Source organism: Bos taurus, chromosome 28, assembly GCF_002263795.3.
Source record: "Bos taurus isolate L1 Dominette 01449 registration number 42190680 breed Hereford chromosome 28, ARS-UCD2.0, whole genome shotgun sequence".
Classification (NCBI taxonomy): Eukaryota; Metazoa; Chordata; class Mammalia; order Artiodactyla; family Bovidae; genus Bos; species Bos taurus.
In genome coordinates, this window is record NC_037355.1 from 26,806,819 (window position 1) to 26,928,714 (window position 121,896).

The 121,896-nt window shown below is 50.4% G+C and overlaps 1 protein-coding gene and 1 long non-coding RNA gene across 3 annotated transcripts; both read left to right on the forward strand.

Moving 5' to 3' along the window:
- Window positions 1-13,867: 13,867 nt before the first annotated feature.
- Window positions 13,868-19,346, forward strand: LOC112444741 (uncharacterized). Its single transcript, XR_009493261.1, has 3 exons — window positions 13,868-14,068; window positions 17,805-17,948; window positions 18,461-19,346. It is a non-coding gene; the product is annotated as an uncharacterized lncRNA (long non-coding RNA).
- Window positions 19,347-20,497: 1,151 nt separating this feature from the next.
- Window positions 20,498-115,748, forward strand: ADAMTS14 (ADAM metallopeptidase with thrombospondin type 1 motif 14). 2 transcript variants are annotated; one of them, XM_005226362.5, is made up of 22 exons: window positions 20,498-20,905; window positions 22,680-23,122; window positions 47,101-47,257; window positions 52,582-52,772; window positions 84,015-84,098; window positions 84,739-84,895; window positions 86,863-86,968; window positions 88,884-89,027; window positions 89,643-89,775; window positions 91,302-91,415; window positions 92,943-93,091; window positions 95,008-95,183; window positions 97,601-97,734; window positions 98,114-98,237; window positions 99,174-99,254; window positions 103,514-103,677; window positions 105,118-105,286; window positions 105,745-105,877; window positions 107,868-108,075; window positions 111,646-111,775; window positions 111,895-112,005; window positions 113,739-115,748. In XM_005226362.5, exons 1-22 carry the CDS (start codon window positions 20,824-20,826, stop codon window positions 114,206-114,208), a joined length of 3,660 nt encoding a protein of 1,219 aa, XP_005226419.1. In that variant the 5' UTR covers window positions 20,498-20,823; the 3' UTR covers window positions 114,209-115,748. The 2 variants fall into 2 exon arrangements, with proteins under 2 accessions (XP_005226419.1, NP_001179176.1); NM_001192247.3 differs by having other exon boundaries at window positions 20,824-20,905; window positions 84,739-84,886; window positions 113,739-114,208.
- The last annotated feature ends 6,148 nt before the right edge of the window (window positions 115,749-121,896 follow it).

A 121,896-nucleotide genomic window follows, 5' to 3' on the forward strand; every position in this document is an offset into this window, starting at 1 on the left:
CTTAGCAAGCAAGCAAGTGTGTATATGTTAATCCCCAACTCCTAATTTATCTCCCCACTGCCCCTCTCCCCTTTGGTAACCATAAGTCTGTTTTCGGTGTCTGTGAGTTCTTTTCTGTTTTGTAAATAAGTTCCCTTGTATCATTCTTCTTTAGATTCTGCATGTAAGTGGTATCATATTTCTCTTCTCTTACTTGGATCATCTGTAGGTCCATCCATGTTGCTGTAAGTGGCATTATTAGAGTCTTTCTTACGGGTGAGTAATATTCCGTTGTATATATTAATATTTACCACCTTTCTTTATCCAGTCCTCTGTTGATGGACATTTAGGCTGCTTCCATATCTTGGCTATTATAAAATAGTGCTGCAATGAAGCCTGGCGTGCTTGTATCTTTTTGAATTAGAGTTTCCATATATTCCAGATATATGCCCAGGAGTGGGATTGCAGGATCGTATGCTAACTCTAGTTTTAGTTTTTAAGGGAACCTCCGTGCTGTTTTCCATAGCGACTGCACCAATTTACATTCCCACTAACAGCGTAGGAGGGTTCCCTTTTCTCCACACCCTTTCCAGTACTTATTATTTCCAGACTTTTTGACGATGGCCATTCTGACTGGCAGATCTTTTACTGTTTTTGTTCTTCTTTTGGTTTGGGAAAGAACTAAAAGATTGAATTTGTCTTTGGCTTAAAGATGGAGCTTTGGTTAAAAAGAGAATCCGCTTTAAAATGAGCCTTTGGAAAAGAGGAAGAGAATGGATCAGATTCTGAGGGGCCTTGGGATCAGGCCTGCGGGTCTGAGGTGTGCAGTGAGGGATGGAGTCGTCTTCCCTCTGACTGAGACCCACAGGAGGCTTCAGAGCCTGGCCCCTGGGGGTGGGCTGGGAAGTGTGGTTGTCTCCAGCGCCACCCAGGGTGGGCAACACACGACATGGCAGCAAGCAGAGGACATCTGAGGGACAGGAAGCTAGGAGCCCCCATAGAGGTGGCCAGCAGAATCCACAGGCTTCAGACCCGGGGTCGGTTTGCAAGTGGTCTTTGCTGCAGCATACGGCCCTCTGGAGAATTATAAAATGGTTTAGCAGCCCAGTGTTAGCAGCCCAGTGACTGGTACATCTCTTTCTTCTCCTCGAAAAGAATTTCCATCAAAAGAAATACACTCATGACAGGCGTGTTTGCTGTTCCTTGGAATCTCAGAGCAGCTTCTACTGATTTCAGAGGTATCTGAAACTTTTCCATGAATTGACCACCTGGGGCAGGTGATTAGGACTGAGTGGGGTGAGGAGGAGGCTAGGACAGCCCTGTTTGGTTCTCATTCCAGGATGAGGAGGATGGAAACAAGGCCCCTAGGTGGTCTGAGGAGATTTGGGACTAGAGCAAAGTCAAGTTCATTGTAGCCCCTTCACTCCCTGTGCAGCAAGGGGCTCTGAGCAGGATAGGTAGAGCCCGAGAGCCACCCAGAGCCTGCATTACAGGGTCCATGTACTTAACAGCAGGCTGTCCTCATTCTCAGAGCCCAGCAGCATGGATCTCAGTGCCTGGTAGAGCATTGGAGGGGCCAGCTAAGGGTTGTATAATGATACATGAATTCATTGCACAGCCAGGGCACCTTCACAGAGCACCTGGGAATAAAAAGCAAGGGAGGTCACACCCCCATCCCACCCCCTCCCAGCAGCTCTTGATCTGCCCCGTCAGCCGCCTCCTAGCCCTCTCTTTCCTGGGCAGAGGACCTCAGTGGAGCTTCCTGGGAACCAGGCATCCCTGGTTGCTCTTGGGGAAGGCAGCAGGCCCAGCCTTTGGGTTGCGTGGGATGAACCCTCCCCATAAACCCCACCACAGTTCCTGGGAGCTCCCCCGAGACTTCCTGAGGGCTGGAGCGTAGGCACCCACTACTCTCGAGGGTGGGGTACCAGGAACCTCACGTACAAACTCCAGAGACCCTTCACTGAGGGAACAGGAGTCTTTGACCTCTGACTTCTGGGCAGTAAGTTTGGGGTCACAAGAGCCAAGGCAGTCATTGTCCCAGCCAGAGTCCGCAGCCTCAGGTTCCCTCCACCCTGTGGCCAGGAGCACGTCCCCAAAGTCTAGCCGTGTTGTCCACCGGGGTTGTTATCGTTTCACACTGTGATGGTTCTCTGCTCCTGGCCACTGAAGAAGACCTTCAGATGGGCATCCGTGGCACTGAACCGGTCTCCCTGCAGACCTGTCGTCAGGAAGTTCATGATCTCCAACCAGTCCGGGCCCCTCTGCTGGGGACAGCAGTCCTGGTTGGTGGCCACCAAGCCACTGAGGTCACTGGGGTTCTTCCACTGTCCCTCTAGGAGCCAGAAAAAACTTTGTGCAAGAGGCACTGGGTATGGATGAGCTCATATCTTTGATTTTGTTTAATGTTTCCCTCTGACTATAAAAGCAATACTTACTCATGTTAAAAGTTTAGAAAGTATAGAAAGATTATTCAAACAACATAGTAAATGCTCTCTCAGCAGAATTCTCCATCTGTATCTCCAACCACATCACTGACTCCCCTCTTAGTAAGCTAGCACTGCGGGGTCAATCCTATTCCAGGAAGGCTCCTTTGAGACCTCCCAAGTGGCCTCTGCTCATCCCCCTCTCTGTCTCTATGCTTCTCATTGCAGACGGAACATGGCTACTCCTTCCTTCCCAGCATTACATTCTCCTTGCCCTTTCCCCCGCCCAGCAGGCCTCACCTCTGCAAGAAGCGGCACTCCACCGAGTGTGTGCAGACGCTGTATTGGTCCTGGAACATCAGACAAACCCTGGGTCACTTTCTTGGGAGAGTGGGAGAGCTAGTTTTGGCCCTGGCCAGGTAATGCTGGGAGCTGGAGCCATAGGTGGGCCAGTGGGTGAGGGCCTAACGCAGGTGTTGCAGGGTAGCCTGCTGCAGGGCATCAGACCAGAGGGTGAAAATGCCACTGGGCCACAAGAAGCGCTACGTGTCCTCCAGGAAGGAGCCCAAGTGTCAGAGGCTGGTCACATCCATGTGTTCCCCCACCAGCCATAAGCTGGGCCCAAGGGTCACAGCAGGAGGTGGGTGCCTGAAAGAGCTGTGGAGTCAGGGGCACTGGCTCACGGAAGCTGAGCCCAACAAGGAAATATAAGAGCAGGTCTCTGCAGCTTCTCACCTCCCTCCCTCCTCAGCCTCTCCACGCACCACTGACTCAGTCACACCTGCCTTCTTTCTAGCACCTCCACCTCCAGCATGGGTAGGTCTCCTTGGCAACAGCAGAGCGAGTGTCGGGTGCGAAGCAGGAGCTGAGTGTGCCTCTGCTGAGTGTTCTCAGGGGCCCTCTGAAAGGAAATAGGCCCCATTCTGAGGCCAGGGGGTCTTGGTCACTGTTGCTGAACTGAACTTGGGTCTGCTCGTCCGACAAGCAGTGAAGCCAATCGACTGACATCAGGTTGTGGTGAAGGAACATACAGCGTGAGTTGCAGGGTGCCAAGCAAGGAGAAGTGGCAGCTCACACACAAAAGAGCCAAACTGCCTGATGGCTTTCAGGCCAGGGTTTCCACAGGCACACGAAGGGTGAGGGTCGCGGGGTATGTTGATCAGCTCGTGGACGTTCTTCTGACTGATTGGTGGAGAGGTGACATGGTGTTATTTCGGGAATCGCAATCATCAATTTTCTAATTCCAACCAGTCTTGGGTCTGCGTTCTGGTGGTCATCATGCAGTTAACTTCCTCTACCTGGCAAGGGGCTGGGGGTGAGTCTGAGTTTCTGCAAAACAACTCAAGGATATGTGTTAGGATGTTATCTATAGCCCTTGAGGAGGAATGAAATGTCCTTGACTTTGTTTTATGGCTAAGCTATTATTTTGCTTTGTTTGACTGCTTTTCTTTGTGTTCCTCTAATTATTAACTCATTACGTTTGTTCTCTGGAACTTGGGGAATGCCTTTCTATAAGCAAGATGCAGGGGACAGGGGAAGTTTGTCCTGGGAAGGCACCACTGGTCCTGCTCAATTTCATGACCAACCATCCCAGTTTGCCCAACAGGGTCTTTGATTCTGGGACTGGAAAAGTCCTGGGCAAACCAGGAGGAGTTGCTCACCCTTGTCATCCACTCAGCCAACATTTGATCTGTGAGAAATAGGGCAGAGGCCCTTTAGACCCACGTGGCTCTGGCCCCACTGTGGTCACTACATCTTTGAGACCTTGAATGCTGTGCTGAATGGGCTCCAGTTCTGGCTCTGTGACCGTGGGCCAGAGCCTCTCTTCTCATGCCTGTAAACAGGAGCACGGATAAACACTTGCCCAGCACATCACACTGGATCATTGTGGATGTGGAAGGACCTCGTGGGGACCTCTGATGAGTGGCTGCTGGCATTCTGGTTATCTTTGCCCCTGTTCTCATTTCGGTGGGGAGAGCTTAGAAAACTCAGCCCAGCCTGTAGCCACCATGTCCGTACCCTGCTGCAGTTCTGTTTACTTGCTCTGCTTCCAGGCCTTTCTTATGGAAGCACGTCTGTGGGCCATTTAATCATCGCCTCTCTCACCTGTACAGCTTAGTACAATTTAAAGGGGCTTTCACATCCATGCTCGATTTTATTTGGTAATTTCTCAATTTTTCATTTACAGAGCACAGACTATACCAAAGCCCCCCAGACCCACATATCTGAGTATTTTGTCATCCTCATTTAGAGCAAGAATACTAAATGCAGTCAGAGTAACAGCGGACATTTATCAAGTCCTTATGATGTGCCAGGCACTCTGCTACGTACTTTGCGTACAGTGACGGCCCAACAAACCAGCTCTGTGATTTTCCCACTTTACAGATGAGAAAACTGAGACATGCTGGGGTGGTTGTTCAGGAAATATTCCCCAAGTCACAGAGCTGGTAAGTGGCAAGCCAGCATTGCTTATTTTCCTTAAGCCCTTCTGGATCCTGCATCTGACAGGGACAGACCAGTAATAGTCCATAGAATGCCCCTGCCACAGCATCTACTCCCTGAGTTGGGAGTACCAGGCTGCTGAGGTTGGACAGAAGATGGAAAGGAGGAGGTGGAGGTGGTTGATACGGTACCTCCAGTTAGTGCAGGTGCCCTGGGCAGGATGTGGGGAGAGCCCAGGTTGGAATATTAGACTTCTGCTCTCCTGAGGTATGACTTTGGTCAGTTTGCCTCCACGTTCTGCCTTCGGTTTTCCCACCAGACAAGGTATTGGCATTCCAGTAGTCATCATTTGCAGCACTGCTTTGTGACAGCTTGGCATTTCCTGTGGGTTATCGGATTAATCTTTATACGATCCCTCGTGAGTAAATACCTTTTTACTTTTCACTTTACAGATAGGGGAAGTGAGACACTTCAGCGGTGAAGTGACCTGTGTCAAGTCACTTGGGTGATTGGTTAGTGGTGTCCTGGGCTTAAACCTAGGCCTGTTTGGTTCCAGAGCCCAAAGCTTTAACCTCTGGGCTAAATGTGTGGAGGCCTCAGGTTCCTACCAGCTGGATGAGATCTGGCTTCCTTTGGGGCTTTCTCTCTTGCTAGGGTCAGGGAAGTAATGCAAATCAAGTAGGAAAGAAGTCCCAGTGTAGGAGTCCTCTGTTGGCAGTCATATCTAAGTCAGGGGCTGCACTCCAGGGGGGCTCCGTTATCAGCTTGATGTGGTCCAAGAAGTGCCCACTCCGTCCCTAGGCTCCTTCCCTCTCCTAGACTGCAGTCACCTGGCTCTACCACCGGCTGTCACCTGGACTGTCTTGGATTCTGCTTCCAGATGCTGTCGTCCAAGGTAGAGCTCAGCCAAGGGAAGAAAAGGATGTGGCTCATGGCTTGCCCTTGTACTTATGAGGCAGGTCGGCTCTCTCGCTTAGCTTATAGTCTTATGTAGCCCCCACAGTATCTTTAGGGAGATGTCTGTGGGTCTCTGTAAGTGTGTGTGTGCAAAGTTGCTTCAGTCGTGTCCGACTCTCTGTGACACTATGGACTGCAGCCCTCCAGGCTCCTGTGTTCCTGGGACTCTGCAGACAAGGATACTGGAGTGGGTTCCATGTCCTCTTCCAGGGGATCTTCCCGACCCAGGGATCACACCAATGTCTCTCAAGTCTCCTGCATTGGCAGGTGCATTCTTAACGACTCGCGCCACCTGGGAAGCCCCGAGTATCTGTATGTGACTGTCTTTTTGAGGATTTTTGTATAACAAGATGAAGATCTTATCTCTCCCCAGGGCAGAGGGCATATTTGTCCACTGTGCCCCCACAGCACTGATGAGGCAGACTTGCTAGTAGCCCTGTTTTGTAAGATTGGAATTTCCTAAACTCAGGGTTCCTCATTTGTGAACAACCCTCTGTGGGCACAGTATCCACCTAGGCCTGCCTCCAACCTGGTGGAGCTTGGGGACAAGGAGATATGAAGCTCATGCTGCTAAGAATGCCATGAGCAACCAGGTTCTTGGTCTTCAATCCAGGAGTTTAGAGGCTTCCCAGGTGATGCTGGTGGTAAAAAACCCACCTGCCAATGCAGGAGACATAAGAGATGCGGGTTTGATCCCTTGGTCTGGGAGATCCCCTGGAGGAGGGCATGGAACACACTCCAGTATTCTTGCCTGGAGAATCCGTGGACAGAGGAGCCTGGTGGGCTATGGTCCATGGGGTCACAAAGAGTTGGACATGACTGAAGTGACTTAGCATGCCAAGAAACTGGGGATTAGCCTCCAAGAACGGTGACATCTCAGACCCTTCATACCCCTTCACAGGTTTGGTGATGAGGATGAGTAAAGATGGAGATATGTCTTTCTCGAAGAGGAAACGCTAAGCGCCTGATAGAGGCAGAGATGGGGATGTACCCCATGGGTGTGGTAGCAGAGGCTCTCCAAGTGTTGGCAGCTGGTTGGGGAGTGAAGGTCCTCCACTGTCCTCCCTGTTAATGAGGCCGTAGGGCTCGAGGGAGGAGGGAAGTGTGCTCTCTGCCTGTCACTTTGGCTGTTGTTCACACTCCTGCAGCCAGGAGGAAGAGGTGCCAGGAGTCCCAGAGGCTGGCAGACAGCGCTGGCTGGATCCTATCTGAGCCTAGGCTGCTGCAGCGCTGCTGCAAACCCAGAGTGTGGGATGGACCGCAGCTGTGGGCATCTCTTCCGGTGATGGCTCAATCCACCTGCTTCCTGGGCCATTTGCCCTATGACCGCAGTGCACCTTCCAAAAGCCGCTCCCTCAGGACAGAGGGAGGGCTCTCCCCTCCGTGAGGCAGTTAGGGTGCGGCTGCCTCCAGAGAGGGCTCATTTCCCAGCTGCTCTCCGGACCACGGGGCTACAAGGATGTGTGGACATATTCTGACCACTCGGTGGAAGTCAGTCACTTCCAAGTGGGAGAAGCCTCCTCTGGGCCAGCTGGAGCAGACTCAGGGAAGCGCGTGGCTCGGGAGCCCTGGTTTTGCAGTTTGGCCTGTACAATCTAGGGTCCACTTTTAGCCTATTCTGGATCTGGGTTTTCCCTCCGTACCTCAGTTCTCCCTGTGCTTTGCTCTCTCCACGACCTTGTCTCTGTGTCTCTACCCCTCCGCCCCAGGCACAGCTCCACTACCCCTAAGTAACCAAGTAGTGACTGAGTCAGGGGCCTTGGGAGGGATTTCTGACCCAGTTCCCACCCCTACTAGCCTCCCAGTTTCCCAGGCTGACTTGGCTAATTGATCTGGAGGCCTTGCCAAAAAACATATCCTGGAGGCTTGCAGAGTGTAAATGTGCACGGCTGGCTGTGGGGCTCGCTGGCCTCAGCTGCTAGGAGTTATAAAGAGAACAGAAGTGCCGGTGGCGTTGGGGTGACTAATGGTGACCACTGGGGGTGTGGCCGTCAGCTGTGAGATGATGTGTATTCCGCCTCACTCAGTTCCCAAGGCCTGAGTGTCCCTGGAGGCTGATAGCCTTTCTCAACTTCTAGATGGGGCTGCTTAAGCCACTGAGAGCTTAATCAACACACAGAACTCAACCAGGTGTAGAACTTAATCAGTGACCTGCAGAGCTGCAGCCACTGAGAGCTGGCCGTGGGTCCAGCCCTGCTCTAGGCGCCATAGGAAGCCATGCACAAGGAGGAGCCATTGTGACCCTAATGATTTGGTGAGAAATGGTGTGCTTGCAGATCCCCCAGGAGCTTGGAGAGGGTGGATTTCGGAGTCTGAAGAGCTGACTCCAGGTCCCAACACTGTTGCCTACTTCGGCTGGTTATTAACTTCTCTGGACCTCAACTTAAGTCTCATCTGGAAGTGGGACAGTCTCTGCCCAATGGGGATGACATGAATCAGGATAGTAAAATAAATTTTAACCTGACATTGGGTCCTATGGGAAGGAGATGTTATCCCCAGCTGGGTCACACTTAGAATATGCAGCCACCACCCCACCCCCATCCCCAACATCCCCCTGCCTGAAGACCAAGCTGACCTAGCCCTGCCCTTAACAGCTGCCTGTGGTACCCACAATTTGGGCCACCAATGTATCATTATCATTATTATTTAGTAACAGGAGATAGGAGAGGCTCTCTCACTGGGGACATTTTACTTAAGCCCAGGTCCATAAAGCATGGCGATCATGGTCCTCTTGGGCACGCTGCAGAAGCTGGTGCATTTTCATCTGCAGTTATCCACACTGCCAACGGGAGGTTGGCCTGCAGCTCCCCACACTGGTGCCAGGGTAGATCTTTTCTATCCTAATCTAATACAAATCCACATGCCCTTCATGGCAATGAGTTCATACTCTTCGAGAAATCACTGAGCCCCATGGAGAGTGCAGCTCACCCAGTGTGGAGGGCCGAGGGGAGGGGACCTTGATGCTGGTCCATGAAACACACATCCATTGAGCATCTACTGGGTGACAAGCCCTGGTGAGACAAAACCTGAGCCAAGAATGGCTCCATCCTTAAGAAGCTGATAAGAAATGATTCAATAAGAAATATGCGTCTTTTTCCAGACCACGACAGGAATCTCCTAACACCACAGCAGACTTCAGAAAGCACTAAAGACTAATTGATGCAGTCATTCATTGATTCGTCAGACATTTACAAAGCATTTACCATGTTTCAGACTATGTGCTAGGAAGTAAGTAGAGGTGGGATGAGACCTTTAGTTCATAGTTATTAAACTGATAAGTGCTTTCAGCATAGGGACTTTCCAAGATAAAGATGTGGAGCAGAAGAGGGAGTGATTGGATGTTTTGCTAGCTGGGAGAGTGGGAGTAGTTATGTGTCTGGGAGCGTTTCATGGAGGAGGTGACCGCTGATACAGGATTTGAAGGAAGAGTCTTGGCCTGTGGGATGGAAGCATGGGCCAAAGGTCCCACCCCCGGCTGAGGGAACGGCCTATGCAAAGGCCTAGGGGCTGAATCATGGACAGTCGGGTCTCAGAGGCACCACAAAGACGACGTCACCCCCCTACTCCTGGTGCAGAAGGGACTACTCAGAGCCATCCAGCCAATCAGTAGCTGTGTTCTGAACCTGGGCTCCTAACTTTCCTGCCAAGTGTCTCCTCTTGCTGAGCAAACACTAGGCTTTGTACAAAACATCGTCTTCCCGACTTGAATCATGAGCGGGTATACACTCAGGTCATCTGAATTTAGTTCAGAGTTTGTAGAGCAGAACTGGAGGGGCTGACGTCTACTGGGGTCTGTGCAGTGCTTTCCATGGTACCTTGTACAGATGTGTTGTTCAGTCACTCAATCACATCCGACTTTTTGCGACCCCATAAACTGCAGCACACCAGGCTTCCCTGTCCACCATCTCCCAGAGTTTGTTCAAACTCACGTTCATTGAGTCAATGATGCTATCCAACCTTCTCATCCTCTGTTGCCCCCTTCTCCTCTTGCCCTTAATTTTTTGGTGCAGAGTTGGTGCTCAGTAAATGTCTGTGGGCTTCTCCATGGCTAGATGGTGGGTGACAGCCTCTCCCTCTTTTGGAGGGTGCACGATGACAGTTTTCAACTCATGATGGCTTGAAGCTAGGGCTTGGGAAAGCTCTGTGCACTCGAAGGCAAGAATTTCACAGGCTAAGCGTGAGCACTGAGTTGCTCTCAGTTTGAAAGGGGGCAGGTCATCCTGGAAATGAAAGAACATAGATGCACCTCCAGCTGCCCTGCCCTTTGAGTGGTGCAGGGAGTGAGGCCTTCTCAGTCACTCAGAGCTTTCAGTTTTAGGGCCTAAGAAGGAAGCAGAAGTGCCAATAATATTATGCTTTCGCTGTCCTTGTTCTTAAAGAGCTTTCAGACGTGACTGGTGTGTGTGTCCACTCTTATGGGAGACAGACATTTGTAGTCTCATTGTCCAGGTTTAGAAAACTGAAACTCAAAAGTGCTACAGCCCAGGGTAATCTATTGGAGCAAAGTTGGCCTTGGGTAAAGAGAAAGAAATCACCACTGCCTAAATTGTGTTTCAGAAACCTCAATTTTACCATCAGACTGCTATTCCACTGTTTTGATAACATACAAAAACTGAGTCATATTCTCTTTCTGAATTGTGTCAAACATACGAACCAAAGTGTACATCTTTATGTTATAGTTTATATTGATATATAATTATATAACACATAGTTATTAAATTATATTATACATTAAATATAAGTTATGCATTTAATATCATAGCTTATGATATAATATCATAAATTTATATTTATATAAGATATATAATATTTATTGTTGTTGTTCAGTTGCTCAGTTGTATCTGATTCTTTGTGATCCCATGGACTGCAGCACACCAGGCTTCCCTGTCCTTCACCATCTCCCATTTTATAGTATATATTATATAAATTATATATTAAACTATAAACTATAACATAAAGATCTATACCTTAAGATATGTATATCTGCTATATTTCAGAAAGAGGATACTGTGATAAGCACCCCCTTCCTATATCTTAACGTTTTCATCCCTTTGGGCTCTAAACCCTCAAGTACTCAGTGCCACAGTGTAAGCAAGGAATTTAAGAGCAGTTTTTAAGTCTCACTGGCTTTCTAAATCCTAACACTGCCCCTGTCCACTCATAGAAGCTTTCTAGTGGCTACTGAGAGCCCTCCGGATGGGCCAGATCCCTGGACACGAACTTTCAGGCCCCTCAAGGTCAGATCCACTCATCTCTCTCCACCAGCCACAGGGCACTTCCTCCAGGAGGCGTCTTCTAAAGGCTCACATGTGGGTTTGGAGTCCCCACTGCGTGCCCTCGAGCATTTGTGTCCACGCCCCTCCAAGCAGGTCACCCCCCCCTACCTGGACTGCCCAGGTCATCCTGGGGTCACCCCTTGTCTGTCTGACCCTCACTCGATGGTGAGCACAGAACCCCCAGACTGGCTGCCATGGTCACTTCTGGACCCCCCGGTGCCCAGCACAGAGCTGGGATGTGGGCATGCCAGGGGGAGGTTAGATGTTGGCCATGAGTTGGAAGCTGGAGCAGTGAGAATCCGTGTCCTGGGAGTGAGGGAGGTTGCCCTGAGCCACAGAGGGAGATGGGACCAGCTGTGGCACTTTGCTGAGCCGGCCCGTTTTGGAAGGTTGGAATCATCCTGAATTCCCCCCTTAGTAACCATTCACTACCCTCCCTCCTTCTCATAGAAACCTGATTTGTCCATCTTCCTCAGAGCAGCTGTGTGTTCCAAGGAGGGCCTTGGCCATTACTGGGGACTGGCTGAAGAACAGGCTTAGGGAAATTCTGGACCCTGAGGGCCAAAGGGGCCTCTGGAAGCCATTACCTTGTTCTTCAAAAGGGACACAAGAAAATGCAGAATTCTGCAGGACAAATGTGCTGGTTTCTTCAGTTGAAAAAATGGAGAGGAAAAAAGGAGAAGGAAATTGTTTAGATAAGGGATCTGAAAAACTTCTCTGGAAAGACCAAGTAATAAATATTTCGGTCTTTGTGGGCCATGCTGATCCTGGAGAAACCAGTCCCCTCCACTTTTGTAGCTTGAAATGATCCCAAGAACATGTAAACAAGAGGAGGTGGCTGGGAGTGTTTACAAAACAGGCTGTGGCAGGGATTTGGCCACAGGTGTAGTTTGCCTACCCCTGGTTTAGATGAAAAGACTCATCTGTGACGCATCAGCCAAATGCCTTGTGTGGACTTTGTCTGGACCCTGATCTGAACAAAACTAAACGAAACAAATAATTCTGTGACAGTTGGGGAAATTTGTACAATGATTGGATATAGGATGATTTTAAGGAATTGTGGTTAATTTTGTTAGGTGTGACAGAGACATGATGGTTTTTGTTTTCGATATTTTGTTTTTGTTTTTAAAGAAGAGAGTTGTTCAGTCACTAAGTCGTGTCCAACTCTTTGGGACCCCATGAACTGCAGTATGCCAGGCTTCCCTGTCCTTTACTATCTCCTGGGGCTTGCTCAAACTTATGTCCATTGAGTCAGTGATGCCATCCAACCATCTCATCCTCTGTCACCCCTTTCTCTTCTTGCCCTCAACCTTTCCCAGTACCAGGGTCTTTTCCAATGAGTCAGCGGCTCTTTGTATAAGGTGATCAAAGAATTGGAGCTTTAGCAGCAGTCCTTCCAAAGAATGTTGAGGATTGATTTCCTTTAGGATTGACTGGTTTGATCTCCTTGCTGTCCAAGGGACTCCCAAGAGTCTTCTCCAGAACCACGATTTGAGAGCATCGATTCTTCGGCACTTAGCCCTCTTTATGGTCCAACTCTCACATCCATACATGACTACTGGGAAGATCATAGCTTTGACTATATGGACCTTTGTTGGCAAAGTGATGTCTCTGCTCTTTAATATGCTGTCTAGGTTTGTCATAGCTTTTCTTCCAAGATGGGGGAAAAGTGGAAACAGTAATAGATTTTATTTTCTTGGGCTCCAAAATCACTGCAGATGGTGACTGCAGCCATGAAATTAAAAGATGCTTGCTCCTTGGAAGAAAAGAAGAGAGAGTCTTTATCATATTAACTACTGATACTAAATGGGAGATTATGCCTGAGATCCAACCACCTTCTAGGGTGTGGAAGGGAAGGAGTAAAGAAAACAAGACCATCTATGTGCTGATAATGATTGAAGCTGGGTTATAGGTAATAGGATGGGGATCTTCATACTATTTTATCTTCTTTCGCCTATGTTTGAAAATTTGCATAGTAAAATTTTTTAAAAGTTGGGACAAGAAAGAACTCCCTCTTCCATTGCCTCTGGTGATCATCGCATCTGGTGAACATATGTTACTGGCGCTAAGGCAGCTATCTTGTGACTAAGAGGGGACAAGCCGGAGGGTGAGATTAATGCCAGGCTTGGAAAAGCAAAAAAAGGAAGGAATTGGGTACTGGATGGTTCTGTTGGGTTGCCAGATTAACCAGCTCAGAATGTGCCTGCTTCAGTATTCCATATTATGTGGGGTAATAAATTAAACTATATTTAATTTTGTTGTTGTTACATGTAATTCCACTGATCTAGAAAGGGGAACAGAATGGAGGCCTGGCTCCTCTCTGCTGCAGAGTGCCACCATGGCATCTCAGGGGACACCTGGGTTGTAAGAAAGGTTTGTGAGAAGTGGGTTCTTGCCAAGACTCTGAGTCCTTCTAGCAGATCCAAGTGGCTCCAGGAAATGGAAGCAGTCCCTGCTTGTGACCTACCTCTCTTGAACGCCAAAAGGCCAATGTTAGGCTGCACTGGGCTTTGGCTAGAAGGATGGGATGCTAATATTTCAATCATAGACTGCCAGTTTTGGGAGCGGAAACGGCAGAAGCAGAGTTACTGAAGGACAGCTGGTCTTTCTGGCATCCTTCCCTACAAAGACAGAGAGAGCTCTTCTCTGTGAACCCTCAACACACAGTAACCACAACCACACAACGTCCACATACAGGGCACAAACAGCATTGTTTCTAACTGATCTCACGGTTCAGCTGGTCTCAAGGGTATCAGCTGCTCTGTAATGTATGACAAGTCAGTGTGGTTAACTTAACCCATCCGGGTCTCCTAGATATGGTCATTAGACATATGCCAAAAAATGTGCAGAGGGAATCTGGGGGATAAAAGGAGAAGGTGATGTGGGAAGGGCCAAAGGCATGGTGTCTGGTTCCTCTGGATGCCCCGGAGCTCTGCCCAGGACTCAGGTCACATAACTCAAGCCCAGGCTTTGGAGATGGGATGGGAGGTAAGGGGGGCAGCCTTCTATAAGGAACCTTATATAAGGTCCTTCTATAAGGAACCTTATAACCTTATATAAGGTCCCAAATCCTTAGTGAGTCTGTTTTCAGTCCCAATTTGGCCCTGATTTTCAAGGCTTTGCTTACAACAGTGACTATAGGCTTCCTTGGTAGCTCAGCTGGTAAAGAATCTGCCTGCAATGCAGGAGACACCGGTTTGATCCCTGGGTTGGGAAGATCCCCTGGAGAAGGGATAGGTTACTCACTCCAGTATTCTTGCCTGAAGAATCCCCATGGACAGAGGAACCTGGCGGGCTACAGTCTATGGGGTTGCAAAGAGTCAGACATGACTGAGCGACTAAGCACACACGTGCGCACATGCATGTGTGCATGCACACATACACACACACATATATCTTGTTGTTCAGTCACTCAGTTGTGTCCAGCTCTTTGTGATTCCACAGACTGTAGCAACCCTTTGAGATACCATGGATGCAGCATGCCAGGCTTCCCAGTCCCTCACCATCTCCCCACATTTGTCCAAGTTCATGTCCATTGAGTCGGTGATGCCATCCAACCATCTCATCCTCTGTCGCCCTCTTCTCCTGCCTTCAATCTTTACTATCATCAGGGTCTTTTCCAATGAGATGGCTGTTTGCATCGGGTGGCTAAAGTATTGGAGCTTCAGCTTCAGCAGCAGTCCTTCCAATGAATATTCAGGACTGATTTCCTTTTGGATTGACTGGCTGCATCTCCTTGCTGTCTAGGGGCCTCTCAAGAGTCTTCTCATGTGTACTCATGTGTGTGTATGTATATATAGTATGTATACATATGTATGTATTGGGCAGTGGCGTGTCTTAGGTGCAGCACGCGAGATCTTTTAGCTGTAGCATTTGAAGTCTTAGTTGTGGCATGCAGGATCTAGTTCCCTGACCTGGGGTTGAACCAGGGTTCCCTGCATTGGGAGTGTGGCATCTTAGCTACTGAAGCATCAGGGAATCCCCTCAACAGTGATTCTTAACTAGGATCGTCAGAATCCCCTGAAGGACTTGTTAAAACACAGATCATCTGGGCCCACCTTCTGAGCTTCTGATTGAACAGGTCCAGGGCCTGAGAATCTGCATTGAAGATGGACTCTGAAGTGATGCCTTTTCTGTTGCTCTGGGGAACGCTGATTTGAGAATCGCTGGCCTAGAACTTCTTGGCAGGACAGTGGATCTCAGGTGTCAGGAAGAAGACAGTCAAACTTTTGTTTGTCGTCACTTTGGGCTGAGGTGGGAACCAATGATAAATGGCCAGAGAAGGCTCATCCAGGGTGGGAGGAGCCTAGAGTGGTGATGCTCTAAAATCATCTGACCAGGAACCAGGAATCTTGGGGTGTTATTTTGCTTCTGAGTCATCTCGCTGTGTGACTTGAAAAGATCATGTTTGCTCCCTGGGCCTCAGTTTAGTGCTTTATAAAATGAGAAGATGGCCATTTTCTGTATGTGTTATAGTTTTCAAGGGGGTTGAGGATATAGACTCCAGGGCAGTTGTGACCATGGAGGCTAGTATGCAAAGTGCCTGGTCAGTAAGTGGCAGCTGTGATGACTACTTTGTTATTTTTAATATGCTTTCAAGGCTTGGGGGAGACACAAAGGCAACTCTTCTCTCCCATCTCTTCCTGCAGCCTAGTGACCTTCATGTTGATGGTAGAATCAGAACTTGCAAGTATATGTGTCAGGTTTCCCCCGGAATGATTATTCTGGGAAATACTAAACTCTCCAAATTTTCTTTCTTTCTTTTTTAAAACAGCTTTATTGAGATATAATTCACACATCATAAAATTCATTCTTCCAAAGTGTACAATTCGGTGTTTTTATTATATTCACGGAATTGTGCAACCATCATTTCTATCTGAATTTAGATGGAAGTCCCAAATAGCCATTAGCAGTCACTCTCTATTCTTTTCCTCCCCAACCCCTGGCAGCAGATAACCTACTTAGTATCTCTACACAGATTTATCTATTCTAGCCAGTTTTTATATATATCTCCCCAAATTTTCTATGAACTGTTCCTTCTCCAGCTCCCCTTCATTTGATTATTTAATATTTATTGAGGGTCCATTAGGTGCCACCACCGGACAGGCACTGAGGATGCAAGATGGAAAAAAATCCAGGCGAGCTCCCTGCTCCCTGTGGAACTCATAAACTAGGGAGGAAGCAGATGTTATCTGTGAATCACACAAAATAGGTAAAACTTAACAGTGAGAAGTGCTGTTGGGAGTTGGGAGGGCAGGACAGGCTTCAGACAGTGATGACAGGGATTGTCTGGGCAGAGGCAGGATAGAGCATCCAGGACAGAGGAGACAGCCTGTGCAAAGGCCCTGAGGCGAGACGAGCACGGTGCGTACCTGGAGCTAGGATGGAGGGCTGTGAACGTGTATGTCTCGGGGTTCCCCCTGGAATGATTACTCTGAGAAATACTAAACTCTCCAAATTTCCTTTCTTTTTTAAAACAGATTTTGAGATATAATTCACATGCCATAAAATTAATTCTTCCAAAGTGTACAGTTCAGCATCTTTATTATATGCACGGAATTGTGCAACCATCATTTCTATATGAACTTAGGGGGGACATAGAGGCAGGAGGGTCAGCAGGACCACCCTGTGCAAAGAGAGCCTCGGAGGCTGTGTTAGGGTGTCTAGTCTTCATCCCCAGAGTAAGAGAACCTCTGGAGGTTTATAGCAGAGGCAGTTACATGACCTATGGTGAGTTTTAAATATGTCCTCAGATGCAGTTGGAGTAGAGGTTTCAGGGGGCAGAGCTGGGGGGAGAAGGATCTGTTAGGAAGAACTTACAGCAGTGGCCACTGTAGGGTTGCTAGTGACCTACTGGGGTTGGGGGGCACATTTGAGATGGAAGTAGCTGCATTTGGGGGTCCTTTGGAGTAGATTCCATAGGGCTTGGAGTCGAGTTGGTGACTAGGGTGGCCTGGCTGTTGGGCTTCCTAACTGGGTGCATGGTGGTGGCTCTCACTGAACTAGGGCAGGATTCCCTCTCTCCTCGCCTGAGTGTGTCAGAGCCTGGTGGGTCACTGGTCACACCAGGAGTTATAAGAAAGGGATGCTCTGTGTGTGTTTCAGGGTAACATCTGAAGCACAGCAGCTGGCACTCAACAGTCGACAGCCACCTGCTGTGCCCCTGAACTGGGACAACACTGCACCCTGCTGTGTCTTGCTCATGTCCCCCCTCCCCGCTCCCAGGGGCTTCCTGGCTTCTTGCTGCGGAGACCTGTCTCAGGCTGAGACTCTTACTGTTTTAGGGGGCATCTGTGACTTCCCCTGTGAGGGGAGATTTTTTTGTCTCAACTGCAGACCACTTCCTCTTCCCTTTGGAAGGTGGAGCAGGGGAGGGAAAGAACCGGTGCCTGGAGGAGAGAGGCTGTGCTCCTGCTCATGAGCGAGCAGGGGCCTGGGTTCTGAAGCCAGGGGTCCATTCTTGCTCTCGCTGGGTGAGTAGAGGCAGGTTCCCCCCTCCTCTCTAGAGGGCACCTGTGAAATAGAGGGTGGGGCACTGGCTTGGAGACTGTCTCTGGGCATCTCCAGCTCAAGGCTCTGGGGTTTCGTCTGTGCTCGGAGAACAGGCTGCCTTCCTCCCCAGGGGGTGCTCACAGGTGGCCCTGCTCCTTCATCCACAGGCCGCTTCACCATCCCCGTCTCCCCTGGTTGTCAGGCTTTCTCACACACCTGTCACGTCTTCCAGGGGGTTGCTGACTGTGCAGTGCAAGCTGTTTGCATCTCCTCTTTCCCTACAAGGGCCCTGGATGGGAAGAGTGTTGAGCAAGTGTCGGAGGGCCCTGAGCACGAGAAACATCCAAGTCATTTTCCCACCCGTGTAGGATCTCAGGTGAGAGGCTGGGGACCCAGAACTTGCCTTCCTTGGGGGGTGCCAGCAGATGCCTGTAGATTGCTTTGCTCTGGCTCTGATCTTCTCCAGAAACAGGGCCGGTCACCCAGCCATTTCCCCCACCTTCTGGCCCAGACTCTGCACTCTGCTCCCATGTCCCCTCTTCCCAACAAAGGCTTCCTGACTAGAAAAGAGCTTGGACATAACATTGTTTGCCAACACAAGCAACCACTGTAGCCCCAGGGAAGGGGGTTGGGGTAGAGAGCCAGGGTGAGGTTTTGCTCTCTGCTTGCCAAGACTGGCTCCAGGGAAGGCCCCAGCCCACAGTTCATGAGTCAGGCTGCTGGGGTCCCTCTTGACTTAACCAAGTCTAAGGCAGGAAGTAGGGGGTGGAGTCTAGGGAGGAGACCTGGGCCCCTGAGGTTTCTAGGCAAGCTTCTCTGGGATGGCCCCAAAGAGGGAGAAAATTATCAATCTATCCATACTATGAATTTTCCCTTCTGTTACCACAGGGCCCCCCACTCTGCAGCTGGGAAAACTGAGCCCCCGAGAAGGGAGGCAGGCCATTTTATCCTGAGCTCCCCTGCTGAGTTCGTGGAAGGCCAGAATGGAGACAATTCACTGCCTCTCCTGCTGCTGCTGCTGCTGCTAAGTCGCTTCAGTCGTGTCCGACTCTGTGCGACCCCTTAGACAGCAGCCCACCAGGCTCCCCCGTCCCTGGGATTCTCCAGGCAAGAACACTGGAGTGGGTTGCCATTTCCTTCTCCAATGCATGAAAGTGAAAAGTGGAAGTGAAGTCACTCAGTCATGTCTGACTCTTAGCGACCCCACGGACTACCAGGCTCCTCCTTCCATGGGATTTTCCAGGCAAGTTCCCATTAACATACGGGTCCCCCTCACACTCTTGCTTCATCAGCCCTCACACACAAAACCACACTCTGGCCCTTGACTTCACAGATCTTAAAGAACCAGAAAGAAGAGAAAGAGAACTCTATTCTTCCCAGACTTAATATAGATCGGTTTGGTAATGCCATTCCCAATAACTGGATGCTCGGATGTTGCGTGGAATAGAGCACACTTTGCGTCTCCACGGGACTTCAGAGTTTACATCTGTGGCTCCCAGTGCCTTCACTCTTTGGCCTCACCTTTGACAGATGAGGTCGTGCAATACAGAGAAAAATGACTCGCCCTTGGTCACTTTGTGTTGGGCAGAGTCTAGCCCAGAAGAGTCTTCTGACCCCTACCCTTGTCTCTCTCTCCCACTCAGCACTAGATTCTGGGTTCTAATGCCAGCTCAGCTGCAAATGAGCTGTGTGACCTGAGACATGTCATTTCAGCTCTCTGAACCCGCTTCATAAATGTACTGGCCCTCCAAAATCCTGATGTCATTTCATTCATTCCATGAGTGCTACCTCCCAGGAGGCCCTGAGTCAGGTCCTGGAGCTGTAAGGATGGGTTTTCTAGTTCTCTGCCCACAAAGCAGGAACATATTCAGAGCCCAGGGAGGGTATAGATTAGGAGACCGCATATGGGGAGAAAACAGCAGGAACCCAAGTCCTCTTTCAGGGGACCCAGAAATTCCCAAGAGAAGTCAGGTCAGAGAATTTCCATCCACACATTGGCCTCCCTTTAAGAAAGCCCTATAACAAAATGTCTGAGCTCAGAAGCAGAAAGATTAGGGGTCTTTATATACTTTACAGAAAGATTTTTTTATTTGGCAATTCTTAAAAACAAAACAAAACAAAAACCAAAACTGCTTTCTCCAATTCCCATCTCCGGGTTTACAGTGGATTTACAAATTGTTAGGAGCACATTTATAGAGTAGAGCAGGAAAGAAAGCAGGAGTTGGGCTTTTTGCCTGACTACTGAACTGGTCTCAGCAACATTGCAAAACCAGCACCCATTCTCATCTCTTAGACTCATTTTTTTCCCACGGAAGGCTGTTTGGCGGGTACATGGGTAGTAAGTTTGGAAGCAGAGGATGGTTATCATTTACTGAAACCTATGTGCTATAATTAACACCCATTTCACAGATGAGGAAGCTGAGGTGCAGAGCTAGGATTTCAATCAGGGCTATTTGACTGTAAAGGCAGGGCTCTCTGCCCACCTTGCTCAGCCCTGCTCTGGACTAGGACACAGATCAGTCACTGTACTTGGGGGCAGGTGACTAGACTCCAAAATGGATAGATTCAAAGGGTGGAAGAATACTGGGGGCATCAAGACCATTAGGAGAGAAAGGAGACCCTCTCGGGGCGGGGGTGGGGTGTTCACTATCTCCCATCCAAAGGCAGTGGGCATCCCATCGGCCCAGTGGCTCTGGAAACAAGGAAAGTAAGGGGGACCGGCAAGTAAAGCGGAGCGGAGGAGCCTAGGAAAGTAAGGGCCGTCACTCCGGGGGAGCCAAAGAAGCTGAGGGGACAGTCTCCCAGGGCGCCCGGAGCCCCAGCTCTGGCTCCGCGTGGCACTTCCGATCCGCGCCCTGTGCCCCGCCCACGGGCGCTCTGCGCCCCCTGCTCCGACCCGCGCCCGGCCCCGCCCCGCCAGTGTGCCCACCCCCGGCCCGCCCCGTACTCCCCTCGCCTGGCTCCCGGAGCGTCCCGGAGCGTCGAGGCGCTGGCGGACCGACCCGCCGGCAGTTGGCACTGGGGACGCTGGCGCGTCGGTCGCTCCGCTCTCCCGCCGGCAGCCTCGAGCGCCCGGAGCCAGCGGTCCAGGCGGCGGCGCCGCGCAGGGGCCCGGGATCGGGCGGCAGGAGGCTGCGAGGCGGGAGTCGGCGGCGGCGGAGGAGGCGGAGGCCGGCCGGAGCCCGGATCGCGCCCCAGCCTCGCTTGCAGCCCAGAGCTTGGGGCTCGGCGCCCGTCCGGCCCACAGCCACATGGCTCCTGTCTGCGCACGGCTGTCCTGCCTGTTGCTCTTGCACTGTGCGCTCTGCGCCGCCGCGGGCAGCGGGACTGAAGGTGCGTGCGGGTTGGGTGCGCGGGGGCGCACTGGTTCGGTATGCACGAAGGTCGGTATGGCCCGAGGTGCCCGAGGTGCCCGAGGTGCCCCGCAGCGTTGAAGTGGGGGGAGGCTGTGCGCACACTCTGGCTGTGCTCTCTTTTCTTCTCCCCAGTGCCGCCGAAGCTGTCGGGGATCTCTCTCCTTTTCTAGTGCGAGACTCCGAAGAGTCCCCAGGAGAGGACTGGGGGATAGAAGCCTTTTCTTAGGGGCTGTGTATCTGTCTCTTTGTCTCAGTGTTTCTCACTCTCCTCTCTCTCCTCTTTCACTGCCTTCTCTGTCTCCAGCTTATATGCATATGTGTACAGATAAGTGTGTGTAGGTGTGTGTCAAGTGAACACCAGGCACTCACACTCCTGCACAAACACACATATATCTCTCTCCCCCAGTACTGTCACCCTGTGCCTTGCAGACACCCTCTCATAGACACCAGACACACTCCACCGTTACCCGTGCAGTATGGGGTGCCCTTCTGGTGTCTCTGAGCATGGGGAGGGGGCTCTGGTCTTTCCACGGCAGAGTGCCTGCTTGTCTGAGCTCTGTTCATGTAGGAAACAGGATCCCTTTGGCTGAAGTCTTGAGGGTCTTCTGCTGGGCTGGATAGAACCAGAGGAGAGAGTTTGTTGTCCCCCCCTCCTCTTAACTGCCTTGGGCACGAGGGATTTTCAGGACATATCATTTTCTAGGTTTTTATCAGTGCCGTGAAGGGGGCTGGGAGGCAAGAGATAGAGCCGTGTGGAAATGAAAATTCCTCCCAAGCTCCTATCCATGAATCACTCGGCCTGGAAGCCAGGGAGCTGTCATTCCTGCCCGGCCTGGCTGGGCTTAGCGAGAGCTGTGTAAGGACGGGCCGCTGGCATGTAGCCTGGAGCATGGGGCCATGACCTCACACTTAATTCAGTCCGAGTGGGCAGGTCACCCGTGCGTCTCCTTTTATTTTTGAAGATCTATATTTACCCAGCTTGGGGCTGGGCCATGTCGAAATTTCGGCAGCCACTGTGCTGCTTAAAAAAGTTTCCTTTCTAAACTTGGAAAAACGTAGAACCTGTATTCCTTCCCTTCCCTCTCCAGCTCCTCTTTTCTCCCTGACGTGTGCCCAGGATGCCCTGAGTTTCTAGGTGTGTTTGTTTTGCCAACTGTGTTCCAGGAGCTCAGCGAGGAGGGCCCTACCCCAGGCTGGGCTGGTGACTTCAGTTCCCTGGGGAGTTTGGGCACACCCGGCCACCCCTCTCTTTGCCCAGGGGCTTTCGGGGAATTTCCTTTGTAGTGCCCAAAGTTGGAAGGTTTGTTGCTACAGTGACAGGATTCTGTTTGGCATCATTTATTTTCCTCTGCTAAGTGTAACAAAGATCTGGGATTATTGCGAGCAATTTGTGTCTAGCAGTTTATGAACTTGAACACCGATCATCTGAGTGCAGAGATCCAAGAGCTGAGGGAGCACTGGGTGAGAAATGGATGAATTTGGACTAAGGGGGTCCTTCCAAAGTGCAGTCAATGTTGCAGATCCTTTCCTGTCCCGTGGGGTTTCCAGCTTTGCAACCCTATGGACTGTGCCTGCCAGGCTCCTCTGTCCATGGGATTTTTCAGGCAAGAATACTGGAGTGGGTAGCCATTCCCTTCTCCAGGGGATCTTCCTGACCAAGGAACTGAACCTGCATCTCCCGTGTCTTCTGCATTGCAGGTTGATTCTTTACCTGCTGAGCCACCCGGTAACTCTTTCTTTATTTCCAACAGAGCTGCACTTCTCAAGAAAACTCAGTGACTATGGCGTGACAGTGCCCTGCAGCACAGATTCTCAGGGACGCTTCCTCTCGCATGTGGTGTCCGGACCAGCGGCAGCCTCCGCAGGGAGTGTGAAAGGGGACGGGCCGCCCTCACCACTGTCACACTCCGGTCGCCTGCGGGTGGCTCGAAGCCCACTGCGCCCTGAAGGCGTGACCCTGCAGCCTGGCAGGATGGGGCGCTCCTCCCTGTACTTCAACGTCACTGTGTTCGGGGAGGAACTGCACTTACACCTGCGGCCCAACCGCCGACTGGTTGTGCCCGGAGCCTCGGTGGAGTGGCAGGAGGATTTTCAGGAGCTGTTCCGGCAGCCCTTGCAGAGAGAGTGTGTCTACACCGGGGGTGTCACGGGCATGCCAGGGGCAGCTGTCGCCATCAGCAACTGCGATGGATTGGTAAGGGACAAGCCTCTCATCAAGCTCCACTCCCCCATCCTCTCCCTCACTTCCCACCGTCCCCCGCTCTGCCCGTGAGCCAGACCAATGTGGTTTTCTCCTTGGCTCCCATGTGTTTGGGATTCCTGTGGGCACGGCCTGAAGTCAGGGCCAAGTCGGGGGCTGCGCTGCTTTCCAGAGAGAACCCCACATGCCCCACTGGCCACAAGGTTCACACTCTGTCGGCTTTAAAGTGGCCAAGATAGGATGGTACCGTATCCTCTTGATCCCCCACCATCTACTGACGCACCGGGACCACAGCTCACCGTCAGGGATCTGAGTATGCATGCATGCAGGTGTGAGGCAGGTGGGCTTTGCTGGGGCTGGGTCCTGGCTGCGCCGCTCCTGAGCCACCACGCTTTGGATATGTCAGTTGCCCTCTGGTGGTCCTTTCCCTCACGTGTGGAGCAGTGTTTAATCTGCACGTATTTACTGTACGTGCTCCTGTCCAGCCTGGCGGATATGGCACCGCCTAAGACAGACATGGCCCCTGCCCTCCCGGACCTGATGTGCTGGTGATGACAATATGACCGACCTCACCAGGCAGCATGGCCAGTGGATGGCACCTGCTTGGCACATGGTCAAGGCTGCCGGTATCAGCTGCTGTTATTCTCTTTACTACTGTGTCCTTTCTCATGCCCCACTGTCTCTGGCCCTGAAGCCAGCCTGCTCTTCTGTGGCTCTCTGCTCTGAGTTCCCTTTCTTAGGACTCTGTCCTCCCAGGCACAGGGAACCTCCTGCTAGTTGGTTCCATGTTGCAAACCAGAAAGCCACAGGTGGCTTCTGTCCTCCTCACGCTCAACTGCTGCCGGATCCCATTCCCCTCGATGCTCCGTCTGCTGTGTCAGGCCCTCATGAGCCTCCATGGCAGCCGCAGGGCCTGGATGGGTGCTGTTTTCATGGTCTCTGCTTTACCAAGCACAGGCTGATATGTCCACGAAAGGACCTACCCACCCCTCTGCCTTTCGGCTTTAAGAAAGGGATGAATCAGATGGTTCAATTGTAAGGGGGCTTCTTTCCTCACTGGCAGGGCTGGGAGCACTTCTTACCATTTTCCCATTCTTAAGAAGTGTGTTCCTGCTCAATGTCATGGCTCCTTTGTCTAGATCAGTGTTTCTCAATCTTTTTTTTCATTATCATCCCCCGGAGGAGCTTTTTGGATACGTTTCCTCTAATTGCTCCCCGATGAAACCCTAATACCATAACTCTATTGAATATGTCTTTCAACTCTGTATATCTATGTTTTATGTATAAAATGAGTGAATTTTTTTGCTTCCCAAAGAATCAATTTTTGCCCATTGGAAACACCAGAGCCCCACTGAAAGGCAGGGTCTAGGCAGTGGTTGTTTCTTAGAGTGGATTGTATACCAGAATCACCTGGAACATGAGGGTTCTGTGGAGCAGACTTGGAGGAACCCAGACGGGAAGGCCAGCTGTGAGGAGGCTGAGACCTTGTCCTGCCGCCAGGGTGAGCCTTGGCTGCCAGCCCGCCCTGGCTCAGCAGTCCAGGGACTCTCCTCAGCAGGAGCCCTCAGTCAGCCTTGGCTAGCACTGTGCTGTGGCCACCGGTTTTGGTTGAAAATCCAGAGTGACATGGGAAGTCACCCAGAGACGCAGTGTCTTTATAGACAGAACGCACCAGGGCATGTCGGTGGCTTGGGCTGAAGGACAAGGTTACCTGAAGTCATCAGTCACATGGGCTGTAAGCTGTTTGGTGACAGAGATGGTCTCCTTGACCACCTCCATTAATGTCTATGGGGATCTGAACAAAGGCGTGAGTGGTGATCGTTGCCAGTAATAGATAGCTACCCACCCTCTTTGTACTCTGGAAACCCTGTCATTGAAGCAGCTCAGCAGGCGTTGACAAGTGGGCACTGGATGCTTAGCTGACATTGATGACTTGTGGTGGCCTCTGAGTAAATGTTCTCATTGGCTGTGTGACCTGGGCAGGCCACTCCCCCTCTCTGGGCTTATTCCTCTCATTTGTCCAAGGAGGGGCTGCCCTCGCTGCTTGCGGGCAGATGGAAATCTATTCTGTGTGACATTTGCAGAAGTTGGATCCGGTGTTGGAGGCTATCCACAGATAGGCTTCTGGAAGCCTGTTCCGCAGTAGAACTGAGGCTCCAGGAGTGGCTTGCCTGGTCCCCTTGCCTTTCGTGGGAGGAAGAAGTGGACGTCATGGGCTGGGCCCCTGCCTGTGCCCTCAGCTGTCCCCAGAGACCAGTCCCTAAGTCCAGCTCTCAGGAATCTCCCCGACCAGTTCCCTGGCAGGGATCACGGTCCAGCACAGAGGCCCGCTGCCCAGGCAGGGATTTCCTCACTTCCAGTCCCTTCCAGAAAACTGCCCTGTGTCCCGTGAGATCAGATGTTCTTCACGCTCACCCAGCTGAGTCACCTTGGGGTTCAGAGTCCACAGTGCAGCCCTTCTGATGATCAGATTTAACTCTGCATCTTTATGTGCCCTCTGGATTTTAACCCCATATCTTAAATACTAAATACAGTCATTCATTCTGGAAAAATACGTAATGAGAGCTGGCCACAGGCAGGCTCCACAGGGAGACTGAAGAAAGTGCAAGAGACACAAATAAGAACAGTGACGGTCACCAGCCACAGCCGCAGCCCAGGTGCAGCACACATACGTCATGTGCGCCGTTAAGCTCATTCATTACGTAGGTGGGGAAACTGAGTCATGGGGAGGAGATGCGATTATTATTGTTGTTTTAGCAAAGATGATATTTGAACTGGCCTTGAAGGATGAATAGAAGTTTGTTAGGGCCAGTGGGTGAGGAGGGCGTTCTGGGCAGAGGAAAGAGCTTGCCAGCATGCTGGTGGGGCCAGGAAGGGGATCCTAGAAGACACATTGGGCAGGTGGGCCCTGCTCTGACCTTGAAGGAAGCACAGGAAGGGAGAGGGGGCCCAGGGCAGCGATGTGGCCACCTGTCATCTGAGAAGAGTCTGGGCCACGTGTTGGGAGACGTGACTGTGTGATCCCAGGCAAGCTACCGTGCTCTGGGCCTCCCTTGCCTCCTGGGTGTATCCTGGAGCCTGGACTGGATAAGCTCAGAGCCCTTCCACCTCTGGCATTGGTACTTTGCAACACAGGGCAGGCGTTGCTGGAGAAGCTTGAAGCAAGACTGCTGTAAGTCTGTAGTTGACTGCCCCTTCCTGGCGGGGCCTGGGATCTGTTCTTACCAGGTCTGGGCTGGGCAGCAGGTGCAGAAATGAAGGACATTAGTCCTGAGCTTGGCCCTTATGGCTGGGCAGACCTTCTAGTTGTAAATGGTCTGAACAAACCCTCCTTTGTGTGGACAGACTTGCAGCCGTTTGGACTTGAGCTGTTCTGGTAAAAGCGCTGTGTCTAAATGGGTGACTTGATCCTCATTTTCAGCTGGAATCTGCAGTGGGAGGCAGTGACATGACCTCTTCCACTTCTCCTGTCATCCCAGAGTCACTCACCATGGGCACCGGGACAGACATAGGTGGCTTTTGTGCACTGCGGTTAAATTCATACCTGAAACTGAGGAGCAGGCACTTTGGCTTACTTCCTACTGGCTCTGCTGGAAGACCCAGTGTGTCAGAGTCGGGAGGGGGTCAGAGGAGGAACTCAAGAATGAGGAAGCTAGGATCCCTGCCCTGGATGAGTCTGGAGGGTAATGGGACTCAGACATAAAAGCAGACAGACTGCAGTCTTGTGAGGCAGCAGGGGGAAGACCCATTTGTTTTGATTAGGTCATCAAGGAAGACTCCTAGAGGAGGTGGCATTGGCTCAAGACTGTTCAGACATTATAAACACAAAAGAAAGTATCAAGCCCTTGGTCAGCAAGAGAGAACTGCTGATACAGGGCGTTCTTAAGGATGTGTAGGGGAGGAGAATAAGGGATGTGGCGAGGCCCAGTCGAACCTGTAGAGGGCTTCCTCTGGGGTTGGGGGCAGCTGTCAGACACTAGGGTCCCAGATTGGGAGTGGGCCCAGGCAGTGGCAGCAACCTGCTGGATCACTCTGCAGGGCTGCTCTTGGGGAGCAAGAGAAGCAATCAAAAGCGGCAGTCCCCCCAATGCTCCTGTGACCCTAAACCTCAGGGTCTCTAGGCAGGGAGGTCCTGGGTCATCTCAGGACCCCTGGCTGGGGGCAGATGCAGAATAGACCCTCTGCTAGCAACTGTGGCTCTGAAGTCCTGGGAAGCACATGAAAGCCTGGGGTGGGGGCCTCTTTCTGAGTCCTGGAGGGATTGTGGGTTGCAGGAATGGGGTTAGCAGAGTGGGGCCCCTGTGAACCATCTGGAACCCAGGCTGCCAGCCTCCAGCAGGCCACTTACCCCACTGCTGTCTCTGCCTCCTGGGGTTGAGCCTCGCCACCTCTGCACTGGGGTGATGGGGGCCAGACTGCCTCACATCCTCCCTTTGCCCTCAGTGCCCCTGTGAGTCACGGGCCTGGCGCGGAAGCAGCCGCACGTGGAAGATTTGTCATCATCTGGTTCTGTTTTCCACCCTCTATAGAACGTGCATTTTTAACGGGTTACAGAGGAGACAGACCCCTGGCAGGCAGTGTGGGGAGAGGGCAGGGGAGGCTGATGTCGGCTCTGCTTCCTGCCCCTGCCTAATGTGGAAGACCCCGCAGCATTCTGAGCCTCGGTCCTTTTGTCTTTAAAATGGAATCACAGTGCCTGGTGGAGGGAGTGTGTATTGGGGATAGACGGTTTAAATGGTCCAGGGTTTCTCAGTGAGGTGATGAGATGTCCTAAACTTGTGGTGGTGGTTGCACAACTTTATGCAGATACTAAAAACTATCACATCTGTACTTTAAATGGGTGAATTGTATGGTACATGAATTATGGTTCAATAAAGCTGTTATCAATAGTACTTGGCCTATGGAAAGCCCTGTAACAGGCGTTTTTAGTCATTAGGAGGAAAAATGATTTTTAGTCATTAGGGTGGCAGAAATTGTGGGGTCGCTCTACTCTAGTGCAGATTAGCTGTGTGACCTTAAATAGATTTCTAAATCTCTCTGTGCTTGATATTCCTCATCTTTAAGGAGGCAAGGAGAACAGTCATCTATAGGGTTGTTCAGAGGATTAAATAAGATAAGTAAAAAAGTGAAGTGTCTGATATATGGTGCAGCCTTAAAATATGGGGATTGTTAATAGTAACATTTATTGTTTTTATAGTAATTACTACAGTAATTACAGTTGTCATTAATGGTGAGAAATAACTGCTGCTGCTGCTAAGTCGCTTCAGTCGTGTCCGACTCTGTGCGACCCCATAGACGGCAGCCCACCAGGCTCCCCCGTCCCTGGGATTCTCCAGGCAAGAACACTGGAATGGGTTGCCATTTCCTTCTCCAATGCGTGAAAGTGAAAAGTGAAAGTGAAGTAGCTCAGTCATGTCCGACTCTTAGCGACCCCATGGACTGCAGCCTACCAGGCTCCTCTGTCCATGGGATTTTCCAGGCAAGAGTACTGGAATGGAGTGCCATTGCCTTCTCCGAGAAATAACTGTAAATATTGTTCAAGTCCCTTGTACTGCAGTGGTATGTGGATTATCAATGCTCTCTGATGTAAGCCCTAGGCTACCTCTGGTTCCCAGGTTGGCCAAGTCCTGCCTCCCCTCTGCTACAGCAACTTTCTCTGCAGAATGCGTCAAATGCTGCTTGTTCAGTGCATGGGAGTGTGTAATGACTGGTCTGTAAAAGCCCCTGGAGAGATACTTTCCAGGGCAGGTGGATACTGGGAGGTGCCAAGTGGAGCATTCTGTTAACAATTTGTGGGCCCCTTGCCCCAGCCAGGTCCTTGACCAGGCTCTGGTGATGCAGGGTTGAAACACACCCCTTTCTCTCTATACTCCAGAACCCACAATTTAAAGAGAAGACAAATAATGCACAGTAGACAGCATAAAACAAGTTCTGCATAAGGTACTTGGTAGGTGTCCTGCAGGTGAGTACTAAAGAATGGTGCTCAGGGAAGTCTTCTTTACCAACTGAGCTGAGACCTGGGTTTGACCCCTGGGTCGGGAAGATCCCCTGGAGCAGGAAATGGCAAACCACTGTAGTATTCTTGTCAGGGAAATCCCATGGACAGAGGAGTCTTGTGAGCTGCAGTTCATAGGGTCGCAAAGTTGGGCACAACTGAGTGACTAACTCAACTCAGGGAAGGCTTCACAGTGGAGGGTACTTTTGGGCCGAGTATAAAGGCATAAAAGCATCAATAAGAGCTTTTAAAGCTAAGAGGTAGGAACTGTAGGCATTCATAGGGAGGGAAATCCTGTGTCTTCATAGGATTCAGGAAATGGTGAGTCTTCACAGCTCTCCATGGAAGAAGGGAGTGATGAAAATGTAGTTTAGAGAAGCTGTGCCTCACTGTGGAGCTTAGCCTTGCCCCGTGGCCGTAGGGAGCCATGGGAGGATGGTAAGCAGAAGTCACATTCGTATCTGGGGACCATGCTAATCTTCCCAGCTGCATCCCAGCACAATGCCATTGTAGCAGGTTTGCCTGCGACTCACTGGTGTCTTTGTGCCAATATCCATCCTTGCCCTGGGTTTGCTCCTTGCTGGTTAGGGAGTAAGTGAGCTTTCCTGACAGCTCCTTGGGAAGCCCCTGGCCCTGCCTTGCTGTCTGTGCCTGTCCTGGGATGTGGAGTATGAGGCTTGGAGTTTCAGAGATGCCCTCATCCAACCATCCAGCATGCCTGTCCCCATACGTCTTGACCTGCGGGCTGCCTGTCTCTACACGTCTGTGCCAACAGCCATGGGAGGGGCAGGGGATATCTTGCCCTGCACTGATGCAGAGATTGTCGTCTTGTGCCACGTGCCCCTCCAGCCTTGGTGGTGGTGCCTGCTCTGCAGACCCCCAGCTGGGCTGGTGGGTTGTCACGTCCTTTTGCAGACCCTGCCTCTGCTCATTCTGTTCACACCTCCCACAGGGCTCTCCCCTTCCCTCTGCTGAGGCATCTGCCATCTGGGCCACCCGCTTCCCAGAACTCAAGAACTGTCTGATTTCTCTGCATGCTGAGCACGGGGCTGGGCTCATGATACAAGGGAGGTCATGACTTCAGGAGCAGGGCGTAACACAAGAAAGAGAAGAGGGCCAAGCGCTAGGGGAGAGGTGGGGCTGCGGCAAACTCCTGTTTGAAGGGAGTGGCAGTCTGGTATCACATTTAAGTATTTTAAGGGGAAATCAGAAATAGAGATCTTTAAGCAAAGTATTCTATATTTTAAGACAGGGTGTGGGCCCAGTGTAGCAATATGGCATGTTTTGTTTTTTTTTGGCCAGTGAGCTGTACATGCAGGGGATGAGACCACGACCCCTGCAACCAGACTGCCTTGGTTGCAATCCCAGCCTTACCTTTTTCCTGCTGTGTGGCCTTGGGCGATTGCTGAGCCTCTCTATGCCTCCGTTTCCTCATCCGTAAAGTGAGGATGACATTAGTCACTCTATAAGAGTTGTCATGTGTGCAAAGGGCTCTTTTAGCCTAGTACCTGATAGGTTTCAGCACTTGCTATTAGATGATGTAGATTTATTGGTTGAGTCTGCCAGTCTCAGGGATTGGGTGTGGGACAGAAGAGGAGAGGAAGTCAAGAGCACCCCAGTTTTCTGTGTGACACCCCCAGAGGGGTCTCTGGGCCTTCAGCTGGGAGGTCAGAGCCCGTTGCTCCCAGCCTTACCCAGGACTGTTCATTTTTTCTCAGGCTGCAGCTTGCTCCTTGCCCCAGTTTGCATTCTTCCCCTGGAACATTCCCATTAGTCTCCTGAAGGCCAGGGTCTGAGCCTAGTGACCCGTGTGTCTGTACGACCCCAGCACCTGCCGCAGGGTAGACCTCCAGTGGATGCTGTGTGAGCCGACGGATGAGAGAGGGAACACGGGCGTCTTGCTTTCAGAAGCAGCATGAAGCTCATGTTGGCATCTTCTCACCCCCGCCAGAGACGGAGGAGCAGCGTGCCTGGGCTCGGGGATAGGAGGAATCGTGTAGCCATCTTTGCAGTTGTTCTCCCAGACAGACCCCAGGCAGGTGGGTTGATCTCTCTGAGCCTCAGTTTCTGTATCTGTAAAGTGGCATCCCTGCCTTGTAGTTTTGCTGATTAGAAATCAGGCATTTAAAAGTGGTGCCTCAGCGCCCAGAACAGTAAGTGGCAGCATTTGCTACTATTATTGTGAATCTCTTGGGATAAATACGGAAACTGTGGCAGGTTCCACAGTGGGTTTGCTTCCAGACCCCTGGGTGCTCATTCTAGTGCTCTTGCTTCCCAGAAGGCCAGTGCGGCCTCCGTCTGAGTGGCCCAGGGCCTGGGTCCTGGGTGGTTTTCCACTCCTCAAGGCATCTGATCTTGTAGCCTCGCCGTTCTAGTCACCCCATGGCTGTGCCTTGCTGTCTGCCCTGGGTTAATAATGTGCGTAGGATATGGAGTAGAAGCCAGACATCAGCTCACTGCCACTCCTTCCGAGCAGTGCCGGCCTCCCATTCCAGGGGGGGCTGGTCTGGGGGCTGGTTTTATTTTTCTTCCCTGGCATCTTCAGGTTGGCTGGAGGGAGGGTGGCTTCTGGGCTGCTCTGTGGGCTGGTGAGTGTGGTGGGGGCTGCGCTTGCGTCCCATCTGCCTTCCAGCCTCAGTGTGGTCCAGGCCCAGGGGTGGGCTTTTGGTGAGGACTCGGGGAATTTCCGCATTCCCTGGACCCTGCAGTGGAAAGTTCCCAAGCCATCTGCCAGGCCTGGCCTTCTATCTTCAGCATGCAGGCCTTCCCCTGCCTTTAAAGCCTTAGAAACAACAAGAACAACAGCAAGAGGAAGAACAATGGTAATATTTGTGGACTGCCTCATCTCAGGCAGCTCCAAGGAGCTCCCTATCAGCACAAATAACCCTCATGTTATGAACACCTCCAGCTCAGCTTCATTGCCAGAGTTCACCCTAACTTTGGCCTGAGTGTGGGCAGCTGTAATTGGAAGAGACTTTGGGGGCCTCCCCTCCTCACTTTACAGACAAGGAAACTGAGGCTCAGGGAAGGGAGACTCCCCCAGGGTCACACAGTGGTTACCATCAGGGCCAAGGGGGTTCAGGGCCTTGAGTCCCCGTCCAGCGCTCCCCACCCACCCCGCCACGATCCCGTGTAGCCTCTCCTGAGTTAGTAAACGGGAATTGCTCCTCAAGGTCATAAACCCTGTAAGGCCAGGACTCGGTGGCCATGACAATGACTTCAGAACACAGATGCTTAAGGGACTGGTCCATCAATTGCCCCATGGGGGTTGGTCCTGGGAGTCCTTGTGCCTTGTGAGTGGGGGTGTTTGTGAGGCTCCCACTGTAAATGTGAGTGGCTCAACTTCTTCAAGTCGCTGTCCTGAAGACTGGGAAGCCCCTTAAGAGAGAGGAAAAAAAAAGCCAGCCTCCCTGTTAGCAGGACTTGACACTCAGATGAAACCTCCTGGTGCTTGTTGGCGCCAAGTGGCCATTGCACTGTTGTGTCCATTTTCGTAATTTTGGAGGGCAGTGGGCTGCTGTTCTGCACACATTGCTTGTCATGGAACATGAAAACCCTTTCGGTCTCCTTTTCTTCTGCTTTCCATAACATGGCAGAGAGGTCAGTAGAACAGGCCCTTTTAGAGAAACGTCTGAAGGTAGGAGTGTTTGCTAGGGCACGGTCATTCTGAATGCAAACCTTATTCCCAACGGGTTACTTAAAGCCCTTTGTCAGTTTTCGCTTTTAAGCCAGCCAAATATTTGTACCTTTGATCTGTCCAGAAGACACTTGTACCCCCAGGCTGCCCCGCCCCGCAGGAGAAGTTCATTTCCGTCCCTTGAGGTTGGCAGGAACCCACACTCTGAATTAGCTCCTCCAGCCCAGAGAAACCTCATTGAGCCCTTGATGTTTCGTCACCTCATAATTCACAGTCCCGAGGCTGTCCGCTGAGCCACAGCCACATTTTGTGAGAGAGGTCTCTCTCATTAAGGGCCCAAGAGGGTTCATTTTGGAAACTTGGATTCGAGGATGTCTGCTGAAGGTGATTTTGTTCCGAAGTTGGTCCTGTGTTGTGGATCATTATTTGTCCCCCGATGGAGAAGCTCACATCTAGAAGAGGGACAGACAGACTTATCTGGGAGGGGTAGAGCATCTGCCAGGAGCCACTGGAGGGGGCAGTGATGTGTACATTTGAGCTGGGCCGGAAGGGGTCCACAGAGCTGTCTGCAGGGCACGGGCACGAGACCAGCGTGGACAAGCATGGGTCCCGGTACAAAACAGGCCCCGTTTGGCTTCAGCAGGGGGGATTTTTGTCGCTAATAATCCCCAAAGGGAAACAAACAGGGCTTGACAAGAATAACAAGTGGTGGGGTGGTCCAAGGGCGATGGCAGTGCCCTCCCTAACGGCCTCCCCGCTTCCATCCATGCCCCTGGCCATCTCTTTACCATCAGCAGCCAGAGCAGTCTTGTTGGAGCCAAGTCCTCCCCATGATACTCCTCCCGGAGAAGCCAAGCAGGCCCTGGGCAGCCTCCCTCCTTCCAGGCTGCCTGTGACACCCCTGGCATCCCTCCATGGCCCTTGCACTCTCCTCCTTCCCCAGATGCTGCATGCACCCACCCCTCATCTCACCCCTCCAGGGTCCCCTCTTAGTGACATCTTCCCTGACCCCCTTATTTAAAATTTCAACCTCCAGTTCTCTCCTCTGCTTCTTGTTTCCCCATGGGTGTACCATGTTCTTATGGATCGCCTGTCTCACCTCTGATGAAGGTCGGCCCCGGGTGAGGAGGGAGTTTTGGCTGTGTCCCCTGCACACCTGGAATGGGGTCTGCTCAGCAATCATCTGAGGAATGAATGAGTGGTATGACAGACAAAGGTTTAGGGGAAGTAAACTGCAGAGATGTAAGTGAACTAGTAGAGTCAGTGGGGAACCTGGTGAGTGGCATGAGTGACTGGGACGTGGGCATTTGAACTGCTAGTAATAGGGGTTAACACAAACAAGCTCTGGGGAAGTGTCAGAGTTCTGAAAAATTTGGAAAACATGCTAATGGTGCCGGGCCCTGGGCAGGGTTAAGGATAACAATGGGCCTCATTTGATGGTGCTTTCTAGCTAATGTGGTTTTGTCCACTTGTCCCCCTGTAGTGGAAGGCTGCTGATGCTGCTGCTGCTAAGTCGTTTCAGTCGTGTCGGACTCTGTGCGACCCCATAGACGGCAGCCCACCAGGCTACCCCATCCCTGGGACTCTCCAGGCAAGAACACTGGAGTGGGTTGCCATTTCCTTCTCCAATGCATGAAAGTGAAAAGTGACAGTGACGTCGCTCAGTCGTGTCCGACTCTATGCAACCCCATGCACTGCAGCCTACCAGGCCCCTCCGTCCGTGGTATTTTCCAGGCAAGAGTACCGGAGTGGGTTGCCATTGCCTTCTCTCTCTGGTAGAGGAAGGCAATGATGCCTAAATGTTGTCAGGAGCCTGTCAGGAGTTCAGGCATCTAGATCCACTCATCTTTCCATTCTCCTGTGCTCACGTGCCTTCTGTAGGGCCCTCTGGAGTAGGCTGATGTCAGGGTGGATCAGAGGGGAGCCCTGGCCTCTGTGACCTGCTGAGGCCCAGCCCTCAGCTGTAGCTGCACCTTTTCCTGGCGCCACCCCGCCATCCTCTGGCTTGCATCTGAGCTGTAGAGTTCAGGCCTTGATGCGGGGAACCATTCGCCAGCTCAGGACCTGGCAGCCACACTGCCTCCTGGCATTTGAGGGCTGGTTACTGTCTCCTCGTCTTGAAGCCCCCACTGCTGCCAGGACTTTGGGCCAACCAGGGGGCCAGGCAGAGCTCCTAACCCAAGCTTGGTGGGCCATCCATGGTGGTGATAGAAGGGTAAGCTTCAGAGCCACGTGGCTCCTGGGCATGGGGAATGGAAACTGGTGGCGGCTGCCAGCCTGGCAAGGTCTGCCCTGGACCCTGGCTGGGCTCCAGGGTGGGGGTTTGCCGCACAAAGGGACTCTCTGAGCACCTGCAGGTGAGGCCCTGCCCTGCTGCTGGGCCAGGACCCCTGCTGCTGGGAGGAGGGGCATCATCAAAAGCGAGCGCCCTCCCTTTAAGCACATTTGCCAAGCTGGAAGAAGTTGCAAGAAGATCTAAGCAACTCTGTCCTCCATGGGGCCAGAGGACAGAATCACTCACTGCTTTCAGCAGCAGCAGCATCATAGTAAAGATATTGTTACTAATTATCCTCAATCTGCACCGTGGGCTCCTAACTGGTGGGTTGTGACATCATTGACTGGCCACTGGCCACACCACCACAGATTCCCTCCCTGCTTCCCAGACACACTCAGCTCAGGGCAGTTTTAGTAACTCACTCTTCACTCACAGTGGAGTGGCACCTTGAGGAGAGAGGGTGGTGAGGTTCTGAGACAGCACCTAAGGCATAGATCACATTTGGTCCAGGTGATGTTTGGCCATGCTCAGCCCAGGGAGATGCTCATGGTGTAACAAGTGTGCAGTCACCCGGCCTGTCTGGACTTCCCTTCCCCGCATCCCATTCGGTCAGGGCGTGTACTCATCGTCCTTTGTCCCCTCTCTGTCTTTCTTGCCCATTTCCTGTATAATGGCAAACTAATTCTGGTCAAACACTGCCTGCTGCTACTGCTCTCTTTGTGAAACATGATCACTTAAACATCCATTTGGTACCATTACACCATTTGGAAGCTTCCAGAATTGAGGCCAGGGGTTCCGAGCCCTGGCTGCACATTAGATTCACCTGTGCGGGTTTGAGACACTACTGATTTTTGCTCCCCCAACCCCACCACAGATGTAATTCATTTGTCTGGGCTGTGGGCATCAGGCATTCTGCAGATTCCACAGGTGATACCAATGGGCATCAAGGAGTCAGACCCACTGCAATAGCGTTCTGGAAAAGTCTGCTTTGTGTTTGATGGAAAAGATGGGGAATCAGGAGAGCCAGGCTGAAGAAGGAAGGAAAGGGAAAGGCTGCCTTGCCTGCTGCTGGGCCTCAGGAGGGGACATTTTCCCCTCATTATATCATTCCCTTTAGTTTCAGGAGTGGAAACTGAGGCTTGGAAAGCATCACCCAGCAGCTTGAGTTGGAGCAAACTCTGGAAGATAGTGAAGGACAGGGAAGCCTGGTGTGCTGCAGTCCATGGGGTCTCAGAGAGTGAGACCCGACTTATCGACTGAACAACAACAGCCCAGCTGGGAAGGGTGCTGGCTGGGTCCCAGCCACAGGTGTTTCACTCACGGTGTAGCTGCTACATCCTTTACAAGGGGGTTGGGTGATAGCAGACGGGGGCGACACTGGGTTTATTTCCTTTTAAACTTTGTTTTAAAATCATTGTTGTGTAATTTTTAGTTGCTCATTGTAGCAGGCAAGCATTCTGTGCAGAATCATCTTTCCTGTTTAGATAGGGGAATCAGAAAAGTTAGAAGACACCTAAACGTTTATAGAGAAGGAAATTGCCTACAACTTCACACTTGGGTGGTGCATTTCCACTAACCTGTTGTCAGCCTGCTGCTGCTGCTGCTGCTGCTAAGTCGCTTCAGTCGTGTCCGACTCTGTGCGACCCCATAGACGGCAGCCCACCAGGCTCCCCCGTCCCTGGGATTCTCCAGGCAAGAACACCGGAGTGGGTTGCCATTTCCTTCTCCAATGCATGAAAGTGAAAAGTGAAAGTGACGTCGCTCAGTCGTGTCCGACTCTTAGCGACCCCATGGAATGCAGCCTACCAGGCTCCTCTGTCCATGGGATTTTCCAGGCAAGAGTACTGGAGTGGGGTGCCATTGCCTTCTCCGTTTGTCAGCCTGTGTTCCTTTTAAAAATTTTTGTTGGAGTATAGCTGCTTTCCAGTGTTGTGTTAGTTTCTGCTGTGCAGCAGAGTGAATCTGTTATACTATACATATATCCACTCTTTTTTAGATTTCCTTCCCATTTAGATCACCACAGAGCACTGAGTCCCCTGTGCTGTATAGTAGGTCCTCATTATTTATCTATTTTATACGTTCCCAATCTCCCAGTCCATCCCACCCTCTACTCCCCACCTTGGTAACCGTAAGTTTGTTCTCTACATCTGTGACTCTATTTGTCTGCCCAAGTTCTTTCTCACATTTACGATTCCTGTGAACCAGCCTCTTCTTAGTAAGGACTTTTTCCTTAAGGATGCTTAACCATTGGTATTTTTTCTCAGGGATTTCTTCCTGTGTACAGACAGGGGATCTGAGCAGGTCAAAGCCAGGTTGCAGTGGAGCCAGGACTTAGGGGTGAACCATCCGTAGTTCCAGAATGTTGCTCCCTTCATGAGCCACTGGTAGTCCCAGGCCCACTTGGAATCATAGTCGTGCTAATCATGGCAGCAAACTCTAACACTTAGACAGCTGTGTTGCTGGCTCAGACTGTTCTAGATTCTCCATGTGTGTTTCTCCAAGCAACTCATAAGATCAGTACCCTTATAGTCGTGAAGCGCAGGGATGTTTAGTAACTTGTCCAGGACTCCATGGTTTGAACCATGGCAGGCCCCAGGGATCCTGGCTCTAGGGTCTCTGTATTGAGCCACTACATTGCTTCTTCTTGAGCAGGATCTTTGCTGCCAATGGCATGGGCCCACCACAGCTTCCCTAGCCTTTCACCTGGCAGCTCCCATGGTATGGGGCCTGCAGAGGTCGTGACCCTGGGAGTGGGCCGAGCCGGCAAGGGTTCATCCCAGAAAACTGCCTCCAGCTGGTGGAGGCTCTCAGTTTCCTGTGTCTCTTGTGAGCCTCGGGCGGTTCTGGGGCTCTGATGCCGCCCGTGTGGGGTGTGTGTTGCTCTCTGGGGCCAAGCCTGGCAGCTCCCAGCTCCATCCTCCGAGGGTGCCTTCCTCCGGCCTGTCCCCGGGGCTGCAGCTCGGCGTGAATCAGCGTTCAGACTCTCCTTGGCTTGGGCCCAGGCCTTGGCAACCCAGCGTCCAGCAGAGCTCCTGTGGCTTGGGGCTTCACATCAGGTTTGAATTATGTGGAATCTCAGCGTCCGCAGGCTTTCATCCTGGCTGTGCTGAGTCACGCTTCCGTGGAGCAGGCAGCCTGTAGCCTCCTGCGTGTGAGTCGGCTGAGGGCATGTGTGCTGTTCGCCTGCTCGTGTGTTGTGTCTCTGTGTGTATTGTCCTTTCTGTGCTCTGGGTGCTGCGTGTCCCTTGTTTCCGTGTGTATATGTCGTTTCTCTGTCTGTCTCGTATCTCTCTGTGCATACCAGCCTTATTAACGGCTTTATTGAGATACAGTCTACGTACCATGCAAATCACCCATTTAATGTGTACAGTTCAGTGGATTCTTTATTAAATGCACAGAGCCATGTAATTATCGTGTATCTGTGCTCAGTCTTGTCTGACTCTTTGCGACCCCATGGACTGTAGCCCACCAGGCTCCTCTATGCGATTTTCCAGGCAAAAATACTGGGGTGGGTTGCCATTTCCTCCTCCAGGGGATCTTTCTGACCCAGGGATCGAACCTGCGTTTCCTGAATCTCCTGCGTTGGCAAACAGATTCTTTACCACTGCACCACCTGGGAAGCCCATGTAATTATTACCATGTTCAATTTTAGAACATTTTCACTTTCTAAAAAAGAAGCTCTGTGTCTTTTATCAGCACCCGTCACCCCAAATTCATTACCTCAGCCCCTGGCAGCCACTAATCTATTTTCTGTCTCTATAGATTTCCCTGTTTTAGACTTTTACATGAATGGAATTGTATAATATGTGACTGTTTGTGACTGACTTCTTTCACTTAGCGTAATGTTTTCAAGATTCATCCATGTTGTAGAATTTTTCAGCATGTCTTTCTTTTTTACGGCTGAATAACATTCCATTGTACAGACACACCACCTTTTGCTTATCCATTCATCTGCTGATGGGCACCTGGGTTGTTTCACATCTTGGCTACAGTGGACGCTGTGTAAAGGTTTTTGCAGACTTACGTTTTCATTTCTCTTGAGTTTATACTGAGTAGAATTGCTGGCTCATGTGGAAGCTCTGTTTAATATTTGGTGAACTGCCAGACTGTTTTCCAAAGCGGCTGCATCATTTTACGTTCTCACCAACAATGTATGGGGGTTACAGTTTCTGCACATCCCTGTCAACACTTGTTAGCCTCTGGCTTTTTGATTCTAGCCATCCTTGTGGGTTGTAGTATCTCATGGTGGTTATGATGTGCATTCCCATAATGACTGATGATGCTGAGCATCTTTTCATGTGCTTAATGGCCATTTGTATGTCTTCCTTAAAGAAGTGCTCAGATTCTTTCCCCATTTTTATTTCTTTTTTTTTTCTTTGCTTTATTTTTGTTTTGAAAATTTACGTATTTATTAATTTATTTATTTGACTGTGCCGGGTCTTAGTTGCAGCAAGCAGGATCTCAGGTGCGGTTTGTGGGACTGAACCTGGGCCCCCTGCATTGGGAGCATGGCGTCTTAGTCACTGGACCACCAGAAAGTCCCTCTATCCCCAGTTTTAAATTGGGCTGTCTTTTTATTATTGAGCAGTAAGTGTTCTTCATATATGTTAGATATGTCGCTCATAAGGAGAGCTGAGGCTGGTTTCTTGTGTTTTTATACCCCACCATCAAGCCCAGCATGCAGTAGATGCTTCATGAAAACATGAGGGCCTATTGAGGGAGGAAAGGATGGCCTCAGGGTATAGGGGTTTGTGGGTAGGGCTGCCCCCCAACACTTGTCATGAATCAGAGACAGTGCCCCAGGGTGATCTCTCAGAGGGGCTGGTCCCTGCAGGCTCTGTTGGATGCATCTTTCATCCAACAGACTTAACAAAACCATGAGGGAGGTTGGAAGACTTGCAAAAACCTAATCCCTGGGGTCCACCTGTCCCCTTGATTTTTGACTGGAGCAACTAGGCAAAAGAGTGTCATTTGCTGAGATGGGGAAGGCAAGGGGAGGAATAGGTCTGCTTTAAAGGCTGAGGTGCCCAGCGGAAGCCCAGGGTCTCTATCAAGGAGGCTGTTGGACATTCCTCCGTGGAATTCTGGGAGGGGTCAGGGCTGAGGATGTAATTTGGGAGGTATCTGCAAATACATGATATGTAAAGCTGTGGGATCAGGGGAAGTCCCCAGGGAGCATGTGTGTGGCTGGAGGAGCTGAGAGAGACCAGGACAAAGAAACGATGTCTGGCTCTGAACACATGAGGTCTCAGGTGACTATGACGAGGGCAGTTTCCAGGATGTACTGGTTCTAGAAGCCCCACTGGGGTGGATGGAGGAGAGGTACAAGGCACAGAAGTGGAGGCAGTGAGAAGCGTGGACAGCTGTGCTGTGGAGGGAAAAAGAGACCCTGGCCATAGCTGGCAGGGCTGGGAGGGAATTTCACAGAGATCAAGTGCATTCATGTGTCAGCGAAATGATCCAGGAGAGAGGGAGGGCCTGGTGATGCTGAAAAAAGGGATGCTAATTGCAGGATCAGCGTCAGGTTCACCTGAGAGCTCTGGCCCCTGATTTCAAGGAGACCCGTGGGCACCATGGGCATTTCCTCTGTCAGTGTGCAGACGTGGAGTGGGTGGAGACTTGGGTTGAACCAGGACAGAGGCTTCTCTGGGAGAGCAGGATGGAGGGAAGAGTGGAAGAGAGTTATGAGTGTTTGCAGAACTATTATGTATCATGATGGAGAAGTCCAAGGTGATGAGAAGGGAAGTAAGGACTTGGAGGGGAGATTGACAGTGGTGGAATGGTGGGGTCATGTGTTGGAAGTCTTAGTGAAGTTTAATGGTAGCTGGAGCCAGCATGTTGGAGTTACGAGGGAGAGAAGGAGATACCCACAGTCAGAGTTCCTGAGGTTGTAGCAGGTGATGTGGTCTTGGCGGGAGCCTGGCTGGCGGTGGCCGGGGATAGAAGCAGGTGGCTATATTGGGGGAGAAGCTGGTGGAAGCCACTTCTGATTCTCATGCCACTCCTAGTTGTGTGCATCGCACCAGCCTCCACTTGCTGGGTTATCTTTTGTCTCCTCCAGTGGCATAGTTTCAGGTTAAATTTGCTGTAAGCCTAGAACCTAAGACAGCACAGCTGGCAGTAAAAGCCTCGTGATGGAATTTCCAGACCAAGTTCAAGCCTGAGAACACACTCTCCTTGGGAGGTGGCAGGATGCTTGGGTTGGGGGTGGGCTGCACTGCTTGATTCCCTTCTGGGGAGGCTCCACAGAGACTGGCTTTGGAAGGAGAAGGAAGGGGAGACTGGCCCACTACTCGATCTTGAAATGGACCCTCCTTCTGGGCATTTGACACACATTAGCCAATTTGAGGGTAAAGCAAAGGACCTCAGGATTCCCTTTTCCCAGAGGACCTGCAGCTGTCCTCTGAGAGCCAAGTCACTGGCTCTACCTGGACCCAAGCTGACCCTTGCTCACTGTCTCTGCACCTGACTCAGCGCAGATAGACCCTTACCCTTGTCCAAGGAATCCCTTGGGATCTCTTTCTGTGGTCTCCCTGGAGATCTGTCTGTTGGCTCATTGTACCCTCCCCTCCCAGTTTACATGCAAGAATGTGCAGTTTTAGAATAAACATGTTATTCTAACATGTACATATTAATTTCAAAATAATGTGACTTCAGTTATCTGCTGAAGTATTTGGGACCTCACCCTGATGACAGATAGCTGCTGGTAACCACATGGACTCATTTATGATCCACAGTAGTCACCTAGCCAGTCATCACCTGTCTCCTTCAGGTGACCTGGAATTGCGCTTTGGACTTGGGTTTTTTCCTGAGGGGAAATCGGACTGGAAAACCACAGTTAGCATGACCTGAAGGCCTCTGGATGAAGATTGCAGCAGCAGGTGTCACCTTTGCAACCAAAAACATGTCCCAGCCATATTAGAAAATTCAAACCGGCCCCCCATCAGCCATGCACCTTCCAGGAAAGGGCCCTCAGAAGCAGCTGTGTTAAAGGGTCCAGACCAGGGCAGAGGGGGCCAGGCCTGCCCGCTGGTGGGTTTCTATTTGGAGAAATTGCCTGAGGGCCTGTACAATGTGTGGCCCAATTGGATAGAGTCAGCTATTTGTTGTTGTTGTTTTTATTGCATGAAGAGCCTTTCCAGTATATATTTCCTGCTTACTGTTTCCAGAAGAATAAGTTATGGGTGAAAACAGATATGGCTGACATTTATTTTCCATTCTACCAGGATTTATTTTCTCCCTGTTTCTTGATTTCTTATACAGAAATTTGATTTGATTTTAGTGTCTTAAAATTAGCTACCACTTTTCAGAAATATAAACATCTCATAAATTGAGAGACAGGAGTAATTTGGAGAGGAGGAGGAGAGCCAGAAAGTTCCCGTTGCCAGTCTGTCTGCCCTGAGTGGTGCCTGGTTTCCTGGCCAGGGCAGTGCTGAAGGGGAGCGTGGGCCAAACCTCTCCTGGTGCAGACAGGGAAACTGAGGGCCTTTGGAAGGGACCAGCCCAGGCTGCCTCCTGATCTGGTGGCTGGGCCTGCCTTCCTATCCCTTCTCCAGGAGGAGGGTCTTAGACACTATGAGAGAGCCCAGACCTGGATTGGAACTGCCTGTCAAGACCTGGGCGTGATGCCCAAAATACATGAAGATGATCACTGGGAGGCCCTGCCTTCAGTGCCAGGGAGGGCTGGTGAGATCCTCAGTTACAAAGAGGTTTGAAGCTTATTTTCCAGGTTGCATGTCAGGGCCTTGGGTCTTCTCCCTAAACAGTTCACTGGGGTGGGAAAATAGGGGTTCTTCTAGCTGTTCCCTGAGGGGAGGCCCGAGGACGTGTTGTGGGGGCTAGGCTAGTCCCAGGAATCCCGGGGCTTCCTTGTCTGGTGGAGCAGAGCTGCTGTGTGAGGTGGGAGTCCTTTCAGGGGAGCAGCCACCTGGGCAGTGGGTGCGGTTGGCTCCCTTTAGGGCTGAGTGCTGAAGCGTTTGCTCATCCTCACGGCAGTGGTAGAAGGTGGACTGGTTTTCATCGAGTGTTTTTGCCCAGAGGTGGGAAGTGAACAACCTGTTTGCTCTGCAAGGTCGGAACCAGAGGCGCAGGAACTTGCAGATGGGACTATGAGAGCAATGTCTCTGTGCTCCAGATGGGCCCCCAGGTCAGGAGCGGGCCCGGGATGGGTGAGGTGATGGAGCCTGGTGATGAAGAGCCACATGGAGCGGAGCTCTGCTCTAGTGCTGTCCCTGACTTGATGAGCGACTCTGGGCAAGTTATTTAACCATTCCATACTTCTGTTTCCTCATCCATGAGATGGGTCTAATATCAGTGCCTACCTCATAGGGTTGTTGTAAAGATGAATTAAGATGTGTAAATGTGAGTGGCAGACACTCTTAGTGTTGTTATTCAGTCGATAAATCGTGTCCGACTCTTTGCGAGCCCATGGACTGTAGCACACCAGGCTCTTCCGTCCTTCACTGTCTCCCGGATTTTGCTCAAATTCGTGTCCATTGAGTCAGTGATGTTATCTAACTTATTACTAGCAATGGTAATAAGACTTCACAAAGGGCAGAATGCAGGGAAGTGTGTTCAGCTCAGTAAGACAATAACAGTGTCCCTGCAGAGACCAGGATACATCTTGAGAGGGGGAGCTCTCTGTCACTAGAGGCATCCAAGCAAATAATTGAGGTCCCCTGACTAGGTATTGAAGCCTGAGACTGGGGCAGACATGGTGATCTTGAAAGGGGAACGTGAGCTGCAAGGGAGTGCCTTGTAGCCCAGCCCATTCTGTGTGCATCTTTCTGTACCCTGCAACCCTCATGGGAGGCCCTGAGGTCTGGTGGCCATGGTGACTCAGTGGGTGATGGGGCACAGGGAATGCCAGATTCTGAAGAATCTTCTGGGGCAGTGGGTTAACCAAGTTCCAGAATAGGGGAGGCTACGGCGAAGTGTGTGTGTGGTGGGGGAGGGCGGTCGCTGAATGGAGTCTTCTGCCCCTTGGTCTAGAGAACTCGTCTCTGCTAGAGGAGAGGTGTGATGGGCAGAGAGAGAGCAGCTGCAACCCTCAGTGAGCCTGGGTTTGTGTGAGTCTGGCCAGGATGAAGCACAGGTCATCTGACTTCTGCTGTAAGGGTCTCTTGCTTTGCTTGGTCCAGAGGGCCTTCAGTGGGGTGTAAGCACTGACCTTGGGGATTAGACAGGAGTACAGAAGGTGGGATGGGATGGATGGGTGGGGGCCTTGGTGGAGAGTCTCTCTTGGCAGCTGAGCTGCAGTAGCTTTGGGTGGAAAGCCCTGGGCCCTGCTGCCCTGTGTACCCGGAAGAATGGCTTCCTTCAGGGGCTGTGCATATCCTCAGTGGCAGAGGCTCTTTGACTTGGCCATCATTTACGCAGGGCTTCCCTGGTGGCTCAGACAGTAAAGAGTCCACCTGCAATGCAGGAGACGCGGGTTTGATCCCTGGGTCGGGAAGATCCCTTGGAAAAGGAATGGCTACCCAGCCCAGTATTCTTGCCTGGAGAATTCCATGGACAGAGGAGCCTGGCAGGCTACTGTCTATGGGGTCACACAGAGTCAGACACGACTGATTGACTAACACACTTTCTGTGCAGGTTTGGCATAGCCTCTGCCCATGAGCCTGAATGCCTCCCCAACCCCACATGGACCTTCCTGCTCCTACATCTTCATCCAGGTCCCTTACCTGCTGTGTCCTTTCCAGCTCCTGTGGGTTTCTTTTGCCACCCTGTCAGTTTCTCCCTTCTTTCACCATAGTAATTACCCTCCCTCTGGCCATGGGGATCGAGCAAGAACTACCAATCCCCGGGTGACTGTGTGAGTCAGGCCGGACTAACCACAGGTCTCCTGGGCTGTACCAGATGGGGGACTATGCAAGAAAAGCCTTCTTGTCTCTGGTGTCAGAGCAGAGATGTACCTGTGAGAACATACCTTGTCTGGGAGAGTGAAGCTGATGCAGAGGGGCCGTGAGGAGGGTGCGGAGAGAGCCAAGGCACTGGGCCCCTCATTTCCAGCGCCTGCCCCTGCCATGGTTTGTCCAGGGACCTATATGCTCCCCTTTGGTCCAAGAGGGTGCAAGCTGAATTTCTGCCCCTTGCAACCATGAGCCTGATGGATCCTTGTCCATCAGGTATACCTGCCAGAGCACCAAGCCCAACAGCTTGGCCATCTTCTTCTCTGTGGTCTCCTCCGTTCAGATGATGAACAACTCACAGCCGAAGTCTGGGCCTCATCATCTGTTTTTCACTGCCCTGGGCACGTGGCAGGTGCAGAAGTTAAAAAGAGAAAGCATTTTAAAAGAAAGGACGCCTGCTTAATATAGAGTTTGATGCTGACATTTTAATAAGCAGACTGGAGCTTTTGCGGACAGTTGAGCGTCCCTGATAAAATGGTTACCTTGAGGAGCTCCAGACTTGCTCTGGTAATGCTGCTAATTTCCCTGGAACACTTTTTTGGCCTCCTGATTGGTGCAGAAGGCAGCTATCTTGGTTTTGATCCAAGATGGTGTTGGCAGTTTGATGAAGAGACATAGCTGGGAAGGACAGGAGGAAGATGGGCTGCTCTGGGAGGTTCGATGTCGTGTGTGCAGGAAGCCTTGACGGGAGTTCCCTAAGAAGCAAGCTCAAAACAGGCCGAGGTGGGAAAACTGGTGGGATTTAGTTGCGTAAAGTAATGACTGCTTTAAAAAGAGGCAGCTCCTATTCAAACAGGAAGGCCCAATAGATTTATAAAAATGGTTTCCTTCATTCCCTGTTTTGTGTTCACAGCTGCATTCCCAGTGTCTGGCACAGGGCTGGTATGTAGTAGGCACTCCATAGGTGTTTGTTGAATGAGTGAAGGAATTCAACAAGTAAGTATTTATTAAGGATTGCCTCCTATTTTCCAGGCACCGTGGTGGGTGTCCCTCACTGCTTTATAGAGCTGACGTGTGCGCGGGGGCGGGAGACTGTATAGCCACACATGTATTCACACACATTTCATTATATGTTTCACTTACCCTGTGAATATTGCCTTCATTTGGGACCTAATAACATGTTGGCGGGGCTCGACCAAGGTTATATTTTTATGTTTTTTTATTTCCAAAGCCAGCACTTGATATTTTTAAGGAACTATTTTGATGCAGGTGAGAAATCAGATCATAACATTGAGCATACACTCCTGGGGCACTGTCCTCGCTCGTTTATTGTCAGCAAACACAAGCTGCACGCACACATGCTTTAAATCTGAAATAACAGCACTCTTTGCTGGAACTGGGGTCCAGTGCCCACCTTAGGGGGGCTTCCCAGGTGGCACTGATGGTAAAGAACCCGCCTGCCAATACAGGAGACATAAGAGATGCAGGTTCAATCCCTGGGTTGGGAAGGTCCCCTGGAGCAGGGCATGGCAACCCACTCCAGTATTCTTGCCTGGAGAATCCCATGGGCAGAGGAGCCTGGCGGGCTGCAGTCCATGGGGTTGCAGAGTTGGACGTGACTGAAGCAACTTAGCACGCATGCACCTTTGTTTAGAGGAACTGTTACGTGCACCCCGTGAGCGCACAGCACAGTGAAAGTGGATCTGTTATAGACACGATGGGAGGGCGGGCGGGAAGGAGAGAGTAGCCTGGAAACATCTACACTACCATATGTAAAATAGATAGCCAGTGGAAATCTGCTGTATGACTCAGGGGACTCAAGCCAGGGCTCTGTGACAACCTAGAGGGGTGAGATGGGGAGGGAGGTGGGCGGGAGGTTCAAGAGGGAGGGGACGTATGTATACGTATGGTTGATTCATGTTGAGGTATGGCAGAAACCAGCACAATATTATAAGACAATTATCCTTCAATTAGAAATAAAGAAAAAGAAAAGTGGCTCTGCTCTGCTTGTGACGGGCATGCGGGCCCTTGCTTGGCCGCCTAACACCCTCTTCCCACTTCCCTGCTGGCATCTGAGGGCCCCCAAGCCCCTAGAGGAAGTGCCTGCTCTCGTGTGGTCACACTCATTTGCACACACACGCACGCCTGTTCTGCCGTGTGTTCACATCTCTGCTCTCTCCCCGTTCCCCACCGCTTGCCGCATCCCTGGTTCAGGCCGGCCTCATCCGTACGGACAGCACCGACTACTTCATCGAGCCCTTCGAGCGCGGGCAGCAGGAGGCGGAGGCCGGCGGGAGGAAGCACGTGGTGTACCGGCGGGAAGTCGTCAGGCAGCGATGGACAGAGCCGCTCGGGGACCTTCACAATGAAGGTAGGCTGTGGTCGGAGGCGCCAGGTCTACCTCCCTCCACATCGCAGGGATGTTTTCAGGTAACTTCTGGCCTGGGCTTTTCAACTCCTGGCCTCAGTCTTCTCACTGGTGTAATGGCTCTGGGCCATATAGATCTACTGCACCAGCAGGAAACTGCCCTCTGTTGTAGGGGCTATGATAGCAGGCTGGAGTGCGGGCCGGAGGAGCTACCTGAGTCCTCTGAACACAGGTCCTTGAGTCTCGGAGCGGCTCAGCGTTGCTTTGCAAGGCTATTCCTCTGCCAGGACAGAAGGTGGAATGACTGCAGTTAGCTTCTCCCCGCTGGAAATCATCTCCACCCCTGGGAACCACAGGAAGGGGGTTCTTAGGGCACTCGTAGGGAGACTGCCTGGGGTCAGGCCACCAGAGTCAGCTCTGTGTCCAAAGGACCGTTTAAAAATCCTACCTCCAGGGACTTCCCTGTGGTCCAGCGGTTGAGAATCTGCCTCCAATGCGGGGGTCACAGATTCAGTTGTTGGTCTGGGAAGATTCCACATGCCAGGGGGCGACTCAGCCCATGTGCCCCAACTGCTAAAGCCTGCATGCCCTAGAGGCTGTGCTCTCCACCGAGAGAAGCCACTGCGATGAGAAGCCCGGGCACCACCTAGAGAGGAGCCCCCACTTGCTGCAACTAGAGGAAAGACCGTGAGCAGCAACGAAGACCCAGTGCAGCCAAAAAAATGAATGAATAGTTAAAAAAAAAACCAGCTTAAATGTGAAAAGAAAAAGATATCCTACCTCCAGTATTGTTTACTGTGTGACCTTAAGCAAGTTACTTAACATCTCTGAACCTGTTTTTCTAATCTGTAAAGTGGGATGATCATTGCTAACTCTGAGGTTTTATGTGTTATAATGTTATAAATGTTGTAATGTGTATAGAACTCCCAGCATGGAGCTTGGCCCCTGGTAGATGTTTGATGAATGGTTGCTCTTGTTAAGGCTTTGTTACTAAGGTAACTGCTGCCATGTTGGGGTGAGAGTCTCTGAGAGGGGCCTCTGTGTAGCCAGTGAGCAGCACCGGAGCCTGCCCACCAGCAGTACGCAGGACCCATGGTTGAGCCAGTGAAGTGGTGAATGGTCCTAGGCCTGTGCCAACTTCATAGTCCAACTGAGGTTTGTCTCAAAGCCCCTTTGGCCATGAGGACACGCGTGGATTCCACCCTCATTCCTGGGTGGAATCTGGCCATGAGTGACACACCCTCCTGCCTGGGCCCTGGCGGAATTGGGCCCAGCGTGAAGGAATGCCTGGAAACCAGTAGTCCCCACGTACAATGCGTCCTTTGAAGCCTCAGCTGCTCTCCCTGTGTTGCTCTTAAGTGACGCCACACTTATGTTATGACGGTGGAGGGCTCTGCAGTTATGTTATGATGGGGGAGGGGTTGGACAGAGCCTCGGGTGGCTGGGCAGGGTTTCAGGAGCTCAGTGGTGACCCGAACTGTTACCTCCACCACTCCTGGAGGGAATGACGAGTCTCTCTTGGGCTCTGTTTTATCTGAGGCCAGCTCCAAATCAAAAGACCACAAATCCTCCCTTTTGAGAGAGACCTTGGGGAAGTCCTACTCCAGGGCTGTGAGCCTGGAACCAGCTCCACAGTCGGCCACCATGATCAACGACTGGGAGGCTGAGACCACTGAGCTCCAGGTGGGGTTCACGCCTTGAACGCTGCCCTGTCTCCCCCTCGTCGGGTTGCCTGGCTGTACCTCCTGTGGGTGGTGTTGTGCCCTGGGCCCATCTGGGTTCTTCCTTAGAAAGACAAGGATGATAGGGGACTTTCTTAAAAACCTGTGACTCACTCTGTTATTTTAAGGCGAGCAGTGGGTCTAAGCCTGGTATGTGAAGTTCTTTTGGGTGTGCCTGTCTCCACTTAACATTCTTGTTTAAGATGAAAGGTTTGACCTCGAAGGCTGTGCCCTGCACGTTCCCATGCTCCTAATGTTGTCCTGTCCCCCCTCAACCCACAGTCCTGCTCTGTAGCCCTCTTCCCACCATCTAGGTCACTGGAACCTGGATGCTTGTGTGCCCGTAGCCAGAATTCTGGCTCCTTGGCTGGGATTTGGGGCTACCAAACACCAGAGCCATTCATCCCCTCAAGGGCAGCCAGCCAGCCTGGGGCTTAAGGCTGCTGTTACTGCCTTTTTTTAATAGAGAGAAAGTCCATTTAAATGTATACAATTCAGTTTTTTTTTTTTTTTGAACTATATTCACAATTTTGTGGGATCACCATTATTGTGATCACCATCACAATTACATCCCACATTAATGGGATCACCATCACCATTATCTAATCCTAGAACACTTCCATCACTCCCATAAAAATATCGCATACCCATGAATCAGCTGTCACTCCGATTTTCCCCTTCTCAGCTCCCTGGCAACCACTAATCGACCTTCCCTCTCTAGAGCTTTGTCTCTTTTGGGCATCCCCTAGAGATGGAATCATACAGTCTCTGGCCTTTTGGGACTGGCTTTCTGTCACTTTGTGTGTAAGGTCAATCTCTGCTAGTGTGTATCTTAATTAGTACTTCACTCCTTTTCATGGCAGAGTAATATTCCACCCCATGGAGAAACTACATTTTACCTATCTGTTCATCTGTTGGTGCCCATTTGGGTTGTTTCCATTTGGTGGCTATTATGATAATGCCACCGTGAACATTCATGCACAAGTTTTCATGTAAACATATGTTTTCCATTGTTTTCAGTATGTACGTAAGATGCTGTAAAGATGGAGGTTCTATGGTAATGCTGTGTGTAACTTTTGGGGGAGTTGCCAAACTGTTCTCCAGAGCAGCTGCACCATTTTACATTTTCTCAGGGCTCCTTGGGTGGGCTCACTGAAAGTTTCTGGTGACCTGCTGCCCCCACCCTTTCCGCTTTGAGAATTCCCTATTTGTGGCCTGAAGGATGAGAGACGCATAGAAGAGGGTGTGAATGGATTGTCTCCAGGGTCTGTGGCTGATGTCAGCAGGCCCTCCGCAATGCCTCTCCCTGTTTTTTGAGAGAGAAATCTGGGTGGGCCCTGTTAGGGTGTGATAATGGGGAGTGGGAGGCCTGGGTTTACATTCTGGATGTTTACCATGAACTTGCTGTGTGACCTGAGATGAGTCAGGTGACCTCTCTGAGTCTACCTCTGACAGACCTGGCAAGGAGAGCTGTGAGGAGTCGAGTTCCCCTTTTCCCTTGCAGGGCTGAAACCTCCAGGCGCTGCTCATGTGTTGGGAGTGGCTATTATGATTCAATTCACTGCATGGAGAGAGGCTTTGACCTTCTTCCTCCCTTGCTGGGGGTCTCTTCCCCTCTCACCCAGGAATTTGTCTCTGGGCTGCTGCGCTCACTGTTGGGCTCAGATAGCAGGGCCTCCAGGAGCTCTGGTGCAGTCTCACCTGCAAAGAGAGAGGCACTGGCCTCGGGGGCAGTGAGGGCGGACGCTGGCCCAAGCCCTGCTCGCCAGTCTGTGCATTGCTCAGAGGCCAGCTGCCCATTTCTGGTCTCTCCTTTAGGCACGGTGGCCATGCATTCCCCAACTCTTAAATCTAGGGCATGGTAGATTCCTTTGCACGGCAGTGCCACTACCGAAGGGAAAATAGAAACAGCATGGAGCACCGTGATTTCCTTGCTCCGCACTCAGCCTTCAATCCCTGGAGTACCCATGTGCAAGGAGGCTTAGAGGCAGAACTTGGGTGCCCATCGAGTCTTCCCGGAGGGTTACCACACTGTGGTCGGTAGCTCCTTACCCTCAGTCACAGTGGGTCCTGTGGTCCCCGTGCTCCAGCAGGTCTCCCACTCCCCCTCCGGCCGGCTCAGGTGTGCCCTCCTCCAGAAGCCTCTCCCAGCTCCGCCGTCCCGGTTTGGGTCTCGGTGTGGAAGCCTGCCCTAGTCAGTGCTACTGTCTGGTCCTTGACGGTACTCTATTTACTGCCCAGTTTCCTATCTGCCACCTGCACTAGGCGGGGGAGCTCGAGGACAGGGTCCTGCCTTCCTCACCCACCACCGTCCTCCGTGGTAGTAGTGTGGGGCCCCTTCTGCAGCCACACCTCTGGATATGTGCTGGGACTGTAGTGCTGGCATCTTTAGAGCCTCAGCCCCATCTTGCAGGCACAGGGGTTTTGAAATAACTGTGGATAAATGAATAGTCTTAAAAATCAGTGCACAAGAATCAGAGCTTCAGGGTGGGATGGCAGGAGAGTCATTAAGACATTTGAAGCTTTCTTGAGAGACCCTTGCCTCCCATCCTGCTTCCTCTGGTGTCCTCATGTACTCCTCACTCCACTGCCCCAACAAGTGTTGCTCCAGTCCTTATCCGGGCTATGGTGTAAATGACTGATAACTGCTTGAGATGTTACCTTTCTAAATAGCCATATGTTTCAAAGCATGACCTTTTGATTCAGACAGACCTGGACATGCTACTTTGAACCTTAGCTTGTTTACTTGTATAATAGAGTCAATAATCTGACAGAGTTGTCTTTAAGGATTGGATTGGATTCTATTAGGAGTCAGCCAACTAAGGTCCATGAGCTAAATGAGGCCTACCACTTGTTTTTGTAAATAAAGTTTTATTGAAACCCAGAGACACTCATTTGTTTATATATTGTCTGTAGCTGCTTTTATATTTCAGTAGTCAAATTGAAGAGCTGAGATGGACCAGATGAACCACAAACCCTAAAATGTTAACTATCTGATCCTTTACAGAAAAGGTCCTCGATTACGTCATACAAGTTAATAAATGCTGGTTAAATAAATAACCTTAGCTAAAAGGTCAAAGCTATGATGGGGAAATTTGGAGTTGCTGGCAATGATTGAGAGGGATTTGAGGGGCATGGGGCATCCTCCAAGGGTCCCTAAAATGCCCTCCACAGGCCATGGTAATACCAGAAAACATTTTTTCCTGTATGATGATGTTTCTACCCACTGCCATCTTTGATTTTTACAGCAAGCATATCTGGCAGGATATCAAGGATTATTCCTTCTCATGTCACAGGAGGGGAGGGGAGCCCAGAGAGGTGGAGGGGCTTGGGCTGGGACGTGACAGGGAGATGGAACTGAGCGGGAACTGGAGCCTGGGCCAATTCTCACCTCTCCGCTCCTCACTGCCTCAGAGATTTGCCACATCCTCATGTCAGAGAGAGGGCTCACGCCCACCCATCACCTGGCCTGGCACAAACCCTCATGCTGTCAGAGGCAGGGGAAGGGGTGCACATGATGGGGGCAGGGGTCGATCAGCAGGTGGCATCATGGTGACAGTTCCTTACGTGGATTTGAACCTCCGTCTCTTCCTGTCTCGGTTCCAGCTTTTGGCCTGGGCGACCTTCCCAACCTGCTGGGCCTGGTGGGGGACCGGCTAGGAGAAGCAGAGCGGAAGCGGCGACACGCCACGCCGGGCAGCTACAGCATCGAGGTGCTGCTGGCGGTGGACGACTCGGTGGTGCGCTTCCACGGCAAGGAGCATGTGCAGAACTACGTCCTCACCCTCATGAATATCGTGAGTGTGCCCGAGCCCTGGGGCTGGCTGCCGGGGCTGGGGTGGGGGCCCCTGGCGCTCGTCTGATGGTTTGGTGGCGCTGGTTTTCCGGGTGGGCTCAGGGAAGTCACTGCCTGCTCCCGCGTCCAGCTGAACGGTTGAGATGGGCCTGAGCTGGCCTGGCGTCCATCCTGGGCCTTGGCCCGGTGTCAGCAGCATGTGACTGTGCTGAGGTACCTACAGGCAAACTGGAGCTTGTGGTCAGTGGTTTCCGCACTTGGACATATTCAGAGCCTGGGTCAGGTGAGGCCAGGGGTCCCACTTGTCTTAGAGTTGAAGGGGTTTCCTGAGATTTATCATCTGGGGAAAATGCCCAATCCTAGGCTGGAGAGACTGGCTACTGGGCTGTCATGTTAGCAGAGATCCCAGCCCCCCAGTGTGTGGCTCTGGGTGTTCACCGAGATCAGTCAGGCAGGGAAAATGAGGGTTCTGGGTAAATTTTGAGACAGGTGAAGCAGAGAGGCCATGCACTGTCCACAGTGAGTGGTTACTGGTCAGTTGTTGCCAGAGGTGCTCATGCAGAGATGCAGGGCTCTTGTCATGGATGCGGAGAAGGCAATGGCACGCCACTCCAGTACTCTTGCCTGGAAAATCCCATAGGCAGAGGAGCCTGGTAGGCTGCAGTCCATGGGGTCGATGAGAGTCGGACACGACTGAGCGACTTCACTTTCACTTTTCACTTTCATGCATTGGAGAAGGAAATGGCAGCCCACTCCAGTGTTCTTGCCTGGAGAATCGCAGGGACGGGGGAGCCTGGTGGGCTGCCGTCTATGGGGTCACACAGAATCGGACACGACTGAAGTGACTTAGCAGTACTGTCATGGATAGGCCAGTTTGTTTTTTTTTTAAGTCAGAAATGCATATAGGTTTTTTTTTTAACTTTTTATATGGAAAATTTAAATTGTGATATCTAAGTGAAACTCCTAATTTTTAAAATGCTAAAATAAAAACGCTGTGAATGCTGAATAAAACCTATCTACATGTCACATTTGGCCTCTGGGCTACAGATGGGCAGCTCTGACCTAAAGGCGCAGAGATGAGGGAGACCAGAAAGAAAGGGAGATGGAAAACATCAGAGGTGGGCTCTGCACTGGTTCTCTTCTGACAAGAGGCCTTTGTCGGAAGTGCCCGTGGCTGTGGCTCTGGGAGGAGGGGGACCAGTCTAGGTGCAAGAGGGGCCAACCGTGGACATTGATGATAATGTGACTTTCGTGAGGCGAGTGGTGGCACGTTTCTGGAATGGAACAGTTGATGAGCAAGAGTGCCAACCCCATGGTCATGCCAATCCCCCTGGCAGCATTTATACAGAATAAAATAGCACGATGCTGCCTGTGCTGTCCGGTGTCCGTAACCCAGCCACACGGGCGGCGAGGTGGCTGCTGGGAGGGCATGCGGCCAGCCCCTTGTTAGCTGTGTGACCTCAGGCAAGGGACCTGTATTCTTCCGACTCTGTAACTTGCAAATGATGGAAAACAAACTCGAACTAGATTAAGGAAAACAGGGCTAAAAATATGGGCCAGGTTGTGGGAGAACAAGATGGAACTGTTTTAAGTGTAACTGGTACTAGAGGCTTACGTGGACTCTTCAGGTCCTCTTCACATTCTAATTCTCTTGACCAACTTCTCAAAAAGACGGATTCTGGCTATGAGCATGACGAAGCTGACTTTTTTTTCCCTCCAATTTTTAAAAATCGTGGTTAATTTGCAATGTTGTATTAATTTCTATTGTGTGGCAAAGTGATTCCGTTATACATACATATATATATATACACACATTATTTTTTAAATATTCTTTTCCATTATGGTTTATCATACGATATTGAACATAGTTCTCTGTACTATACTGCAGGCCTCGTTGTTTGTCCATTCTGTATATGAACGCTTGCATCTGCTAACCCCAGCCTCCCACTCCATCTCGCCTTCAACTCTCTACCCTTTGGCAACCCCTCGTCTGTTCTCTATGTCTGTGATTCTCTTTCTGTTTCAGAGATAGCTTCGTTTGTGTCATATTTTACATTCTACATATGAATCGGTATCATATTTTACATTCTACATATAAGTGATATCATGACATCTGTCTTTTTCTTTCTGACAGTATGGTAATTTCTAGTTGCATGTTGCTGCAAAGGCATTCTTTCTTTCTTTTCTATGGCTGAGTAATATTCCATTGTATATATTTACCGCATCATCTTTATCCCTTCATCTGTTGATGAATACTGAGGTTGTCTCCATGTCTGGGCTCTTGTGAGTAGTGCTGCTATGAACATAGAAGCATATGTATCTTTTTAAATTATATCGATAGTATTGTCTAGATATATGCCCAGGAGTGGGATTGCTGGATCATATGGTAATTCTGTTTTTAGTTTTCTAAGGAACCTCTCTACTGTTTTCCACAGTGGCCGCACCAACTTACATTCCCACCAGCATGTAGGAGGGTTTCCTTTCATCCACACCCTTCCCAGCATTTGTCATTTGCTGACTTTTTAATGATGGCCATTCTGACTGGTGTGAGGTGGTACCTCATTGTAGTTTTGATTTGCTTTTCTCTAATAATTAGCAATGTTGAGGATCTTTTCAGTGAAGCTGATTCTTACTGCTATAGCTCCCTGACCAGAGACAAAAGAAGTTACTCCTTGAGTTTCCAGGCAAAAGTTCCTGGAGCAGGACTCTAAAATTTGAGTCACATGACCACCCTTTGGACCAATCACTATATGTTGGAGAAGGACAAGAGTTTCCCAAAGGACAAGAGGGACTGGACACAGGCATGGGCCCTGGAGAAATTGTTCTGAGCTCACCAGGCACCCCAATCTATGTCTGTTTTAATAATATTTAATCCCTGAAAGCCTCCATTTTTCATAATATTGTCTGCTCTTGGGTTGAATGTATATGAAGTCTTGAGCACACACCTGGCACTTAGGGAGTACTCAGGCAGTGTGTTCTGCATTCTCATAGCCGTATTGTCTTTGTGTGTTTGTGTGATTCTTTGTGTAAGTCTCTGCAGGTGGAGTCCTTGAGGATGGGAACTTTGACTTAGGCTTTTTTTGAACCCCCAAGAGCACACAGCATGGGTATTTAGTCCAACACCTGATAGGTAGTCAGTAAATGTAGAAGTGAATGGTGTCCATGGGAGAGGCAGGGAGCCAGCATGGGAAAAGGGGGAAACAGTGTACTTCTGTCTGCAATGCCACTGTTAAGAAAAAGGCAAGGGGAGAGATCAGCTCCAATTACAGGAGCCCCAGGGAGGGGAGGAGAACCAGGAAGCCTGCCCCTTGCCACTTCTTTGTTTGAATACTAATTCTGTTATTCCTGGGGACTGGGATTCGATCCCTGGATTCCCTGGAGAAGGAAATGGCTACCCCCTCCAGTATTCTTACCTGGAGAATCCCATAGACTGAGGAGCCTGGCAGCTACAGTTCATAGGGCCGCAAAAAGTTGGACGTGACTGAGCGAATAACACACACACACACACACACACACACACACAGCCTGTGGTTTGCAACTCACAGGGCAAAGGCTACCACTTGCTGCCATTTGAGAAAGAGAGGGAGGGTAACTATGTATATGAACACACCCACCTCACTGGAGCACTTGACCACCCATCCAGACTCTATAAATTGCTAGTCCGACCTAAGACCACACAGCTGAATACTAATCCCATTAGTCAGAGAGCCAAGTTGGTCCCTGGAGCCAGCAGGTGGAGAACAGGAGTGAGGGGGAGGGAGTGGGGAAGGGGCCAGGGGAGCCTTTAGGAAGCCCTGAGTGTTAGGACCCTCGGTCCTGGATCGTGAAGACCCCAGGAGTATGAATGGGCTCTATTCACAGCCCCAGAGTTTGCTAAAAGATAATTTTCAGAAAAAAAGCAAAATCATGACTTTCATACAAAAATAAAAACAAGTGTCATGTGAAAGATTTTCAGTTCAGTTTAGTCACTCAGTCGTGTCTGACTCTTTGCGACCCCATGGACTGCAGCACACCAGGCTTCCCTATCCACCACCAACCCCTAGAGCTTGCTCAAACCCATACCCATTGACTCAGTTATGCCATCCCATCTCATCCTCTGTCATCCCCTTCTCTTCCCACCTTCAATCATTCCCAGCATCAGGATCTTTTCAAATGAGTCAGTTCTTTGCCAAAGTGTTGGTGGCCAAAGTATTGGAGTTTCAGCTTCAGCATCAGTCCTTCCAATGAATATTCAGGACTGATTTCCTTTAGGATAGACTGGTTGGATCTCCTTGCAGTCCAAGGAACTCTCAAGAGCCTTCCCCAACACCACAGTTCAAAAGCATGAATTCTTCGGCACTCAGCTTTCTTTGCACTCCAACTCTCACATCCATACATGACTACTGGAAAAACCATAGCTTTGACTAGATGGACTTTTGTCGGCAAGGTAATGTCTCTGCTTTTTAATATGCTGTCTAGGCTTGTCATAGCTTTTCTTCCAAGGAGCAAACATCTTTTAATTTCAGGGCTGCAGTCACCATCTGCAGTGATTTTAGAACCCCCAAAAATAAAGTTTGTCACTATTTCCATTATTTCCCCACCTATTTGCCATGAAGTGATGGGACTGGATGCCATGATCTTCATTTTCTGAATGTTGAGTTTTAAGCTAACTTTTTCACTCTCCTTCACTTTCATCAAGAGGCTCTTTAGTTCTTCACTTTCTGCCATAAGGGTGGTGTCACCTGCATATCCGAGGTTATTATTTCTCCTGGCAATCTTGATTCCAGCTTGTGCTTCATCTAGCCTGGCATTTCACATGGTGTACTCTGTATATAAGTTAAATAAGCAGGGTGACAATATACAGCCTTGAGGTACTCCTTTCCCAATTTGGAAGGAGATCCAACCAGTCAATCCTAAAGGAAATCAGTCCTGAATATTCATTGGAAGGACCGATGCTGAAGCTGAAACTCCAATACTTTGGCCACCGAGACTTTGGCAAAGAACTGACTCATTTGAAAAGACCCTAATGCTGGGAAAGATTCAAGGTGGGAGGAGAAGGGGACAACAGAGGATGAGATGGTTGGATGGCACCACTGACTCAATGGACATGAGTTTGAGCAAGCTCCGGGAGTTGGTGTTGGACAGGGAAGCCTGATGTGCTGCAGTCCATGAGGTTGCAAAGAGTCAGACACGACTGAGCGACTGAACCGAACTGATGCTTAACTTAATAAAGGAAAGAGAGGGGAGAAGAGGCTCCATGGGAAGGGCAGATAGGTTTCTTTAGGAAAGACAAGTGGACTTTAGGAGAACAAGTAGGAAATAAGAAAGTTTGTGATGATACATGTTTATTCAGGTGCAAGTGATCTTTCTGTCTCTCTTTTTTTTTAATGGCCATGAAATTCCCCTGGGGAGAGGATTTATAGTAGCTCATTTTCTCGGGAGTTGCTGCTTTGTCAAAGGAAGGAATTTCTTTTTTTAATATATATATAATTTATTTTTTTTTTTATTGAAGGATAATTACTTTACAGAATTTTGTTTTCTGTCAAACCTCATCATGAATTAGCCATAGGTATACATATATCCCCTCCCTTTTGAAACTCCCTCCCATCTCCCTCCCGGGAATTTCTGAGATGCTTTATTTCTGCATCTGTTGAATCTCAAGTGTCTTCAGCTTAAAATAATATTTATGCCAACTCTGAGTTCTGAGTGGGTCCCCACCCAGGCCCGGAGTGGGACCCTGGGAGTGACCCCAGGAAGTGAGTGATTGGATGTGCGTGTGTCCTGGAGGGACCATGGCCAGTTCGTGAGATCCCTGCTTGGGGTGGAAACTCAACATGTTGTAGGTTTTGCACCACTGTGTGCCCTTGGGAAGGCCCCCACCAGACACACGGGCACTGAAGACCCTGCAGGGGGGGCCTGCTGTGAAGCCTGTTTCCATGGTCTCGGTTCTGTCTTCTCAGAGGGTTCTGGAGTGCTGTTGGAGGCTGGTTCCTTGCTCACTGCTGCCTTGCCCTTGTGGGTGTGGGAACAGAGGGGTGCAGCTTCCCACAAGGGCTCCTTCCTCTTGGGGGAAAGGCTTAGGGCACTGAGATGGACCTTGCTTAAGGAGCTGCTGTGTTGCAGACCTCCAGCTGCCACAGGGGGAAAGCGAGGTTTGGGTTCTGACTTTCCTGGGGGACAGCAGCCAGCCAGCCAGAATCCCACCTGTGACTATGAGTGGAGGAGCCCAGACAACCTCTCCCTCCCAGGAGACCAGCAGCTCATCCTATCCATTGTGTGGAAACCTGTATTTGGCTGGGATGCTTGAAGCCCCGCTTCCTTTCAGGATTTCATGAAGCCAGCAAAAAGGGTGTCCCTTTGCTCTTCCCTCACGGCGCCTGCCTGCCTGTGACCATTTCTGACCCTGGTTTCCGGGGCCAGGGGTGGCCTGGCGGGATCAGAGAGAAGAGATATGGTTCCCAGGGTGGATGGGAGGGGCAGAGCCCTTTGTGGAACTCAGAATGATCTGATCAGGTCCCAGTCACTGCGGCTCTTGGGCTTCTTGCCTCTCAATTTTCTTTTGCGTTAACCTGAGGATGTACCATAAATATTCATAGAGCTTCAGATGTTGGGCAACGACTCCTCAGCCTTCCCTCACATGCTGCTGTGCCCTGGATGGACTTGGCTTTCTCTGTGCCTCGGTTTACCCATCTGTGTAGAGGATGTTTCCTTAAGGCTTCTTAAATCTCAGGGCAAGGGATCATGTGTCTGACTCTTTTTGTGACCCCATGGATTGTAGTCTACCAGGCTCCTTGATCCATGGGACTTCTCAGGCAAGAGTACTGGAGTGGATTGCCATTTCCTTCTCCGGAGGTTCTTCCTGACCCAAGGATCAAACCCTTGTCTCCTGTATTAGCCGGTGAATTCTTTACCACTGAGCCACTTGGGAAGCTCCCAATATATTCACTTTTTTTCAGGTTCTTTTCCTATATAGATTATTACAGAGTATCGAGTAGAGTTCCACGTGCTATACAGTAGGTCCTTGTTGGTTATCTATTTTATTATATAGTAAAGTATGTTTGTTTAATTCCAAGTGCCTAATTTATCATTCCCTAGCACCCGATGTTTCCCCTTTGGTAACCATAAACTTGTTTTCAAAATCTGTGAGTCTGTTCGTATTGTGCCAATAAGTTCATGTATATCATTTTTAATTTGATTTGACATGTGAGTGATATCATGTGATATTTTCTCTGTATTTTCTTTTTCTGTCTGACCTAGTATGATAATCCCTAGGTCCATCCATGTTGCTGCAAATAGCAGTATTTAGTTCTCTTTTGTGACCGAGTAATATTCCATTGTCTATATTTACCACATCTTTATCCATTCCTCTGTTGATGGACATCTAGGTTGCTTCCATGTCCGGAGTATTGTAGATAGAGCTGCAATGAACATTGAGGTGCATGTATCTTTTTTTTTTTTTTTGCATGTATCTTTTTGAATTATGGTTTTCTCTGGATATACACCCAAGAGTGGGATGGCTGGGTCATATGATAGTTCTGTTTTTAGTTTTTTATGGATAAAACCTCCATACTGTTCTCCATAGTGGTTATATAAAATGACATTCCTACCCTCTCCAGCATTTATTGTTTATAGACTTTTTGATGATGGCCATTCTGACCTGTGTGAGGTGATAACACTTTGTAGTTTTGATTTGTATTTCTCTGATAGTTAGTGATGGCATGACATCTTTTCATGTGCTTTTTTGGCGATCTTTATGTCTTCTTTGGAAAAATATCTATTTATATATTTTGGCCACACCACGGGGCTTGTGGGATCTTAGTTCTCCGACCAGGGAGGGAACCCATGTCTCTTGAGTGGAAGCATGTAGTCCTAACTACTGAACCACCAGGGAATTCCTTTCTTGCTGTTGTTTAGTCACTTGGTCATGTCTGACTCTTTGTGACCCCATGGACTGCAGCACGCCAGGTTTCCCTATCCTACCGTCTCCCAGAGTTTGCTCAGACTCATGTCTATTGAGTCGGTGATGCCATTCAACCATCTTGTCCTCTGTTGTCCCTTTCTCCTCCTGTCTTCAGTCTTTCCCAGCATCAGGATCTTTTCCAATCAGCTCTTCACATCAGGTGGCCCAAGTATTGGAGCTTCAGCTTCAGCATCAGTCCTTCCAACGAATATTCAGAGTTGATTTCCTTTAGGATTGACTGGTTTGATCTCCTTGGAATCCAAGGGACTCTCAAGAGTCTTCTCCAGCATCACCATTCAGAAGCATCTATTCTTCAGTGCTCAGCCTTCCTATGGTCCAACTGTCACATCCGTACATGACTCCTGGAAAAACCATAGCTTTGACTATGTGGATCTTTGTCAACAAAGTGATGTCTCTGCTTTTCCTGGAAGACGTCTATTTAGATCTTCTGCCCATTAGAGCTGCCCGCATAGAGCTGCATGTGCTGTTTGTGTATCTTGGAGATTAATCTCTTGTCAGTTGCTGTGTTTGCAAACATTTTCTCCCATTCTGGGTGTTGTCTTTTCACTTTGTTTATGTTTTCCTTTGTTGTGCAAAAGCTTTTAAATTTAATTAGGTCCCATTTGTTTATTTTTACTTTCACTTCTGTAGAAGGTGGATCAAAAAAGATATTGATGTGATTTATGTCAAAAAGTGTTTTCCCCTTAAGAGGTTTATAGTGTCTGGCCTTACATTTAGGTTTTTGATCCATTTTGAATTTATATGTATGGTGTTAGGGAATGTTCTAATTTTATTCTTTTACATGTAGCTGTCTGGTTTTCCTAGCGCTGCTTATTGGATAGACTATCTTTTCTCCATTGTGTACTCTTGCCTCCTTAATTGACCACAAATGCATGGGTTTTCTAGCCTGTTCCATTGATCTATATTTCTCTTTTTGTGCCAGTACCATACTGTTTTGATTACTGTAGCTTTGTAGTATAGTCTGAAGGCAAGGAGCCTGATTTCTTCCAGCTCTGTTTTTATTTCTTAGGATTTGTTTGACCAAGGGAACCACTTGAAATGTAAGGGGCAGTTTTCAGCATTTAGTGAGTGTCTGGTGTGTACATACTATTTCATATGGACTCCTGTTCTAGGGGACCTTTGAGGGCAGTACAGAAGGAGATGGTGTCCCTGTGGACTTCTGGAAACAGGAAGGCTTTCTGGAGGCATTTGGTGCTGAGCCAGCCTTGGCAGGGAGAGGTCTGGTAAGATGAAGAGTGTACAGGCCAAGAATGGTGGCAGCAGTGTGAAGGGGAGGTGGCAAATGCCTGCAGAGAACTCTCGGGAGGGTAGCTATGGCAGGATGGTCCATCAGGCAGTAGCATGGACTCTCAGATGGAGAGAATGCATGAAGAATAGTCCCTGATGGTGGCATACAGGTGGATATATGACAGGGGCAGATGGGTGCCAGAGGCCAGCTGAGGCTGTGATGGGGCAGCAGAAAGAACCAGGACTCCAGGACTCCAAGCTATTGTGAGTATCTCAAATATCACAGTGTCATTCCGGTTCCTACCACATGTCAGATGCAGGGCAGAGGACTTGACGGGCAGGCTCCTTGCATCCTCACCACTGCCTTGCGCAAGTGACGTTCTGCAAGTCTTAGAAGCCAAGTGACAAATGGCAAAACCGGGATTCAGACTCTTCGCTGTCTGATTCCAAAGTTAGCTCTTTAGTCCTACTGCTGCTGAGGCAGGACTTGAGGCGGGAGGGTTGCTGGGCTCCCAGCTCTGGAGGTGGGAAGCACACTGCCCCTTTGCAGAAGGAGCCACTTCCTGAGATGGGTCTTCCTGGCAGAGTCAGGATCATGAGTGTCACCGTGAGACATTCTTGACCTTGACTCCTGGCTGTGGCCGGACTGGCTGGTGCAGTCAGGTACCCTCTCATTGCCTGGGGTGATGCACCAAATCCTTTCTGGGATGAAGAATCATATGAATATGAGTTTCAGAGACACTTCTCAGGCCCGGAGCCAGAGCAGAGGGAGGTGAGAAGGCAGAGAGGCCCTTTCAACAGTCCTCCCCAAGCCAGTCTGTGGCCGGACCCATCTTGGCATCCCCCTGTCTGGGTGATAGGCCCCCTGCCCACCTCAATCCTAACCTGCCCCACTTGGCTCTTACTACAAAGATGCAGAGCACCAAGGCCTCTCAGATGCCCTGCTTGGAGAAGCTTGGCGCCCCTTCTAGATCTTGGAGGTTTGGGTCTCAGACCTAGATCTAGGTGCCTCACCCAGGAGCATGGCTTTCTGTTGTCACTAACTGTGTTAGATATTCATCATACAAGCTGGTTCAGAATAGCACAAAGACCTCTTTCCTGCTGACAGAGCGTTTCTCTGCCAGACCTCTTCCCTTCAGGGGTATGTGAGCAGCTCAACCTCCCTGCTCACTGGGAGGATGCAAATCCCCATCCTCCCTCGCTTTATGTCCTTCCTCTTCTTTTGACTCTCCCCAAGGAGTTTCCCAGTGCTTGGACAGCACTCAGAGACCACTTCCCCAGCAAAACAAAAATTCATTCACTTTAAGATAGTGGTTCTTGACTGGAGGCAATTTTGCATCCCAGGGGACACTTGGGAGGGTTTGGAGAAATGTTTTGGGTGTCACAGCTGGAGCAGGTCGGGGTATTCCTGGCATCTGATGGGAGGGGCTTGGGGATGCTGCCAAACACCCTCCAGGGCACAGGATGCCCCACAGGAGAGAATCGTCAGCATCAGAGTGACCTTAATGACCACGTGTGACCGCCACCTCCCCCCCCCCCAGCCTTACAGTATAAATCCAGAGTTCCCTGGTGGTCCAATGGTTAGGACTTAAGCTTTCACTGCCGAGGACCTGGGTTTGACCTCTGGTCAGGGAGCTAAGATCCCATAAGCCACGTGGTGCAGGCAAAAAAATGGGGGGGGGGCGTGGATTATGATCTCCAGTTGCCCCACACAAGAAGTCTACTGGGTAGAGAACAGCGCCTGCCAGAGGCCCAGTGCTGTAACTTCTGGCAGGCATTCCTGGCAGGAGAGACATGGTAATGAAGAGGACTGCTCCCGTGTGAAGAGAGCCTGACAGCTCACCAAGGGCTCTCATGTCCAGCTTCTCCTTTGCAGGTATGGGACACTCTGGAGGCCAGACTTCTGAAATCCTGATTCTGGGGTGATCTACTAGGCAGCTTCTCAGCCCCCAAAGTGGGAGGTAGCCATTTTAAACTAAATAGCAGATGCTGTTGGTTGAGCCCATGCTGTGTACCAGGCGCTGTTCCAAACACTTGACTTCTGCCTCACCTTCCGTCCTCAGGCCTCCACACACCCAGAGTGTTGGTCTTTCCAGGACCCCTCACAACCCAGCTTCACTCACAGGCAGGCCAACCAGGGCCGTAATGGCCCCTGCATTTTGGAGATAAGTCATGGGAGAGAAATGCTGAGTATTGTAGACTCGTAACAGGGACTCTGTTGGGCTGGGAGGCCAGGCTCTAGGCACTCTGGAATCAGTCTGCACAAACAGCTTAGGCATGAAGCGGCCTGAATGGCTGCGTCCAGGAGGCGCTGGGAATCCCAGAGACAGCTGCACCTGAAGAGGTATGCTGGTTAGAAGGTAGCTTAAAGCGCAGGCTTGTAGTCCAGTCCAGCCTGTGAGCATGAACTTGTGGGGTGGGGATAGAGCAGCTGAGAAAGGAACAGGAGATTGAGCACCCTCCTCCCACCTCCCACCTCTGAGATCTCACCGGTGATCTTGAAGGCAGGGCCTGCCAACATGGCGTATGAGTCAGTGTGACTCCCCTGTGAGGTCTCAGTCCTAGCCCAGGGCACAGCAGGGCCCAGCTCTGGCTCCTGCCTGAGTGAGTCAGTGTCTGAGGGCTGGGGGCGAACAGGGACCTCAGGCTGCAGGCAGCAGTGTATCACTGGCATATATACACGTGTATGCATGCAGGCACGTGTATAGTACAAGTGTTTACACACGTGCATATACATGTGCCCACGTCTATGTGTGTGACACGGATGCGTGCACACAGATGAGTTTAGACATCTGTGTAAACACATGCCTATTACCATATTTGATGAAATCAAAGACCCCATGAATTGTCAGATCCTCTGCTATTTTATGAACTTGAGGAAGAGGAAAAATACTACTAATTAAATTCTGATATAATGCTTTCTTGGGTTTCCTGGGTGGCTCAGATAGTAAAGAATCTGCCTGCAATGCGGAAGACTTGGGTTCGATCCCTGGCTTGGGAAGATCCCCTGGAGAAGGGCATGGAAACCTACTTCAATATTATTGTCTGGAGATTTCCATGGACAGAGGAGCCTGGTGGGCTACAGTCCACGGGGTCGCAAAGCCAGACACGACTGAGCACTAACACACAACACACAGACACGATGCTTTCTTATCAGCATTTGTATTTGTCCTTATTGGAAGAGCCCTTTAGCCTTATTTAGGCTTAGATTTTGATCATATATCACTCATGTTTTAATAATTTGAGTATGTATCTGGCTGTGCTGTGTCTTCATTGTGGCACTGGGATCGTCTATCTTCATAGGGCACGTGGGATCTTGGGGCACAAGGTGTGGGGGCTCTTAGTTGCAGCATGTGGGATCTACTTCCCTGACCGGAGATTGAACCTGACCCCCTGTATTGGGATCATGGAGTCTTAGTCTCTGGACCACCAGGGAAGTCCCCTTGATCATACATTACTCTTGTATGTACATAGATGTGACAGTATGGGGAAGTAAAGTATTCCCATAACTTCCTCACATTTAGAGTATTACTTGTCCAAGTCACTTTCAGTGTAGGGTCATCAAAATCTGTGCTTTTCAGCACAGTATCGTCCCCTGTACCATCAGGAGCATGACTGATGAGGGAGAAGCACTCCACTCTTCCTCTGCAATGTCATCCAAGGCACCAACACCCGTTCTTCAAGCTTCCACATGGTGTTTTCTTTTTAATTTAAATTATTTATTTTAATTGGAAGCTAATTACTTTACAATATTGTAGTGGCTTTTGCCATACATCGACGCGAATCAGCCATGGGTGTACATGTGTCCCCCATCCTGAACCCCCCTTCCCCCTCCCTCCCCAAACCCATCCCATCCCTCAGGGTCGACTCAGTGCACCAGCCGTGAGTGCCCTGTCTCATGCATCGAACCTGGACTAGCAATCTATTTCACATATGGTAATATACATGTTTCAATGCTATTCTCTCAAATCATCCCACCCTCACCTTCTCCCACAGAGTCCAAAAGTCTGTTCTTTATCTCTGTATCTCTTTTGCTGTCTCGCATATAATGTCATCATTACCATCTTTCTAAATTCCATGTATATGCGTTAATATACTGTATTGGTGTTTTTCTTTTTGACTTACTTCACTCTGTATAATAGGCTCCAGTTTCATCTGCCTCATTAGAACTGATTCAAATGCATTCCTTTTAATAGCTGAGTATTATTCCATTGTGTATATGTACCACAGCTTTCTTATCCATTTTTCTGCTGATGGACATCTAGGTTGCTTCCATGTCCTGGCTATTATAAACAGTGCTGCAATGAACATTGGGGTACATGTGTCTCTTTCAATTCTGGTTTCTTTGGTGTGTATGCCCAGCAGTGGGATTTCTGGGTCATAAGGCAGTTCTATTTTCAGTTTTTTAAGGAATCTCCGCACTGTTCTCCATAGTGGCTGTACTAGTTTGCATTCCCACCAACAATGTAAGAGGGTTCCCTTTTCTCCACATCCTCTCCAGCATTTATTGCTTGTAGACTTGGATAGCAGCCATTCTGACTGGTGTGAGATAGTACCTCATTGTGGTTTGGATTTGCATTTCTCTGATAATGAGTGATGTTGAGCATCTTTTCATGTGTTTGTTAGCCATCTGTATGTCTTCTTTGGAGAAATCTGTTTAGTTCTTTGGCCCAGTTTTTGATTGGGTCGTTTATTTTTCTGGTATTGAGCTGCATGAGCTGCTTGTATATTTTTGAGATTAATTCTTTGCCAGTTACTTCATTTGCTGTTATTTTCTCCCATTCTGAAGGCTGTCTTTTCACCTTGCCTATAGTTTCCTTCATTGTGTAAAAGCTTTTAAGTTTAGTTAGTTCCCATTTGTTTGTTTTTGCTTTTATTTCCATTACTCTGGGAGGTGAGTCATAGAGGATCCTGCAGAGATTTATATCAGAGAGTGTTTTACCTATGTTTTCCTCTAGGAGTTTTATAGTTTCTGGTTTTACATTTAGATCTTTAATCCATTTTGAGTTTATTTTTGTGTATGGTGTTAGAAAGTGTTCTAGTTTCATTCTTTTACAAGTGGTTGACCAGTTTTCCCAGCACCACTTGTTAAAGAGATTGTTTTTTCTCCATTGTATTTTCTTGCCTCCTTTGTCAAAGATAAGGTGTCTATAGGTGCATGGATTTATCTGGCTTCACAGGTGAATTCTACCAAAAACTTAGAGAAGAGCTAACACCTGTCCTACTCAAACTTCCAGAAAATTGCAGAGGAAGGTAAACTGCCAAACTCATTCTATGAGGCCACCATCACCCTAATACCAAAACCAGACAAAGATGCTACAAAAAGAGAAAACTCTAGGGCAATATCACTGATGAACATAGATGTAAAAATCCTCAACAAAATTCTAGAAAACAGAATCCAACAACACATTAAAAAGATCATACATCATGACCAAGTGGGCTTTATCCCAGGGATGCAAGGATTCTTTAATATTTGCAAATCAATCAATGTGATTCACCACATTAACAAATTGAAAGATAAAAACCACATGATTATCTCAATAGATGCAGCGAAAGCCTTTGACAAAATTCAACATCCATTTATGATAAATACCCTCCAGAAAGCAGGCATAGAAGGAACATACCTCAACATAATAAAAGCCATATATGATAAACCCACAGCAAACATTATCCTCAGTGGTGAAAAATTGAAAGCATTTCCCCTAAAGTCAGGAACAAGACAAGGGTGCCCACTCTCACCACTACTATTCAGCATAGTTTTGGAAGTTTTGGCCACAGCAATTACAGAAGAAAAAGAAATAAAAGGAATCCAGATTGAAAAGAAGTAAAACTCTCACTGCAGATTACATGATCCTCTACATAGAAAACCCTAAAGACACCACCAGAAAATTACTAGAGCTGATCAATGAATATAGTAAAGTTGCAGTATATAAAATTAACACACAGAAATCCTTTGCATTCGTATACACTAACAATGAGAAAACAGAGAAATTAAGGAAACAATTCCATTCACCATTGCAATGAAAAGAATAAAATACTTAGGAATAAATAGATGGGGAAACAGTGGGAAGTGTAAGACTTTATCTTTTTGGGCTACAAAATCACTGCAGATGGTGAGTGCATAAAAGACGCTTACTCCTTGGAAGAAAAGTTATGACCAACCTAGATAGCATATTGAAAAGCAGAGACATTACTTTGCCAACAAAGGTCCGTTTAGTCAAGGCTATGGTTTTTCCAATGGTCATGTATGGATGTGAGAGTTGGACTGTGAAGAAAGCTGAGCGCCGAAGAATTGATGCTTTTGAACTGTGGTGTTGGAGAAGACTCTTGAAAGTCCCTTGGACTGCAAGGAGATCCAACCAGTCCATTCTAAAGGAGATGAGTCCTGGGTGTTCTTTGGAAGGACTGATGCTAAAGCTGAAACTCCAGTACTTTGGCCACCTCATGCGAAGAGTTGACTCATTGGAAAAGACTCTGATGCTGTGAGGGATTGGGGGCAGGAGGAGAAGGGATGACAGAGGATGAGATGGCTGGATGGCATCACCGACTCGATGGACATGAGTTTGAGTGAATTCCTGGAGATGGTGATGGACAGGGAGGCCTGGCGTGCTGTGATTCATGGGGTCGCAAAGGGTCGGACATTACTGAGCGATTGAACTGAATTGAAAGAAACAAAAGACCTATATATGGAAAACTATAAAATACTGATAAAAGAAATAAGAGATGACACAAATAGATGGAGAAATATACCATGCTCATGGATTGGAAGATTCAATATAGTGAAAATGAATATATTACCCAAAACAATCTATAGATTCAATGCAATCCCTATCAAGCTACTAACAGTATTTTTCATAGAACTAGAACAAATAATCTCACAATTTGTATGGATATACAAAAAACCTTGAAAAGCCAAAGCAATCTTGAAAAAGAAGAATGGAACTGGAGGAATCAACCTGCCTGACTTCAGGCTCTACTACAAAGCCACAGTCATCAAGACAGTATGGTACTGGCACAAAGACAGAAATACAGATCAATGGAACAAAATAGAAAGCCCAGGGATGAATCCACATGGTGTTTTCTTGATCCTACCAGAAGGTGGCAATGCAAGTTTTCAGACAACTATGGTTCACATACCTTCCTCAGATAGTCCCTGAACAGTTCATTATCTGAAATGTTGATGGATTGCAGTATCCTATGAAACCACCAGGAATAACAAGAGACTCTTGCTAGAACAGGCAGTAGCAATACACCAGAACTGCCGTTTGGCCTTCTACAGCCGTAAACAGGGAGGACAAGCATCCTAGCCTCATGAGATGCAGCATGCATTGAAGCGCCTCATCTGCGGTTACCACATGCCCTTTTGCTAGAAAGGTTAGAGCTTGAGGGACAGTAGAGCTGGCCCCAGGGCCCAGGATTGAGAAAGAGCCAGAAGTGTTACTGTCGCTATTCCTCTGCCTTTAAGCAATGCTGCTTGCTTCGGGTTCAGAGGCACTGGGGGGCCTGGGTAGGCACATGAGCGGGGGCTGGCCTTGAATTTCAACTGTGGTTGCTACAGTTGTGTGTTGTCTACGGTTGCTGCCCATAGATAAGTGCCTCCCTCACTTTGGGCTTGCTTTTCTGGCCATGAGAACATGGATAGCGTACCTTTTTCCTTGGAGCTCCTTGGAGGAATGGCTGACTCTAGAATTAGGGCAGAGATTACCCAAGATGAGCATCTTGTAATACCAGAAAGTAAGGAAGTACCCCTCAAGACCCCCAAGCCAAAAATGATGGGCATGTGTTAAAAGGACAGGAGCCAAGTGAAAGAGCTCCTGATGGCTAAAGCTGGGACAGTTCCAGCAATAAAATAAGCAATGAGGTGTTGAATTATAACCCAGAGTATAAAATAAATATCCACAAGTCCATACTGATAAATGAATGATTGAATACATAAATAAATGGAGAAGAAGAAACAAATATCTGCAGAGGAATTTCAAATCACTGATGTAGATCCTCTGCCCTCGAGGAGTTGGGTTTTAACTCCCTGCTCCTCAGGTGTGGATGGTGCATAGTGATTTCTTTCTGAAGAGCAGAGTATGGAAGCCGGACTGAGTGGCAGGGCAGGTAGTGACTCTGCAGAGCTGGCAAGCAGCTTCTTTGCAGATGGTCAAGGTCCACATCAACAGTGATGTTGTGTTTGTAGTACTCATTCTTTTTTTGCCATGCCACGTGGCATGTGGTATCTTAGTTCCCCCACCAAGACCAAACCCATGCCCCCCGCAGCAGAAGCACAGAGTCTCAACCCCTGGACCACCAGGCAAGTCCCACAGCCTGTACTTGTGACATAATGTGATGAGGGTGCTCACCTCTGTGGTCTTCTTCCCTGAATCCATATCCTCAGTCTAACCATGAAGAGAACATCAGACATACCCAAATTGAAGGAGTGGCTGCAAAATAGTTAACCAATATTCCTAGAAACCATTTAGGCCATCAAAAACCAGGAAAGTCTGAGGGACATCAGAAAGGAGAAACAGCCTGGAGCAGCCAAAGGAGATGTTAACTGTCGTCGTTCAGTGGCCAAATTGTGTCCAACTCTGCCACCCCATGGACTGCAGCACACCAGGTTTCCCTGTCCATCACCATCTCCCAGAGTTTGCTCAAACTCTTGTCTGTTGAGTTGGTGATGCCATCCAACCATCTTGTCCTCTGTCATCCTCTTATCCTCCTGCCTTCAATCTTTCCCAGCATCAGGGTCTTTTCCAATGAGTTGACTCTTCCCATCTGGTGGCCAAAGTATTGGAGCTTCAGCTTCAGCATCAGTCCTTCCAATGAATATTCAGGGTTGGTTTCCTTTAGGATTGACTTGTTTGATCTCCTTGCCATCCGAGAAGGAGATAAAATGACTAAATGCAATGTGCTGACCTGGATGGGATCCTGGAGCCCCAAAAAGGGACAACACCCATATATTAGGAAAACTGGAAAAAATACGGATGTTAGTAAGTAATTCCCTGGTAGCTCAGGCAGTAAAGAATCTGCCTGCAATGTAGGAGACCTGGGTTCGATCCCTGGGTTAGGAAGATCCACTGGAGAAGGGAATGGCAACCCACTCCAGTATTCTTGCCTGGAAAATCCCATGGACAGAGGAGCCTGGTGGGCTACAGTCCATGGGGTCACAAAGAGTTGGACATGACTGAATGACTATCACACACACACAGAGTATGTCAGTATTGGTTTGTGCATGGTGACAAATGTATCATAGTCATGGCAGATATTAATCACAGTTAGCTCCGCACTCTCCATGCTGCTTTTCTGAAAATTTGAAGCTATTCTAAAATTTGAAGTATATTGATTTAAAAGGAAAGAAGGATTATGACTTCTTTCCAGGCAGGTTGCTGGGAGGGTTTGCGGAGATGATGCTGGGAAGTGTGGGCTGTGTCAGCCCTTGGGTGACAGTGTGTGACCTCTTCTGTTTGAGCACAGGGCGGTCCTGAGACCCCAGGGACAGGCTTTTTCCATGTTGCCCCTCCCTGTGGAGCCCTGCTGGACCTAGCAGCCAAGCAGTAGGTAGACACTGTGCTCTGTAGCCCCTCAGAAGCAATGGTCCCTAGGAGTGAGGTTGGCCCCCTTGGGGTTTGCCAGGAACCATCTCTGCTGGAAGGAAGGAGGAGAAGCCCATCTTAGCTTGGTCCAGAAGGAAAGGCTGCCAGCTGCCAGCTTGATGCAGAAGAGAAGGCCTACTCACATGGGCTCCCCAGGGCTTAGCTCTCCCCATCCAACCGTGGGCTGAAACTTGGGCATTTCTGCTGCAGGCACCCTGAGTCTGAGCCTGCCTTCGGGCAGAGCTCCCACCCAGTAGACCCTCCTTCCCTTCTTCCTACTCCCTGGGCTTGACCACAAGGCCCTTGGGAGGCCTGGCCATGCAGGGTTACAGGAGAGCAGAGAAAGGGTTTTTACAACAAACCCTGACTGTTCACTGGATTGTGTGACTGTTCACTGGACATAGAAAACCCTCCCTTCATCTTTACCACCACCCCAGCCAGCCTGCTACTGAAACTGGTTCTGGATAGCCGCTGTGTATAGTGGCTAATAGCCACAAAGATTTGATCCCGGCCCTCCCACTTTCTAGCTGGGTGACCTTGGGCAAGTTACTTACTTAACCTCTCAGAGCCTTGGATTTCTCATGTGTGAAACAAGAATAATTCCTGCCTCTGGAAGAGTGCCCTCAGCATGGTGCCTGATGCATTGTATGTGTTGAGTGACCAGAGTTCTGTGGTTTTGTCTCCCCTTGATTAGAAAGAGTCTTGACCTTTCCTTGTTTTTCTCGTACACAACCAATAGCCATCCCAGACCAGTATGTTATGTAGAACTCTAAACTGAGGGGGTCTTAGCAGATGACCTTGAATTTGGCCGAGGTGCGGGGAGCAGGGAGACCAGACACAGTGTTCTTTTCTGCTCCATGGGTGTGTCTTGGAGCAATCATGCTTGTGTGTACAACCACGGGAAGCAATTCCTGATCTCCCCTGAGCTGGCTTGTTGGCCTCACCTCTGGCATTTGAGAAGTAGTCGTGAGGGGCAGAGGCTGACAGAGCCAGGCCTTGAGTGCACAGCCAGGCCAGAGCCTGTTGGGGAGCAGCCCTGTGTGTGTGCCAGAAGGCTGGGGTCCTGGGCCACTCAGGCAGCCTCACCCTCTCTCTGGGGCTCCAGCACCAGGTCAGGGCTGTGGGTGGAACCCATGTGCCTGGCAGCCTCTGCAGTTCTGCTGAGCATGGCAGTCATGTCCAGCCACCTCCTTGTCCTGTGCAGAGTGTCAGCATAGCTACAGCTGAATCAAAGTCACTGAGGTCCCACTCAAGGGCCAAGAGGGATGTGTATACATGAGCCAGAGCCCCAGAGACAGTCGGACTGGGGGACCTAAAATGGCAAGGCCAACCCTACTTTCGGAGGGGGGAATAAGAGAGAAAATTTAGCTGCTTTCTTTTCATTATCCTTATTTAATCTAAGAAAAGATCAGACTGTCTCTCATTGCTGAACCATGCGCCTATCACAGCCTCAAAACTCTTCATCCAGTCTTGTACTTAGGCTGTCTTCGGAGACAGAGTTCATTTTCCATCTTCCTTTCCTATGGATCCTTTAGTGGGGTCCATGTGCCTATCTGTTTTCTTGTACTTGCTAATGTCTTCATTTCATCATGGTTCTTAGAAGATGGTTTGCTGGGTCCAGGATCCTAGGTTGATGGTTTCTTGGTGCTTTGATGGTGTTACTTCAGGGTCTCCCTTGTTACTGTTGAAAACCTACTCCCAACACAGTGGTCCTTCCTTAGTTTGTGGCTTGTCTTCTTTCTCTCTTGCTGCCTGTAAGACATTCTCTTTGACTGATGTGAGCTTGGAGGCAAATTCCTGAGAGACTGTGGTCACTGTCTGTCCCCAGGAGTGGAGCCGATGCGCTCAAGAGGGAGACTTGAGGCCAGTGGGGGAGGTGCACAGGAAGACTGAATGGGTCTCATGGCATGGGGAACTTTCTAAGGGCCAAGAGTGCCTTGACGGGCTAGGAAGAAGCTCCCCGTCATGTGGAGGGGGCCTCAGTTACCTTGATTGCCAATAACTTCGGGGCTGTCATGGTGGCTTCATGTAGTTCCTGACTTCCCTACCCCTACATCAAGCCTCTGCCCATCTCCTGTGAAGAGTTGATGACCTTCTCAGTCAAGGATCTTCTTCCCACACTCACTGTCTTCCTCTCTCCTGACCCCTGGGGTGGAGCATGAGGGATCTGCACCAAGGGCTTGGTACACCTGTCTGTCCCTTTAGTGTCCAGATTATTCCAGAGCACCGAGGGGTCTCTCCAGATGGCATGTCCCTTCCTACTTGCTCTGCATTTGCATTTAGGACAGTGACCTGGGACTGGGACTTTGTGTCAGGAAGTGCCATTCAACCTCCCACCTGTATCAAACACTTGGCTCTGATTCTCCATCCTGCACAGAGAACAGCAGCCCCCTCTCTCCCAGCGTGCCAGCCTGGAGATGCAGTGTTAGAGCAGGGCTCACTGCAGCCTTTGATTGGCGAGGTTGGCATGTTGAATGAGGGACACAAATGAGTCACGTGGAAGGATTCTGGCAGCACTCTGACTGGTCCACTTTGGAGAGAGAGGGGGGCAGGAAGGCAGTGGCCTGGGTACTCTAGTTTTTTTTTCCTTTGGCCATGTTACCACGAAGCTTGTGGGATCTTAGTTGCGCTCTCCCTGTCCTGGGGTCACTGGTGGATTTACATGTGTATACAAGGTGCCCAGAGATGGCTGTGTGGAGCGTGCATTGCTTATCACCCCATCCGTGGTTGCACTCTTACAGCGCACATCAGTGGGGTCTGAGACACCAGCCATGCCCTTGTGTGGTGGGACGGCCCTGTAGGGTATTGCAGGGGCTGAGATGCTGGGGTTCTTTGTGTCATCCTATTGCTGCTTGCATATCATTTCAGTGAGTCGTCAGAGTCCTCAGGTTGAAATCCTGTGAGGTAGAATACATGTTCATGGTCTCCTAGGATGAGTCATGGGCAAGCAGTGGAGAAGGATGTCATCCGTTTATGCATTTGAGCACTTGGCTCCCATGATGTCTCTGCTTCTGCCAGAGAGGGGAGGAGGGTGGAGGGAGGTCCCCCCGCCCATCGCATTGTCCACTGTTATGTGTGCTGGGGGTTGGGGGGCCTGCTGTCCTGCAGCAGGCACTGGTCTCTGGTCCTATTTGGGTCCAGACATGGGTGCCAGGCAGGGGCGAAGCCTGATGCTGGCACCTCTTATGGTTGGGAGAGTGGGCTGGGGCTCCATGGTGCCCGGGCTTCTGCTGTTGCAGCTCTGTGCTCACAGGCTCTGTCCTTGTGAGGAGGACAAGGAGGGGTGCATCAGCACAGGAACAGATCTCTGGTCCCCGTCCCCACCTTCCCATCCCCAAGGAACTCGCATGTGAGGGGTTGGCCATGCCGTTCCTCCTCCATCTGCTGGACAGCAATCCCTTTGTGGATTGTAGGCTGGTTCCTTTGCTCATGAGCTGAAGGGCATGGCGGGGTAAAGTGGTGAGAACAGGGTCATGCACAAATCTCCATCCTCACCCCCAGGAAGCTGTGCTGGCAAGACTCAGAGGCTGGGTTCCACTTCTGCTCCATCACTGACCATACCCATGGGCCTCCCTGCCTGTGGTGCTCACTCATCATCCCCAGATATTGAGTTGGCATGAGCATCCACATGCCAGCCCCATGACAGCCATTATGGTCCCCATTCTACAGGAACAGAGATTCTTACTTTGCCAACAAAGGTCCGTCTAGTCAAGGCTATGGTTTTTCCAGTGGTCATGTATGGATGTGAGAGTTGGACTGTGAAGAAAGCTGAGCGCCGAAGAATTGATGCTTTTGAACTGTGGTGTTGGAGAAGACTCTTTTAGTTCCTTGGACTGCAAGGAGGTCCAACCAGTCCATCCTAAAGGAAATCAGTCCTGGATGTTCACTGGAAAGGACTGATGTTAAAGCTGAAAGTCCAATACTTTGGCCACCTCATGCGAAGAGTTGACTCATCGGAAAAGACCCTGCTGCTGGGAGGGATTGGGGGCAGGAGGAGAAGGGGAAGACAGAGGATGAGATGGCTGGATGGCATCACCGACTCAGTGGACATGAGTTTGAGTGAACTCCAGGAGTTGGTGATGGACAGGGAGGCCTGGCGTGCTGCAATTCATGGGGTTGCAAAGAGTTGGACACGACTGAGCGACTGAACTGAACTGAAGGAGTCACCTGACATGCCCCAAGCCACCCAGCTGCTAAGGGGCAGTGCTGGGGATGAAACCCAGGACTCTGACTCCTGGTAGCTGCACTGCTGGGTACTGACACTGACTCAGTGAACACATCATATCTCCTCCTGGATAAGCCACTTCTCCTAGGGGAGTAGTTACATGCTCATCACATGTAGGCATTAGAGGTGATGCTTTAAATCCACAGAATGATGTTTAATGAAATAAGGAAATTGCAAGAAGTATATTCAGTATTATTCTAATTTTGTAAAATGACACATGCATACACGTGTGTGGCAGGAAGCTGTGTTAATGGTACTTATTATGTATCTGGTTGATACTAATGGGAGACTTAAGTATTTTTTTCTTATTTTTTCTAACTTGGGAGCTTCTTTTTTTAATTGAAGAATAGTTGATTTACAGTGTTGTATTTCTGCTGTATGGCAAAGTGGTTCAGTTACACACACACACACACACATATATATACATTCTTTTTTAAAATATTCTTTTCTATTATGATTTATCATAGGATATTGAATATAGTTCTCTGTGCTGTACCGTAGGATCTTGTCCATCATTCCATATATAATAGCGTATATCTACTAACACCAACCTCCTACTCCGTCCCTCCCCCAACCCCCTCCCCCTTGGCAACCACAAATCTGTTCTCTAAGTCTGAGTCTGTTTCTGTTTCATAGATGAGTTCATTTGTGTTATATTTTAGATGCCACATGTAAGTGATATCATATGGTATTTGTCTTTGTCTGACTTAATTTAAAGTGATAATCTCCAGATCCATCGATGTTGCTGCACATGGCATTATTTCATTTTCAGTGGCTGAGTAGCATTCCTGTGTGTGTGTGTGTGTGTGTACCACATCTTCTTTATCCATTCATCTGTTGATGGACATTTAGATTGTTTCCATGTCTTGGCTGTTGCGATTAGTGTTGCTATGAACATAGTGCGGTGCATGTATCTTTTGGGATTATAGTTTTGTCCAGATATATGCCCAGGAGTGAAATGATCGCTGTATCATGTGGTTTTTCTATTTTTAGTTTTCTGAAGAACCTCCATACTGTTTTCATAGTGGCTGTACCAACTTGCATTCCAACCAACAGTGTAGGAGGGCTCCCTTTTCCCCACATCCTCTCCACCATTTGTTATTTGCAGACTTTTCATTGATGGGCATTCCGACTGTTGTGAGGTGGTACCTTGTTGTAGTTTTGATTTGCATTTCTGTAATAATTAGCAGTGTTGAGATCTTTTCATGTATGTATTATTTGTATTTCTTTGGAGAAATGTCTGGTTAAGTCTTCTGCCCATTTTTTTTTGATAATGTTTTTTTGTTGTTGTATGAGTTGTTTGTTTATTTTGAAAATTAAGCCTTTGTCAATCTCATTGTTTACAAATATTTTCTCCTATTCTGTAGGTTGTCTTTTCTTTTTTTTGTTAATAATATACTTTGCTGTGCAAAAGCTTGTAAGCTTGATTAGGACCCTCCTTTGTTCAAGATTAATTGACAGTAGGTATGTGGGTTTGTTTCTGGGATCTCGATTCTGTTCCACTGATCTGTATGTCTTTTTTGTGCCAATATCATGCTGTTTTGATTACTGTAGATCTATAGTGTTGTCTGATGTCTGGGAGGGTTTTGTCTCCTGTTTTGCTCTTTATCTTTAGGATTACTTTGGCAATTCCAGGTCTTTTATGGTTCCATGTAAGTTTAATTTGGATTATTTGTTCTAGTTCTGTGAAAAACATCATAGGCAGTTTAATAAGGATGGCATGGAATCTGTAGTTTGCATTGGGTAGTGTGGCCATTTTAACAATATTAATTATTCCAATCCCAGAGCATTTTGCTATCTTTCCATTTCTTTGAATCATCTTCAGTTTCCTTTGTTAATGATTTAGAGTTCTCAGCATATAATTATTTCACCTCCTTGGTCAGATTTATTCCTAATTTTATTTTTGGGGGGTGTGATTTTGAACGTTATTGGGGTTTTTTTTACATTCCCTTTCTGATATTTAATTACAAATGTAAAGAAATGCAGCCAGTTTCTGTATGTTAATCTTGTATCTTGCTACCTTACTGGATTCAGTTATCAGTTTTAATAGCTTTTGTGTGGAGTCTTTAGAGTATATAGAATCATGTCATCTGCATATAATGACAGTTTTACCTTTTGCCTTCCAATTTGGATATCTTTTATTTATTTTTCTTGTCTTATAACTGTGGATAGGACTTCCAATACTGTGTTGAGTGGAAGAGGTGAGAGTGGGCATCCTTATCTTGTTCCAAATTTTAGTAGCAAGGCTATCAGCTTTTCACTGTGGGTTCATCATAAATAGTTTTTCCTATGTAGAGAGAGATTCCCTCTGTACCCACTTTGGTAAGGATGTTTATCATGAGTGGTTTGTCTAGTGCTTTTTCTGTATTTATTGAGATGATCATGTGGTTTTTGTCTATTGTTTAAGTGGTGTATCACATTGATTAATATGTATATATGGAACCATCCTTGTGAACTTGGGATGATGAATCCTGCTTGGTTGTAGTATATGATATTTTTTATGTTGCTGGATTCAGCCCGTTAATATTTTGTTGAGAATTTTTGCATTTATATTCATCAATGACACCAGCCCATAATTTTATTTTTTGGTGGTGTCTTTTGTGGTTTTGGTATCATAGTGGTGGTTGCGTCATAGAATGTCTTTGGGAGTTTTCCCTCCTCCTCAACTTTTTGGGAAGAGTTTGAGAGGGATCAGTATAGACTCTTCTTTGAATGTTTGGTATAATTTGCCTTGAAGCCATCTGGTTCTGGGCTTTTGTTTGTAGAGAGTTTTAAAATTCTATTTCACCTCTAGTGACTGGTCTTTTTAAATTATATATTTCTTCTTGATTCAGTTTTGGTGGGCTGTATGTTTCTAGATACTTGTCCATTTCTTCTGGGTTATTGAATTTGTTGACATATAATTGTTGATAGTATTCTCATATGTTTTTTTTTTTTTCTTGCAATAGTGGTCGTTAGTTTCCTTTTTCATTTCTTTTTTGTTTATCTGAGTTCTCTCTTTTCTTCTTGACGAGCCTGGTCAGAGGTTTGTCAATCTTGTTTACCCTTTCAAAGAATTGCCTCTTGATTCCATTGTTTTCCTTCTCTCTGTTTTATTTTCTCTCGGATCTTTATTACTCCTCCTTTCTTCTGACTTTAGGTTTTGTTTGTTCTTCTTTTTCTAATTCTTATAAGTGGTAGATTAGCTTGTTTATTTGAGATTTTTCTCATTTTTTTGAGGAAAGCTTATATCACTGTGAACTTCCATCTAGAACTGCTTTTGCTGCATCCCACAGATTTGGTATGGTTGTGTTTTCATTGTTTTTTGTCTCAAGATATTTTAAAATGTCCTCCTTGACTTCATCGTTGACCCATTGTTTTTTTAGTAGCATATTGTTTAGTCTCCATGTAATTGTTTTTTCCTCTCTTTTTTCCTGTGACTGATTTCTGGTTTCCTGCCATTGTGGTCAGAAGAGATGCCTGAGATAACTTCTATATCCTTAAATTTGTTGAGGCTTGTTTTGTGTCCTTTTATGTGGTCAGTCCTAGAGAATGTTCCTTATGCACTTGAAAAGAATGTGTATTCTGTGCTTTTTTTGGATGTAATATCCTGAAAATATCCATTAAGTATGTTTTATTGTATCATTTAGGATATGTGCTGTCTTATTGACTTTTTGTCTAGAAGATCTGTCCATTGATGTGAATGGGGTGTTAAAGTCTCCTACCATTTTTGTATTCTTGTCTTCTTTTCCACTTATGTCTGTTACTATTTGTTTTACACGTTTAGGAGCTCGGATATTAAGTGCATTTTTGTTGACAAGTGTAAGATCCTCTCCTTGTATTGATCCTTTTATCATTATATACTGCCCTTCTTTATAGTCTGTGCTTTAGAGTCTATTTTGTCTGATATGAGTATTGTGACCCCCACTTTCTTTTAATTTCTGTTTTCAAAAAATACCTTTCTGTACCCCCTCACTTTCAACCTCTGTGTGTCCTTTGCCCTGAAGTGGGTCTCTTGTAGGCAGCATATTGTAGTGCTTGTTTTTTTATCCAGTCTGTCAGCCTGTATTTTTTGACTGGAGCATTTAGTCCACTGACATTTGAATGAATAGATATGTATTTATTGCCTTTTAAATCTTGTTTTCCTGTTGATTTTATATTTCTTGTCTATCCCTTTATTTGTTTTTCCTTTTGTGGACTGTTGATGTTCTTTCGTATTACACTTATGTTCTCTTCCTTTTAGTTTTTGTGCATATTTTTGATTTGTGGTTACCCTTTTTTTCGAGTATATTAACTCTATCCTGTGTTTACTTGCCTTAGACTGATAGTCTTACAGGCTTAAACACATTCTAAGAAATGAAAAAAATCAACATTTCTAACTCTCCTCCCCCACATTTTATGATTTTGATGACCTTTTTTACATCTTCATGGTCATCCTTTTGCTGTTAATTGTGGTTATCATTGCTTCCACAGAAATTTTTTTCTTTTTTAAATTGGTGTACTGTCTTATTTAGGTGATTTGCTTTCCAATTGTGATTTTCTCTTTCCTGTATATTCTTTTTTTAAAAAAATATTTATTTACTTATTTATTTGGCTGCAGTGGGGCTTAGTTGCAGCATATGGGATCTAGTTCCCTGGCCAGGGGTTGAACCCAGGTTCCCTGCTTTGGGAGCATGGAATCTTAGGAACTGGACCACCAGGGAAGTCCCATCTTTCCTGTGTATTCTTACTTCTTTTCTATTTAGAGGAGACTTATTAATATTTCCTTTGGAGTAAGTTTAGTGTTGCTATATTCTTTTAGTTTTTGCTTATCTGAGAAATTTTTTCTTTCTTCTTCTATTCTAAATAATAATATTGTTGGGTAGATTGCAGATTTTTTTTCCCTTCAGGACTTTGCATATATCTTGCCTCTCCCTTCTGGTCTGCAATATTTCTGTAGAAAAATCAAGTGATAGCTTTATGGGGATTCCCTTATAATTAATTCTGTGCTTTTCTCTTGCTGCCTTTAGACTCCTCTCTTTAACTTTTTCCATTTTTATTATATCTTTGTATATGTATGTTTGGGTTTACCTTGTTTGGGACCTTCTGTGCTTCCTATACCTGGATATGTTTCTGTCTTTTGGTTTGCAAGTTTTTAGCCATAATTTCTTCATGTACATTTTTAATCCTTTTTTTTCTTTCTTCACCTTCTAGAATCCCAATTATGTATCAGTTGGCATGTCTTATTTTATCTCATAGTTGTTTTATATTGCTTTCATTTTTTTAAAATTTTGCTTTCTGTCTACTATCCTTATTGGGTGATTTCCATCATTCTTCTAGCTCATTTATTTGTTATTCTGCATTGTTTATTCTGCTATTCATTGCCTTTAGTTCACTTTCATCTCAGCAAATGAGCTTTATTTTTCTTGGTTCCTCTTTATAGTTTCTAGTTCCTATTTACAGTACTCTGAATTTCTGTCATTCATGCTTTTGAACTGTGGTGTTGGAGAAGACTCTTGAGAGTCCCTTGGACTGCAAGGATATCCAACCAGTCCATCCTAAAGGAGATCAGTCCTGGGTGTTCATTGGAAGGACTGATGCTGAAGCTGAAACTCCAATACTTTGGCCACCTCATACAAAGAGTTGACTCATTGGAAAAGACCCTGATGCTGGGAGGGATTGGGGGCAGGAGGAGAAGGGGACAACAGAGGATGAGATGGCTGGATGGCATCACTGACTTGATGGCATGAGTTTGAGTGAACTCCGGGAGTTGGTGATGGACAGGGAGGCCTGGCGTGCTGTGATTCATGGGGTCGCAAAGAGTCAGACACGACTGAGCAACTGAACTGAACTGAACTGAATTTCTATCAGTAGCCTTTCTTAATTCATTCAGTATCTCCTTTTTGAAGTCAATGTCTGTTAGATTCAAGAGGTCTGTTTCATTGTTTGTTCTTTCAGGGGAATTATCTTGGTCTTAACTGGGAATGTTTCTTCTGCTTCTTCATTTTGCTTCTATTTCTCTTATTCTGTGAGTTTAGGAGAAACAATTATCTACTGTGGTCTTAGAGGGCCATTTATATGTGGGAACATCCCTGTGTAGCTTGTGTGGGTTTAATATTTTTGGTGCAAGGGTTGTTTTCAGTAGGGATGCCTGTCACCTCTTTCCTCAGTGTGTGCTGGCCATTATCTCCTTGATGGGGATGTGCAGATGTAGCATTTGGTGGCTGGTCATGGGGTTCTCTGTGGCAGTGTGGCTCACACGTGCCCCTGGAGCACGCCATGGGAGCAGAGGGAGTCTGCGACCACTTCTGGAGCCTGAGAGGTGAAAGCAGTGGCTTGAGACAGCTCCTAAAGCCTGGGGCAAGGTGTTGGGGAGGATTGTAGAGGCATGTGAATGCGCCTGAAGTCTAGGGGGAAGGGGAGCAGTAATGGCGGCTTACACACACCCCTGGAGCTCCTGTAGGTAATGTCCTGCCGCCTGCGAGCTCATGTAGGGAAAAAGGCTATATGGTGTTTTGCCCCTCTTCCTGTGCACTGCCCATACAGTGGCACCTGGTCTCTAAGGAAGCCCAGGCCTCCTCTGCATAAACCCTCAGATGGGGTCACACCAAACTCTAGCCCCTTTGCTCATAGCCCACCCCGGTCCCCTCCCCAGGCCCGATCTCCAAAGCCCAAGCTTCTGCACCCAGCCCCTGTCCACATTGGTGGCCACGTGTCTCAGGCTGGGGAGTGTAGAGTGATGGTACTGACCGCATGTACAGGTTTCTTTCCATTCTAGCGGCTTCAAACCAGTTGCTGCGTTCTCCTCCGAGGCTCCAACGCTTCCCCTCTGTCCCAGTTGACTTCCCTGCTGGTGAGGGACTTCCCAGGTGCAGGAAACTCCCCTCTTTAATAGCTTCCTCCACGGGGCACAGGTCCAGTTCTACTTCCTTCCTCAGTTTTTGTTTTTTTTTCTTTTTTGTGCTTCCCAGTTCCATGAGACTGTCTTGCTCTTTCAGAGGCTGGGAGTCTTCTGCCAACGTTTGGCAGATATTCTGTGAGAATCGTTCCATATGTAGATGTATTTCTGATGTACATGGGAGGAGGTGAGCTTCATGTTACTATTCCATCTCTGATCACCTCTGACTTTTTACTTTTCTTTTTTTTGGGGGGGGCGGGTAGTTGGAGGAGCCTGGTAGACTGCAGTCCATGGGGTCGCTAAGAGTCTGACACAGCTGGGCAACTTCACTTTCACTTTTCACTTGTATGCATTGGAGAAGGAAATGGCAACCCACTCCAGTGTTCTTGCCTGGAGAATCCCAGGGATGGGGGAGCCTGGTGGTCTGCCGTCTGTGGGGTCGCACAGAGTCGGACACGACTGAAGTGACTTAGCAGCAGCAGTTGCTTTTCAAAGTTTTTAGAGTGAAATATTTTATATCCAGGAATAAAAGTTATTTAAAACAAAAAATCTGGAGTGGTCTAGTGGGACCACTCAGGAGATGGACAACTTTAGGAGCAGGTGAGCTGCCTGTCCTTGGAGATAGACAAGCAGAGGTGGTGTCCATCTGTCATGGGCATGGTTCCAGGACTTCCTGAACAGGCGAGTGGACAGGGGCTGTGTTCTTTGATGAGCTGTGCCAGGACCACCCCACAGGTCCCTGAGCCTGTGGGATAAGGGAGGAATCCAGTGCGCTGCTCCTCTCCTCACACTTGACAATGCCTGCGAATCAGTGATTCCCCTGAGAATCACTGGGGCGCTCGTTCCAACTCCGACTCTGATTCAGGAGGTGGGGCCAATACTGCATTTTTAATGAGCTCCAAGTCCTGCTAAAGCTTCTGGTCCAAGGCCCTGGAGCACATTCCCCCTGGATTTGCTCTAGAGGAGTGCCCAGGTATTACAGAGCAAACAGATGATGCCAGGGGTCATGGGAAAGGTAAACAGGGCTGTGAGGATGAGTGACCTGAGCTGATTGGCATATATGAAAGGCCTCTTCAGAGATATAAAAAGATGAGAGTCTGAGTTGCTGGGTTTGAGAACAGGTCACTTCCCACTTTGGCTTTATGGAGACAGCTCAGTGTTGGAATACAGCCAGCCAGGATTGGAATCCCAGCTCTGCAGCTCATTAGCTGTGTGTCCTTGGGCAGCTTCTCTTGCCTCCCTCTGCTTCAGTTTCTTCATCTGAGGATGGAAATGCCTGCTGGATAAGGCCATGATCAGGATGAAGTAGGATAACATGTCAGGTACCTGGTATTCAGTGGGTCTTTAATGAACACTGGCTTTTCCCAACACCATACACTCATCTCTTCTTGCAGGTGGATGAGATTTACCACGATGAGTCCCTGGGGGTCCACATAAACATCGCCCTTGTCCGCTTGATCATGGTTGGCTACCGACAGGTAAACCTCTTTGTCAGCAGGCAGGATTGGGAGGGAGATGGAGTGTGAGGCAAGAGCATCAGACAAGCTAGGGTGTTGGGAAGGGGAGGCAGTGTATAGGAAACATTTTATTTCCAGAATCAGAGCCCAGAGACCATGAGGTCTCAGTGGCAGAGGCATCTGGTGTTGATAAGTGGGACTTACAATTTCCCTCCAGTCAGATAAATGGACAGTCCTTGGTCCCTATACCTGGAGGTCCCACTCCTTGAATCGATGGGGAAAGTGGGGCTTAGAGAGATGACAGTGACCAAGATAAGTCCTGTGAGGGTTGGGCCCCAGGCTCTGTTGCTTGTTCTCCCCCATGTGGGAGTGAAAACAAGAGTTTTCCTCTAGAGGCTACTGTGAAAATTAAGTGACAATGAGTGTAGAGAGGAAAGGCTCAGAACAGCACCTGACTGTTGAGGGGTTAGAGATCATCAGTTCTCAGCAGATAGGGGTCCTGACACGGGGCTTGGCACAGGAACGTTCCTGAAGCAGGGCGGGCAGCCAAAATCAGTGACCCTGCACTGCTGCTATCACTTGGGCCTCGGTGTCCCCTGCTGATGGGAACCTGTTGTGGTCTGTGGGATCTGACCAACCACCCTGCTCTCTGGGCCCACAGTCACTGAGCCTGATCGAGCGTGGGAACCCCTCTCGCAGCCTGGAGCAGGTGTGTCGCTGGGCCCACTCTCAGCAGCGCCAGGACCCTGGCCACGCAGAGCACCATGATCACGTCGTCTTCCTCACTCGGCAGGACTTCGGACCCTCAGGTATGCAAGGTACTGTATTTGCCATGGCCAGGTGTGTGCAGCTGCAGGGCAGGGGCTGAGGCTCTTTGGGGCCACCCTAGGAGGATTGGAGAAATGTTTTTCAACAAAAAGATCCTTGGGACTTTGGAGCAGAACCTGGCTGGACAGGTGGGCAAGCTTTGCAGTGGTTTCTTAGGGACCAGGGAGAGTGAAGGGTCCTGCTCTGGTCCCTGCTGCTTTGGTTGAAGCTGCAGTTGGCTGGGCATCAGGCTCTGGCCCTGTGCTCACCGTCCTGGGACCTGGCTGCTCCAGGGTCTCAGTGACCTTCAAGGTGCTCCTGCCCACACTGAATCATTCCGTCTTCAGGAGCTGGCCATGGGGAACCTGCGACAGGGCCAGTGTGGACTTCTGGAAGGAAGGCCCTGCCCTGTCTGCTGATCCATGACTCTGAAGCCCAGTGAGCTGAGCTCACTCATCCCCAGAACTCTCCCGACTGTGGAGTGGAGGAAATAGTAGTATATTTGCCGTCCTCTGTTCCCAGGCTGCTAACAGGCCTGAGGGATGCATGCAGTGTCCGTGATAGAGGCTGGTTGAGTGCCCTGTGCAAACTCAGGAAGCTTGGATCACCCCCCCCTGCCCCTAGCTTTTCGTAAGGGGAAACCAAGGCCCAGAGTGGCAGCAAGGTTTGCCCAGGCCCCACTGCAGAGAGGAGACAGAGCGGAAACTCAGACTGGATCTCCAGGCACCAAGTTGAAGGCTTCTTAGTGTTTTCTGGCCTGGTGCTAGAAGAGGGTCAGCCTGTACCCATAAAATCTGCTTGTCTGAATCCCTGAAATCCCCAAGGCGAGCTTGTACACACACAGATTGACACACACATGTACAGACAAATGTGTACTCCTGCCCAGACACATGTGCACACAGACACCCACACATGTATGTGCTCACATGTGCTGTTGAGCACATCCGGACCTCTAGGACAGGCAGGACCCCAGAAACTTCTATACCCCCAGGACCATCTCAGGAAAGGGTTTTGGCAGTTCTGAAGACAGAGAATAGCTGTCTGGTCCTGGCTGGCCGAAAGCCCTGGGTAGGGAGCGTTCTCTGCCATCGCCCTCTCTTCAGAGGTCTTCCCCAGCCCAGGCTGCCTTCCCAGCCAATTACAGGCCCTGGGGAGGCAGGGACGCAGCCCCCTGGATCATAGGCCTCTCACACAAAGCCACTCAGCCAGTGCTGGCCTCACCATGGCTACTGTGTGCTGGCCCCCTGCACTGCCCGTGTCTCCTGAAGCCTACCCAGTTGTGTCTTCACTCTGCCCATGTCTTCCCCTCCACGTGTCCACCCCCACCTCCCCAGACTCTCTCACCTCTCCCCCAGCCCCAGCTCTAGGCCCCTCGTAAGTCATGCCCTGGTCCCCTCAACCCCTTCCATTAGACCCATTCCCTGGATGCCTCCCAGGCATCCCCACACATCCCTCTGCGCTCCTGGAACTCCAGCCCTCCAGGCCCACCCCTAAGTAACCTCCTGACCCTGGTCTGCCTGCGAAACTGTCTGCTCCTCACGGGTGTGGATGTGCTGTAGGATGGGAGTGCAGGCTGGCACCTGATTCCTCTATTCTCCCCATAGTGTCTAACACTGCCAGGGGTCACACTGCACAGATGTGTGGAGCTTGTCAGCTGACCAACTGGCTGGCTGGAAGGCTGCAGCTTGGAAGCTGGGTGTGTGCAGGCTTGGGCACGCTGCCTTGTTTAGAGGAGGGGCTGAAGGCACAGGGAGCCGCAGGCCAGGAGGGAAGGATGTGCGGGCAGCTTGGCCCAGGTGCCACACTGCAGCTGCATACATACAGGGCGGGATGTTGCAAGAATCCTTCTTCCTCCCGGGACCCTCTGGCACTGACCCGATCCAGACGTGCCTGTGGTAGCTGGCTTAGCACAGACCTCGTTGCGTCCTGCCTCATCTGCCTGTGACCTCTTTCTGCCCTCTCTCCCCGTCCCCGGCAGGGTACGCGCCTGTCACCGGCATGTGCCACCCCCTGAGGAGCTGTGCCCTCAACCACGAAGACGGCTTCTCCTCAGCCTTTGTGGTGGCCCATGAGACTGGCCACGTGTAAGTAGCCCTGAGGGGGTGGGCTGTGCCTTGAGCCCCAAGGAAGTCTGTGGGTATGGGAGGTTTTGTCCCAGTTCTGAGTCCCATCCCAGGCTCCTGGGAGATGCCAGAGGAGCTGCCCCAAGGGGGAGGGAGCCCCGGGGCCCAGAGAGCAATTCTGGGTCTGCCTTGGGCCCAGCCCCCAAATCCCAGGGCTGTGGGAGACCAGACGTGGCCCTGCCTTTGGCAGCTCAGTGACAGTGTCCCCTCAGAGGCAGCACTGTGCTCTCTGGGTGGCCTCTGTCCAGTCACCCCTCGAGGCCTTCCCTGCTGCTCGCATGTGGAGTGCTGGCCAGAGTCTGTCTTAAACAGGTGCATGTAGGTCCAGGACTCAGGCCAGGCTGGTGGCTGGCTTACGTGATCCTCGGACCTGGGTTTGATTTAGAGTGTATTCATTCATTCAGTCAACCAGTATTTCTTGAACACCTGTTGTGTGCCAGGCTCTCTTCTAGAAATAGGGCTTCCGTGGAGAATGGGACACAAAAGCATGCAAGACACTATGTACTGGGAGAAAACAAATAATCCACCATCCAGTGTTCAGCGGTGACACACACCTGTCACAGCCGCGCCTCCTGGCCTTGTCTGTCCCCAGGGCAGAGCTGAGGGACACGCTCCCAGCTTGCCTGTCCCCAGCCAAGGCGTAGAGTGAGGGCCATTTTTTGCAGCTGGAAGGACATGGGAAGGAGTGGGCCAGCTGTGAGAGCGAGCCTGCCACCCACGGTCAGCCATGCCCCTCTCCGCATCTGCCTGCCCCCACGGTTTCACCCCAGCCCTGCCCTTCGCTGAGCGGGTGGCACCTCCTCTCTGGGGCCTTTGTTTCCTCAGCTGCAACACAGAGGCTGACACTGGGGAAGTCTCCGAGGGCCCTTCCTGCCCTGGCGGCCAATACTTCCACATATTCTAGAGCCCGGAGTTTGTCTTCTGTATGTGGGGGGCACTCTTCACTCACAGAGCCGCTGCCTACAGAGAGACAAGGTCAAGCTTAGAGGCCCACGTGTCTGTCTAGTGGTCAAGGCCAGATGCAGACGTCTGGGAATGTGTAAGAATTTAGAACCTTTGGGCTTCGGTGTTACATACTAACTACAAAGGGCTTCCCAGATGGTGCTAGTGGTAAAGAACACGCCTGCCAATGCAGGAGACATAAGCAATGTGGGTTTGATCCCTGGGTCGGGAAGATCCCCTGGAGGAAGGCACAGCAACCCACTCCAGTATTCTTGCCTGGAGCATCCTATGGGCAGAAGAGCCTGGCGGGCTTCAGTCCATGGGGTCGTGAAGAATCAGACATGACTGATGCGACTTAGCATGCACACTAACTATAAAGAGCAAACTTTTACATTTAAACTACCATCATGGCAGGTGGGTACCACACACATAGCTCTGTAAGGCCAGGTCTAGAAGAAGCTAAGGAGGCTGGTACACAGGGAGGGCGCTGTAAGCCAAGTCATACTGAACAGAATGAAACTGGTCCTTGCGCACGAGGCCTCAGGTTTGGAGGGAAGACAGTGCATGGTGTGCAAGTTGTTAACCGTGGTGCAGGTGGCCCCTGCTGTGGGCAGACAGCCCCTGGGCGGGGGGGCCAGGAAGGGTGTCCTGGGGCCAGAGTGGGGCTTGAGCTGGTTTCAGACACCGTGAGGACGTTAGGGTTTGAGGAGGGGGCTGGAGGGCAGAATGGGCTCAGCCCGATTGAGGGGCAATGTAGGGCCTCAGCTTCCATCCAGTGGGGTGGCTCTCCCCACTGCACAGTGGGGAAACTGAGGCCAAAAGGCACAGTCTGAAGCCTGGTTAGGGCAGAGTCTCCAGCCCACCTGCTCGTCTTCCCAGGGGTGGGCTCCCCGGGTGTGACTCAGGACTGCCCTCTCTGTTCCCCAACCTCCAGGCTCGGCATGGAGCACGACGGTCAGGCGAACGGCTGTGCGGATGAGACCAGCCTGGGCAGTGTCATGGCGCCCCTGGTGCAGGCCGCCTTCCACCGCTTCCACTGGTCTCGCTGCAGCAAGCTGGAGCTCAGCCGCTACCTCCCGTAGGTCACCTCCACCCTCCGCCCTCTGCCTCCCCCATTATCTCCCCTCAGAGCACCATCCCACCCCGGACACATGCTCTAGTCCGGCTTTGCCGGTCAGTTCCTGGGCCTCCGGGAACGTGAAAACCCAGGATGAGTGTTGGATTCTGGAGCTCAAGGCCACGGATGGGTGCAGAGCGGATTTGGGTGGGGTAGGTGCCGGCAGAGATACTGTCACTAACCTCTGCAGCGATCAGCCAGGACCCAGCATACGTCCTGCATGGTGGGCTGATTTATCTTCCTCTCGGGGCAGTGGGCCCTCAAACTGTCTGGGAGCCAGCCCTTATTCAGGGCCATGGCGTGAACTCTGTGGGTGAAATGGGCCCTATAAGGAAGCCACGAGCTGCGTGCCTAAGGCTGGCCCTGGTAGCCTTGCCTTGGAGCCCAGACATGGTCATGAGTGGAAGCAGGGGCACCTGTGGGGTGGTCCATTTTCCCTGGAGAGCGCAGCAACCAGCACAGAGCAGCAGGCGGGTCCCTGCAGGCCTTCCTAGCTTGGTTCCCGCCCCCTCGTCTGGGAAGGGAGAGATGGGGCCTTTCTGCCCCGCCTGGCTCACTCCCTGCCTCTGCCGGCAGTTCCTACGACTGTCTCCTTGATGACCCCTTTGCGCCTGCCTGGCCCCAGCCCCCGGAGCTGCCTGGCATTGACTACTCAATGGATGAGCAGTGTCGCTTCGACTTTGGCACCGGGTACCACACCTGCTCGGCGGTGAGTTCCCATGGCCTCTGCCAGCTGGGATGCCAGGCCAGCCTCCTGGATCCCAGGCTGGTCATTCATGGAGCCACCATAGGGGACTACAGGATGACCAGGGTCTAGGCCCTACCACCTTCTGCTATGTCCCCACCGCACCCAGTCCCATGGAGGGGTGGGGAGACAGTGTGTGTAGGGGCTGGAAAACGCCTGGAAGGATGGGGACAGAGTAGAACACAGAGGGTGGGCACCGACGGGGTCCTGGCGGGCCAGGCTGGTCACTGGGGGTTTATCTGCCAGGTGGCCTGTGTGTCAGATCAGGTACTAGCTCTGGGCTGGTAGAGAAACAGTTTCTACCCTCTGCTGTCTGGATGTTTGGCAGTATGTTTGGCGCAGACTTCCCACCCTGGTGAAGTTCTCCTGTGTCCCACGTAATCTCTCTCCAGGGGGTCAGTTGCATGCTCCCTCCATCCTCTGCCCTGTGCCTGAGATGATAGATACAAGAGAGCAGAACCCTGTCCTCCCCTGCAGGACAAGGCAGGGAGAGCCTGGAGCCTGGCAATCAGCTGAGCCCCCCAGGGGAAAATCAAACAGCCACTGAGCAGGGCCCAGGCAGAGGCTCAGAGAAGGGGACATCCCAGGACAAGGGGGATGTCCCAAGGGGTCAGGCCTTGGTGCCTAGAGTCCGTCATACCTCCCACATCCAGGAACGTAGCCGCCGCCTCATCTCTGCAGGACCTGAAGGCCCTGTGTGTGGCAATCTTGTGCCTGGCCCAGGCAACACTGGAACACCTGGTCTCCGCTTTGAGGATGGAGAAGCAGCTGGGAAATGGGATTTCAATGCCCTGAGGCTGTGTGTGTGTAGGACATGAGTTTGGCTGGCAGGGGATGATAGAGAAAAGGAGATTGAGGCTTTCCTAGACAATGTGAAATATAAGGTTACCAGTCTTATATGAGGAAACGGCAACCCCCTCCAGTATTCCTGCCTGGGAAATCCCGTGGACAAAGGAGTCCGGCAGGCTATATAGTCCATGGGATTGCAAGAATTGGACATGACTTAGCGACTAAACCACCACCCCAACCTTATATAAGAGGGAGATGGGAGTCCTGACCTTTTCTGGGTGCTGCAGGGTCTGGGCTAGACTGGCAGCTCCCTCCAAGCCCCCGACAGGCACAGAGCTTAGGGGGCATCAGCAGACCCAGCCTCATCACAGCCTCAAACCCTGGTCCCTGCTCAGCGACAGAGTGGCCTCTTGCAAGACAAGAATGGAGGCCTTGGAGGGGAGAGCAGAGGCGTGTGAGCTGTGGCTGGCACCTTCTTCTCGGTGGGGTTGCTGGAGGCCACTGGCACTTGGGGTGGAGTTGAGCTGGTGGACGTGTGGGGCTCTGGTTGGATGGGCCCCTCCTGCCTCCCTGGCAGTGTTTGGCCCAGCGCCCACCCACACCCTGCCCCCTCTCTGTCACTGTCGGCTCCCCTGGACAACTTGCCAGAGCTGGAGGACCAGTCCAACCCAGTCAGTGACCCTGTCCCCCTTGCCGCACAGTTCAGGACCTTCGAGGCCTGCAGGCAGCTGTGGTGCAGCCACCCCGACAACCCGTACTTCTGCAAGACCAAGAAGGGGCCCCCGCTGGACGGGACTGAGTGCGCGCCAGGCAAGGTAGCTGTGGGCTGGGGCTGCAGGCTGAGCGCCTTCCTGGGTGCCGGCCCCCAGGGGGACCTGCCCTCCGCCCAGTGTGGATGTGAGTGCATGGTGGCCAGGGCAGGGTGGGAGTGTGGGACAAGAGTGAGCCTTGCGTGCAGGCAGATGGGTGTGGAGTCCTCACATGAGCTCTCACACTCCCCCTCTCCTCCCCGGGACCACAGTCTTTGGCTTCTACAGAGAGCAGGTTTGGCCTTGTCTCATATGCGTCAGCAGGCACATTTACTCCCATTTTACAGATGAGGAGACTGAGGCCGAGGCTGGTTAGGGAACTTGTGGAGGTCAAACAGAGGGTGATTAGCGGGGGGCGGGGGGGGGCTTGTTCAGGGGCCCCCGGGTCTGAGAGTCTTGAGCTGAGTTCTGAAACCCCACCTCTGCTCTATCGCTGGCCTTGCCTCTCCCCGCAGCTCTCTGTGGTGACCTTGGGCCAGCTCTGTGTCATCCTCTGACCAAGCACGTCCCTCTCCTCGGCTTCTTGTGAAGTTAGGAGTCCTGTCAAAGCAAATGAGGGCGCTGGGAAGAAGCAGGGTGCTCCCCCCACCAGCCTGTCGTCTGCCCTTCACCCTCGGCCCTCAGCATACTCACATCTGTAAATGGTCTGTCCCTTCACAGATGGGTGGAGCTTCTTTTAAAAATCTCTATCCCTACAGAGTCTGACTCAGTCCGGGGGTTGAAGCTGAGACATCCGGAGTTTTAAAAGTTCCCCTAGTGACTCTGAGGCTGAGAAACACTGAGTTCTCTCTTGCAAATGGCCTGGACAGCTTTACTGTATTTCTTACCTATGGCCCTACAGGAGGAGGGAAGGGAGTTAACCTGGGCTGAGCTCTCCTTTGTGCCTGGTCTTGTGCTGAGGCCTTTGTGCGTGTGGTTGCCTTCAGTTCTGAGAACAGTCCCATTTACCAGGCAAGTACACTGAGGTTCAGAGAGGTGAAGCTCTTCCAAAGCCACACACAGCTAGTAATGGCCAAGCCAGGATTCAAACCTGGGCTTCTTGGACTTGAGGCATACACCCTCCACTGTGTGGCTGGACCTCCCGGGTAGCTGGCTTCCCTCCTATGAACATACCTGCTTGGAGTCCCAGATGGTGATTTTGAGGTCCAGAGCCAAGATCAACTGTAGATTGTGTGGGAAGATTATGTCTTCTCTCCCTTATCAGCTCTTTGTGCCTCTGGGGGTGGTAAATCAAATAATTGCAGCTCCTGTCATTGTTGTTATATCACCTGCTGTTATTGAAGGGCTGTATGTGAGTGCTCACAACAACCCTGTGGGCGAGTGCTCTTATCCCCATTGTCCAGCTGAGGAGTGGGCTCTGAAAGGGATATTCTTTGCTGAGGGTCATTCAGCTCACAGTAGGCACTGGATTCTGTGTGACCCCGAGGCTGGTGCTCTTAGCATTCCTTTCTCTGGGCTCACCCACGGTACCCAGTTGGTCACTTTCTATGGCAGTGGCTCCAGGATGACCTCACACTCTCTGCTCCATCCCAGTGGTGCTTCAAAGGTCACTGCATCTGGAAGTCGCCGGAGCAGACTTATGGCCAGGACGGAGGCTGGAGCTCCTGGACCAAGTTCGGGTCATGTTCACGGTCCTGTGGGGGCGGGGTTCGATCCCGTAGCCGGAGCTGTGACAATCCCCCGTGAGTGCACTTGGCTGAGGTGGGGAGGGCAGGGGCCTGAGGGGCTTGGAGGGGGAGACACTGGGGGGCAGGGCCCAAGAAAGAAGGTCCCCTGCATGTGGCTACATATTCCAGTGGATGAGGACCCAAATTGTTGCGGGCACCAAATCACTTCCACCTCGGTCAGACATCTCCCATTGGGTCTGACATCTGAGGACAGGTCTGAGCTGGTGATTCTCAATATCTCATGTGCAGAGAGTCTGGGTGGGCCCAAGGCTTGGTCAGTTCAACAAGCCCTTCTGTGACCCTGATCCTGCACCTAAACTTTGAAAAAACACTGTTCACTAGCCATATTTTCGGAGAATAAATTCCCCAAGTCTGTTTCCTACTACATGAAGCAAAACTTCTTCAGTTTTTCTTATCTCTTTCTAATGTCAAATCCTCTCCTTGCTTCCCCGCCCCCCATTTTTCAGCATTCTTGGGGAGCGATCTATTTCTCCCTTTTATCCTCTCCATGGGTTCCCCTCCAGTGGTTTTTGTACCTCTGAGCACCAGCTCTTTATGGCCTCCATCTCCCGAGCTGATGCAGCCTGCTTAGAACAGCTTCATGGGAGCTGGGGGCTGGCCCAGTCTGGCCCTGTGGGTCTGCTGGTCCCAGGAACCAGGGATGCAGAACCTCTGTGCGGCAGGGCCAGCCTAGCCCTCACAGCAATGAGGGATGTGATGGGGACCTCAGAATGGCAGGGTCCTAGGATCACAGAGGCTCAGTGGTGGTCATCTTCTCTCCAGCATCTCCAGGAGTAGTCCTTCCTACTCTGCTGCGTGTATACCTCCAGGGATGGGACTCTCAGTGCCTCCTTTTCCCATGTCAGATGGTCATACTGACCCTTTACAAGTAGGAGCCAAAGAGAACAGCCTTGTAACTTCAGCCTGTTGGGGGTATGAAAGCTGGGTTAGAGAAAAGGCCAGCGGTGCCCACTCTGGATAAACCACCTCCTGGTCATGACACATAGTTATTCCCTTGATTGAAGCTCCTGTTTATTGAACTGCTCTGAAATAACTAGTTTTATTTTATGAGGCTTAAATGAAATATTATGTGTACTCTCCCCAGCACAGTTTAAGCGCTAATGAAGGACGGCCTCTGTTCTAATTACTCCGGGGTACGGACTGCTTTCTCTGCGCCAGGTGGGGTGCTCAGCACTCCTGTGCATAAGCCCATATAACCCTCCCAGCACCTCTGTACAGAGTTCCAGGAGCCCCATTCACTTGAATACTTTGTACCTGTAATCTAACCGAATCCTTTTTAATTTAATGGGGACGAGAGTACAGATTGCTTAAGGATACCTTTTTAAAATTTATTCTTCACAGACACACCAGGAGGTAGATAAAATAAGAGGTGTTATGGTCCCTCCTTGAAAGGGGAAATTAAGGCATAACAGGACTTGGGCGTAGATTCAGCTAGATCTTTTGACTCCAAACCCAAGTCTCTTTTACCTCTCCTTAGTTTATGGTGATATTAAATGGAAGTGGATGCAAATGAGAGCAGCGGAGTCCTGTGTTGGGGGCCTACTGTGCGTCAGGCCTGTGTAGCGGGTGAAAGAATACACAAAGATGAGTCAGACTGATTTCTCTTCCAGCCCAGCTGGAGCGGTTAGTCTTTCCCTCTTGTCTTCCTCCTCTCCACCCCGTCTCTTGCCCCGTTTCTTTCATTCTGTCTTCTTCCGATCACAGAAACACTCAAATAGGTGGCATATGCCTGAAGGGACCAAAAGACTCTGAGCTCAGCAGCCCTCACAGTGGGGTTCCCCCCTAACTTCCAAGTTAGTGGGGCCCCGTTTTATGCTCCTCTAAAGGGCTGAGCCACCCAGGTGGCTGTGGGAAAGCCTGCCACCCGTCCAGCCTTTCCAGCCAGCACAGTCTCTTTATGCCTGTCCCAGCCCAGCTTACGGAGGCCGCATGTGCTCAGGGCCCATGTTCCAGTACCAGATCTGCAACAGCGAGGAGTGTCCGGGGCCCTACGAGGACTTCCGGGCCCAGCAGTGTGCCAAGCGCAGCTCCTACTACATCCACCAGAACGCCAAGCACAGCTGGATCCCCTATGAGCCGGACGATGGTGAGTGGGGCTCTGTTCCCTCCACCTCCCGCCCCATGGCCTTGGGCCTCTGCTGGGTCCTTATCTTCCCAGACAGGGCCTTCCTTGCCTGGCCCACCAGTGAAGGTGGAGGGACAGTGGCGGCACCCAGAGGGGCATTGCAGTTGGCAGGTTTGCCCTATGCCTTTGTGCAGACCTTTGCACTGTATACATTGGGGGCCCACCATCGTCACGAAAATCATCCTGGATTTGAATTCTTATGCTGTGTCCTGGCTGATGCGAGGGCAATGTCTTGAGCAGGGGTCACTTGGCCCAGAAGTACCATTGAGGCCGGCGGCGGTGCTGGTGGCGGGGCGGGTGCTTTCAAACATGTCCTGCCGTGGGCGGAAAGGCCCAGGTGCAGGCATTCCTCGCTTTGCATCACCAGAGTCCAGAGAAGCTCAGTGCTATTACCGACCATGTTTTTAGGTTTGTACTGATTGTACTACTGTTTCAGGCGTTAATGAAAATGATTGGAAAGTCAGGTCAATGGGACCTGTGGGATCCTCCCACTGAGCCCCTCCAAACTGCCCCTGGACACAGGCCGTGGGACTCATGCAGAGGGTCAGAATTTTGGGGCTAAGCCAGTGCCTGTCTATATTGGAGCTTTTTCAGTGATGTCTCTTGTAGTGGCAGAGGATGAGATGGTTAGATAGCATCGCTGACTCAACGGGCATGAATTTGAGCAAACTGAGAAAGAGTGAAGGACAGGGAAGCCTGGTGTGCTGCAGTCCATGGAATCTCAAGGAATCGGACATGACTTAGTGATTGAACAACAATAACTCTTGGCAGCAGAGAGAAGCCAGTGAAGGGCTGGGACTCACGCCAGCTTAGTGTCTTCAGGCTGGAAGGATCTTCAGCTGTTCTCTGAATCTCCCTTGCTTGGCCAGCCTTTCCATGGTCCTTCCACAACCTGATGCTCACCCCCTACTACCCAGCCCTCAGCCTCAGGCAGTGCTGATCAGAATGGCCTTTGCTCTCCCTAACCCAGGGCTTCCCTCTCATAGCCCTGGTTTCAAATCACCATTGCAAGACCCTCCGTTCTTCAGCTCTCATTTAGAATGAGAGTCTTCAAGTTGGAAGGGACCTCAGAGGGCCTGTGTGTTGCCCGCCAGAGCACAGACCCCTCCGGGACATGCTTGCAGGGAGTGTCTCTTCCCTCCTTAGACTCCCCCTAGTCTGGGGAGCTCACCACCTCCATGCCACTGTTGGCTGGCTTTCAGGGCTGCCTGGAAACCCACTTGCTTGAGGTATACTGGTCAGGGTCTTGCCTTTCTGTGGGAGGGTGAAACTCCCTACCCCTCGGCCCCTGGCCCAGGTCCCACTGGAAGTATGGCTGCTCCTGTGTGTGAGATCCAAAATGATACTGGATGTTGGGACTCTAGACTCAAGTCCTGAGTGCTGGGACATGATGTCACTGGGCAACAGGGACCTTAGGGTTGAGGAGCCAGGAGCCAGATGGTTCCTGACAAATTTTGCTTTGGAAGCTTTGCAGATCCATCCAGAACCCACACAGGCAACCCACACGGGGTGGAGAAGGGCTGCAAGGTCAATGGGACAGTTGGACTTTGGGTTTTCCCAGGACTTTTACACAAATTCCAGGAAGTTAGCTAAACTCCAGTCTCCCCTTTTCTAAGAAACACAGCAAATGTTTATATGTTCTCCGGAACCTACTTTTATAGGACATTAATAGCCTAGACAGAGAACATTTGATTGTTAAAACTAGAAAGGACCTCTGGAAAGGATCTCCTTCCTTCCGTCACTGCTGCTCCATTTTGTAAGCCCAAACCCAACCACTGTTCACAGACATATTGAGGTTCACTGTCATATGTGTGACTGGTGATGTGTATGTAGAGATCAAAGCAGACTCTGGCCCAAACCAGACAGCCTGGGTTAGAATCCTGGCTCTGCCACTTCCTGGGTGGCTGAGTGGCCGTGAGCAAATTCCTTAACCTCTTTGGTCCTTGGTTTCCTCCTCTGTAATGCTAGAACCTACTTCCTGGGGAGTATTGAGAGGTTTAAATTAGCTAATTCACAAAAAGCATTTAAAGTTGTACATCAAGAATGTATAAAGGTTTGGCACATAGTTAGCTTTCATTAAGTGTTGGCTAATTGTTGTTATTGTTTTATCACTTGCTGTTTCTTAACAGCGTGATGTGGCATTTTACTGATGGGGGTAATAAATAAGGAACTGAGGTTCAGAGAGGTCAGATAAGTTACCCAAAGTTACATGGCTCCTAAGTGCCATAGCAGGGATCTTATGCCCAGCTCCCACCTGGTTCTCCCTGCATTGCCAGCTGGCCCCTGGGACTTCCTGTTCCGGCCACGTGCTAGTGTCGGGCTAGGCCAGCCCACTTTCTGCGAGCTCAGCCGGCTCAGTGTGTTCCGTTTCCCCACAGATGCCCAGAAGTGTGAACTGATCTGCCAGTCAGAGGACACAGGGGACGTGGTCTTCATGAACCAGGTGGTCCATGATGGGACTCGCTGCAGCTACCGGGACCTGTACAGTGTCTGTGCCCGCGGCGAGTGTGTGGTAGGTGGCCCCCTCTGGACCACCCGCCCCCTGCCTGCCCCAGGAGACTGGAGGGCTACAGCGCCTCCCCCTCCTTCTGTTCCCTGGGAAGACAGGCATCACCTCACCTTCCCTACCCATGACACCTCTTGTCCTCAGCATAACTCTGGGATGCTGGAAAGGGGTCACTGCCCAGCCACATTCAAGGAGAGAGGCGTGGCTAGGTTTCAGAGCTTGACTGTGTCACATAGCATGTTTGTGGCAGAGTCCCGTCCAGGAATGCCTCTCAGTCTACGGTCCTTTCATGTCTGGGGACTGGAGAGGGGGCCAGGGGCTGCCGACTGCATGTGGCAATGCGGGTGTGGAAGCCTCCTTTTGCTGACCCCATCTCTGACTTTAGCCCGTCGGCTGTGACAAGGAAGTGGGGTCCATGAAGGCAGATGACAAGTGTGGGGTCTGTGGCGGCGACAACTCCCACTGCAGGACTGTGAAGGGGACACTGGGCAAGGCCTCCAAGCAGGCAGGTGAGCAGGTGGGGTTGGCGGATGACCAGGAGCAGTGGGGTTCTGGTCCAGCCAGGGCCCTAGAGAATGAGCCATCCCTAGTTGAGCCCTTTCCTGCTGAGCCAGGCCACAGTTCAGGCAGGGAGAGGGGGCCCTGGAGCCTCTGCCCTGACTGTGGTCCCTCACCATCCACGTGTGCTGTGCCTGCGCTTGGGCTCAGGAGCTCAGAAGCATTTCCTGCTCAGCACTGTGGGTCATAGGAACTAAGCTTGGCCTGGGCCTGTTGCTGGGAGTGAGGGTGAGATAGGTCTAAAGATGAGGCCCAGGCTGGACTAGCAATTTTCCTTTTCATCCTCATCTTTTACCTTGTTTTTTCGTTTGTTGTTTTTTTAACTGAAGTGCTTCCTGCTTTGAACTCCTGGTTAAGTTCTTGACTTGTCTCCATACCTCTATTGAAAAGGGCCAGATATTAGTCCTTTACACTTTAGTTTGAATTAGATTCATTTCCCCTTTGGAGTATTTCAGCTTTGCCTTGTCTCTCCTTGTTGGGGGAAAGTTGACGGTTCTGAGAAAGGTTAGTTTTCAGGCGTTGGATTGGGAGGATCATGGGGACCCCCTAATGCTGGATCTTCATGGCTTGTTTCATCTAAATCCCTACAGTGTCTTTAAGTATGAGAAGAAAGGGGAGAGGGGAACCTCAGGAGAGAAGAGGAGGGTCAAGACAGTGGGAAATAGTAGCAAGTGACACACGCACTGAATCCATAGTTTTTATAGAGCATTTTAAGCTATGTAACTGTGAACTTCTCAACACTTTGTAAAGAAGGGCCCGTTCCTATTTACAGATAAGGAGACTGAGCTTCTCGGGTGCCTGTGAGGAGCAGGGGTGATGGGAGATGCTGGGTGTGGTGCTCCCAGCTCAGGATGCTCATGATTTTTCTGGAACCTCTTCTGTGGCAGGAGCTCTCAAGCTGGTGCAGATCCCAGCAGGTGCCAGGCACATCCAGATTGAGGAGCTGGAGAAGGTCCCCCACCATATTGGTGAGTACGGGGTGCTAGGTGATGGGCAGCCAGCCCCTGGGACCTGCCCGCAGGTGTGGGGGAGCTGGGAGAACGGAAGAGAAGATTCTAATGTAGGGGACATTTCTTGAATTTGAATAATGTGAGAGAATGCTTTTTTGTTGATTGATTTTTCATTTGTGTTGAATTGGAAAAAGGCTCCATGCTTCAGATTTCAGAAGGTATGAAAGGGGATCCAGGGGACATTCCTCCCACCCTCTACCCCAGGAGCACTTTCCTTCCCCAGGGGCAACCACTGTTCATTTCTTGTGCACATAGGTACCTTTTAAAGGTAACCCATTTCCATAGAATGTATTAGTTAACGTTTGCTGTATAATACATCATCCCCGAACTTAGCAGCTTCATGTAGCAAGTGTTTATTAGCATCAGTTCTGTGGATCCCCGATTTGGGCTGGGTTCAGCTGGGTGCTTCTTCTAACTCATCCTCCTGGAAACTCACTCACCCAAGTGCAGTCAGCTGGTGGGTCTGTAGGGACCTGGTTGGTACTGGCTGTCAGCTGGGGGGACAGGGTCATGTCCCCAGCTGGCTAGCCTGGGATTATGCACGTGGGATCTGTTGCATGGTCCTCAGGAGTGGCAAGAGCAGGCAAACCCCGATGTGCAAGCCCATTTCAGGTCTCTGCTTGCGTCCTGCTTTCTCATGTCCGAGTGGTCTAAACAAGCCATGGCCAAACCCAGACTCAAGAGGTAGAAGGAGAGTATCTCCTAATGGGAGATGTGGTACATCACAGTGCAAAGGGGTGAACCAAAGGAATAGGAGGAATTTGTGGCTGTTTTTGCAGTCTACCAGAGGGACCCTTCAATTATTCTTATTATTATGATGCTTAAACACAGAATCTCTAAGCTGGATGCCTACCCTTTATACATGCAGCAGTTATACAGCTTAAAACCAAGACATCAAAAATGACAGCCCCCCAAATCAATCAGTAGAATTAAAATTAAGCCCATAAGTGTAAGAAGGGGAGATTTTTGTGTGTTTCTTTGCTTCATTCTGGTTTTGCTGAAACTACAATTGGCATCAAAAAAATGAGCATGTGCAGAATAGGCAAATCCATAGAGACAGGGAGTAGGTTGATGGTTGTCAGGGGCTGGAGAGGGGAATGGTGAGTGACTACAAATGGGTCTCAGATTTCTTTCAGGGGTGATGAAATGTTCTGGAATTAGATAGTGGTGGTGATTACACAGTCACAGAATCGCACCCTTTAAAAGGCAGAGTTGTATTCAATGTGAATTTTATCTCGATTGAAAGCACATTAGTATGGTTTGGAGCAGGCTCCTGGTGAGCAGGGGGCAGAAGGCTGCTGCCCACACGCTGGGCAGTGCTGGGTTCCCCACACTTGCCTATGTTCAGACTCCTTACAGAGGGTGCGTGGTTGTGATGGCCCTGGGCCATGGCCTGTCCAGAACCCCCTCTTACCTACCACAGCCACCAAGTCGCACTGCTTGTTACCAGCTCATCATGAACACAAACACAAAATGTAACATCTCTGGGAAAGTTCATATATTACAAAAATGCCAACAGTCGTGTTTTTAGGTTATTATTAAAATAATAGAAAACATTTAAAAGGTCTCCTGGGGAACTTGCACTCTCTGTGCATTTACATTAGCCCAGCTGTACAAATTCCTCACCTGGTCTGGAAGGCACCTGAGTGGAGTTGAAGTAGGCAGAAGGGGAAACTGAGGCCCTAAGTGGGTTATGGGCGATTTGTGCACCCTCATTCACCTGCAGGATGAGCCAGTCTGGACCCTGGTGCCCGATCTCCCAGCCGCGTGCCCTGCCAGCCACACCTCTGGCTGTGAGATGGGAGGGCTTTGGCTAGGCCATCTCCCTGCACACCTGCCTGTCTGGCTCTGGGGAATTGTGCCAGCACAGGGGCTGGGGAGGGACAGGGGCAGGGAGAGAAGGTCATTTGCCCTTGAAAGAAGGTGGTTACAAATACTTCTCTTACTGCAGCCCTACGGATGATTCCATACTGTCAGCAGCCCCTTGGGCTGCCTGTCCAGCTCCTTCCATCCATCCCTACCCTGTGCAGATGTCTAGCCTTCCCAGGGAGCTAGCTCGATGGGCTTGTAGGTAGCAGACGGGCTTCTGTGGAGGTTGGGGTAGAGGCTTGTGGGATGAGTCCCTGAGGGTTAGAGCTCTCCAGGAGCTTGTGTGGGAAGGAAGCAGAGCTGAGACCTGTCGTTGGCACAGATTGTGTGACTATTATGTGTGTGAGATCCACAGCAACCCTGGCAAAAGTGTGCAGAATATACATGTGTGAGTGTGTGTGCATGTGCCCGTGTGTGCACATGTGTGCTGACAGGGTGTGTGCTCTCTGGAGAAGCCTGGGACAGGTGGCCGCCTTGGCAGTGAAGGCCAAGGCCCTGTCCAAACACGTCTGGCACTCCTGGAATTTAGGGGCATGGACTCTGAAAGGAAGTGAAGGGAGAGAAGCTGTGCTTGTAGCACCCACTGTGTGTGGGGCCGGAAGCTGGCACTCTTCATTTGCTGGAGCCTCATGACAACCTTCTTTTTACCCCATTTTGCAGTTGAGGAAACTGAGGCCCTGAGAGGTTAAGAGAGTTGCTGGAAATATGGAGCAGGTCAGTCGTAGGGCCTGGGCTCAGAGCTGGTAGGACTTGGATGGTGGAGAGTCCAGCCCACCACCCCCTGGAAGGTGGGGTGTACAGCCAGGGACTGGGGGATAGCAGTAGCCGTGAGCTATGGGGACAGACAAGGGCCCTGCCTAAGGCGATGCTTGGCGCTAGCCCGGAGGGTCTGGCCATTCTGGAGCTGGGCCAGATGAGGTTGTTGGGGGTAGGGGCATCTCTCCTCCCGCTCACTAAAGAGGCTGGCCCTCCTGAGAGCTGGACCAGCGGCCTCTGCATGTCCAGGACACACCCCTGCCCATCTCGGAGCCTCTGATTCCCCATCTGGATTAATAACAGCACCAACCTCAGAATGCATGTGAGGATTGCACTTTGGCAGTGAGCAGAGTGACCAGCCTGTGGTTGGTGCCCTGTATCCCTGGCTCTTATGTTATAATTACCCCAGGTGGGGACACCCCAGGGCTCCAGAGCCTTTGTCCTCCCCACCTGGCTGGGGGCTCGGGTCCCAGGGTGCAGCTCTTCTCCGACCCCTGGTGCTTCCAGGGTGAATAAAGCTGTGAATCGGGGCCTTTGCTGGGGTGTCTGCAGCCTACACACCTCCTGCCCGCCAGCCAGCTCCAATTGTAGGCTGTGAGTTACTCACTGGCTGGGACTGTAAGGGGTAGACGTTTACAGATTTTTTTTTATCCACCCACTCTGTGCTCAGCCCTGTTCTGGGCCAGGGACACCGAGGTAGAGGAGATATCCTGACAGGCTGTGGGAGAGACAGGATGTCTGTAATTGCAACTATAACTCAGACGCCGCTTTGATGCCAGTAGTAGTGCCTACCATTTATTATGTGCCAACTGCATGCCATGCACACAGCCTCGTTCTTTACATATATGAACTTTAATTGTCCCAAGAGCCTCTTGGCAGGGTAGGTGAGCATGGGATACTGTGATTATCCTCAAAGGGCATTCAAAATTTATACATGGTGAAACTGAGGCAGCACAAGGACTCTGAGTAATTTTCCCAGATCAGTCTAACTCCAGAGCCTATACTCTTAGCCTTTATGCTCTGCTATAGAGGTTGTTTGGAGAAGGAAATGGCAACCCACTCCAGTATTCTTGCCTAGAGAATCCCGTGGTCAGAGGAGCCTGGTGGGCTGCTGTTCATAGGGTTGCACAGAGTCGGACACGACTGAACTGACTTAGCATGCATGCATGCATTGGAGAAGGAAATGGCAACCCACTCCAGTGTTCTTGCCTCGAGAATCCCAGGGACAGAGGAGCCTGGTGGGCTGCCGTCTATGGGGTTGCACAGAGTCAGACATGACTGAAGTGACTTAGTGGCGGCAGCAGCATAGAGGTTGTTACTGTGCTGAGCCTTAAATGTGGGTGGAGATCTGTCAGGCAGGAAGAAGGGGAGACCAGGTGAGAGGAATGGTGTGCACCAGAGTCCAGAGGCAGGGGTGCTGCCAGGGGGCAGTGGCACGACCCATCTGACTGGGGAAAGGCTCAGGTGGGGACAGAGAGACAGGTAGGCAAGAGCCCCGAGGGACCCGTGGGGACGGCCTTGAAGCCCCGAGGTGTGGCTCATGCTCCTGTGGAGGGGAATAGAAATCTGTGTGACCCTCTCCCCATGGCCAGCGGTGAAGAACCAGGTCACAGGCAGCTTCATCCTCAACCCCAAGGGCAAGGAAGCCACGAGCCGGACCTTCACCGCAATGGGCCTGGAGTGGGAGTACGTGGTGGAGGATGCCAAGGAGAGCCTCAAAACCAGTGGCCCCCTGCCCGAAGCCGTCACTGTCCTGGTGAGCCCTCGCCCGCATGGTGGCCCCTGCCCACTCACCTTGCTGCCCCAGCCCAGTCCCCTAACCCCCTGTCTCTGCTGCTGAGCCAACACTTCTGTTCCTGTTCAGGTGTCTTTGGGAGCCTGGACAAGGCCAAGATGCCCTTCGTACTTCCAGGCTTGTAGGATGGGAAGTGAGAAGGGAAAAAGAAACTGTTGTCTCACTGTCCAGTCAGAGACACCCCTTCAGGGAGCCTGTCCTCCATAATGCAAGCTCAGAGATAGGGCCCAGGAGGAGCTGGAGGACCTGGGTTGGTTCCCCCTGTTATTCTGCCATCTTCTGGTGTCCACTTGCATTGTGACTTTGCCAGCAAGTGCGTCAAATGGCCTGTGGCTCATGGGTGCTGTCTGACACTGCCAGCTACTGTCCCAGCTGGGGCCCACCTCTGCCCACACCTCCTCTTCCTAGACCATAAGCCAGAGCTTGTGGATCAGGGATTGTTAACTTAGGAGACCAGGTCAGGAGAGCCTCTGTTGTCACTGACTGGTGACAGGGAGGCCCTGGACATGCTTTATTTCTGGTGATACTCTCCCTGGTCAGGGAGGTCCTAGAGGACAGGGTCTGAAGCCAGTCGGTGTCAGTATATTAATTCAATCCAACATGTGCTTCCTGTTCATGCTATATTTACTGCCCACTCGTACACCTATGGCCAGTTGATTTCCAACAAGAATACCAAGAATATTCAATGGGGAAAGAAGGATCTCCGCAACTAACAATGCTTGCATAATGGGATATCTACAGGCAGAAGAATGAAGTTGAACTCCTGCCTCACGCCGTCTACCAAAATCAGCTCACAATAGATCAAAGCCCCAAGAACAAGAGCTAAAGCCATAGAACTCTTGGAGAAAATAGAGGGATAAATCATGACCTTGGATTCCTAGATACGAAACCAAAAGCATGAGCAATGAAAGAAAAAAAAAAGAGAGAAATAAACTGGTCTTCATGGAAATTGAAAGCTTTTGTACATGAAAAGACATTTTCAGGAAAGTGAGAAGATTACCTGAACAGAATGGGGGAAAGTATTTGCAATCATATATCTGATAAGAATCTCTATTGTAGACCATCTTCTAGAGACAGGCAGTGTGAGTGCTCTCGTGAGCAGGACAGACCAGCAGACATGGTTCCTGCCCTTGTTGGAACTTAGGTGTGTGGGAGGGAGAATCACTGATGGGCACACAGGCTGTTCAGGCCAGGCACGCAGTAGGTGCTTGGCCTGAGTTTTCCTGTGGCTATGGGTCTGAAAGTCCTCCCCAGGCCATACTCGGTGCTACCCGCTCCTGGCTTCCACTGGTTCTGCTTCTGACCCCACATCCTCCCTGGTGACTCCTCCTCTCTGGTCTCCCTATGCTGACCTTGCTCCCCGCCCTCCAGTCCTGTGCCACCTCCTCCGTCTCCCCTCAGGTACTCCCCCCAGCTGAAAGTGGCCCCCGCAGCAGTCTGGCCTACAAGTACATCATCCACGAGGACCTGCTGCCCCTTATCGGGAGCAACAATGTGCTCCTGGAGGAGACAGACACCTACGAGTGGGCACTCAAGAGCTGGGCGCCCTGCACCAAGGCCTGTGGAGGAGGTACCAGCCTGCCTGACTGCAGCCCCCTTGTGGGGCAGCCCAGGGCCTCTCGGGAGAGGAGCAGGAGGGGTCAGGGGGCTGAAATTGTCTCCACTTACCGTGGCCCCAGCTCATGCCTCAGTTTCTCCATCAAGGTCGCTGGGGTGTGACAGCCTGCCTGGGCAGGGCCTTGGGGCTGGGCTGGGGGTGCTAGAGACAAGCCTGGGTCAGGGTCTCTGCCCTGCAAGGGCTCCCCCTCTGTGCGGAGAGGCTGTGGTGCAGAGCCACATCCCCACCTGCACTATGGCAGGGACACCTGAGATGGGCTGGTGGCTTCCTTAGAAAGTGACTTTGGGAGGAGATGTTGCACAGGCCCAGAGGGAGGTGGGACTCAGAGCTCACAGTCCCTGAGGCTCTGGGCCAGGATAGTGGGGGGCCTGGCAGAACTGAGCCCCCACAGCAGGCTGCCCTCCTTCCAGGGATCCAGTTCACCAAATACGGCTGCCGGCGCCGACGAGATCACCACATGGTCCAGCGGCACCTGTGCGACCACAGGAAGAGGCCCAAGCCCATCCGCCGGCGCTGCAACCAGCACGCATGCGCCCAGCCAGGGTGAGTGCTTCCGGGGGAGGGACGAGGTGGCTGAACACAGACGTCCCGCAGCCCTGACCTCAGAATGAGGGGTGCTCCTCCAGCACTGGAGCGTGGGGGCACACAGACCCTGCAGCCGGGACTCTGAGCAGAGAGTACCCACACACCAGACTCTGCCCATGGCCAGCACTGCCCTCCTTGCCTATCCATCCCCTCTGAGGTTTCTAGATTAGCTTTCACTCCCAGAAAGAGGAAGATGCCGCCTTTGTTCTGTCCCTCCCAGCATCCTTTTACAGGTGGGGAGGCTGAGGCCCGATCTGTGGACCCAGCTTTCTCTCCATGATCCAGGGGGTCCATGGAGGTGAAGAGGAGCTCAGTGCTTCCAGGGCCGAGGCTGGGGCATGTCCACCAGTTCCTCTGGCCAGTCATCTGGGGCCCAGGCACATGGCCTGGCCTGCCAGCTCCCAGCCACGGTCTAGCCCCTGATTGGGATTCCCTGGCTCTTCTGAGCACAGGGTCATGTTCTTGGGGGTATTTGGAGAAAAGAGAGGCTTTTTTTCTCTTCTCTTGGGGCTTAGGGGAGAAAAGAGCCGTGATTGGTGTAGGATCGAGATCTGGCCTCTGAGCCTGTTGCCCAGCACCCCCTCAGCCCCTAGCAGGCTTCTCTAGTGGCCCTCAGGCAGGGCCGAGGGTAGTGGGCTGGCAGGAAACCACAGAGAACCAAGTCCGCCCACCTGCCTCCCTGGAGTCCTCTCAGGGTTAGGGAGGGGATTCCGATTCATCCTTGCTGACCCATAGCAGCTCTGCTCCTGTAGGGCGGAGGGGCCTGGGGCCAGGGTGGGAGCTGGTGGCCGGTGCTCGAGCCTGCCATGGCCTCCCTGTGTCCAGCTCCAGGCCACGGTCCCCAGCCCCCTAGCCCTCCATGCTTTTCTTTGATGCGTTACTTTTTATTCCGGCCACTTTCCACACAGACACTGGTGGTCACAGAGCATGTGCGGCTAATGCCTTCATGACCCTCAGCAGGTCATCCACCAGAAACATGGCTTGTTTCTTCATGTGTTAAATGCCAGGTGAAGTTTGAGGGCTTTTTGTTTTGTTTTCTAAAGGAAGGGGTTGGCTGAAACCCTTGGTTTACTGAACGGTGTCTCAGGAAACAGAGGAGTGGCATTTGGGGGCTGCCCTCCCTCCATCCTGCCACAGGGATCTTGCATTTTCTCTTTCTAGACAAGAGCGGTTTTGCTTTGGTCTAACTCTTCCAGAGGGCATCTGCTTAAGATGCCACTGGGAAGTTGCTCTGTGGCTAAAGCTAAAAGATGCTTGGAGACCACCAGCTTGGCTGATGAGCCAAAGCTCTGCAGGCACTGGCGGTGATGGTGACAGAGCCTACGTTTATGACACACCTGCTGTGTGCCAAGCACTCCGCCACATGCTTTACGTATACATGTCCTTTAACTGTCCTGAGACCCCCCTGGAGGCTGGGGTACTTCTGCTTCTGTTGTGGCACACGGACTCTCTAGTTGCAATGTGGGCTCCAGAGCTCATGAGCTCTGTGGTTTGCAGCACACGGGCTTAGTCGCCCTGCAGCATGTGGGATCTTAGTCCCCCAACTAAAGATTGAACCCATGTCCCTGGCATTGGAAGGCAAAGTCTTAACCACTGGGCTACCAGGAAAATTCAGAGTGTTGAAAGAATCCTGATGTAAAGGTGGGCTAACTGTAGCTTAGAGTGGTCAAGAGCTTGCAGGGTGCAAGGACCCGCAGGGTGGCAGGATTTAAATAGGCATTATACCTGTTTTTTTAGACGAGGAAACTGAGGAGGGAATAAGTGACCTCCCTAAGGCCGCACACCCGGTGGCTGCAGAGTCAGGTGGATGGCTTGGCCCCCAAGTATTCTGAAGCCCAGCCCTTCTCTCTGGCTCCTGCCTCCTGTGGTTCGGAGGGTGGGAGCAGCTCTGGGAGAAAGTATGCCACAGTCCTGCCTTCCCTCTACCTTTCTCCCTGTCTGTCTCCAGGTGGGTGACGGAGGAGTGGGGCACCTGCAGCCGGAGCTGTGGGAAGCTCGGGGTGCAGACTCGGGGGGTGCAGTGCCTGCTGCCCCTCACCAACGGTACTCACAAGGCCATGCCGGCCAAGGCCTGCCCCGGGGAGCGGCCTGAGGCCCGTCGGCCCTGCCTGCGCGTGCCCTGTCCACTCCAGTGGCGGACAGGAGCCTGGTCCCAGGTGAGCTGTTCTCAGAGGGTGCGAGGGGCTGGGCTAATAGGCACTTACCCTGGAAGTCCAGAAAGAGGTGGGTCTGGGAGGGGAGCTGCCGAGAGTTCTGGTTGTCCATGCAGGCAGAGTTTCTGGTTGAATTTCTCTCCCTGCATCTGATTTGATTTTTCTCAAAACTGAGTCCATCAGCTCCCATGTATGCTGGAACATGGGTTTGTTCTCGGCCTTTATATTATTCAGTATCTGCTTTGACCTTCACTGAGAGCTAGGAGGCTTGGGCTAATATCCCTGTGTTTTAGATATGCGAATTGAAGCACATTCTTTTTAGTATTTATTTTTATTTGGCTGTGCTGAGTCTCACCAGGATCCTCCATCTTCACTGTGGCCTGTGGGATCTAGTTCCCCGACCAGGGATAGAAGCTGGGCCCCCTGCATTGGGAGAACAGAATCGTAGCCACTGGACCACTAGGGAAGTCCCTGAAGCACATTCTTGCATTCAGGAAGTATTTACTGAGTGCCAGTTACATTGCAGGCGCACTGTGCTAAGAATGCCTAGAACCCATTTCCAACAGACCCGATTCTTGTCCTTGTGGTGCTTACAGTCCAGTGAGGGAGATGGGAGACAAGTACCAGAGACAGAAGCATGCACCAGCTGCAGCTGGACCTGAGCAGAAGTAAACAGGATAACATATCAGGGAGGGCCTCTTTGAGGTGGTGACATTAGAGCTGTGACGTGAGGCATGAGCCACAGGAGGACCCCGAGGCAGGAACGACCTTGTTACATTCCAGAAACAGAAAGGGACTGGAGCTGAATGGGAGGGGCAGGGGTTGTAGGATGGCTTTGGAGAGGTGAGCAGGGGTCAGATGCTGCAGGGCTTTATGAGGAGTTAGTTATTCTGAGAGCAGTGGGAACCTTGAAAGGTTTTAACGTGTATCACAAGCTCTGGTTTCAGGTTTAAAGATCACTCTGGCAGCTCTGTAGCAAGTTCATTGTTGCGAGGTCAGCGAAAGAAAAGGGAGACGATAAGAAGGCTGTGGAATGGTCCAGGGACCACAGGGTCTTGTGTTTTCTTGAAAATTCACTGGGTTTGAGCTTTGAAGACATGACGTAGAGTGAAATGAGCCAGACACAAAATGACGAATACTGTGTGATTACTTAACGTGAGGTACCCATAACAGTGAAATCCATAGAGACAGAAAGTAGAAGGGTGATTGCCAGCGGGCTGGGGGAGAGGGGGTGGGAAGTTAATGTTTAATGGGTGCAGAGTTTCAGCTTGGGAAGAAGAATCAGTTCTGGAGCTGGGTGGTGAGGGTTTCACAATAGTGTAAATACACTCAATGCCCCTGAACCATGCACTTAAAAGTGGTCACAGTGTAAATTGTATGGTCTGTATATTTGACTATAATTTTTGAAACTTCAGCTGATCACAGAGATAAGCACAATAACGCCTATTATAATAGAAAAATATCAGGAAATATTATATATATGTCTATCCATCCATAGGAAATTATACCGAAAAAACCCCCTTGGTCTGTTCATGTAATAAAATACTATACAGCAAGAAAAATAAATAAACTTGAACTGTACTTATCAACATAGATAAACCTCAGAAAAATAGGTGAGAAAAAACACTGACGTATGAAGGACAAAAATACTTCCAATGGGGCTACCATTTATGTAGTTTAAAAAGACACAGCACAATATTTGAAAATATGCCAGAATGCTGATTTATTGACTTTGCTAGTGGGCTGTTTGAACAGGCGTTCATGACCAGCTTCCTCATACTTTTCTGTAGGCTTGAAGTAGTGCACGGTACAGAGTATTTGATTTTTATTATTATTAATTTGGGGGGTTGCGCTGGGTCTTTGTTGCTGCATGCAGGCTTTCTCCAGTTGCGGAGAGCCGGGGCTGCTCTCTAGTTGTCGTGCACGAGCTTCTCATTGCGTCGGCTTCTCTTGTTGCAGAGCACAGGCTCCAGGGCACGAGGGCTCAGTGGTTGCAGCTCTCAGGCTCTAGAGCTCAGTCTCAATAGTTGTGGCCCACGGGCTTAGTTGCTCTGAGGCGTGTGAGATCTTCCCGGACTAGGGATCAAACCCATGTCCCTTGCATCAGCAGGTGGATTCTTATCCACTGCCCACCAGAGAAGTCCAAAACAGAGTATCTTAAATAACTAAAAATCCCCACACAACCCATGCAGATTTTATATTCTTCTCCGTAACATATAGCTTTATTGTTTGAATGTAAAACAGACAGATTGCTGGTCCGTAAGGGACCCCTTACAGAAAACAGGCGACAGCTGGTGGAAGATCACTGGCCCTGTAAGACTGGGCAGAAACATTCCAGAGCTATTGTGCTCTAACTCTTCATCCTGGGAAGATGAGCTGTCTTGGTCCCGTGGTTCTGTGTGGTGTGTGACCCCTGGGTCTCCCTGGGTCGTCACCTGCCCCCGTATGCGAAGTGGACCTTTGCAAGTCCTTCCCATCCCACTAGAAGAGGCTGTGCTCAGTGCTCGCAAAACCCAGTGACCTCAGGAGGCATGGGTTTGATCCCTGGTTGGGGGAGTTCTGCATGCCGTGTGGAGTGGCCAAAAGAAAGCCCCAAACAAACAAGCCCAGTGACTTGGTCACATGGGGCACCCTCCCTTGCTTTTCTTGAAGTGACCCTACCCATCTATTAGAGCATGGGGGGTCCAGGAGATGGTGTGTGTGGCGGTCCTCACCAATGGCCTTTTGCTCCTGGCACCCATGCCAGGACACTTTTGAGCATGTCTCTGCATGCTGACTTTTGGAAAGCAAAGTCATTGAATGTCAGAGCTAGAGGGGTCTGTGGGGACCCCGACACCTAGCTCTCTTGGCTTAACTGGTGTTACAGTCTGGGTTCCTGCATCCCCTTGACAAAGTATCATCAAGTGCATAGACCTGCCCCAGGTCCCTTGGACTGGTGGATGGCAACAGGGAGTGTGCAGGGTGATACACAAATTATTTGAGGACCCAGGTACAAACTAGACACAGTGGACATAAGCGGTAGTGCTGGAAGGGGGTCCCGCAGGCCCCCTCCAGGAGGTGGGGAGGTTCGGGGGTTCTAAGATGAAGACAGTGGCTCTTTCCCACCTAGTTGAGGAATATTTGGGCTTCCCTGGTGGCTCAGATGGTAAAGAGTCTGCCTGCAATGTGGGAGACCCGGATTCAATCCCTGGGTCAGGAAGATCCCCTGGAGGAGGGCATGGCAACCCACTCCAGTATTCTTGCCTGGAGAATTCCATGGACAGAGGAGCCTGGCAGGCTACAGTCCACAGGGTCACAAAGAGTCAGACACGACTGAGTGGCTAAGCAGCAGCAGCGGAGTATTTGAAGTTGCTGCACTGACCTGGAGAGGCTGTTGAGTGCAGTCCTTGTGCATCCTAGTCAAGGATCAAGTCAAGCAGAGGCTTAGCACCCTCCTCTATACCCTTTCTGTCCTGCACATTGGCTGGGCTTCGGAGCTCACCGCCTCCTTCCTCTGTCTCTCTGCCCACCCCGGCCTGGCCCGCCCCCACCCTGCCCTCCCCCCCCCTTCCCCCCCCCCACCCTCCACGACAGTGCTCTGTCACCTGCGGAGAGGGCATCCAGCAGCGGCAGGTGGTGTGCCGGACCAACGCCAACAGTCTGGGGCAGTGTGAGGGGGCCAAGCCGGACATGGTCCAGGCCTGCAGCCTGCCCGCCTGCGGAGGTGAGCCGGGTAGGATGGGGGTTGGCCAGCTTCTCTGGCCTAGATCTGAGGCCCAGCCTGACTGGCTTCCCAGCCCACTGGTACCCCCAGTACTAGAGCTTCTTTCCCGCCCCTCCCAGGAAATCTCCAGAACTCCACAGTGAAAGCTGATGTCCGGGAACTTGTGACCCCAGAGGGGCAGTGGGTGCCACAGTCTGGGCCTCTGGATCCCATCAACAAGATATCATCCAGTAAGTATATCTCTGGACCGTATCCCTTTCCCAGCCTCCCAGTGTCTGGCATCACGAGCATGGGCCGTGCAGTGGAGCAGACCCAGCTTCCAGTCTGTTCGCGTGACCTTAGCCTCCTGAGGTGACTATCACCACCTCACAGCCTTGGATTCCTCAGCTGTGAGCGGGAGGTGATGCTTGTAATGGCCCATGGTTCCTTATCTGCTGTTCCAGAGTAATTGAAAGCTGCAAATGTCTCCCTGAATCTGGTGCAGACTCATTGGGCAGCAAAATCGGAACTGAACGGACAAGAAATTAGTTATTCTTTTGTTACAGAAACATTGACATATTTGGTTACAAGGTGACCCCTCAGGCCCACCAGGGGTGTTATATAATATGAATACGGTGAAGATTACTTTTCTAACTTCCAAAGTTCTGAATTGTGAATCATATCTGGTTCCAAGGTTTGGGGATGGCAGTGGTAGTTCTGAGCTGTCTTTATACGGCTTTTGAGAGAATTAAATGATAACGTATGCACTCCTGCCTAGCTGCCAGCTAACATCAACAAAAACAGTAGCAGTCATTTCTCTCTGCTTCATGATCCTGAGCCCGTCAGTTCACCCTCTCATCTTTCCATCTATCTGCCCGTCCATCCATCCATCTGCCTATCCATCTATTAATAAATATTAACCAAGAACCTACTAGGCTTTATGTTCTGTGCTCCTTCCTAGGCTTCTTCTCTATTTCCCTTTCTCACTGTCCCAAGGACCAGGGTCTGTCAAGATGAGTAGCAGAAAGATCCCAGACCCTGACTCCTAATGAGACGACCAGTTGGTTGGCTGTGTGACCTCGTGCACATCTGTGAACCTCTCTGAGCGCAGCAACCTGATCTGTAAAACAAAGGGGTCTGATTAAATGTCTTCAGGTTATCTCCTGGCTCAAGTCTTGCTGCTGCTCTGCTCCTATGCTGAGGCTCAAACGGTGAAAGCAAGCAGTGCAAGCGTCTGGTTTCCTTTCCTTTCACTCTGGGGAGCGAAGGGGAGCTCTCACTCTGGTCCTAGAATTCTGGCGCCATCTAGAGGCCACTTGTTTTCCATTTTCCCTAACATTTCTCGTTCCCCTTAGCCTGCACCCTACCTTTTCTCTCCTCGCTTTTTCTCCTTCCCCCTCCCCCTTCTTCCTTGTCCCCTCCCTCTCCCCTTCCTTCTCCTCCTTTTCTCTTTCCCTGGCAAAAATTAGTAGAAAGCTAAGCTCCTGACCTCACATTGTCTGGAAAGACCTACCTGAAGTTATCACAAAAATGCAAAAACCGTTTTTTGATGACATTTAAGCCAAAGCAAACAAAACTAATATGGTGAGCACCCCTCTATGCCAGAAACTTTTTAAATGCTATTTTCAATAATATTATTATTATTTAAATGTCAGCATTATCTCCGTTTTTACAGAAGAAACTGAGGGTTGAAGAGTTTAAGGCCTCGCAGCTTTTAAGTGGTACAGCCTTGAATGGAACCTAGATTTGCTTGATGCCACAGTTAGTGGTAAGGGGGCTTAGCGTTTCACATGCGTGCTGACTGGTGGCAGGACGTTTAGGCTGCTTGTCACACTGCGTTACCAGCTGCCTGGTCCTGGCCGGAGTGGACCAGATTCCTCAGGGTTGACTGGGAGGTGGTGAGGGTGGGAGATGAAGGACTGAGTAGGCAGTGGGACCTGGTGGATGGGCACCTCCAGCATCAGTCTTTGTGCTGTGTGTGCAGCGGAGCTCTGCGTGCGGGACAGGTCCATCTTCTGCCAGACGGAAGAGCTCGATCGCTACTGCTCCATCCCCGGCTTCCACCGGCTGTGCTGCGAGTCCTGCACCAAGAAGACCTTGAGCCTAGACCCTGGCCTGGCCTCACCACCACCCTTCTCCACTCCTGGGAGCCCCTTCTCAGCACCCGTGGCCCCTCCAGATGCTGTGGAGCCCTCTGCGGGGCCAACGGGATCAGACCAGCGTCAGCGAGACCAACCCACACCGCTCCCAGGACCTCTGGGCACGAGCGCCCCCGTGACCCAAAGCTACTTTGCTCCCCAGAAACCAACCCCTACAGCATTCCGGGGCACTTCCCCGAGTGCCCCCTGGGGCTGGACCGGGGCCCCTACCCCAGCCTCTGAAAACAAAGGGCTGCTCAGGGAAGACCCGAAGCATTCAGGCACCAGCCTTCCCTCCACAGCCCCGGTGACATGAACCCGCCTCGCCCTTCCTGCCAGTCAAGTTTACAATCTCTGTGCTGCCCCGAGACCCCCGGCTCAGAGGACACACAGCAGGGCGGGGGCCTGCACGGACTGTCTTTTAAATTATTTGCCTTCATGTCGTTCTAGTTTGGGGCTGTGACACTTTTCACCCTGTGAAATGGGTGTATGAGGAAGAAAAAGATCAGGGAAAGTCCTAACCGGAGATACCTCAGCAAGCAGCCCAGGTGACCGAACCGAACCTCTCAGGGGCTCCTGTCTGTCTCTCCTGCAGGGACTGAGGGCCTGCTACCACCCCTCCCTCACCACCTGCCACCGGGCCCCACACTGGATCCATTTGCCAGGACTCGTGAGCACCCCGGTGGAGGCCCTGTCTACTGGGCCCCTCTGCCCAGAGAGGCAAAGCAGGACAGGGAAGGTGGAGGGAATACTCGCAGGTGGTCTGAGAGGAAGTGGGCTGGGGGAATTCAGCTACATGCCTAGGGTGGGTGGGAGGCAAGTTCATCTCGGACTCAGCTCTTTGTAGCAAGAGCTGCAGACAGCTCCTCCAGCCAAGGCCAAGAAGCAGAGTCCAGCTGGAGTGTGCTGGCAGGACGGCAGTGTCGGTGGCCACCTCTGCACCTGCAGATGGCACGTCCTGTGACTTCCAGTGCCTCCAGGTTACAGATGGGCCTCCTAACCTCACCCCAGCCCCAACCCCCCGAGAAGGGAGCTATGGACAGCCTGGAGTATGTGTCCTCACCATCCAGGGAATTCCTAACTGGTGCTAGACCCCTGGCTGGACCAGGAATGGCAACTGTGGTCATCGCTTTGGTGCATGAAGGGAGCACAGCTGGAAGGTGACTTGGCGGAGCATGAGGAGTCGTGAGTTCTCAGACTGAGCCCCATCCGCTGTTGCCCTCTATCAAAGACCACTCCTGCTAGAGTCAGGGGTCTTCTCTCACCTGGCTTAAGCTGGGCCAGAGGTGTATTTGTGGTGCTGGGTAGGGGTAGGAGGGTGACCAGACTCCAAGGCTGAGGACCAGAGTCCACCCATAGCCAGACTCTGGGGTTGACAAGGGCCAAGTGCCCCAGGGCAGGACGTGAGCCTCTGCCCCATGGAGACACTGGCCCACCATGCTGTAGGGCCTCAGCTGCCCCCCGCCACGTTACCTCCAACGGCAGGTAACTTCCCTGGACCCTCTGGCTCTCTGGAAGCCACCCAGTTCCCAGGACCTCTCCAGGGGTTCTCACTCGGAGGCATGCAGAGGGTCTCCCAGACCCCTCAGCAGGCCGTAAGGTGCTGGCCAGTTCTTCTGTTCCCAGGGCAAAGGGGCCATTCTGAGCCAGGCTAGAGGAATAGGGACAGTGGGCCCCGGCCTGAAACCCCCTGGAGAATGGAAGCCCTAGAGGGGCTCCCCAGGGGCCCTCTCCACCTGCTGCCTACCCCCTCCCAGGGCAGCTGGGACACACACAGAACCATTCCTGTGCGACCCAGCCCACCTGTATCAAGTGCCTTTGCGGTCGAGATCTTTAAATTTTTATGTATTTATTAACACTGTCCTTGGTGTTTGTTTTGGACCCGAGAAAGTTGTGGTGTGTTTTTCTTTTTCTCTCCATTTTAGCAAAAAAGGGACAGCAAAGCCAGAGCTCTACTGCCCTTGGCTGGTAAGATGATTGGGGTTGCGGGTGGACAGGGAGGGGTCAGAGCCACAGGAAGACTTGGCCCCCAGCCTCCTCACCTTGGTCACACTTGTTCTGGGGTTCCTCTGAACATCACCTTGGTGGAGAGGCAAGAGCAGGGCTGGGGGCCTGGGGGTCCCACTTAGGCTGTTCCACCAAGTAGCTGTGTGGTCTCATGCAAGTCACTGTTCAGAATTTGGTCCAAAGGGTGGGAGCACCTGGGAGGAATTTGGGGGTCTGCATATGGAGGACGTGCTCGTGAGCAGAGCTGTTCAAACACACAGGGGTGGCTTCTTTGCAAGGTGGTGAGCACTCTTTCCCTGGAAAAGTCCATGCAGGACGGGGATGTCGGACAGGAGGTGGAAGGAACATGATGGGTCTTATTGGGCGGGGAGGGCTGATGTGGAAATTGCTGTATAATTTAAAACTATGGTTCCACGCCTTACTCCTTGCCCATGACAGACATCACTAATCCATTACCACACCCTTTCAATGAGTGTTCCACAGGCCCCTCCCTGACAGCTGTGAGGCCCAGGGCAAGGGCACAGAGGCCCCTCCAAGGATCTCACATACCCACGTGTGTCTAGCTTTCAAGTCCAAGCTCCATTTATATCCCTGTGCAAACAGCTTCCCCTTGGAAACTAGCCCTTCTAAACACGTCTGTCACTTGGACCTAGGGGTGCATATACGTGGTGACCCAGGCACATGTAGGGGGCTACCTTGGGAGATGCTACCACAGGCCCTAGAACTGCACTCAGGACTGCTGGGGTAAGGAATACTGGAGGCCAGTGTGCTCCGAGTGTAGCCTGCAGGAGGGGACTCATGGACCTTGGGGGAGGGTACCTGACCTTGGTGCAGGCCACCTCGCCATGGTGGGTAGTATGGGTGGAGGGGGGCCCTCTAAGATCTCCAACACCCCAGCTCTAACAGCGGTACTGGCACATTTCGTGGGGCAGGGATAGCACATGGAAACATGCCAATGCTGCCTGTCTTGTGCCCATGGCAGATATTGCCAATCCATCACTGCAGTCTTCCCCACTGAGCCCAGACTCCCCCGGAGGCCTTCACAAAGCGCTCCAGATACTGACCTCTGATCAGTTTCCACGGCCAGGACAAGAAACAGCGATGTTAGACTGGGTCAGTGAATTTAAACTTTTACACCATTGGGAACCTTTGTTCGGGCTCAGCATCTCAAAGCAGGACTGCAGTGGCCCAAGTGGAGGAAGAGGGACCAAGAAACCAGCCCTGAGGACCCTCCTCTGACCTCAAGGACCCCACAGAGTCCTGTGTGTGGATGAGACAGCTCTAGGGAGCCTGTGGGCTCTAAGGTTCTGTGTGACCCTCAGCCCTTCTGCTCATCTGAAAAAATGTCAGTGGAAGCATTTGCCTTGCCCACCTGTGAAAACAATGTGACCAGAAAATGCAAGAGAGGGTGGATGAGGGATATCCTGGGGGGTGACGTTGGTCCCTGGGTTATTCCTGGAATGGGGCTTGAGGGATCCAGTCAGCATGGAGGATGGATGAGCTGTCGCTGTGCCATAGGAGTAGACCAGAGTCAGGGCTTGGGCTCCTTGAAGTCCCCAGCCTCCACCTGTGGAATCTTGCCGCTTTCCCAGTCTCCCTGAAGCCCTTTCATCCCTGTGGGGACTGTTGCTGTTGGAAACCCAGGCCATGGTCCTGACCAAAAGTTACCCGCACCCTGCTTAGGATGTAGAAAGCTACAGGAGGACATCAGTTCTACCCTTACAATAAGAAGCCAATAAGCTGCAGTGTCATGCCTCTTTTAGCCTGTTATGGGGCTGAGTTTTCAAGGTAAGCAGGTGGGTTACATTTCAGAGGGTGACAAGTCCCTCGGGGGAGAGAGAAGCTCCACATGCTCATCTACCTCTGGCAGAGCATAGAAGGAAGTGGTCAACAGAGAAGCAGGTAAGAAAATGCAACTGAAATGTTAACACACTTTTAAAGGTTAGGGTGACAGTTTGGAATCGTTGGGAGCTCCATTCACAAGGGGAGCCTGCGCCTACTCATCCAGTCTTGTCCATGGTCCTCAGCTGGATGCACACGAGGAAGATCTGGGGCAGGACAGGTGAGCCTCGAGAGCACCCTCTGGGGCTCTGACCAAGTCTGAGAGTGCAGATTAAGAAAGCGATTCCGATTCACAGTGCATCAGGATGCAGGCTACCTGTACACGGAAAATTAGAAAGCCTCACTCAGAGAAGTGTAAGAATAGCTAAAGGAAGTCTCAGTATGGTCAAGTTCTCAAAAAGACTTGTAATGCTATTCCGCTCAGAATTCCAGCAGGCTGGGTGTTCTTTGGAAATTGCAAACTGATCGTAACATTTTTATGGAAATAAAGAGGACCTAGGATATCCAAAACAATTCTGAAAAAGAACAAAGTGGGAGAATTTATACTACCTGATTTCTAGACTGACTGTGAAGCTACATTAACTAAGATGGTTTGGCGTTGGTGTAATAGATACGCAAAACAATGGAACAGAAAATCCAGAAATAGACCCACACAACCGTAAGTTCTTAACAAGATGCCAAAGTCAGGATATGATAGTCTTTCCAGTAAATGATGTTAGAAAAATGGAAGCTCTGCATAGAAAGAAAGAAACCTCAACTTTCACCTCATATCATATGTGAAAATTGACTCGGTCAAAATGGGTGATCCACTTAAAGGTAAGAGCTAAAACCAAAAACTTACAGAGGAAAAACATTTGTAAACAATCTTTGTGACCTTGGGTTAGACCAAGATGGCACTAAATGCACAAACCATAAAAGAAAAGGTTGACAAATTGAACTTGATTGAAACTAAAACTTCTTTTCGAAAGACAGTGGTAAGAAAATGAAGAGGCAAAAAAATAAGCAAGAAACAAAAAGCAAGCAAACAAACAAAAAACTGAAAAACAACAATGGGAGAAAACCAACCAACAGCACAAGCTGGGAGAAGGTATTTCACATAATATATCTGATACTGGACTTGTATCCAGAATGTATAAAGAGTTCTTAAACAATGCCCCCCCTCAAAATGGGCAAAAGATTTGGACACTTTACTGAAAATGTACAATGACAAATAGGTACAGGAAAAGATACGCAACATCACTGATTGTTAGGGAAAGGGGAATTTAAATGGCAAAGAGTGTCTATTTCATAACCATTAGAACAGCTAAGCGCTTCCCTGGTAGCTCAGATGGTAAAGAATCTGCCTGCAGTGTGGGAGACCTGGGTTCGATCCTTGGGTTGGGAACATCCCTGGAGGAGGGCATGGCTACCCATTCCAGTATTCTTGCCTGGAGAATCCCCATGGACAAAGGAACCTGGCAGGCTATGGTCCATGGGGTCGCAAAGAGTCGGACACAACTGAGCAACTAAGCATAGCACAGAACAGCTAAAATTAACAAGATTGGCCACATCAAGTGTTGGGAGGATGTTGGGCATCTGGAACTCTCATTCTTTTAGGTAGGAATGCAAAGGGTGCATCCACTTAGGAGAACATTCAGATGCTTCTTATAAAGTTGAACATACAATTACCTCCGACTCAGTGATGACTGCCTTATGTATTCACATGAGGGAAATTAAAACATTTGTCCACAAAACAATTTGTATGCAAATGTCCCTTAGCAACTTAATTCAAAATAGACCTCGACTGGAAACAACCCAAATATTCACCAAATAGTGGATGGATAGATAAACTGTGACGTATCCATACCAGGGAATACTACTCAAGAACAAAAAGGCGTGAACCGCTCATATGGACGTGCACACATCGATGTGCACAGATCTGCAGAGTGTTCTGCTGAGAGAAGAAGACAGGCCCCAGAGACTACACACCAGGTGAGTCCCTTCATAGGAGATTTTGGAAAAGATAAAACAGACCACTGGTTGCCAGCGCTGGGAGTGGGAGGGAGGATTGTGAGTGGGCATGGGAGGACTTTGTGGAGGACTAGACATGCAGAGGTGCCTGGATTGCGGTGGTCCCACTCATTTTAAAGTGAACTCTCCTATATGCAAATTATGTATCAGTAGAAAATATTAAATCACATAATGAAGGTAATGGGAGACATCTCACCCAAGATCTCTGCAAATACACTATACTGTTTTCCTGGAGAAAACATCTGCTCCCTTCTCCCATTTGATTTCCAGCATCACCATTTACCACCTGGGTGGAATTGGGAGAGTTGTTTTATCTTTCTGAGCCTTAGACTCTCATCTGTAAAATGGGCATACTTCTTTCTATCAGAATTGCTCATCACTCTTTGAGGTGCTGAGTGCTGGATCTCTGCTTACCTAGGAGGTAGGCTGCTGGAGGAGAGGAACGATTGATTCTTTTCTTATTTGTGTTCTCTCTTCACCCCCTGCCTCCCAACAGGCCTCAATAGAGGCCTCTGGGACTCCTGGCTGCATGATGCTGCAAGAAATTTGTAAGGACAGCCAGAGGCACCCAGGCCAAGCCCTCGGCTCCTAGGCAAAGGACCTGTTCCTGCTTCTAGGACTCTCTGGGAGCAGGTGACCACCCAGGGCTGGCAGCGCCTCATCCCAGAGAAGTGGGAGCAAGAGGGCACCCGCCTGAGCTCAGAGGCCCAGGACAAGGTCAGGCTCCACACCAGCACTTGGCTTCACGTGCAGGCTGCCCAGTCACCACCCACCTTCCAGCCTCAGCTCCCTTATTTGCAAAAAGGGAATATGAAATGACTCACAGGTTAGTTTAGAGCAAAGGAGACAGTGTCTATGAAAGTGTTTAGCAAGTGAGGGATTATGGTTGCTCCTAAAATTCTGGTGATGGATAGCAACATAAAAGAGATCTGCAGGGAGCCAGGAGTTGGGCTGGGGCCTGGTTCAGTTCTGCCTCACAGAGGCCCTCCCTAAAGCCATTTGGTGGCTCTCGTCGCCCTTAGGGAGGAGACCAAAGTCCTTCCTCTGGCTGCTGAGGCCCTGGTGGTCTTCCTCAGGGGATGTTTCTCCACCTCTGCTTTAGAAAACATGGTGCACTTAGGGGTTGATCTCCGTGGTGACTGAATAAGGCCTGTCCTCCCCCTGGGACTTGCTTTTAATAAATGCAGCATTTTCAGGATGAGTAAACAGGGATGCACAGAGGTGGTGGGTTCTCTGCTTCCCTGCAGGGCCCCACAGGGCTCCCGAGCTTCTCCCTAGGAGCCAGGCCCTGGAAACCAAGAGGCAGCTGGAAGCCAGGGGTGAAGGTGGGGAGCCCACTGGGTCTTGCAGCTGGAGATTATGTCTCCTTGGAGGAGATTGTCACTGGCTGGATCAGTGAGAGGAAGCTTAGGCCTTCTGTGCATATAGGATTAGCAGTAGGAGACAGTGTACAGATGTCTGATCCACCTGTGCAAATGGGTAAACTGAGGCCCAGAGAGAGCAAATGGCTATTCCCAAATCACGCCAGTGGTGGCAGGGACCAGGCCAAGAGTCAAGTTTTGCCTATGGTCAAGCAGTATGTTCCTGACAGATCTCAAGTCTCTTGGGCTGGTGGTTTCCCACCCTTTGTCCCATCAAAGGTCTAAGTGCTATCTGAGGTGGAGCGTAGGCCTGGGGAGGTGATAGGAGTGTGGCCTCAGGAGTCTCCTGTGGAAAAGAGCAGAGACCAGATTACTAGGTTCTAGTTCTTCTTTTTTTCTTTTTTAAACAGAGACATCACTGTGATTATCTCTTTTAAAAAAAATTTTTTTTAATGTGGGCCATTTTTAAAGTCTTTATTGAATTTGTTACAATATTGTCCTGTTGTTTATGTTTTGTTTTTTTTGGCTGTGAGTCATGTGGGATCTTAGTTTCCGGACCAAGGATGAAACCCACACCTCCTGCATTGGAAGCATGAGTCTTAACCACTGGACCACCGGAAAAGTCCCTGGGTTCTAGTTCTGACTCCGCCACTCATTGTGTGACCTTTGGTGAGTTATTTAAGCCTTCTGAGCCTCAGTTTCTTATCTATAAAGTGGGGATAATAATACGTGTTTCACAGGGTTAGAGCGAGGATTGAATGGCTTATTTTTGCGGGCGTTGCAT

Excerpts from the sequence above, each read along its gene's own strand:
- ADAMTS14 (XM_005226362.5), top strand. The coding sequence starts at position 20,824 with ATGGCTCCTGTCTGCGCACGGCTGTCCTGCCTGTTGCTCTTGCACTGT. Across the intron at positions 99,255-103,513 it reads GAAGGTCCCCCACCATATTG|CGGTGAAGAACCAGGTCACA; the intron begins GTGAGTACGGGG and ends CCCCATGGCCAG. Across the intron at positions 105,287-105,744 it reads CACCAAGGCCTGTGGAGGAG|GGATCCAGTTCACCAAATAC; the intron begins GTACCAGCCTGC and ends CCCTCCTTCCAG.